Source organism: Camellia sinensis, chromosome 4 (assembly GCF_055761805.1).
Source record: "Camellia sinensis isolate YWXY chromosome 4, ASM5576180v1, whole genome shotgun sequence".
Classification (NCBI taxonomy): domain Eukaryota; kingdom Viridiplantae; phylum Streptophyta; class Magnoliopsida; order Ericales; family Theaceae; genus Camellia; species Camellia sinensis.
In genome coordinates this window covers 166,511,100-166,655,278 of record NC_138964.1, presented here as the reverse complement: position 1 = coordinate 166,655,278, position 144,179 = coordinate 166,511,100, and the positions used below count along the sequence as shown (strand labels likewise).

Genomic DNA, 144,179 nt, shown 5'->3' with positions numbered 1-144,179 from the left:
AAATCAGCTTGATGTCGTTGTCGTGTATGTTCATCTTCTTCTCCCCAATGTAGAAGGCATATTTTGAAGCTTTGTACATTTGTAGGACATGCACAACAATATCATCATACTTCATGCATTTGTCAAGGTTGATCTCATTGTTTCTCAATGCATCTAACAAATACCAAAAAGGTATTTGTTGCAGGCAAGCAAGTTGTGCTTGTGTGAATTTCCTGCTTTTCATTAATTTCACCAGTCCGCTCATGTTAGATCTGTAGTTCACATGCCGTATGTCAACTTTGCTGCTAGTATTTGCTGGTGGGCTTTCTTCCTTAACATGGTACTTATCTCTCTTTCTCTTTGAGGTTTTCTTTTGTCCAAGATCTGCAAAATGGACGATTTAAAAAAATTAAGTCAAGGCTCATGTGATTAGTATAGTGGAACAGATGTGAACATTCACAGCATTTCCACTGATGTGCATGTTCATAGTTGTGTGGATGGGTGTGAATGACCACAGTTTGTGTGTGGATGTGAATATCCATATCTGCAAATGGATGTGTATGTTGACTGTGTCAGAATTTGCCAAAACATTTTCAATCCATGTGAATGTTCACAGCATTGAACAACAACCCAATAACATCTGGATTTATTTGATTACCCAAAAATTTTCAATCAATGTGAATGGTCACAACTTTCAACCAGCAAGGCAAACATTCACAAAGGTTGGAAAAAAATCTAAATATCCCTATGCATTGACCAAACATCTTAAATCCATGTGAATGTTCACAGCATAGAACAACACCACCAATAATATCTGATTATCTAAATATTTTCAATGAATGTGAATGTTCACATCTTTCAACAACAACAACAACAACAGAATTTTCAATCAATGTGAATGTTCACATCTTTCAACAACAATAACAAAAACAGAATTTGCCAAAAATATTTTCAGTCCATGTAAATGTTCACAGCATTGAACAACAACCCAATAACATCTTGAATTATTTGATTACCCAAAAATTTTCAATCAATGTGAATGGTCACAACTTTCAACCGGCAAGGCAAACATTCACAAAGCTTGGAAAAAAATCTGAACATCCCTATGCATTGGCCAAACATTTTAAATCCATGTGAATGTTCACAGTATAGAACACCACCACCAATAATATCTGATTATCCAAACATTTTCAATGAAAGTGAATGTTAACATCTTTTAACAACAACTACAACAGCAGAATTTTCAATGAATATGAATGTTCACATCTTTTAACAACAACAACAAAAATAGAATTTGCCAAAACATTTTCAATCCATGTGAATGTTCACAGCATGAACAACAACCCAATAGCATCTACAATTATTTGATTACTCAAAAATTTTCAATCAATGTGAATGTTCACAGCTTTCAACAGCAAACACAACAGAATGAACAATATGGACTCCTATATATTGTATGCATACAAATAGAGCATATTTGTACAAGTTCACAGTGTTGTTTGTTGATAAAGAGATTTAGGGTTTAAATACAAGAATGAGTATAATGCTTACGTTTTTTGCCCATTTCAACGGTTGCGTTGTCATAGATAGTCGTCAAAGGTGATTTTGACGAAGATAGACCTTACGGATGTTCAGCAATGGCGAATCCACGATTTGGGCGACTGACGGTGTAAGGACGACGAAGAAGATGATGAGACGATGCGACGATGGAACGAAGTCAGTCTTCTGGGCGTTGAGGCGATATGGAATACGAATTGTGATTTTTGGAATGTAGAGATACTGTGCGTGATTTCCTGCGCAAGAATAGAGGAAGAGAGACGGTTATTAGATTCAAAAAGAGAGAGAGAGAGGCGCGTGTTTGTTTGAGGGTTTTTTTGGTCTTTTGGTATGAAATGGACCTAATGGAATATTCAAAAAATAGTTTGGGTTTTATGGAATAAAACTGTTACAAATAGGATTTATCAAAAAAGAGTCCTTTTAATTAAACATATACATATATATAACAAATTGAAAAATAAATTAACCTAAATAACTTAATTTATTACCATAAAATTAAATCATAAAAGTAAATTAATCAAATTTTAATTTTTTAAAACCAAATTTATTGTTTAAACAAATTAAATCATAAATTAACCTAAATAACTTAATTTATTGCCATTAAATTAAATCACAAAAGTACCTTAATCAAATTTTTATATTTTAACCCAATTTATTATTTAACAACAGTTTAAATTAAACACACACACACACACACACACACACACACACACACATATTTAACAAATTAAATCATAAATTAACTTGAATATCTTAATTTATTACTATAGAGTTATCTTAATCTAACTTTTATTTTTAAACTAATTTCTCATTTAATAACATTTTAAATTAAATTAAATTATTGATATAAGAGAGTATTTAGGATTTGGATTTGTTTAGGAATATGATTTAATTTGGAGAAGAAGATGAAGATGAGGATATTTTTAACATTTGATCTAATTTTTTACTTCACCTTGAGATTTTTGCATTGCCCACCCTCAATTTGGGAGATTGTGGTACACCTTTTTTTTTTTTTTTGATCAGCAAAAGAGAAGGAAATTTTATTGATGAACCAAGAGAATATTACATCAATAAATAAAAGGAATGAGTGCAAAAAGTATCATAACGAAACAAATCAATCGCAACTAGGTTGGTACCGATAAGTCCGCCCAATCATATGCCAGCATAATATCAAGAGTTGGTGAGTAACTAACCACAAACACAGAAACCAACCACACCCAAATAATAGCTAAACAAAACCAAAAACAACAAAAACAGAAAAAAAAAAATTACAGAGCAAAAATTTTCTCTGCTCCACAGATCTCTGCCCAAACAGACCAAAACCAGTAAACAACAGCAAAAAGACCAGCAACAAACATCAGTAGTAGCAACAACCACCCTCAAATGGATCTCTGTCCAAACAAACCAACAACAAATAGCAGAGGCAACAATGATCTTCAATAGATCACCTCTGCTCACAACTCCACCTCAAACCAACACCTAACAGATACTCCTTTTCACCTTACACAATGTCATTGACAGAGTAAATGCAATCAGCATCCACAGCTTTCAACTAGTTTGCCATCCTCACTTTAATAAGATCAGTAAGGGCCGCAGTGTTTGGTTGAGTACCATAAAAAATACCCTCATTCCTATACCTCCATACCGACCAAATCATAGCTACCGGTAAAGTTCTCCAAATCTGCCTCTTTCTTTCTGAATTTCCAACCCATCCATCATTGCATCAAACACTGCACATATCCAGGTAAAACCCAACACAATTCCCACCAATCCAGAATACTTACCAAACTTTCCACACTAAGGGCACCAAAGCAGAATATGATTTAATGACTCTGGTTCATATTTATAGAAAACACATGACATATCAACATTACCTCTTAGCACTCTAATTTTATGCAGGAAATCCAATGTTTTCATCTTGCCTATCCAAGTTAACCATGTTATAAACTTAGCTTTGGGTGAGGAAATATTATGCCAAATCAAAGATGCTGACCTTATTTTAGGTCCTAAAGACGATTCATAACTCTTATACACATTACACACCTTAAACACTCGAGCTTGATCTGCTTTCCATCTTGGAGTGTCCACCAGATTCATAATCAACCTTGGCCCTTCACTTTCCATCACTTGGAGATTGTGGCACACTTTCCGTCACTTTTAACAGAAAAACTAACGGTAGCACTTTAATATAAAATCATATAATGAGGTTCTCTGTATATATTTGAACCATAGATGGATAAAGTGTTCCGAAGCAAAATTATAAAGGATAAAGTAAATTTTGTCCTAAAACAATAAAAATAAGAGGTGTAATGAGCTACAATACAAGTGTTGCAAGTAGACCATCCCGTAACAAAATTGACAATATTGGTCATATTAATTATAAAGAGTCGTAATTAATTATTTTTTTCTTACTGTATACCCTTTATAATTAACACTACAAAAATTCATAATTTTCTTACAATAGTGAAAGTGTGCGTAATAGTATTTTCCAATAACTTATCTTAATTTTATCGTTTGAAGATGAGTTGGCATGGTGTGATTGGTGAAGGTCCAAAGAAGCATTTAGTTAGATGAGATGGCATTTGTAGAGAAGAGCATGAGGAACTAGGAACTGGTCAACCAGAGGAATTGGAAACGGGTTAGAGAGAAAGAGAATTAGGAAAAGAAAGAAAGATAGAAAGAAAGAAACGGGAGTAAATCTCTCTCGCTCATTCACCACTTCTCGAAACAAAACCAAACTTGTCTACTCTTCAAGAATGGGTCTTTCCCTTTCTCTTTCTTTTTCTCTTTGGCCTCATTTAAAAATAAGTTATTTTAATAATATTTTATTTTTTTGACAAAAATTATGAGATAATTTTTTAATAGGGAGCTTTTTTGATAAATCCACTTTCTAAGAGCTTTATTCCATCCAACCCATATTCTTTTTGACTATTCCATTAGGTCCTATTTGAGATAAGAAGACCAAAATACCCATTTTATCTACTTATATTCCATTTAGTTCACACTATTTTCTTATGTTTCAATAAGTCCTATAGGTGACATAATTACCAAAATACCCCTAATGTGAATATTCACACCGTCAATGTAAATGTTCATATCGTCAATCTGTAGGGGCTCAACCCATGTCGATCCTCGTGGGTGCCCGGAAAAATTTGAGTCGGGCCGGGACGGGCCCAGCCCATTGACAATGTGAATATTCATATTGACATGTTAACATCCACATTAATAGGAGTGTAAAATTTGCCCGCGTCCCATGGCGGCGCGAAACCTGTCCGCGGCCCATGGGCGGCCCGGGGCTGGCCCGGTCCGGCCCGTTGACAATGTGAATATTCACATTGATAAGAGTATAAAATTGGCCTGCGGCCCATGGGCGGCCGAAAGCCCGCCCACGGCCTGGGGCGGGTCCGGCCCGTTGACAATGTGAATATTCACATTGACATGTTAACATTCACATTGATAGGAGTGTAAAATTAGCCCGTGCCTCGTGGCTGCCCGAAACCCGCCCACGGCCCGGGGCGGGCCTGACCATTTTTTTTTTAATTCTATTTAATTTTTTCTACCAAAATTTTATTATTTTCCACAAAAAAAGACACTAGGCCTCGGCGCGGGCCGGGCCTCGGACCGAGCCTTGAATAGGCCTTAACCGGGCCGATGGGCCGGGCTGGGCTTCAAAGTGATGGCCGAGGCTCTAGCCTAGGATCTCGGACTAGGCTCGAGCCTGCGCCCAAACAAGCCTTTCCCGGGCCAGGTCGGGCCGGCCCACAGGCCAAAAAATTAGGCCCAGGCCTTAGACCTGGCACAAGGGTATTCGGGCTTTGGACGGGCCGATGGATCGAGCCTCGGGTCGGGCCGGTGGGCCTGGGCCTAGCCTCGAGCTTAGGTCAGGCTTGGGCGGGCCTGGCTATTTTTTTAAATTTCTTTTTAATTTTTTCTACTAAAATTTTATTATTTTCCACAAAAAAATACATTACGCCTCGGGCGGGCTGGGCCTCGGACCGAGCCTTGAATGGGCCTTAAGCGGGCCAATGGGCCAGGCCGGGCTTCAAAGTGATGACCTAGGCCCTGACCTAGGGTCTCGGACATAATCGGGCCCGGACCGAAACGAGCCTACCCCGGGCCGTGGGCGAGCTTCGGGCAACCCACGGGCAGCGAGCCAATTCTACATTCCTATCAATGTGCATTTTAACATATCAATGTGAATATTCACATTGTCAACGGGTCGGGTCGGGCCTACCCCAGGCTGCGGGCAAGTTTCAGGCAGCGGGCAAATTTTACACTCCTATCAATGTTAATGTTAACATGTCAATGTGAATATTCACATTGTCACGGGTCGGGCCAAGCCCGCTTCGAGCTGCGGTCAGGTTTCGGGCCGCCCACGGGCTGCGGGCCAATTTTACACTCTTATCAATGTGAATGTTAACATGTCAATGTGAATATTCACTTTGTCAACGGGCCGGGTTGGGCCCCCCGTGGCCCGCTGGCCAATTTTTTACTCTTATCAATGTGAATGTTAACATATCAATGTGAATATTCACATTGTTAACAGACCGGGCCGGGCCCGCCCCGGGCCGCCCATGGGCCGTGAGCGGGTTTCAGGCAATCACGAGGCGCGGGCTAATTTTATACTCCTATCAATGTGAATGTTAACATGTCAATGTAAATATTCACATTATTAACGGGCTGGACCGGGCCCGCCCCGGGCCGCCCATGGGCTGCGGGCGGGTTTCGCGCCGCCACGGGACGTGGGCCAATTTTACACTCCTATTAATGTGAATGTTAACATGCCAATGTGAATATTCACATTTTCAACGGGCCGGGCCCACCTCGGCTCGCGGGTTGGTTTCGGGCCGCCTACGAGCCAATTTTACATTCCTACCAATGTGAATTTTAAAATATGAATGTTCACATCATAAAATTGCTAACCGTTCAAAAATATGTATAAGGGTATCAAAATTAAATATAAGGGCATAAGTGTCCAAGAAAATAGTGTAAATCAAGAAAAATGACTTTATGAAATAAAACTATACATTCATGAGACTAAATGGGTTAAAAATTCCTTCATGGACTTCTTTGGTTAAAACACTTCTAAATAAGATTTATCAATAATTTTCCATTTTTAATATGCAAAAGGTAGAGAGAATTTTTGATTTTTTTGTATAATTTTTTTAACTTTTTAGTGACTTTTTGATTTTTAAACTAAAATCTAATATTCCTAAACTAGGCTAGAGAGCTTCCAATTTTTCACAAAACCCCCATGATCTTCTCTTCTTTTCCTAATATCTTTCTTTGCCTCTCATTCTCATTTCTACTTATTAATAGCCAATAATCTTGTTCTAAAATGGTTTGGAGTTTTTTATTCTTTGTTTTCTTTGTTCTAATTCTAATTCTAATAGAAAGATCAAATAGATAGACAAGATATATCGGAAAAATAAAAGAAAAAATGGGTCGTGTTAAACTTCAAATTAAGAGAATAGAAAACAACACAAACCGGCAAGTTACTTTCTCCAAACGTAGAAATGGACTCATCAAGAAGGCTTATGAATTATCGGTTCTTTGTGACATTGATATAGCTCTCATCATGTTCTCTCCCTCTGGTCGTCTCAGTCATTTCTCTGGCAAGCGAAGGTGCATTGCAAGCACACTATATATCTTTGATATCTATCTCCATCTCTATCTGTACACATGTCAAGAAACCAAGCCATGCATTATGCATACCTTCTTTTTTTTTTTTTTTTTAATTCCTACTCGGTTGCCACCTTTTCTTGAATATATATGTGATGTTGTTTAATATGTATTTTGTTTTAGGGTTTTATATGTCATATTACATTCTTACATTGTACTCTCTTTTTGTTTGTTTGTTTTGTTTTGTTTTTGTTTTTGTTTTGTTTTGTTTTTTTTTTTTTTTTTTCTGTTTTTTGTATTTACAATATTGCTAATATAGTTTTTCTTTTATAGAATTGAAGATGCACTTAGCCGTTACGTGAATCTCGCAGATCACGACAGAGGAGGGTATGATCTTTTTTAGTTTTCCATTGATTTTGATCTTCTAGTTGTGTTTACAACTTTGTTTTATTTGTATATATATATATATACACACACGAAAAAGTGATCTCAACATTTGTTGTTATTTGCAGCATTCTTCAAAATAGAGAGGTATGATGATAGCTTATTTCATGTTGAATTGATTTTTTGATAAATTGAAATACTAAAAAAAAAAAAAAACAAAAAAAATTGTCTATATATATATTTTTGTAGTACTTGATCAGCACCCTACACAAAATAAAAAATGAAGATGACATGGCCCTTGAATTTGCCAGGTTTCTCTCTCTCTCTCTCTCTCTCTCTCTCTCTCTCTCTCTCTCTCTCTCTCTCTCTCTCTCTCTCTCTCTCTCTCTCTCTCTCCACCAAATTATCTATTAGTATTCATTGATGTTTCTAACCATGTAAATTTTATTTTTGATCAGTCCAGCCGAACTTAACTTAAATTTGGAGGTAAAATAACGATTTCCCTCCATCATGGCGAGCTTAATTTGGGAATAAAACCATTTCTTGAGGGTTTCATTTAATATTATTCGTTTTATGACTAAATTCCCATTTTCTTATAGGAACTCCAACAAGAAATCAACAATTTGCAACAACAGCTCCAGATGGCTGAGGATCAACTAAGGTTAGAGACCTTCATTTAAAAACATTATAATTTAGAACAAAATATGCTTGAAACACATGCTATTAATGATGTCTTATGTGTGGTGAATTTTAGTGGATTATCAAAAGTAAAACGAATAAGCTGTTTGGTGTGTGTTTTCATGGATTCAAAGTATATTTGAGCCGTACGTATTAGGGTTTACATCTATGGAGGAACTTGAGTCATGTGAAAAGAACCTCTTGGAGTCAATGAACCGTGTCATGCAAAGAAAGGTATCAATCATGGCCATCAAGCTAATTAATGAACAATATCTCAAGAACTAATTAATACATTTCTTTTTTCTTTTCTCTCTTTTATGACCCTTTTGTCTCTTATTGCAGAAATATTTAATGGGCGATCATTTGTCCACATTTGATATTCAGGTAATAATGGCAAGAAAATTGTTGAGTAGACTTCAATACGAAAAATAACAAAATTTTATGAATTTTGTAATTTGATGATTAATCTGATTTATATGTTATTAATTACAATTTGAGAAAGCAGATGAATTCAATGGGGCAGATGTTCTTTGATACACAAGAGGAGGGGATGCCAACAGCCTCATTCCAGAATGAATTAGTTTGTTGGCTGCCAGAGAATAACAATGGAGGAGACAATCAAAACCATATTTTTGGTGCTTCTACTTCTGATCATTCTTGTATTCGTCTAGGGTGTGTGGTTTATTTCTCTTTTAAATAGAAATAAAAAAGAAATAAAAAATAAAGAACTTCGATTGATTGACTTATATTGAGGTATTGGGTGGTATGATCCACGCCACGTACATATAAAGATATGAAGAAGTGTTTGTTGTGCTATATATACATAATTTCAGGAGCAATTCGGCAGCAACAATTTACAATGAAATACCGAATAATGCATCAGCAGGGGGTGTAAATGGGGAGGCAAACAGCATCGGAAGTGGAGGTTACCCAAGTGATGATCACAACAGCCTTTCACACCAGTGGCACCATGCCTCTACTTCAACTCATGATCTCTTCTCATCACTCATCCCACCAACCTCCTTCCCTCAAGTAACTCTCTTCAAATCTTTAAGATTCGCTTTTTTTTTACCAGCAAAAAGAACTTTATTGATGAAAACAATATACAATATATGTGAAATTACATCAATAAAGAAAAGGCAACAGCAGAGATCATAGTGAACTCACCTAAACCCAACTAGGCTGCCACCAGGGAGGACACCCAATCGTGTGCTAGGTCAAGCCAAGAGGTTGGTGAGAGACCAACAAAATTACAAACAACACAAAACAAGCCCCCAACAGGCACCAAGCAACAACTAAGCAACAATACACCACTAGCAAGAGGCCAGCAGAAGCATCTTCAACCTCTGAACTAGCCTACCAAGATGACTCACCTGCTAATTTTCAATCCAACCTGATCTCACCCTCACAATACCTGATTTGATTCAAATTGGACACAATGTCCTGCACAAAGTAATTCACCCCGAGTAATTCACCCCTTTTAAATTGTGTTTTTCCCATAGAGCAACCCCACTTTCACTTGTTCATTTAACTCCTCAAAATCAAGCTGACTTTCATTAAAAAGGCAGTCCTTTCTTATCTTCCTGTTAGTAAAAAATTATTCTTATTCCCAATCGACAAGAATTAAACAATAATTCACACAAATAATTAGACAAACAGGTCAAACGACGGTTTATTTGATTCAAGTTGCCTTGAAAGTACAAGGAGTTCTTTGAAACAAATTACAATTGACAAGGGAAATTAAGTAAACAAAAGATAATTTCCAAATGAAAACAATCAAAGTTCACCAGGTTACAACTTACAAAATACAAAGAAACAACTCCTAAATTACAAAACTAATTCTAAGTCTAAAAGCTAAGTGTTATTGAGTTGATGATGTCCCTTCTCTCTGCAAACGTTCAGCTTTTATATATTTCCCTTGAAACTCTAGTCCATGATCCAACCTACCTTGAAATTTGCTGGCCAATCCTTTCCCAATTGCTGCAACTACTTATTCATCTTTCTCCAGCACTTCACACAGACCTGCCACATGTCCCCCATGATCTCTAGCACTACCTTTCGACATAGGAAAACATCTTTACTAAGGCCCATAACTACTTGCAACCTCCTTTACTTCTTTAAACTTTTTATCTTTGACCAACTCCAGTTTTAAAACTCCAGCCACATCATCACATAATTTCCCTTCAATTAACAAGCATGATCAACAGAGGAAAGCTTTCCAATTCACGAATATGGTATAAATCAGTCCACCAAGCCAATTAACCAATTGATAACTACCTCATGACCTTCTCAGCCAATTGATGCACATGATCAATTCCTTCACACCACGTAACCCCTTGATTGCTGAAAGACTTCATTTTGACTTCACTGCCACGTGTTATCATCCGATTAATCCACCTATTGGTAGGAATTTTACGAAAATGGGTGCAAACACTTCCAAACAGACCACATAACAGTAAGGGAAACAATCCTCCAAATGCTCATAACTGACTTCTTGAATTTGGCACATGACCACCATAAAAGAAGGTTCTCAATGATCTAGGTATAGCCCACTTCAAACCCCACCAATTGACTACACCAGACCATAGTTTCCAAACCAAAGGGCAAAATAACAAGATATGATTTATTGATTCGTCCTCTGATTTACAGAATAAGAACAAAGTGTTAGCAGAGCTTGTTAATAATCCAATGCTCTGCAAAAAGACAAGTTTTGTTACTTACTCATGTTGATAAGTACCTGAAAATATTTGTACATGTACTAATTACATTAATGGTTACACTTTAATTTGTCTGATTGAACTCTAAATCACTAATGGAACACAATGATTCCTAATGTATAAGCAATTAGATAATGGGAGGCCATTTGTGTAATCAGTGTAGTGGATATTATTAAATACCATTTGTTTCGTTACTCATTTATATAGGCCACTAAAGTACATATTTAATATTTGAGAGACTAAATTGACACAATTACGACATCAGATGTCAAAAAATACCACAAAGCCTAAATTGACGCAATTAGAACAAGAGAGATCAAAATACAACAAACTTTTAGTTCATTATGAGTTGATGATATGAGTGTTTGAAAAACCAACAGCCACAGGCACTTGAACAATAACTATAACAGGCTATATATTGTAAAAAGCCACTGTGACCTTAAAATTTTTACTCTTTTTTTCAATTTTATTTTAATGAGAGGAATTACAAACAAAACAATACCAAAAATTGATGCAAAAATTAGTCTTAATGTTCTAATATCATTTAATTATGATGAATGCATATGGCAGAATGATATGGCGAGTCCAGACGTAGGAGCAGTGGAGCAACTTCAACAGGTAGAGGCCACGCAGAGCTGCCCGGGCCCCCCAGAGGCGGAGTTGGAGGTGGCGCTGCCATCTATTGTGCAGGATACAAAATTTTGAGACAGAAAAAATACTTCCTTAGCAGTCCATACACAACCAGCCTTATAATGTATATTCATGTATACCATGTCCAAGCAAAAACATTTGTCAGCTATCATTTTGTTCAATTTATTAAGTCATTTCTAAACCCCATGAGCAAATTTCCAACTGTAATAAAATTTTGAATGAGATCATGGAACCAATGGCAACGCTTGCTTATAATTTCTAACTCGTGATTATTTTTTGTTGTTGTTGTTCTTTTTTTTTTCTTTTTTTTTTGTTAATGATGAAACAAATTTCTCTTTTATTAATTGGAATAACATAATTAGTTAAATATGTTCTGTCCAAAAGAAAAGGATTTACTTATTTTGATGTATGTATTTTGATTTTACCATTCTCAAAACTACTGATGTATACATGTCGTCCATTGCATTTTTCAGAATGCATCGATCGATCATTTAAGTGATCACTTCATTGAACTTTTTTTGAAAATTTCAGCGAATGTAGCAATTGATTGGGGATTGATCAAATTTGAGAGCGATAGATTGCTCTTTAAGGATGATCGATCGCCAATAGAGGTCAATTATTCAGCTTTTCTTTCTCTCTCTCCTTATTCGCTTCTCTTCTCGTGTAGTTGAGATTTGACTTTGTAACCCTAAATAATAACTAATAAGATTTGATTTTGTAATTATAATTAGTATAATATTAATTTGAGGTTTAATATAGCACAGGACTTTAAGAATAGAAAGTGAATAAGACTTGCTATTGTATAGAAATTTGATTAAAGACTCCTTTATTCCCTCAAAGCATAAAAATAATACAAGTAGTTCACTCTTTATCTCAACATGTTAGAAATGGTTTTGGAAAAAAATAGAATTTTTGCTAAACTTTGATTTAATTTTTAAATGGAACCTATGCGCCAAAGTTGGCGGGTTTAAGTGGTAACGCATTCTATGCTACGTTGTGATTCATGTGGTATATTTGGTTGCTTAAAACAATTATCGGGTGAATGAAAAATTGAAACTAAAGTGAGCTCTATGGAAATGGAGTGTTTGGTGAAAATTCCTTAAGGTTTGAATCAAGGCTTGTCCCACATTAGTTTGGTGGGAAAACTTTTATGGGTTTATAAGGCTTAAGTTTTTGACTTAGGGAGGGCCCCAAAGGGCACCCCAAGTTTGTAGAAGGAAGAGGTTATGGGCAATTGGGCTAGACCCATTGAACTCAAAAATAAACATGCCCGCCGTTGTCCGTTCAGGAGGGCTGGGCGCGGGTGTGTGGTGTGAGGTTGGGTTGGGCTTGTCCAGCTCAATACCTATCTTTTTGGGTAAAAAACATTTGAATTTAATTTTAGTTTTTGGTAAAATAGGATCTGCCCATAATTCAAAAATTAATTATGAAAATCTGTCCAGTTTAATTTCAATTTTTGAATTCAAATCTGTTTGCACCTCTTCAGAATTTCTGTACAGGTTTCTATCTATCCGAACAGACTTAGTTCAAACCCATATTTGTTCAAAATTCAAACTGAACAGGTTTGTATCTATTCATTTAAACCGAACAGGTCTGGTACCTGTTCAAACAGGTTTGCTACCTGTTTAATTCAAACTAAAAGGCCACCATTCCATCTATAAATAGGCAGTCTCTCATTTGGTTTTTTCAGTGAATTTTCGTCTAAAAAATCTGATTTTCCTCTCTGCAATTTGTTGGAAAAAAGAAATCTGATTTTCCTCCGCATTTTGCTTCATTATTTTCTTGTGAGAAAGAGTGTAAACACAAAATGTGTTCGTTGTGCGAATAATTTGTAATGCTGCTGTAGACGTCCCCGAACGCCCAGGGAGGATGAGCCCCGTTCTGTTCATTTGGGGTCACTACAGCTCAGGACTCTCAAATTGTCACGGTTCTAAGTCTGAACCAAAGAGTCCAAATCCGGCAAATCGTTTTGAGAAAACAGATTTTGAAAGAAGTGCCAAACATGGACTGCTTTGCCAGATACAGAGTCGCCACCTAAATATTTTATTTTGGGGGAAATTTAGGAAACCCTGACTCGTTGCCTAAGGCCACGTGTCCGTCATCACCAAAGTTGCCTCGGCTCGGGAACTTGGGTACGATTGGGGAAGGTCACTTCGTGAGCACCCCCGCTCGCCGGATCAAAGATCGGTCTCTACTAACCATGATATCTATTTTTGAAAACATTATGTGTTCTTATTCCGGTTATTAGCCTAGGTTTACTATGTGATGCGCACAGCATACAAGTATAGACTGGATCGCCTGGATTGGAACAAAACATTTCATATTTGTTTTTTTGAAAGATGGTTTGCTACTCGCAAGTAGGCTTAAAATGCAGATTTTGCCACCCGCAGGTGGGCTTAGAAAAGATGGTTTTGCCACTATCTAGTGGGCTTAAAACAAACAGTTGATGATTTATTCCAATCCAAGTAACCCAACCTTCACCCACAGGCATTCAGGTAGTTATATCACATAAGCATATAGCCTCATGGTAAGCATGTTATTCATGGCAGTCACTCACACGCATGCAAGGATGCTAAAGCATAAAAACTCACCGAGTACTCCAAGCCAAAACAAAAGCTAATTAGAAATCGATGCATGATCCTAATTATACAGAAGTGCCTAATGCAACACATGCAAAAATGCAACTATAGCAGGCTCGGCTATTCTAAACATGGCACATGGAATGCTACAGCTAACATGTATTCAACTTGGAATTGAAATACGAATGCAGTTAGTATGATGCGCCGAGCCCGGTGCATGCAAAACAGATGAATGATGCAAACATGCTGTCATACTGTATGCTAATTGAAATATGCCCTAATCTAACCATCATAAGCAGGTAAATAAAAGGGAAGAAAGACGTGGGGTTGGAAGACATACATCACACTCACCCACACTTATTACAATTATGCCCTCGCACAGAGGGTCCGAATAAATAATACAGTCCCGAATAAAAGAATATTACAGTCCAAATAATACAGTCCAAATAATGTACAAATTCCTAATTAATTAACAAATTAACTAAGAAAATAAATAAACTGGCATGCAAGCCAGGGACTGCCTTGACTCCGCTCCGGATGATGAATGATGCATGCCCGGGTTGCCTTTGCGCGGAAATCCATGACGATGCCCCAATTAGCCTCTGTTTACACCTTTTCTTGAAATGCGCGCCAAGCCTTGGAAGACCGCTGATTCTTGATTTGCTGCAACAGAGAGCAGGAAAGGGGCATAGCAATGTATTTTCACAGATATATGCATGCCTCGATCCTCGTGCCACCAATCACGCATATCGATGCATGATGGCCGAGGGGTCGAATTGTGCAATTCAATATAGAATGAATGCACATATAAACGCAACAAGAACCTAACTCCATCATGGATAATCCGGAGTGTCGGTGACTTCGGATTGAGACACGTTCCGTCACTCGGAATATGAAACGCACCTCGTTTCCCGTGCCCGGGCTAACTCATATCCCGAACACGATGCAATATGCATGACATGCATGAAATGCAACTAAGATACAATCCTAACATACACAATGTTATGGAATGACATACACAATGCAATAAGGTAATACACAACCGAGCATGCACAATGCTATGGATGAAATGGCATACGCAATGCAATAATGGGCTTACACCAACATGAGAGAGCCTCAGCCACACTCACATAGGAGGCCATCAGATGAAAACAAGACAACTCAAAATGCGTGCACGCGTGCACGCAAACCGAGGACCAACCCTCAGGCATCGAAATGCCACTCTAATGAGACATGGCAAAGACATGGAATATGATATGCAAACATGCAAAAATCAGTAGCAAAATGAGGGGCAAAACAGCCCCGAAACAAGGCGAAATGACACCCGATGCATGGAATTTCTCCCGAAACATGGATTTTGGCGCATGAAATGGCCTATAGCTATGCAATGCATGCATAATTTGAACATGAGATGAAAATACAGAAGCAAGGCAGCCCCTAGACAAGCACTTTTACAGTTCAAAACATGGCCAAATAGTAAGCACAAATATGGCAAAACTAGCATGCAAAAATGGCCCTAAACATGAGGTAAAGAAGCAACTCACAGCTGCCGACCCCAAACAGATTAGGGGCCTTCTAAAATATTGAAGAGGGGCCAAAAATATGATATTTTACAGTTGATGGCCAAGCCTAAATCAGTACACAAGTATGCTCAAAATGCCATGCAAGATAGGGCCCAAAAGAGGTCAAAACACAAAGTATACAAAACATTCATCAAACAGCCAAAGACCCTTAATGAAACATGAACATGGGGGCAAAATAAGACTGTTTTCAGTTCTGTAAAATGACCAAAAACAGAAGCATAATAGGCTAATAGATCATGCAAAAATGGGGACCAAAGAGGGATATAATGACAAGTGGCACATGGAGGTCCCAAACAGTAATGAGCCCTTCTTAAATGTTGAAGAGAGGCTCAAAATAATCCTATCTACAGTTTACACCATGCTCCAAAACAGATCACACACAGGCCAAAAATATTATGCAAGATTACGGTATATAAGAAGGATAATGAAGCAAGTGTAAGATAGGGAACTCAAATGTCAAAATTCCCTTAATGAAACATGAAATAGAACTCAAATAAAGGGTACTTTCAGTTTTGGTCGGAGCTCAAAACAGCAAGAAAAATAGCTAAACAAATGTTGCAAAATTAAGCTCAAAAAGAGGGAATTGGTACTCACCCTTGAAGACCAAACTTTGATAGCTTCTTGGCTTGAGTTTGTGGCTCCTTAGGCTTTGAAGAACAGCCTCCAGCTGCTGGAATGAAGGAGGGAAGGGTGGGGCTTGGTGGTGATGAAGAAATGAGGTGTAGGACTTAGGAATTTTTGAGGAAATGAGAGAGATAGAGGGAGCTATGATGCAAGAGCTCTTAAGGGAAATTTTTGTAACCTCTATTACAGACCTGGCCAGCCAAGTATATACACCAAAAAGGGGGGAAAAGGAGGGAAAGAAATGGGGGGAAAACAAGCCAAGTTTCCCCCCAAAAGTTGTCCCCCTGGATAGAGATTTTTTGAGGGAAAAAAGTGTATAGCTGTAATGTACATGTTGCAAGGATCATGGCCGGCCACTTATTGGAGCTGCAGGTGGCCGGCCGGCCACCTCCCATAGCCGGCCGGCCAAGGGTCAAAAGGGCCAAGTTGAATTAGTGGCCGGCCAGCACAAATTGCTATCCTCCCAGGTTCCCTCTTCACAACCCTGTGGTTCAAATTTGCAAAATGTAAAACAGGAGAGAGAATAGGCCATTTTTAAGAGGGGTTCAAAAGGGTCAAGAAACATTAGTGGCCGGCCACCAACTTTTAGGATCCTCCCATGTGTGTACATCACAAATATGTGGTTAAAAGTTCAAGAAAATGGCCCAAGGGTGTTCAACATTGGCTCGAAAGTGAGAAAAACGGGCGTCGGAGGGCGCCGAAGGATATATAACTGGTTGCTGAAACAATTGCTGGCCTCCCACCCTTCTACGACCTTCCTAGTGATGAAACAGAGGTACCTGCCAAAAATGAACGAAAATCGATGCAAAACGAATGTTCGGGGGCCAAAACGCGCAGTTCGGGGCCTCGAAAACTGCCTGTTAAGTACCGAAAGTGGCATTCGACCACGAAGTGGGTCTCTCAGACCTCAGTGTCCCTCAAAAGGGAGTAAATAAGATGCACGCCAAAAACCGGAGCAATAGGAGATGGTTAAGCGGTCCCGAACCGAGGCACACGGCCTGACTGCTCCGAAAACTGGGAACCGGGCTCTGAAATGGGAAAAATGGCCTATAGCCACAAAATGTGGCCCACGACCACTGAGAGATGGTCTACGGGACCTCTCCCTCCCCTCAAGAAAAGAAACAGAGAAAACCGAGTCTGGTTTGCAAACCGAGGCAAGGCACAGAAGAGGGTTCGGAAATCCGGAGGCAGGGCTCACGGCCGCGACTCTGAGACTTCTAAACGAATATAATATGTAGTATCACCGAGCGCTCAACTGGTGACGTCTGAGTCTTAAGGTCAGTCAAAAATGGGGTGTCTACAGCTGCTATTATACGTAGTTGATCATTTTATCCTGGGAAATAGACGTCCACAATCTAAAAGTACAGTGGAGATGACGAATTTGTCTTAAGGACATAGTGTTAAACACTGGACTTGATTAAAAAATTTGTTCAAGAAATTAATTTGGTAAGTAATTAATTTACTTTCTATTTTATTAGTTTCCTGCTTCAGATTTTGATTTTATTTTTATAATAAAATAAAAATATGTTTTTTATTTTATTTTATATTTTGGTTTGATTTTTGTAATCAAACAATTTCTCTCCTTTTCTTATTTCTTCTATTTATTGTTAAGTACACAAACATAATTTATTCATAATACAGTGAAGATTGTCCGACAATCTTAAGATAGACTATTTTTTGGTGTCTTCATTGTGTTTATTTTCTATGCTTTTCACAAAGTGATATTCTGGTTCGAAAATACAAATAGTAGTCATATACTGTTTGACAACTAGCAGTAATATACTGTTTATTTTTTTTGACAACTAGTAGTAATATACTGGTATCATTACCAATTCAGAATATTATTTTGTGTTATAGTGTTACAGAAAATTATTGTGAAGTAATTTATTTTCCTGGTTTTAGTAACTAGAAAAATAAAATTATTTTGTGTTATAATTTATTTTTTGGTTTGTGTTATAATTTATTTTTTGGTTTCAATAACTAGAAAATTACTTTGTGTTTTGGTTTTTCTGATTTTTGTAATAAGATATTATGGTCGTTGAAAGTAGTACCTCAAATCCGATTGTTACAACGACTCCGGTCCCTATCCAAAACCATGTTCAAGTTCCAATAAATCATGAAGAAAAATAGGAAAAATTTACTGGCACCGAGTTTAAGAGATGGCAGCAGAAAATGTCGTTCTATCTTACAACTCTAAATCTGGCCTGATTTCTCCGTGAAGAGACTCCAGTACTGAGAGAGGATGAAAGTGATCGGCAAGTTGCTGCCATTGCAGATGTTTGAAAACAGTCTGATTTTCTGTGCAGAAACTACATCCTCAATGGCCTTGACAACATGCTGTATAATGTTTACAGCCCTCTCAAAACAACAAAAGAATTGTGGGATTCTTTGGAGAAAAAATACAAGACAGAGGATGCCGGGACAAAGAAATTTGTTGTCAGTAAATTTCTGGACTTTGTTATGGTAGACACCCAAACGGTAATTTCTTAAGTTCAAAATTTTCAATTAATTGTGCATGATATTCATGCTAAGGATATGTCTTTGAGCGAGTCTTTCCAAGTCGCTGCGTTAGTGGAAAAATTACCACCAGCTTGGAAAGATTTCAAAAATTATTTTAAACATAAACGCAAGGAGATGACCATGGATGAATTGATTGTAAGACTAAGAATTGAGGAAGATAACCGTAAGGCTGAAAAGAGGAATGGTAAAAATCTCATTAAGTCCAAGGCTAATGTGGTTGAATAAGTGCACAAATCATATAACAAAAAAAGGAAGTTTGCTAGAGATGGTCCTAAACAAGGCGACAACAATGGCAATAAGAAGTTCAAAGGAAAATGCTATAACTGTGACAAGACCGGATATCGAGCTTCTGATTGTCGCCGCCCTAAAAAAGATCGCGGAAGTAAAAGCAAGAAGACCACCAATCAAGTCAATGTGACAGAATTAAATTACATCTCTGGCCGGGTAAATGTCATGCCCAACCTGTAATTTAGGTCCATTTTTTTTTTTTTACAAACATCTATTACTCTTGAGTAATAGAAACATAATAACACTTGTTCTCTCTAATAATGAATACAATAATATTAATAGTACATGCCAAGCTTTCGTTACGGAGTTACAAATAAATAAATACAAACATCCATGCTCAATGAGATTGCACATAAGAGATACATGAACTTCTTAACTCTCTAACCAATCAATCTGAATTCTCTTCCTGTAAGAAAATAAAACAACGAGGGGTAAACACAATTGCCCAGTAGGAATCCCATAGTTCTAAAATAATAACCATCCTATAGATAGAAATGATCATGCATGCAGGGTGATACCATATAGTACGGTGATGTTTTGTAATTTCAAAATATCATATGTAAAGTATCTTTTTCTCAAAATTTATTTGAACATTTAAGGAAAAACCTTCAACATCAAAACTATCTATTTTCATTAGAAAACCATAAATCTCTTTTGAAAACAAACATGTTTAAAGAACCACATCATTTTATATTTATTAACCAATTCCAAAATATTCTTCATTTAATTTCCATCTTATCATTTCTCTTTTTATTTTCATTCTCTCATTTTACTAGTTACATTTATTATAACATCATAACCTCAAGTTCAAGTTCCCTTAATACTCCAAAACATCCCACATACATGTTATTCCCACCAATCTATTCATATTTGTTGTAACTCTTTGTCACAACCCAAACCCGCCCCTATGGGTTTAGCACCGTAACCGGCCAGTAATCCGAGATTACCGAAGGCCTGCTTAACAGTAATACAGAGTACAGGGGCTGGCGGAAGCCAATACAGTAATTAAACAATGTCCAATGAGCTGTGACAGTCTGTATGCCAAAAAGACTTATTATTCAAATATATATATATATACAGTCGAACAGAACAGTATGCACATATATACAATCATTCAGTCAGGGACCTAATCCCTATTAAACAGTACAGTACAGTAAACAAAACAGTTACAGAGACAGAAGGGGAAACTAAACACCCCTAAGCCATAACTTGACAGGCTCGGAACCTCGCATTGAGGCACATAGGTTGGCTTGACAAAACTGGAGTTTACCCCGACGCTTCTAGCTGCGGTCTGGTGCCTGTACACCTACATATATATATGAGCAGTGAGTTAAAGCCCAGTGAATAACACAATGCGTAAAGGGGTTAAGAATGAATGTCCTTACAGTAATGAAAATAGTTCATTAAATCAGTATTTCAGTCGTTCAGTCAGTGCAGTCATATGTGGTACATCCATTAGCATAATAGTACAGTAAACAGTAGGTCTAAAAAGATCGAGCAGTAAATGATGGCCATCAGTCAGTAACAGTAGTGGTTCCAACGAGGGAACCGACAGAGATCTCTGTAGCAGTATCAGTAAACAGTAGGTGCTAAGGATGCCACAATACAATTCAGAATATAAGACATACATTCATTCAGTTAACAGTAATCAGTTCAGAAAGCAGTATAGTTCAATTGTTCAGAAGATAATCATTTTGAACATATCTTTACACAGATGTTACTCACAGAGTTCTGGGCTACAGTAAAGCTAGAGCGCGTCCCCAGTCGCCAACCCTACACAGTTACAGATTAACACACACTAAGCTACACAGTTGGGAAAGATAACAGCTTAATCCCTAATGTCTCGGTGTGTTTCTACATCTATATCCTCCTTAAGATGTCTTAAACTAGGCCTAAGGATGCCTAGAATGAGATGAGGATGTAAAGATGCACTTTTAAAAGCATTTTCAGACTTTCGGAAAACAGGGGTCACGCTCGAGCGTAGGTTACTCCGCTCGAGCAGACTTGCAGACAAAGGTTTCCGCTCGAGCGTAGACTTACCCGCTTGAGCGTTCTGCAAAACAGAACAAAAGTGCTGGATAGATGAAAATCACGCTCGATTGGGCGCTCGACACCCGCTCGAGCATGAGACACAATGTCCCGCTCGAGCGTCAATTAATCCGCTCGAGCGGACTTCAAAACAGAACAAAAATGCTGGGAGCACGATTTCCACGCTCGAGCGCCAGTCACCCCGCTCGAGCGTGAGTCCAAATTTTGGAAATTCCAGATTCGAACCTCAAGCTCAAAACCAAGTTTTAAAACATAAATTTCGATTCTCTTGGGCCAATTTTTTCCAGAAAACACATCAAAACTCATACTATAACATGATTCTAAAGCTCAATTGTAAAATCAAAGCCCAAGGGTGTTTCAACTAAATCCAATTCAAACCAATTTCAAAGCTTCAAAACATGCTCTAGAGAGCCAATTGTTCCAAAAACAAGATGAAATCATGGACTACTCTTAAAACATGGACATGCATGTGAGGAATGTGAACTACAACCTCAAAACTTCAATATATATATACATGCATGCAACAATTAAGCTACAATTCAACAAGTAAGAGCCATAACTTGGCTCAAGGCTTCAATTTGCTGTAAAACATGCAAGAATTTACTTAAATTCCACAATCAAAAGGTTGAACTCCTTACCTAAAGCTTGAAAGGCAAGTCCAGAACTACAATTATGCAAGAGTCCTTCCAATCTACTCAATTTCCAAGCAAACCAAGCCAAATGAGATGAAACTAACTCTCTCTCTTATCTTTCTCTCTCAAGTCGGCAAGAACAAGGAGAATGGACTGATGAAATGTTTGATCAAGTGTTGTACAAGGCTCCATATGTGTTAGGTAGTGGCCACTAAGTGGCACTAATGGTAAATAAGTCCAACTCTATGCAATTTATCAATATTTAATCTAATTTAATCATACCTAACCAGTTTTCAGATAAATATGCCATAAATCACATAAATTACGATGATCATAAAACACTAATCGATTTCCAGTTCGGCCGCCGATAAGGCCTTCAATTAGCAGTTCAAACATAAAAACACAAACAGATAATCAAACAATCAAACAGATAGACATACAATCAAACAGATATACTCAGTCAATTCAGTTTCAATTTCAGTCAGTCAGTTCAGTAGTTTATTCAGTTCACTTATCAGTCATAATCAGTTCAGTTTAACGATAATCAGTAGTTTATCGGTAAACAGTAACGAGGGTTGTTACACTCTTCAATGTAGAAATTCAAATCTCCTTTATATTCAATAATTGTTATCCTACACTCAACTCTAACTTATCTAACAACTACATCATATCCACACTTGCATTATCAACTATAATGCAATATATCATAACTACATCATATCCACATGTGTATTATCAATCATAATTCAACAAATCACAAAGATAATAAATCCTTTTAATTCAATTTTTTCAGATAATTTCTATATGCATTCCTTTTACATGCCAAATTACACATCAATTGTAATTTCATAAGTTCATCTCAATTCACACATATTATCATCGACTCAACACATTTCTTAACACATTCCACCTTTTGCCAACTTGATATGGCTGGACAGCGGGCACCCAATCCATAACACTTTCTACCTTTTGCCGGCTATTATACAGCGGGAAGTGAACTCCTAAAAACTATTTTCTCAAAAGCTATTTTCTTCCAAAAACCACATTTTTCCAAAAATCATTTTTCAACTTTTTAAAACCATCCCCCACATTTGCTGGCTATTATATGGCAGGACGTGGGCACCCAACTCATTTTTGAAAACCATCCGTTTTTCCACTTTTGCCGACTATTATACGACAGGACTGTATGGACACCCGAAAGCATTTTTCCCACATTCGTCTAGCGATAAGCCTAGACAGGGCAATTAGACACCTTGAATTCAAACCATCCCGACATTTACCGGTTATTATACGGACGGCCGTGGGTATCGAAAAACCATTTTTCAATTTTAAAACCATCCCCCACATTTGCTGGCTATTATACGGCGGGGCGTGGACCCCCAAAAATCTTCTTGACTCCCTGCGCGAGTACCAACCACAACACGACCCAACACAACTCAACCAAATTCAACACAACCCAACTCAACTCAACACAACATAACCCAATTCAATTTACATAACACACAACAAAATTCAACACAACCATTTCGACACAAAGTTCATATCATCAATATCATTAATAATTTCCTTTCCCCCAAGTTTAGTTTTATATTATAACATAATTTAAAACATCAACATTAAAAGTTCAATCGCAAATTTTATCTAAAATTTTCAAACTATTTAACATTTTAATTAAACTTGTACATGTGTAATTTAACACATCAATTTCATAATTCTACTATCAATTGAAGCAAAACCATTAACCATCTTCATGAGCCAAACTAGGTTTTTTTAAGAGAAATTAAAGCTTTTCACAAAAACACATTTTATTTTAACCCTTCTATTACTTTTATACCCAAACTCATGACCCAAGATCATAACCCAACAAGTAAACCCAACTCTCTTCAAACCCTAACCCCCAATCTCATGATTCATCACAATATACATAAAAATACAAACTTTTGTATTTATATAAAGAAAATACCACAAATCTATCTATAAATGAGGGTATTGAAAGAGAACTAGAAACCCTTACCTCTTGAAGCAAGAAGATGACAATCGAAAATTCACCGGCGACGAAACCACGAACTATTTGGATCAAAATGAAGCCCTTGATGAGATCTACACTCTTTCTAAAAGGACCAATGTGAAAAGATCACTCTAGGTGAGTAGATCTAGAGATTTAAGTAAAAACGTTTGAGTTTTAGAGAGAAAGAGAGAACTCACGGTTTGAGAGAGAAGTAAGATGAGAAAAAGTGAACTGAAAATATGTTTGGAGCCTATTTATAGTAGCAAGGTAATAATAGAATGATAGCCTCAAAGTCAAATGAAAAGAACAAGTCAAAAAACCCCCAAAAAGTAGGGGCCAAACTAGCCCAAAAAGTTAAAAATTACACGTAGGTGTCGACCCTTCAAGCAGAGGTGTCGACCCTTATAAAGAAATGTTGAGACACCAATGTGTGCAGCAGACAACGGTCGACCCTTGCAACCAGAGGTGTCGATCCTTGCATTCCAGAATGCAACCTAGAACAAGACAACAAGGGAAGGGCCGACCCTACTCATGTGTCGACCCCAAAAATCAGTAGAGGTACTAAGAACAAGGAAACAAGGTGGTGCCGATCCCCAGAAAGGTAAGTGTCGACCCTAGAACAAATTTTCTAAGTTTCCAAGGAACTTTTTGACAAGAACAAGTGTGAACAAACAAACCTAACGAGTTTAAATCAGATTATACTCCTCCAAAACCAACATTCAACAACTCCAAAGACTCCCAAAAATGAAAAATAAAGGAATTAAATACACTCTCCAATGGATTAAAGGATATGGATGTTACAGTAAACGATATCAATCTCTCTGCTGTGGTGTCTGAGGCTAATTTGGTTGGAAATCCCAAGGAATAGTGGGTTGACACTAGGGCAACTCATCACATTTGTACGGACAAGAAGATGTTCACTACTTGCAATGAGGCTGCGAATGGTGAACAACTTTTCATGGGAAATTCTTCTACTTCTACTGTGGTTGGACAAGGAAAGGTGATCTTAAAGATGACATCAAGAAAAGAACTTGCCCTTAACAATGTACTGCATGTACCAGACATCCGGAAGAATTTAGTTTCTGGTTTTTTGTTAAGTAAAAATGATTTTAGGCTTGTATTTGAGTCTGATAAATTTGTATTAACAAAGAGTAGTATGTATGTTGGTAAGGGATACATGAGTGATGGTCTCTTCAAGTTGAATGTAATGACGGTTGTACCAAAACTTGCTATTAATAAGAATAACACATCTTTTGCTTATATTCTTGAGTTAAATTTATGGCATGGTAGATTAGGACATGTGAATTTTGATACTTTGTGTAGATTAATTGGTTTAGATTATATACCAAAGTTTAAAATTGATCCTAATCACAAATGTGAGATTTGTGTAGAAGCGAAACTAACTAAGGCTCCATTTAAATTGGTTGAAAGAAAAACCGAACCTCTACATACTGATATGTATGATCTTAAATTTGTTTAAACTAGAGGAGGCAAGAAGTATTTCATAACATTTATCAATGATTGCACAAGATATTGTTATGTATACTTACTTAGAAGTAAAGATGAAGCCTTAGAAATGTTTAAATTCTACAATTGAAGTTGAAAATCAACTTAGTAAAACCATTAAAATGGTTAGAAGTGATAAGGGTGGTGAATATGATACACCATTAAAAGAATTTTGTGCACAACATAGCATTATTCACCAAACTACAACACCCTATTCTCCACGGCAAAATAGAACTGCTGAAAGGAAGAATAGAACCATTAAAGAAATGATGAATGCCATGTTACTAAGTTCAGGCTTACCACAAAACTTGTGGGGGGAAGCAATTTTGTCTGCTAATTATGTTCTTAACAGAATACCCCACAAGAAAACTAACAGCACTCCTTATGAATTGTGGAAAGGTCGACCACCTTCTTATAAATACTTAAAAGTGTGGGGGTGTTTGGCGAAGGTAGAAGTTTCTATTCCTAAAAAGACTAAGATAGGACCAAAAACTGTGAATTGTGTGTTTATTGGTTATTCTCAGAATAGTAGTATATATCGGTTTTTGACTTATAAATCAGAAATACCTTATATAAATGTGAACACTATTATAGAGTCAAGGAATGTTATGTTTTTTTAACATGATTTTCCTTACAAGAGAGAACATGAATTAAGTTCACCGAAGATAACTTATGATTGTATACAAAGTGAAGAGACTAATGACCATCAAACACAAGAGACTAATAATAGTCTCGACCAACAGGATTTAACTGATGATGAACCAAGACAAAGTAAGAGAGCACGGACATCAAAATCCTTTGGTCCAGATTTTCTGACATACCTGTTAGAAAATGAACCTCTAAGCTTTAAGGAAGCAATGATAGGTCCTAAAGCACCTTTGTGGAAAGAGGCTGTTAATAATGAAATTGAATCTATTATGCAAAATCATACTTGGGAATTAGTGGATCTTCCACCTGGTTCTAAACCTCTTGGATATAAGTGGACATTCAAGAGAAAAATGAAAGTAAATGGTTCAATAGAAAAGTATAAAGCAAGACTTGTACTAAAAGGTTACAGATAAAAGGAATGTTTGGACTATTTTGACACATATTCTCCTGTGACAAGAATAACATCCATTCGCATGCTTATTGCCATAGCAACATTGTATAATTTAGAGATACATCAAATGGATATTAAGATAGCTTTCTTAAATGGTGATCTAAATGAAAAGATCTATATGGAGCAACCCGAAGGGGTTGTAGTGCCAGGGCAAGAAAAGAAAGTTTGTCGGTTTGTAAAATCTCTTTATGGATTAAAACAACACATAAGCAATGGCATGAAAAATTTGATCATGCTATGCTTACTAATAGGTTTAAGATAAACGAATATAACAAGTGCTTCTATGTTAAGAACACTGATAAATGTTATGTCATCGTTTGTCTTTATGTAGATGACATGCTTATCATTGGAAGCAGTCAAAACATGATCAAATCAACTAAGCAAATGCTAAATAGAAGATTTGATATGAAAGATATGTGGGTCACAGATGTAATATTAGGAATGAAAATTACTAAATCATCTGACGGATATGCATTATCTCAATCACATTATATTGAGAAAATTCTTGGTAAATTTATCAAGGATGATATGAACGTAGCTAGAACACCTATAGACATTAGTCTTTATTTATCGAAAAATAAAGGTGATGTAGTGTCTCAGTTAATATACTCCCAAATCATTGGAAGCCTAATGTATCTAATGAATTGTACTCGTCCTGATATAGCTTATGCTGTTAGTAAATTGAGTAGGTACACTAGTAACCCCGGTGAAGACTATTGGAAAGTGATCATTCGGGTTTTTAGATATCTAAGATTTACCTGTGATCATGATTTGAACTTTACTCGATATCTAGCAGTACTCGAAGGTTATTGTGATGCCAATTGGATATCAGATACTAAAGATTCAAAATCCACTAGTGGATATGTCTTTACTCTGGGAAGCGTTGCTGTTTCTTGGAAATCCACGAAACAAACATGCATCGCACAATCCACAATGGAATCTGAGTTCATTACTTTATACAAAGTAGGAGAAGAAGCAGAATGACTTTGTCACTTCTTAGAAGACATTCCAATGTGGCCAAAACCTATGCCAGCTTTTGCATTCATTGTGATAGTCAATCAGTAGGCAGGGAATAGAATCATATGTATAATGGTAAGTCACGACATATTCGTCGTCGACATAATACCGTAAGACAATTGCTCTCAAATGGAATAACCTCAATAGATTATATAAAATTTAAAGAGAATATTACGGATCCATTAACAAAAAGTTTGACTAAAGAGCAAGTGTATAGTTCATCAAAGGGGATTGGATTAAAGCCTATTATATAAGAGTCATCATAATGGTAACCCTACTTAAATGACTGGAGATCCCAAGAACTAAGTTCAAAGGGACAACTAAGTTATGTGTGGCTTGCTAGAAATCATCAAGGGATTAAAATTCCCTACCCATTCCTATGGTGAGAGTGATATTTGCAACATGTGTTGTATGCAGGGGTTTAAGGATAAGTTTTGCTTTTAATAATTACTTATATCTTGATTTAGGCATAAAAATCAGGATGAGTATAAAAGAGATGCTCACAATAAGAATCACTTTTATGAGTGTCGAACTGGGGCCGGTTCTATAAGAATAAATAGGCTAAATTCTCTAGAAGCAGTCATGAACAACCAGGAGTGTTCAAGGCCAAAATGAACACAACCGTGAGAATCACGATGTGTCAGAAGATATTTTGTGTGAAGTCTATTGTCTTGGCTTACATAAACGGATGAACAATTCAAGACATCACGTCTATTGGTTAGCTAGTAAGTTCGATAGGTTATCACTAGAGAAGATTCAAGATCGGAAGCTACCTATCCTGATGCAAGATATTTTTTATTTATACTTTTTCGATAAATTCTGCATGTTATTGCATTTTCGTTGTCATCAAATTCCATTCATGCAGGGGATTGTTAGAAATGATTTTGGAAAAAAACAGAATTTTTTCTCAACTTTGGTCTAATTTTTAGGTGAGACCCATGCGCTAAAGTTGGCGGGTTTAAGTGGTAACGCGTTCTATGCCGCGTTATGATTCACGCAGTATATTTGGTTGCTCAAAACCATTATCGGGTGAATGAAAAATTGAAGCCAAAGTAAGTTCCATGGAAATGGAGTATTTGGTAGAAATTCCTTAAGATTTGAATAAAGGCTTGTCCCACATTGGTTTTGGTGAGAAAACTTTTATGGGTTTATAAGGCTTGAGTTTGTAACTTAGGGAGGGCCTCAAAGGGCACCCCAAGTTTGTAGAAGAGCGAGGTTGTGGGCAAATTGGGTTAGACCCAGTGGACCCAAAAATAAACACACACGCGCCGTCGCAGCCGTCCGCTCGGGCGGGTTGGGCGCGGGTGCGTGGTGTGAGGTTGGGCTGGGCTTGTCCGGCTCAATATCTATCTTTTTGGGCAAAAAATATTTGAATTTAATTTAATTTAATTTTTTGGTAAAATAAAATATGTCCAGAATTCAAAATTAATTATGAAAATCTGTCCAGTTTAATTTCAATTTTTGAATTCAAATCTGTTTGTACCTTTTTCGAATTTCTGTACAGGTTTCTATCGGTCTGAACAGATTCAGTTCAAACCCAAATCTGTTCAAAATTCAAACTGAACAGGATTGTATCTGTTCATTTAAACCGAACAGGTCTGGTACCTGTTCAAACAGGTTTGCTGCCTGTTTAATTCAAACTGAAGGGCCACCATTCCATCTATAAATAAACAGTCTCTCATTTGGTTTTTTCATTGAATTTTTGTCCAAAAAATCTAATTTTCTTCTCTGCATTTTGCTGCATTATTTTCTTGTAAGAAAGAGTGTAAACACAAGGTGTATTCATTGTGCGAATAATTTGTAGTGCTGCTATTATTCGTAGTTAATCATTTTATTCTGGGAGATAGACGTCCACAATTTGAAAGCATCGTGGAGAGGACAAATCTCTCTTAAGGACACAGTGTTAAACACTAGACTTGATCAAAAAATTTGTTCAAGAAATTAATTTGGTAAGTAATTAATTTACTTTCTGTTTTATTATTTTCCTGTTTCAGATTTTGATTTTGTTTTTGTAACAAAATAAAAATCTATTTTTATTTATTTATTTTATATTTTGGTTTGATTTTTATAATCAAACAATCTATCTCCTTTTCTTATTTCTTTTGTTTGTTGTTAAGTACACAAACATAATTTATTCATAATACAGTGAAGATTGTCTGACACAACAAACTTGTTGGTAATGAAAAGAATTTTACAATTAAAAAATATATTTGATAGAAAGGAATAGGGTTAATAATATCAAAACTCCCCAAATTATTAGTGCATATCACTTTATCTCATCATCTATGAATCTATACATTTTGACTCATTTAACTATAAAAATATATTGCCTTCACGTCCTAGAATGCGACACTTGTATGATTTTTATAGTTGAAGAGTCAAAATGTATGAATTTATAGATTAGGGATAAGAGATGATATTCACTAACTAACAATTGAGGAAGTTTTGATGCAATTAGCCTAAAAAAAATCCACTATATACAAAATGATTCACAATTTAATTTTTTTTTTTTTTTAAAAAAAATTTGTCAATGGTTTTGTGAAATGAACTATGGCCTATGGAGGAAGGCTTTGGTTTCACCACAACCCATAACAGATGATGGCAATCGTTCCACTTTGTCTACCCCTTCTTCAAAAGCCAGCCCCATTCCCATATAGAAGTGAGAATCTATGTGGCAATGGAATGCCCACACACCAGGATTATCTGCCCAGAACCTCAAAGCTGTCCATCCATAAGGCTGCACAACCACTGTATTCTTCATGATTGGATTAACCAAATTGTACTTTTTTGGATCTGTAGACATGTTGAACTTGCCTGTTACGTAACCCATGACCGAAAAATCGTGCTCGTGTAGATTCCAAGGATGTATCTCGCCATTGTTCTTGGTCATTGTATTGGCATTTTGAAGTATAATGTCCACTGTAGAATTGAATTTTAACCTATAGATGGAGTCACTTGAAGTGGCATTTATATTGTTGGCTACACTGTAAATGTCGTAGTTGGCAAAGTGGTAACCATCTGAAAGAGAATTTTGGTTGAATGCGTGCTTTAAATTTTGTTTAAGGGCAATTAGATATGGGGTATGGGAAAAGTTGAAGGAGATATTGTTGATGGACCAGCGTACATGGCCATTGATGGTAGCATCACAATTACTATGTCTGATGTTTGGGGAGGAGGTAGGATGTAACCTTGTCGGGCCTTGATCTTTACGCTTTGATTCACCCTGGCTTATACATCGTTCCAAAGAGGGCCAGTGGGTGGAATTGTTGGGGGAGATCTTTTAGGATGGGTCGGGCAATAATTAAGAATGGCTAAACCATTTGGAGTTGTGCTATTCCGGCTAACCACTTCTGAACTTGCCTAGTAATTTCTTGAAGGGTCTTGATCAGCTTTTATTAGGATAGAGTATGTCTCACCAGAGTAGATGAATAAATTTTTCACTACAAATGGCTCAACATAGTGCCCATCCGCTTCAACAACGTTCATATTATGACCCTGCATTACAAATATAATACTACAATTAATGACTAGAAGAAAAAAAGAAGAAGAAGAAATGGTTTAGAATGTGGTTGTTCAAATCTATGTTAAAAAAAAATAAATTACCTCTATTTCAAAACCGAGGGCTGTTAAAGCAGTCAAACTACCAATCTGTAGTCTGTATGTTTTTCCAGGAATGACCCTGAGAACATAAGGAGAGCATTCAGGATTTGTAGCATTACAAAGACTGGCTTGTATACTAGGAATAGAGCAATCGAACTATCATTTTCCTTGTATCAGAAGTGAGTGCAAATTCAAAATGGGTTTGTTTTGTTCTAATAACTGAATTAATTAAAATGGGAAGTGTGGGGACATATTTTGTGAATGACAGCACATAGCCGAGGTGACGCCGACGTGTCAGCCAGACTGCCACATGGCTAGGTCGTGTGTTAAGATGATCTCGGCTAGGTCGAGGTTATCTACGGAGATATTGAAATCCGAGGTGAGCAGATAAGGGACAAGAGTCTTAGAATGGGGGAGGACCTCAGTCTGGATAAAGATAAAACTCTTAGGGAGTTTATCTCTATCAAGTTGAGAGTCCCAGATAAGCATTGAGCTAGAGTCCATTGAAGCTAGGCTTCTGCAGGATCAAGTTAGTGCTGGCTATAGTGAGGCACCCTCGTGGGTCTAAGGTACACTTTTTGTATTCTGGCTAGTGAGTTAAGCACTATTTGCTATTTTTGAGAGATAACTGAGTACTGACTTGATCGTCGGAGTGCCCCCGGGTGGACGAACCACCGCCAGAGTCTTTTCTTTCTATGACAGGTTGTTCGGGCGTAATCGTTTTTGCCTGTGCTCTCTAGCTAGGTATCTGTTTGGCAGTGTGGTCAGAAATTAACACATACAATTTGGCGCCATTAGTGGGAAACGTAAGAAGAATAGATGGGCAACGACGGGCAGCAAGAAAAGATTTAGGGCGACATCCCTAGTGGGAGTGGTAAAAATGCTGATCTTAACATAGAGGAGGACAACTGTAGTGAAGAACCTCGGGATAAGAATCCCGGAGAAAAAGACGTCGGCCAAAAGGGAGACGTATCGAAGAAAGCGTGTCAGGGCGGGTATTACAATGAAAGCGACCTCTAGGTATGGAAAGACAGAGGCCTAAAGAGGGACAACAAGATGAAGAAAATGGCAATCAAATTGGCAGACCTGTAATCGATTGTCAATTTCATGATGCAGAACAACGTCATGCAGCCACTGTTTCCATTGGTGGATACATCGATTCCAGCAGCCAAGAATGCTGTCCAGAAATAGGGACAGAAAGCAATCCTCGCAGTCCCTCAGCATGGCAGGGCAAGGGAGCATTCGTATCGGCCTTTATGGGAGGTTGGATGAGGAGAATCGATGAGAGGAGAGTCTCAGAAGACATATCGTGCCAAAGAAACCTACATCAAAGAACATTGGCATGTTCAAGGAAAGAAGCTTTGTTTTGACACGATGAATAGAGGGAGGTCCAAGAGGGCTCATAACGACCCCGGGAGCAGCGCACCAAAAAGGCTGAAATCCATTGACAATAAGGAGGAGTTGAGGGATTACCTCCAGAGGAAGCAACAAGATGCCAAGGTAACATCTCCAGTCAAGCCGAGAACGCCGTTCTCAGTAGAATTAGACAAGTTTGAGGCCCCAAAAAGGTTCTACATGCCGATATTCCAGATATACGACGGTAAGTCTGATCCCAACTTTCGTGTCAGCTTATATTTGAACTCAATGGCACTATATACCGAGAACGAGCCGTTGCTCTGCAAGGTGTTCCTTTCATCCTTTGGGGAAATCGCATCAGATTGGTTTCACAAGTTGCCGAAAGGAACTGTGAAAAGTTGGGAAGGCCTGGCCGAGATGTTTATGGCTAGGTTTGTTACAAACAAACTGCAGCCGTTGAAGGTAGACTCCCTGATGGCTTTGAGAATTGGCGTGAATGAAAGCCTCAAGGCTTATGCCAAAAGGTATTATGAGGTGTTTAACCGAATACCAGGGTGCAACCAAAAGGTAGCGGTCATATCTTTTAAGAATGACTTGAACAATGACTGTCTGCTTCGCAAGTCACTAGCAAAGACATTGCCAAAAAGTATGGAGGAACTTATGGCTAGAATCGAGAAACATGTGAGAGTAGAGGAAGACACACCAGGAACAAAGTCGTCAAAGCAAGAAAACAGGAACGGCTCGCCGAAATGAGACCGAGGGAATATAAACTTTAACAGAGAAGAAACAGGATTGAAGGATGCACAGGTAGTTACCACAGTGTTCTAGATCCCGATTTACAAAGTCCTGGAAAGGATTAGGAACCAGCCTTACTATAGAGCACCAGAGAAGATTCCTGGCGAATTTATGGAAAGAAGCCTTAGGAAGCACTGTGCCTACTACAATGAGGATGGACATCTGACTCAAGGGTGCAGAGCCCTAAAGACACATCTGGAAGATCTGGTAAGAGAAGGTCACTTAAGGGACCTAGTAGATGAGGCCAGGACAAGGGAAGAGCAAGCAAGGCTGCCCCAGGGCACTAACAACACCACCTCCACTAGTACCATAACCGCAAGCAGACGGACCTCGAGTGATCAATGTGATTCAGTCGAAGGTCAATGAGAATGAGGTATGTAGGGAGACTCAGAGGATGAAACACTTACAACATGTGTATTAGGTCCAACAAAAGAAGCCTAGGCAAACGAGTACTAGGGACCAATGATGTCCTTTATTGAAGCCGACCTAGACATGGTACAACATCCACACAACGATGCTCTAGTAATATCCCTCAAGATTGGAGAGTGCCAGGTAAGACGCATTCTGGTTGACCAAGGCAGCTCTTGTGACATCATGTATGTCAGATGTTACAAGGAGCTCGGCTTTTACCAAGATGATATAGAGAAGTCCAACAGTCCAATGGTCTGGTTCAATGGAATGCCGACATGGCCCCTGGGAGCAATAAGTTTGGAGGTGCAGGCAGGCACCAAGAAGATAAGGATGGTGTTCACAGTAATTGACACCCCCTCCTCTTACAATGCTATCTTAGGAAGGCCATGGTTGCATGCAGTGAGGGTCGTTCCCTCAACACTACACCAGCTGTTGCGGTTCCCAATAGAGCATAGAATTGAGGAGGTTAAAGGGGATAAGGTACAGACAAAGAATTGCTCCATGGCAGCAATGAAATCTACCTGCAACGTGCGAGAGACAGAGACAATGGAAATTGAAGACGAGGACATGGAGGTCCTGGATGACGTCGGCAAAAAGCCGACCGACAAAAGCGAGGAAGCCTTGAAGAAAATCCTGGTTCAGGCTTGGTCAAAAAAGAGGAAAATGAGTTAGAAGCGTTCTTACGAGCAAACATAAAGGTGTTTTCCTGAACATCATACGAGATGTCTGGCATTGACCTTGAGGTTACATGCCACAGACTGAACGTAGACAGGTCGGCAAAACTCATCATTCAGCTAGCGAGGAGGCTGACGTTGGTTCATGTGGAGGCAGTAGAGGAGGAAGTGGACAAATTATTAGAGGCCAGAGCCATCCGAGAGGTAAACTACCCTACCTGGCTATCCAACACAGTTGTTATGAAAAAGAAAAATGGGAAGTGGAGGGTCTGCGTGGACTTTACCAGCCTGAATAAGGCTTATCCCAAAGACAGCTTCCCACTCTCCAAGATCGATCAATTAGTGGAGGCCACTTCAGGGCACGAAAGGATAAGCTTCCTAGACGCTTACAGGGGGTACCATCAGATAGCCATGTACCCCCTTGATGAGGAAAATACTGCATTTATTACCCCAAAAGGGCTGTATTGTTATAGAGTGATGCCTATTGGGTTGAAAAATGTAGGAGCAACCTACCAGAGATTAGTGACCAAGATGTTTAGACATCAGATTAGCAAAACAATGGAAGTGTACATTGATGACATGGTCGTGGAGACCAAAGAACCTGAGGGTCATCTGGCCGACTTGAAGGTAGTGTTCGACATCCTTAGAACATATCGGCTCTGACTCAATGCTTCAAAATGTGCATTTGGAGTGGGGTCTGGTAAGTTCTTGGGATACTTGGTTATCAGAAGGGGCATTGAGGCAAGCCCAGATCAAATCAAGGCCATTTTGGATTTGAAAAGCCTAACGTTGGCAAAACAAGTGCAGATGTTGATTGGAAGGGCCACAGCCCTGAACAGATTTATAAGCAGAAATTTAGACAAATGTAAACAATTTTTCAGTCTGTTGAAAAAGACTACATATTTCTTGTGGATAAATGAATCTGAAGTCGTCTTGGCTGACTTGAAAAGATACCTGACCACAGCTTCAGTTCTCCTAAATCTGGTACCTGGAGAGGAACTGTTCTTATACTTGGCGGTTTCAGAGTATACAGTAAATGCAATGGGGATCAGAGAAGAGAAGGGGGAACAAAGGGTAGTATACTATGTGAGTAAAACCCTAGCAGGCGCAGAGACCAGGTATTTACCCCTGGAGAAATTAACATTAGCCTTAATTATGGCCTCCAAAAAGATAAACCATTATTTCCAAGCCCACAAGATTGTGGTATTGACTGAGTACCCCTTGAAGTCCCTGCTACAACAAGGAGATCTAACAGGCAGGGTGGCCAGATGGGCAGTGGTATTGGGCCAATACGATTTGAGTTCAAACCTAGAACATCAATCAAAGGCCAAGTTCCAGCCGACTTCGTGGCCGAGTTCACACCTGGTGCCATACCATGTCGGACTCCGGTGAGCCGCGGCTTAGGATGTCCAGGAGAACAAGAAGAGACCCAACTGGGAATGAAAAATCCCACAACAGAGCAGAAGAAAGAAGAGAAACTCAAGCCCTACGATATTTACATCAGCGACTCATTCTGCTTGTTTGTTGATAGGAGTTCGAACCATCAATGAGCGGGGGCAGGAGTAGTGCTAGTATCACCAGATGGGCGGATGCTAGAACAATCTATTCGACTAGGGTTTAAAGTCTCAAATAATGAAGCAGAATATGAAGCACTGATCGTAAGAGTTGGCAGCAGCAATGGAAGCCGACGAGGTGGTGGTCTTCTATGACTCCCAACTTATTGTGAACTAGGCAACAGGCGAGTATGCAGCCCGAGATGAAAGAATGATAGCCTATGTCAAAGAGGTTGTTCGACTACTAGCCTTGTTTCAAGACTGTCGACTACAGCAGGTTAGCAGAGGTGACAACAGCCATGCCGATGCCTTGGCTAACCTGGCTAGTGCAATGAAATCGGGGGAGGCAAGAACAATAATGGTTGATTATTTGTCAGGCCCAAGTGTGGAACCACTGATCACAAAGTACGAAACAATGTGTGTGGAGATGGGACTAAGTTGGATGGATGCAATAGTAATATTCCTTAGAGATGGGAAGCTACCAGATGATCGCAAAGAAGCACGCAAGACCAGACTAAAGTCGACTAGGTTTAGTCTGACAGTAGAAGGACATCTCTACAGAAGGTCTTTTACTGGTCCCCTTTTTAGATGTGTGCATCCTTCACAAGTTGAAGACTTCTTGTATGAAATACACGAAGGAGTATGTAGAAGTCACGCTGGGGGCAGATCACTTGCTCATAGGGCCATTATTCAGGGGTACTAGTGGCCCTACATATAGAAGGATGCTGAAGCTTATGTCAGAAAGTGTGAGAAGTGTCAGAGGTTCGCACCTTTGATACATCAACCAGCAGCAAATTTAAACCCAGTGTTTAGCCCTTGGCCATTTGCCCAGTGGGGCATGGATCTTGTTGGATAACTACCCCAAACGACTGGACAAAGGAAGTTCCTGTTGGCAGCAACTGACTATTTCACAAAGTGGGTAGAAGCTGAACCCCTTGCAAAGATTCGGGACATTGATGTGAGGAACTTCATATAGAAGAACATCATCACCAAATTTGGGATCCCAAGGGCAATAATAACAGACAATGGTACACAATTTGACAGTAAGCTAATCAAAAACTTTTGTGCAAAGTACAAAATCAAGAATTATTACTCCACTACAAGTTTTCCTCAGAGTAATGGTCAGGCAGAAGCATCCAACAAAACTATCTTGGATGGGATTAAGAAGAGGCTGGAAGTAGCGAATAGAAAATGGGTGGAAAAGTTGCCCAATGTACTCTAGGCATATCGGACTACGCCAAAAAGATCAACTGGGGAATCTCTATTAGCCATGGCTTATGGCACTGATGCAGTTATCCCACTAGAAGTCGGCATTCTAGGGATTAGAACCCAAGGAGTGGAAAATGGTAATAATGAGGCATTCCTAGCCCGAGATCTAGATCTACTGGAAGAAAAAAGAGAGAGAGAGTAGCAATTCAGCTGGGGGCATACCAACAACAACTTGCTAGAGCTTACAACAAAAACGTCAACCCAAGGGAGTTCAAAGTGGGGGACCTAGTGCTAAGAAAAGTGGTCAGCAACAAGAAGGATCCTAGGGAGGGCAAGTTGGGCCCAAATTGGGAGGGGCCTTATAGAATCATCTCGGTCGCCGGCAATGGATCATATCGGCTTGAGGACAGTGAAGGCAAAGGGTTGCCAAGACCCTTGAACGCTTGTAACTTGAAGTTTTTCTATCATTAGATTTTTTGTTTTTCAAAATTTATGTCATAATTTTATTAGCCGACGTAGTAATAAAATTTTAGTTTGATGAATTTAAAATTTGTGTGAAAGGACTGATCAGTCCTTTGGCGATGTTTCTAAGTGAAACATAACAAATAACTTAGACTTATTATATGACAGAGTTGAATTATACTTGCGTATAATAGAGTTGAACTAAGTTGGCGATGTTTCTATGTGAAACATAAGAATAACTTAGACTTATTATATGGAAGAGTTGAATTATACTTGCATATAATAAAGTTGAACTAAGTTGGTGATGTTTCTAAGTGTAACATGATGAATAATTTAGACTCATTATATGGCAGAGTTGAATTATACTTGCATATAATATAGTTGAACTAAGTCGAATTGAAACTAGACTTACCATGTCAGCAGAGTCAATCTCGAAATGGAACTAAGTGCATTTTAGTTAGATTAACAAAAAAACCAAGGTTGAGAACCTCAGATAATCTTTATTTGAATCTGACTTCAACGAAAAATATACGTGCTTAATGTGGACATAAGTGAAACTTAAGTTCACATTAGGGGGCAAGGAGCTGGAGAATGATAAGTAAAAGTTTAAAGTGCTTGGGACTTGTTGAAATTTTATAGAAAAATTTACAAGCTAGAGTTGACTTAACACTTGTTGAAATTTTTAGACAAATTTACAAGTTGAAGTTAAGCTGAGGTAATATTGAAAGCAGTACATACGTACTTGCCGAGATGACCAGGTTGCCAAACTTGGGAAGTATAGAAGACAGAAGTCTTGATAGAAGATAATAAGTGAGAGTGAAGTGGCAAGTTTAAAATAACACTTGTAAAAATATTTTACAATGTTTTTAAGTGTTAAGCCAAGGCCGAGATAAACAATCAGAAGTTATGTCCGAGGTACTTTACTCCGAAGAGGTTATACAGATAAAGGTCTACTTTGAAGACATGCAAAATTATTCTAAGTATGAAAGTGGTAAACATGCATAAGAGAAAATAAGGCATTCAAACACTTAGAAGAAAGGAGGAGACTTACATTCAAAAAAGATTACTTGTTCAATTACATAAAGGGCACATCGACCAAGTATGACGATAAACATTTGTTCAAACAAAACAAAATGCAACTGAAATAAGAGACAGTACAAAGAAAAGATAAAACATCCTAAGTATTAGGACTGATTTGTGGTTTCTCAACCTCAGATGGCGGTGTCGCATTCTGTTCGACTGCTATCTCGGCGTCTATTTCTAGCAAAGTCTGATCCAGTCTCTTTTCGGCACACTGGACCTCGGCCTTAGATGTGGTTGGTTTGGGAAGACGCCCTTGGAAGCCAAGTCATCGTCCTCATTCTGAGTCAGGTTTATTTGCTCATTGAGGGTGGGAGACTTGGTATCAGTGGCAGCCTCCTCCTCCAATTCGTCGGCTTCATCATCCTCAGCATCGTCTTCGGGCTTTGGAGGGAAAGGCACCTAAAGCTGGTTGATGTCTCGGAGATCGAAGTCCAGGGGAACAACTAACTTATTGAGCGCCGTTGTCCAACCAAGGTAGTAACCTCGGTTGCAAGCCAAGTTGACTTGCTGTTTGTATTGATCACAGACGGTGGCCTACCCCTCTTCAAATGCTTTTTCATCAGCCGCCTTTACCTCGGCCTCCTTAGCTGAGAGAGCCCCCTGAAGCTTGGCCTCCAAGTCAGTTGCCTTGGCCTTGGAAGCTTCAAGGTTGACTCTTGCGGCCTAGGCTTCGTCATTGGCCGTTTTGGCTTTTTCCTTAGCCAAATTGTGAGCAACTTTAGCATCCTTGGCCTGGTCTATTAGAGCTCGATTGTTGGCCTCGACTTTGTTGAGTGAGGATAGGAGTTTGGCTGCTTGTTTTGCCTTTCTTGCCAACTCCTTCCTCATCATCTTGGTTTTGACAACATATGAGTGAGCATGCTGAATAGCCCGCAAGAAGTAAAACATATTAGTGAGATTTTTTCTAAGTATAGAAAGAACTTTGAAGAAATAAGTATAAAAGGATAACCAATACCGAGTGTTGCATCATGAGAGAAAAGTTCTCATACTCATGTAACTCGGCCATACGGTTCATGTCTTCGAGTAGAAGAACAGTCGTTGACAGGGCTGCGCCGACTTCAAGATTTACCACACTGTCACCGGTAGTAAGGGATCTGTCGTCGACCATAACCTCGGGCACCCAGGTCATGGTGCGGTAAAAGCTGGTGCCTTCTAGGTGGTCGGATCTTGGCTTTTTGGCCGGTGGGGCTTCGGATGATGATGCCTCGGCTGGCCTTCTGTTAGCAGAAGGGGCACTCTTTTCGGCCTTGGCTAGTTTTGAAATAGGCGCAGTGTCCTCAGAATCGATCTGAGTCACTATGGCCTTTGCTTTGGCCTTCTTCATTCGTTTTGGCTTTGGAATTGGTTGGGAAGGGGAGGACAAGGATTGCACCGTCACAACCCGGGGATATTAGCGAGTAGGTCTTTAATAACTGTCAATTTGTGCCCCATCTCTTCAGCAATGGAGGCTACAGTTACTTTGGTGCCAAGGTAGATAGCTGGAAGTGCAGTAGATGGGTTTTCTGATGACTCAGAAAGTCGGCATTTGTGGCTGTGGGTTATACCAGTTGGAGCGTTGGTAGGAACTCGGCAATGACGTTGGCGCTGATGTAGAGGAATTAATTGGGGAGCAGAGGTGGATGGTTGCTCCATAAGACCAAAGGTTGATCCCTGATTTGGCCTTGATGATGATTCGGCTTGTGGAGTTGTTGTTGAAGGCGGAGATTTGCTCTTCTTGGGGACGTTGGGCAGTGCTGATTTGTACGTCGGTATATAGTTGAGCAGTAGGGGGCTTTGCGCTGGTCAACTGGCAAGTCCAGCAACTTCTTAAAGTCCTTGCTGGGGAATAAGGTTTTGCGAAAATCATTTGATAGCTGAGAGAGAGCTACAAGTACAAGAATCACACATTAGAACATATAAGGGGAATAAAGTGATAAGACTTAAAAGCATGTAAAGTGACACTTGGTTCTTACCATAACCCTCTTTAAACATTGATCAGCTCAAAGGATAGAGGTGGAGGCCGTCATTAGGTGAGAACTCCCAGTTGCCCGAGACGATGAAATAATTATCTCCAGCACCTTGTTGGAGTCTGGGAGGTCGGCTATGAGTTTGTAGGCTGTGGATCTCGGCTTAAGGTAATAGGTGTAGCCTTTTTAGGATTTTAGGCCACACATGGTGTAACAGTATTGGATATCGGCCAGTGTTATCCTAGCATTTTCTCGGCTAGCTAGAGCAATTATACCATTAATGACTCTATAGGAGTTAATGGCCAGTTACATCGGGTTGAGCTTGTAGTAATGAAGGACTTGTCAGAAAAGGATGTTTAGAGGAAACCTAAGACCACACTCTATGAAAGCAATTACGGGGAAATGCATAGAGTCCACATCAGGCATGATGGAGTCCTCCTCCCCTGCCAACTGTAGACACCCCATTTTTGACCGACCTTAAGACTCAGACGTCACCAATTGAGCGCTTGGTGATGTTACATATCGCGCTCGTTCAGAAGTCTCAGAGTCGCGGCCGTGAGCCCTGCCTCCAGATTTCAGAACCCTCTTCTGTGTCTTGCCTCAGTTTGCGAACCAGACTCGGTTTTCTCTGCTTCTTTTTCCTAAGGGGAGGGAGAGGTCCCGTAGACCATCTCTCAGTGGCCGTGGGCTACATTTGGTGGCCGTAGGCCATTTTGCCCATTTCGGAGCCCGGTTTCCGATTTTTCGGGACCGTTGGCCGTGTGCCTTGGTTCGGGACCGCTTAACCATCTCCGTTTGCTCTAAATTTTGGCATACATCTTATTTACTCCCTTTCAAGGGACACTGGGGTCTGAGAAACCCACTTCGTGGTCGAACGCCACTTTCGGTGCTTGGCAGCCCATTTTCGGGACCCCGAACTGCGTGTTTTAGTCCCCGAGCATTCGTTTTGCATTGCTTTTCGTTCATTTTTGGCAAGTGCCTCTGTTTCATCACCGGGAAGGTCACTGAAGGGTGGGAGGCCAGTAATTGTCGCAGCGACCAGTTATATATCCTCCGACGCCCTCCGACGCCCGTTTTTCACACTTCTGGGCTAATGTTGAACAACCTGGGCCCTTTTTCTTGAACTTTGAACCACATATCTGTGTTGTACACACATGGGAGGACCCTAAAAGTTGGTGGCTGGCCACTAATTCCACTTGAACCTTTTGAACCCCTCCTCAAAATGGTTTGTTCTCTCTCCTGTTTTAGAGTTTCCAAATTCGAACCACAGGGTTGTGAAGAGGAGACCTGGGAGGCCACCAATATGTGGTGGCCGGCCACTAAAGCCACTTGGCCTTTTTGACCCTTGGCCGGCCGGCAAGGGGAGGTGGCCGGCCAGCCACATGCAAGCCCAAAAATGGGCCGGCCATGTTCCTCTCTCTGCACACTTTACAGCTGTATAGCTGTTTCCCCCAGAAAATATCCCAATCCGGGGGATATTTTGTGGGGGAAAGCTTGCCTCCTTTTTCCCCCACCTTGAGACCCTCTTTTTGTTCCATATAGCCAGCTGCCAACACTTGTATGAGGGGTTGGAACAAAATTGCTTTGAAGCTTTACATACAACTCTCCCTCTATCTCTCTCATTTTCTCAAAAATATCCAAGTTCTACACCTCATTTTCTTCATCATCATCAAGCTCTACCACCACCCCTCCATTCCAGCAGCAAGGGGAGGAATTCCAGCAGCTTAAAGTCATCAAAGTTGGTCCAAGAAGCAACAAAAGCATTGGTCTTCAAGGGTGAGTAGCATTTCCCCATTTTTGGTCCATTTCTTGCACCTTTTTGTAAGCCATACATGCTTATTGATTTGAGCTCCGACCAAAACTGAAAAGGTCATTTTTTTGAGCTCATTTTCTTGTTTCATTAAGGGCTCAACCCGGTTTGAGCCCTCCATATTGCACTTGCTTCAATATCCTCCTTGAATGCCATTTTCTTGCATGCTTTGGCAGCCTATCGTGCTTCTGTTTTTGGTCTTTTTACAGGCCTAGAAATAGTCTTATTTTGACCTTCTTAACATGTTTCATTAAGGGTCTTTGGCCTTTTGTGGAATATTTTGTATACTTTGTGTTATAGCCTCTTTTGAGCCTCATTTTGCATTGCATTTCTAGCATGTTTGTATACTGTTTTGGAGTTTTTACAGTTCTGTAAATATGCTTATTTTTGGTCCCTCTTTAATGTTGTAGAAGAGAATTTTTCAGTTTGGGCTTTGCATATACCACTTGCCTCTTTGGCCACCTTTTGGCCCTTTTTCTTGCATAAGAGCTTAGCCATATCTATGTTTGTTTTTAGGGTTTTTACAGTTCTTTAAAGTGGCTTATTTTTGGCCCCTCTTCAATGTTGTTGAAGGGCCCTAGCCTATTCGGAGTTAGCAGCTATGAGTTGCTTCATAATCTCATGTTTAGGGCCATTTTTGCATGCCATTGTTGCCCTATCTTTGCTTGCTGTTTGGCCATGATTTGTACTGGTAAAATGATTATTTTGAGGCTGCCTTGCTTCTGTCTTTTCATTCCATGTACCAATTATGCATGCTTCATATAGCTATAGTTCATTCTATGTGCCTAATTTTGCATTTCGGGAGAGATTCCATGCATCGGGTGTGTTTTCGCCTCATTTCGGGGCTGTTTTCCCCCACATTTCATTGCTGAAAATCCATTAACATGTTTTCATGTCATTCCCATGCCATTGCATTGCGTATGCCATCGCCTCGGTTTGCGTGCCCGTGCGCACGCATTTTGAGGCACTTCATTTTCATCCACCAGCTTCTTATGTGAGTGTGGCTGAGGCTCTCTCATGTTAGTATAAGTCCATGTTGCATTCTACATGCCATTTTAGCCATATTGTATTGCGTATGCCATCGCCTCGGTTTGTGTGCCCGTGTGCACACGCGTTTCGAGGCACTTCATTTTCATCCATCGGCCTCTTATGTGAGTGTGGCTGAGGCTCTCTCATGTTAGTATAAGTCCATGTTGCATTTTATATGCCATTTCCACGCCATTGCATTACGTATGCCATCGCCTCAGTTTGCGTGCCCGTGTGCACGCATTTTGAGGCACTTCATTTTCATCTATCAACCTCTTATGTGGGTGCGGCTGAGGCTCTCTCATGTTAGTGTAAGCCCATATCGCATTTCATATCATTCGCATTGTGTATGTCATTTTCTCGGTTTGCGTGCCCGCGTACACGCATTTCGAGGCATCTCATTTCATAACATTGTGTATGATTAGAATTGTATCTTAGATCGCATTCATGCATTGCCTCGGTTTGCGTGCCCGTGTGCACGCGTTTCGAGGCACTTCATTTTCATCCATCGGCCTCTTATGTGAGTGTAGCTGAGGCTCTCTCATGTTAGTATAAGTCCATGTTGCATCCTATATGCCATTTTAGCCATATTGCATTGCGTATGCCATTGCCTCGGTTTGCATGCCCGTGTGCACGCATTTCGAGGCATCTCATTTTTACAGCATAGTGCATACTAGGTTGTATCTTAGATCGCATTCTGTCATTTTCTCGATTTGCGTGCCCGTGTGTACGCATTTCGAGGCATCTCATTTTCATAACATTGTGTATGTTAGAATTGTATCTTAGTTGCATTTCATGCATGTCATGCATATTGCATCATGTTCGGAATAGGAGTTAGCCCGGGCACGGGAAATGAGGTGCATTCCGTACTCCGAGTGACGGAATGTATCCCAATTCTCTAGTCACCGACACTCCGGATTATCCATAATGGAGTTAGGTTTTAGCCGTGTTTTTATGTGCATTCATCCTATATTGAATTGTGCATTTCGACTCCTCAGCCATCATGCCTCGGTATGCGTGATTGGTGGCACGAGGATCGAGGCATGCATATATCTGTGAAAATACATTGCTATGCCCCTTTCCTACTCTCTGTTGCAGCAAAATCAGGAATCAGCAGTCTTCCGGGGCTCGGCGCGCTTTCCAAGAATAAACTGCTAAACAGAGGCTAATTGGGGCATCCCGGTGGATTTCCGCGCAAGACAACCCGGACATGCATCATCCATCAGAAGCAAGGCAGTCCCTGGCTTGCATGCCAGTTTTATTTATTTTCTTAGTTGATTTGTTAATTAATTAGGAATTTGTATATTATTTGGACTGTAATATTCTTTTATTCAGGACTGTATATTTATTCGGACCCTCTATGCGAGGGCATAATTGTAATAAGTGTGCGTGTGTGTGTTGTATGTCTTCCAACCCCACGTCTTTCTCCCTTTTATTTACCTGCTTATGATGGTTAGATTAGGGCATATCTCAATTAGCATACAGTATGACAGCATGTTTGCATCATTCATCTGTTTTGCATGCACCGGGCTCGGCGCATCATACTAACTGCATTTGTATTTCAATTCCAAATTGAATACATGTTAGTTGTAGCATTTCATATGCCATGTTTAGAATAGCCGAGCCTGCTATAGTTTGCATTTTTGCATGTGTTGCATTAGGAATCTCTGTATACTTAAGGATCATGCATGATTTCTAATATAGTTTATGTTTTGGCTTGGAGTACTTGGTGAGTTTTATGCTTTAGCATCCTTGCATGCGTGTGAGTGAATGCCATGAATAGCATGCTTACCATGAGGCTAATTGCTTATGTGATATAACTGCCTGAATGCCTGTGGGTGGAGGTTGGGTTGTTTAAATTGGAACAAATCATTGACTGTGAGTTTTAAGTCCACTAGATAGTGGCAAAACCATCTTTTCTAAGCCCACCTGAGGGTGGCAAAATCTGCATTTTAAGCCTACTTGCGAGTAGCAAACCATCTTTCAAAAATAAACATGAAATGTTTTGTTCCAATTCGGGTGACCCAGTCTATACTTATATGCTGTGTGCATCACATAGTAACCTATGTTAATAACCGGAATAAGGATACACAAAGTTTTCAAAAATAGATATCATGGTTAGTAGAGGCCGATCTTTGATCGGGCGAGCGGGGGTGCTCACGAAGTGACCTTCCAAAATCGTACCCAAGTTCCCGAGCCGAGGCAACTTTGGTGATGACGGACACGTGGCCTTTGGCACCGAGTCAGGGTTTCCTAAATTTCCCATTAAAAAACATTTAGGTGGCGACTCTGTATCTGGCAAAGCAGTCCATGTTTGGCACTTCTTTCAAAAAATTTGTTTTTTCTCAAAACGATTTGCCGGATTTGGACTCTTTGGTTCAGACTTAGAACCGTGACAAATTTGAGAGTCCTAAGCTGTAGTGACCCCAAATATGAACAGAACGGGAGCTCGTTCCTCCCGGGGCGTTTGGGGACGTCTACAGTTTCTGGCGACTCTGGTGGGGATTTAGAGAACTTGACTCGAACTCTTGATATCTATTTTTGACTACACTTGTGTGTTTCTTTGCATTGCATTTGCACTGGTGCGCCTAGGACACCGTGTTTGCCATCTGCTATTCCTGAACGGTTTGCCGGAGGCTTGTCTTGTCAAAGCATGACCATAAGGCTGACCGGTTGTGGGCTCTGCCAGTATGGGAACACAAACCCCGGTTTTACCGGGGCACCCTTTTTGACCATTCGACCTAGTGCATATTCGGATCCATAGTGACCATTCCAAACTAGGACAGGTTGCTTACCCGTTTATAGGTTGTTTGAAACCGCTGTGTGCGTAGTGAAACCCTAGCTCCTGACAAAATAGGACAGGGAAACCCTACCCCAACATAGGGGTGTTTTGGCTCTCACTTGTCTGCCATGTGCTTTTAGAGTGCGTCTCTACAGGAATGCATGTATCAGTTTGCAAGTTTGGGCATCAGGCCTGCGGGCACCAGTTCAGTATTTGGGAGTCAGCTTTACCTGTGGGTATCAGACTCAGATTTTGAGGCCAAATTTTACAGCAGAATTCAGTAGAGGGCACACTCATTCAACTATGCTCGTATCTGTTCAGATGGAATCAGGCTAAGATGCTGTCTGTTTTCTCTTTTGCTAGGTAGTCTGGGAACCATAGCTTCAGAAGGCTCCGATATCCCCCGAGGTTCATCAAACTTGTGCTGATAGACTTTGCTAGGTCAGAGATTCAGTTCAAGGGCAATCAGTGTTCCTCCGCCAGAGACAGGGTAAAAGGGGCCAGTTAGGCACAGATCACCAGTTCGGCAGTTGCCAGATCAGTGGCCCTTATCCACCCCACCAGCGAACAGTCAGGCTGAGGTCTCAGTTTCTACTGCAGGGATAGATACCAATCAGTCAGATGGAACAGCAGAACACGTCAAGGATGGAGGCCATGATGTGCCAGATGCAAGAAAGTATGAAACTCATGCAGCAGGATGCTGCCCGTCAGGAGGAATTTTCCAAACAGCAGGCTGCGATCATGACTCAACAGGCAGAGCTAATCACCAGACTGCAACAGGAAAGCGGTGCATCCGCTTCACAACAAGTTCCTCCCCCAGCAGGAGCTCCAGCACCTGGGGAGACGCCAAACGTCCAGGATGATACGGACATTCCAGGCGGGCCGGCTCCGCCCCCAATTTTACCTCAACTATCCAAAACACCTACCAATCTGCCGGACTCTCCCTCCGAGTTCGAGGTCGACCCCACAGCGTTGAAGTTGAGCAAGCTCGAAAAGTTGTTCAAAAAATCCCAGGGGGTAAAGTCCATCCCGGACATTGAGGACGGGTACACCGACGCAGCTGTGACACTGCCGGACAAGTTCAAGATGCCTCACATCGACCGTTTTGATGGGTCGGGAGATCCTATGGTCCACCTGAGCTTGTTTTCAGATGTTTTGCGCCCGATGGGCTTGACAAGATTACAGAAGCTCTCCCTTTTTGGCAGGACCCTGTCGGGTATTGCAGTCACCTGGTATGCCAAATTGGAGGATTCAGTGAAACAAAGCTGGGAGGAGATGGTCGAGGCCTTCGTCGCACAATATTCATACAATACCCAAATCGAGATTACGACCCGTGATCTTGAGACGATGAGGCAGGAGCCGAAGGAGAGCTTCTCAGAATTCGTGACCCGCTAGAGGACCAAGGCCTCAATGATGACCCTTAGGCCCACTGACAAAGATCAAATTCGGATGATTGTGCGCAATCTCCAGCCCAAGCTAATGCAGAAAATGTTCGTGATTCCCTTCCCTACTTTCTCAGATTTACACGAGATGGGAGTGCAGATCGAGGATGCTAGGAAGCAGGGCCTCTTTGACCAGGAGAAGGAGCAGCCCAGGAGGGCGTTTTCCCGCAGTTCAAATGCGACCACCAGTGGTGATGCAGCTGCAAGATCTTCTGATGTGGGCATGGTGGCTACCACCGTATCAAAAACAGCTACCCCATTCACCGGTGCGTCCGGAAGTAGCTCACAAGGAACCAAATATCCACCCCGAGTCAAGAGGGTTTTCACCCCGCTTTATATGCCTTTGTCAAAAGCTCTAGAGGCCTTAATCCGAAAAGGACATCTGAAGCCATTGGAACAACGGCCTTTACCTGATCCTATCCCTACAAAGCATGATCAGACTAAATACTGCGCCTACCATCAACAAACCGGTCATGACACCGACAGTTGCTTTCGTCTGCGCCATGATGTACAAGATCTGTTTGACAACGGGGTCATTCCCGTGCCAGTCCAGCAAAGTCTATCGGCACTCGATCAGTGAATTTGTGGGGGGATAATGTGATCTGATCAGAGATTGAACCGGCTGCGGGTGGCACTCAGTTTACTCCAGATGGGGGAAGGACAGGCACTGTTTTGAGCATTTGCGAATGCCAGTTTCTGACTTGGGTATTGGGTCAGTCTTGTTGTTTTATTTTGAGTCTGTCTTTTTGCTTTGAGTCAGTCTCTTTTTGTTTTGGGTCTGTCTTGCTGTATCGAGTCAGTCCTGTTGTATAGGAGTCGGGTGATTCCGGGGGGTGTTACCTCGGGCATCACCATTTTGTTTTGTGTTTGTCTTTTCGTTTTGTTTTGAGTCTGTTTCTGCCAGGGAGCCAGTTGTGCCAACAGATTTGAATGAAACAGCAGTGGTTTTTCACGCTCTTGTGTTTGCCTCGGCCGTGTGCCAATTGTGCCAGAAGGTTTGAATGAAACGGCAGTGCTTTTCGCCTACTCTTCTGCGCCCCAAAATCATTGCATTGACCTAAGTTTTTCAAAACTTTTTGAACATTGTGGTGAAAACGAAGAGGGAGGAATTCCTCAGGATTTGTAAAACTTTGATCATTTGAGAGAAAGAGAGGCGTGCTAAGCCCTTAATGAATGAAATCATGCTTGTTAGCGTGAGTACTGAGAAGGACCCTGGCTTGATCCAGATTGGTTCTACACTATCTTCAGCGCAAGCGATTTGTTGCTTTCTTAAAAATTTTCAAAAACAAAATGTTTTGCGCGGTCCTGCGAAGACCTGTGTGGAATCACTTTTGAGATTGTGCAGCCTAGGATCGCTCTCAGCCTCGAGACTCAACCCCTTCGTTTCCAAACCTTGAAACTTGAATTCAGAAGGTTCAACGGTCAACTATGATGTGAGGCCTGTGTGGCCGGATTTGAAGCAGCCCTCGAACAAGAGGCCAGGAAAGTCAGGTCAAGAAGATCAGATCTCATCAGAAGAAGCTTACAAAGCAAAACAGGAGCCATTCTCCTGTATTCAGATGACTTCAAGATCTCAAAACCATTTGACATGGACAAAGCTACACTTTTACCCTTGAGAGGCTCGCTGGGCCGAAAACCCGGAAGGGCGACCCAGGCAAAAGTTAGAGCAAGAGAAAAATACAAAAAAAGAGAAGCAAAAAAAAAATGCAAAGAAAAGAACAAAAAAAAAATCAAAAAAGAAAAGAATTGAAAAGAAAAGAAAAACAAAGCTCACAAGGTCGAAAACCTGCAACAAGCGCCTTGGCAAAAGTTAGAGCATAAAAAGGAGAGGTTAATACCCGAGTGTACCTTAACCCCGAACTACGTAAGGCTTGATTCCCATCATTGGGATACGTAGGCAACTTCATTCTGAAGTCCAGCCCTAAAACACTTCAAATTCGATCATGTCCATGTAATGGTTCTAATAATCTTTGCCTTCTCTGTATCTGAGAGTTCGGTTGCAATCATCACTTCGAGGACTGATTACAATGCGCCGCGGTGCCATTCAGACAAGGGGCAACTTTCCGTTGCCATTCAATGCACCGCGGTATCATTCAAACAAGGGGCAACTTTCCGTTGCCATTCAACGCGCCGCGGTGCCGTTCAAACAAGGGGCAACTTTCCGTTGCCATGCAGTTCCGTTCAAGCAAGGGGGCAATCTTCCTTCGAATCCGAGGTTGTGCATCTCGGGAGTAGGTTCCGTGCTCGTTGAGCAGTGGTCGTTTGCAAAAATAGTTTTTGAGAATTTTTTACTAGGGTTGACTAAATCTTCTCGAAAAGTATCCCATTTTCAAAACTGGACCATTTCTTGGACCCAAAAGAGGAAAATTTTCAGTGCTCACAGCCTAACTTGCATGATTTTAAATCAGAAAATTGAACAAGCGCATTAATCTAACTCTCATGTTGGTCAAAAAAACTGTTTTAGGAGAAAACTAAAACAAAAATGGTCAAAATGATGAACTAAGGGCACAGTCGAGTCAGGTGTTCTGTCTTTTTCCCTTTGTCAAAATACTTGCCGGAAAAGGCACTCTACTTGTCGGAAAGGGCACCGTATTCACCAGAAAAGGGCACAACAAAGGGCAGAAAGCTCTCACATCCTCCAAGCAACGAGGTATCAAGCAAAGTGCGAAGCACGAACTAGAATGGGGCAAGATATTCCACTCCATCATCTGGACAGATCTTATCACGTCCAAACTCCCAGCAAAGCATCATCAACTGATGTTAGCTGCAGACTTGCTACACACCCAGTTGTAGCACAACCTTTCCGTGGGAGGAATTCACTAACTGTGAGTGGAAGAAAGAGAATCTAGCAGAATGCTAGGGGCACGAGCCCATAATTTGCTGTTTATCCATCAACCACCCAGGGGGGGATGAAAAATGAGAGATTGAAGAATAGAGAGACGTGCGATGAGAGGAAAAGTGAGAAGAGGGCTTTTTCAGAAAAACAGAGCTTGAGGGCCGAGTGATGTGAGAACCACAAATGAGAAAGGGTAGGAAACACTACCCGGTGAAACAGGCTCCCTGTGCACGTCTGAGTGTCGTGTCTTTTTGTTTTATCTCGATTCTTGTTTTGAGTCGTTTCGAGTGTTACTCGATGTGTCTAGGTTGTGTGCCTTTTATTTCCTTGTTGAGTTGTCTTGCTATGTTCAGTCGTAGGCTCGATACCCGGTCAAGAGCTCATTTATCAATTCCAAAATAAGATTGTTTTGCGCTCCGAGTGCCGTGCCGTTCTCCACATCTGTGCAAAATAAGATTCGTTCTTTCATAAAACCGCAGGGTTCAACCCAGGTCATGTCAGAACAATAAAATCAGGACCTATCTGAAGTTATATGGGTTCCAGACTGCAAAGCAAAAGAAAAGAGGAAATGTCGGGTGTCTGAGTTTGTTTCAACTTCAGTAAGTTCCGAGACTACATTCCGTGATGTACCTCTTCAAGTCTTGCCAAAGCTCCGAAGTATGAGTGCGCCTCTACCTCAATCTCAAGATCAAGGCTGCTTCAAGCCAAAATGGCAATCAAAAGTGCTCTCCCTGAGTACCATTCCCCGCCAGAGGCATCTTGGCTGTGTTCGCAATGAGTTCCTAGGAGACCAACTGCGACGGTGGAAACTAGAGTTCGAATGGCTGATGCCTAGAACGTAAAGGTTCGGGATTTCCGGGACTAAAGTCTAGTTTAAATACCCAGAGGCGCGTCCTCGGCTTGAAATCTGTATGGAAGCCCCATAGGTTGAGATAGCGTGTATGCACCTCAATTCTGGATACTGAACCAACCTAATCTGTCACCCCGTTGGAGAATAGGGAAAGTTGTGAATATGATCAGGAAGAAAGGCAACATCCAAAGTGTTCTACATGAAGAACCCTTGTCAGTATTTCAGAGCCTTTGTACTGTAAGTTGAAGGTGAGTGTTCGAAGAGCACCGGGGAAGATCCCTATCGGAGCAGAGCGGTTCACCGCCACTCACCTCATGAGGTGCTTTCTAAAACGCTGTTTTGTCTATTTATTGCTTTTCTTAAGCATCATGTATTGTATTGCCTTGTACCTATCAAGTTTCTTTATCATTCATACACAATATTGTATGTACGGTTCATTCAAAGAAGTTCCGTTTAAGATCATTCATTTTGTGTATCAATCACACTTCTTTCATTTTGTGTATCCATCACATACACTCACATTTAGTATATCAATCATACTCTGCTCACATAGTGCATCTATCACACTTTGTGTTCACTTTTAGTATATCAATCATACTCTGCTCACATAGTGCATCTATCACACTTTGTGTTCACTTTTAGTATATCAATCATACTCTTGTTCACTAAGTGCATCTATCACACTTCGTGTTCACATTTAGTGTATCAATCACACTCTGCTCACATAGTACATCTATCACACTTTGTGTTCACTTTTAGTATATCAATCATACTCTTGCTCACTTAGTGCATCTATCACACTTTGTGCTCACCTTTTTGTGTATCAATCACATACTCTCGCTTTGTGTATCTATCATACTTGCTCACTTAGTGCATCTATCACACTTTGTGCTCACCTTTTTGTGTATCAATCACACACTCTCGCTTTGTGTATCCATCACACTTGTTCACATAGTGCATCTATCACACTTTGTGTTCACTTTTAGTATATCAATCATACTCTGTTCACTAAGTGCATCTATCACACTTCGTGTTCATATTTAGTATATCAATCATACTCTGCTCACATAGTGCATCTATCACACTTTGTGTTCGCTTTTAGTATATCAAACACACTTTGATTCACTAAGTGCATCTATCACACTTTGTGTTCACCTTTAGTGTGTATCCATCACACTTTGCTCACTTCACCCTTTGTATATCAATTACACTTTGTGCTCACCTTTTTGTGTATCAATCACACACTCTCGCTTTGTGTATCTATCATACTTGCTCACTTAGTGCATCTATCACACTTTGTGCTCACCTTTTTGTGTATCAATCACACACTCTCGCTTTGTGTATCTATCATACTTGCTCACTTAGTGCATCTATCACACTTTGTGCTCACCTTTTTGTGTATCAATCACACACTCTCGCTTTGTGTATCTATCATACTTGTTCACTTAGTGCATCTATCATACTTTGTGTTCACCTTTTTGTGTATCAATCACATGTTCGCTCTGTGTATCTATCACACATGCACACTGTATTTGCAGTGAGAATTCCATAATTTTCTTACATCCTTTCTACACGAAGTGTAGTTTGGCTTGAGTTTACTTGCTTGCCTACCATTCGCTTAAAATGTTGCATTTATTTCGCATAATTGCTTCATTACAGCTCTCTTTGCATGATCATAAGTGATGCCCGGCTTCGCGTAGCGTATAAGTCCAATTATCAAACCGGCTTCGCGTAGAGTATAAGTCCAACTTTCAAAACCGGCTTCGCGTAGCGTATAAGTCCAATTATCAAACCGGCTTCGCGTAGCGTATAAGTCCAACTTTCAAAACCGGCTTCGCGTAGCGTATAAGTCCAATTATCAAACCGGCTTCGCGTAGCGTATAAGTCCAATTATCAAACCGGCTTCGCGTAGTGTATAAGTCCAATTATCAAACCGGCTTCGCGTAGCATATAAGTCCAACTTTCAAAACCGGCTTCGCGTAGCGTATAAGTCCAATTATCAAACCGGCTTCGTGTAGCGTATAAGTCCAATTATCAAACCGGCTTCGCGTAGCGTATAAGTCCAACTTTCAAAACCGGCTTCGCGTAGCGTATAAGTCCAATTATCAAACCGGCTTCGCGTAGCGTATAAGTCCAACTTTCAAAACCGGCTTCGCGTAGCGTATAAGTCCAATTATCAAACCGGTTTCGCGTAGCGTATAAGTCCAATTATCAAACCGGCTTCGCGTAGCGTATAAGTCCAATTATCAAACCGGCTTCGCGTAGCGTATAAGTCCAATTATCAAACCGGCTTCGCGTAGCGTATAAGTCCAACTTTCAAAACCGGCTTCGCGTAGCGTATAAGTCCAATTATCAAACCGGCTTCGCGTAGCGTATAAGTCCAACTTTCAAAACCGGCTTCGCGTAGCATATAAGTCCAATTATCAAACCGGCTTCGCGTAGCGTATAAGTCCAACTTTCAAAATCGGCTTCGCGTAGCGTATAAGTCCAATTATCAAACCGGCTTCGCGTAGCGTATAAGTCCAATTATCAAACCGGCTTCGCGTAGCGTATAAGTCCAACTTTCAAAACCGGCTTCGCGTAGCGTATAAGTCCAATCTTCAAAATATTTCTGCATATCATTTTGCATTTTGCCCCCCCTTGCCTGCGGGCATGCCTGCAGGCACATCTCTGTTTATCTTGTACTTTTGTCTAAATCTTCGGCCTTGTCAAAAATCGGTCGTCTCTGGGCTTTGACATTCACTCCCGTCACTTGTGACTTCCGAGTTCTGTCAAAGAGGGGCAACTGTAGACACCCAATTTTTTACCGACCTTAAGACTCAGACGTCACCAATTGAGCGCTTGGTGATGTTGCATATCGCGCTCGTTCAGAAGTCTCAGAGTCGCAGCCGTGAGCCCTGCCTCCGGATTTCCGAACCCTCTTCTGTGTCTTGCCTCGGTTTGCGAACCAGACTCGGTTTTCTCTGCTTCTTTTTCCTGAGGGGAGGGAGAGGTCCCGTAGACCATCTCTCAGTGGCTGTGGGCTACATTTGGTGTCCGTAGGCCATTTTGCCCATTTCGAAGCCCGGTTTCCGGTTTTTCGGGACCATTGGCCGTGTGCCTCGGTTCGGGACCGCTTAACCATCTCCGTTTGCTCTAAATTTTGGCATACATCTTATTTACTCCCTTTCAAGGGACACTGGGGTCTGAGAAACCCACTTCGTGGTCGAACGCCACTTTCGGTGCTTGGCAGCCCATTTTCGGGACCCCGAACTGCGTGTTTTGGCCCCCGAGCATTCGTTTTGCATTGCTTTTCGTTCATTTTTGGCAGGTGCCTCTGTTTCATCACCGGGAAGGTCACTGAAGGGTGGGAGGCCAGTAATTGTCGCAGCGACCAGTTATATATCCTCCGACGCCCTCCGATGCCCGTTTTTCACACTTCTGGGCTAATGTTGAACAACCTGGGCCCTTTTTCTTGAACTTTGAACCACATATCTGTGTTGTACACACATGGGAGGACCCTAAAAGTTGGTGGCCGGCCACTAATTCCACTTGAACCTTTTGAACCCCTCCTCAAAATGGTTTGTTCTCTCTCCTGTTTTAGAGTTTCCAAATTCGAACCACAGGGTTGTGAAGAGGAGACCTGGGAGGCCACCAATATGTGGTGGCCGGCCACTAAAGCCACTTGGCCTTTTTGACCCTTGGCCGGCCGGCTAGGGGAGGTGGCCGGCCGGCCACATGCAAGCCCAAAAATGGGCCGGCCATGTTCCTCTCTCTGCACACTTTACAGCTGTATAACTGTTTCCCCCAGAAAATATCCCAATCCGGGGGATATTTTGTGGGGGAAAGCTTGCCTCCTTTTTCCCCCACCTTGAGACCCTCTTTTTGTTCCATATAGCCAGCTGCCAACACTTGTATGAGGGGTTGGAACAAAATTGCTTTGAAGCTTTACATACAACTCTCCCTCTATCTCTCTCATTTTCTCAAAAATATCCAAGTTCTACACCTCATTTTCTTCATCATCATCAAGCTCTACCACCACCCCTCCATTCCAGAAGCAAGGGAGGAATTCCAGCAGCTTAAAGTCATCAAAGTTGGTCCAAGAAGCAACAAAAGCATTGGTCTTCAAGGGTGAGTAGCATTTCCCCCTTTTTGGTCCATTTCTTGCACCTTTGTGTAAGCCATACATGCTTATTGATTTGAGCTCCGACCAAAACTGAAAAGGTCATTTTTTTGAGCTCATTTTCTTGTTTCATTAAGGGCTCAACCCGGTTTGAGCCCTCCATATTGCACTTGCTTCAATATCCTCCTTGAATGCCATTTTCTTGCATGCTTTGGCAGCCTATCGTGCTTCTGTTTTTGGTCTTTTTACAGGCCTAGAAATAGTCTTATTTTGACCTTCTTAACATGTTTCATTAAGGGTCTTTGGCCTTTTGTGGAATATTTTGTATACTTTGTGTTATAGCCTCTTTTGAGCCTCATTTTGCATTGCATTTCTAGCATGTTTGTATACTGTTTTGGAGTTTTTACAGTTCTGTAAATATGCTTATTTTTGGTCCCTCTTTAATGTTGTAGAAGAGAATTTTTCAGTTTGGGCTTTGCATATACCACTTGCCTCTTTGGCCACCTTTTGGCCCTTTTTCTTGCATAAGAGCTTAGCCATATCTATGTTTGTTTTTAGGGTTTTTACAGTTCTGTAAAGTGGCTTATTTTTGGCCCCTCTTCAATGTTTTTGAAGGGCCCTAACCTATTCGGAGTTAGAAGCTATGAGTTGCATCATAATCTCATGTTTAGGGCCATTTTTGCATGCCATTGTTGCCCTATCTTTGCTTGCTGTTTGGCCATGATTTGTACTGGTAAAATGATTATTTTGAGGCTGCCTTGCTTCTGTCTTTTCATTCCATGTACCAATTATGCATGCTTCATATAGCTATAGTTCATTCTATGTGCCTAATTTTGCATTTCGGGAGAGATTCCATGCATCGGGTGTGTTTTCGCCTCATTTCGGGGCTGTTTTCCCCCACATTTCATTGCTGAAAATCCATTAACATGTTTTCATGTCATTCCCATGCCATTGCATTGCGTATGCCATCGCCTCGGTTTGCGTGCCCGTGCGCACGCATTTCGAGGCACTTCATTTTCATCCACCGGCTTCTTATGTGAGTGTGGCTGAGGCTCTCTCATGTTAATATAAGTCCATGTTGCATTCTACATGCCATTTTAGCCATATTGCATTGCGTATGCCATCGCCTTGGTTTGCGTGCCCGTGTGCACGCGTTTCGAGGCACTTCATTTTCATCCATCGGCCTCTTATGTGAGTGTGGCTGAGGCTCTCTCATGTTAGTATAAGTCCATGTTGCATTTTATATGCCATTTCCACGCCATTGCATTACGTATGCCATCGCCTCGGTTTGCGTGCCCGTGTGCACGCATTTTGAGGCACTTCATTTTCATCTATCGACCTCTTATGTGGGTGCGGCTGAGGCTCTCTCATGTTAGTGTAAGCCCATATCGCATTTCATATCATTCGCATTGTGTATGTCATTTCCTCGGTTTGCGTGCCCGCGTGCACGCATTTCGAGACATCTCATTTCATAACATTGTGTATGATTAGAATTGTATCTTAGATCGCATTCATGCATTTCCTCGGTTTGCGTGCCCGTGTGCACGCGTTTCGAGGCACTTCATTTTCATCCATCGGCCTCTTATGTGAGTGTAGCTGAGGCTCTCTCATGTTAGTATAAGTCCATGTTGCATCCTATATGCCATTTTAGCCATATTGCATTGCGTATGCCATTGCCTCGGTTTGCGTGCCCGTGTGCACGCATTTCGAGGCATCTCATTTTTACAGCATAGTGCATACTAGGTTGTATCTTAGATCGTATTCTGTCATTTTCTCGATTTGCGTGCCCGTGTGCACGCATTTCGAGGCATCTCATTTTCATAACATTGTGTATGTTAGAATTGTCTCTTAGTTGCATTTCATGCATGTCATGCATATTGCATCATGTTCGGAATAGGAGTTAGCCCGGGCACGGGAAACGAGGTGCATTCCGTACTCCGAGTGACGGAATGTATCCCAATTCCCTAGTCACCGACACTCCGGATTATTCATGATGGAATTAGGTTTTAGCCGTGTTTTTATGTGCATTCATCCTATATTGAATTGTGCATTTCGACTCCTCGGCCATCATGCCTCAGTATGCGTGATTGGTGGCACGAGGATCGAGGCATGCATATATCTGTGAAAATACATTGCTATGCCCCTTTCCTGCTCTCTGTTGCAGTAAAATCAGGAATCAGCAGTCTTCCGGGGCTCGGCGCGCTTTCCAAGAATAAACTGCTAAACAGAGGCTAATTGGGGCATCCCGGTGGATTTCCGCGCAAGACAACCCGGACATGCATCATCCATCAGAAGCAAGGCAGTCCCTGGCTTACATGCCAGTTTTATTTATTTTCTTAGTTGATTTGTTAATTAATTAGGAATTTGTATATTATTTGGACTGTAATATTCTTTTATTCAGGACTGTATATTTATTCGGACCCTCTATGCGAGGGTATAATTGTAATAAGTGTGCGTGTGTGTGTTGTATGTCTTCCAACCCCACGTCTTTCTCCCTTTTATTTACCTGCTTATGATGGTTAGATTAGGGCATATCTCAATTAGCATACAGTATGACAGCATGTTTGCATCATTCATCTGTTTTGCATGCACCGGGCTCGGCGCATCATACTAACTGCATTTGTATTTCAATTCCAAATTGAATACATGTTAGTTGTAGCATTTCATATGCCATGTTTAGAATAGCCGAGCCTGCTATAGTTTGCATTTTTGCATGTGTTGCATTAGGAATCTCTGTATACTTAAGGATCATGCATGATTTCTAATATAGTTTATATTTTGGCTTGGAGTACTTGGTGAGTTTTATGCTTTAGCATCCTTGCATGCGTGTGAGTGAATGCCATGAATAGCATGCTTACCATGAGGCTAATTGCTTATGTGATATAACTGCCTGAATGCCTGTGGGTGGAGGTTGGGTTGTTTAAATTGGAACAAATCATTGACTGTGAGTTTTAAGTCCACTAGATAGTGGCAAAACCATCTTTTCTAAGCCCACCTGAGGGTGGCAAAATCTGCATTTTAAGCCTACTTGCGAGTAGCAAACCATCTTTCAAAAATAAACATGAAATGTTTTGTTCCAATTCGGGCGACCCAGTCTATACTTATATGCTGTGTGCATCACATAGTAACCTGGGTTAATAACCGGAATAAGGATACACAAAGTTTTCAAAAATAGATATCATGGTTAGTAGAGGCCGATCTTTGATCGGGTGAGCGGGGGTGCTCACGAAGTGACCTTCTCCAATCGTACCCAAGTTCCCGAGCCGAGGCAACTTTGGTGATGATGGACACGTGGCCTTTGGCACCGAGTCTGGGTTTCCTAAATTTCCCATTAAAAAACATTTAGGTGGCGACTCTGTATCTGGCAAAGTAGTCCATGTTTGGCACTTCTTTCAAAAAATCTGTTTTTTCTCAAAACGATTTGCCGGATTTGGACTCTTTGGTTCAGACTTAGAACCGTGACAAATTTGAGAGTCCTGAGCTGTAGTGACCCCAAATATGAACAGAACGGGAGCTCGTTCCTCCCGGGGCATTCGGGGACGTCTACACTAACCTAACGTGAACATCGGTTGGGATGAAGAATTCTCTCCTAAAGTTCTCTAGCTTAGAAGGGGTGTCGACTCTCCACCTGAACATGCCCATTATCTCGATCAAAGTGGGTCCAATTTCAGGTTTTTTGGTAAGAGGTTTGGAAAGTGGCAAATTATCTCGGCTAAACCCTAGAGAGCACTGGAGTAAAGGTTTCTGAGAATCTAAGGGGGTTTTGGTTTGGTTTTCCTAAAGAACAGAGTTCTAGATCAAATCCCAAACCTAAATCTATGCAGATACAAGAATCAAAGGGAAGAATTTGGAAATAAAGCAAGAAAAACAGAAAAGAACAATGATTCAGACTCAAGAAAACAAACAGAAATTCAAGAATACTGAATAAAGTGTGTGCAGATGTGCAAAAGCCAAGGACAGTGGAAAATTACAAAAACATCAAGTGCATGAGCAGTTCGTGTGTGCATGTGTAAACCTAGAGACAGATTGGACAAACACAAAATTGCAAACAAACATGCTCAACACACGAATGATGAAATTTAAAGCACATGCAAAGATTCAAGAACATGAACAGATTCACAATGGCAACAAACAATGCAATAGAGTTTGAAATAAATCAAAGACTGAAAAGGGGGAAAAAAGTGACTCATCGAAGAGAATCATGTCGGTATGAGGTATATCGGAGTTAGACGGTGACGGTGAATGGAGCAAAATGATGAGTGCTTCACCGAAGGGGATGAATGGAGCAAGTTGCAGAGCTTGAGAACTTGGACAATGGCGATTTTAGAGAGAGAAAGCTTGAGCAAAATCAAAGATGTGAAGTAAAAAGATGGAAAGAGGGAAAGAATTTTTGTTAAAACACGAAAAAGTGGCAAAACCACAATGAATGTGCCTTGGACGACGTGCCTGTCAGGCGGTGCGCGCAGAAGGGACGTAACCTGATGGCCCATGTTAGATACGGATCAATGAGAAAATGACGCATGGATAAAATGGTTGAGAAAACCGTGCATGACAACTCAAACACAGATGAAACTCTTGGAGTTCTTGATTTAATTAAGTAAGGACCTCAACTAGTGGAACGGTCCTGGTTAAGGAACTTGAAGAACTTGGTTCTTGGTTCTTGGTCATTGAAAAAGTAGACTGCAGAGTCTTGGTCGTGACGCACCGATGTGTGATGAACTCGGTCATGAATGATGGAGTAAGTCTTAGCCGACATTTTGAGAGGACAAACAATGTAGGTTCCATTACCTTAGTGTGTCGAGGTAATAAAACCTAGAGGATAGTTATGGGGACATATTTTGTGAATGACAGCATGTGACCGAGGTGACGCCGAGGTGTCAGCCAGAGTGCCACGTGGCTTGATTGTGTGTTAAGATGATCTCGGCTAGGCCGAGGTTATCGGAGGAGATACCAGAATTCGAGATGAGCGGATAAGGGACAAGAGTCCTAGAATGGGGGAGGATCTCAGTCTAGATAAAGATAAAGCTCTTAGGGAGTTTATCTCTATCTAGTTGAGAGTCCCAAATAAGTATTGAGCCAGAGTCCATTAAAGCTAGGCTTGTATAGGATCATGTTAGTGCTGGCTATAAAAGTGAGGCACCCTCGTGGGTCTAAGGTACTCTTTTTGTATTCTGACTAGTGAGTTAAGCACTATTTGCTATCTTTGAGAGATAACTGAATACTAACTTGATTGTCGGAGTGCCCCTGGGTGGACGAACCACCGCCGGAATCTTTTCTTTCTGTGACAGGTTGTTTGGGCGTAATCTGTTCTACCTGTGCTTTCCAGCTGGATATCTGTTTGGCAATGTGGTCGGAAATCAACACACACAGGAAGGAAACTGGTATGCTTGATTGAAGTTATTGATCCTTTTCTTGATCTTTGTATATATATATATATGAAGATGTGTTTATTGATTCCAGCCATGTGAAAGTCAATAAGAGTGGCTACCTCAGCTATACCTAATACATGTGAATAGAATTTGGGGGGGCGGGAGGGGACCAAGACAAATGTTGAAATTGGGTTGCATATACACGCATATAACAGTCCAAACAAAGAAATGTCCTAGGTGTTTCCTCCTTTGGGTTGGGGGTGTTGGGGGTGGGGAACATGGACCTAGGATATGCAACCGCAGACTAGCTGTTGCCAACAGATCTTAAAGCGTCTCCAACTCAGATTTTTTATCAAATTTAAATTTGAGAAAAACATACTCACTTTTTATGCTTCAACCATAACTTCTAATCCATATCAAATGAAAGAAGAGTTGCTTTTTTTTCATCAAATCAAGGGAGTGTTTTATCCTTTTATCAAATTTATATGTGATTGTTGAGCAAGATGTCTTCCGGACGTTCTCCTGGACATCCTCCTGGACAGCCGGGTTTGGGATGAATTAGGATGATAATTTACTCTTACCGAACGACTGGCTGAATTGATGAAACCCGTTGGAGTGCATCATTTCAGATCAAGGTTTTTGTTAAATTTTTACTCAAATTTGATGAAAATTTTGAGTAAGCATTGGAGATCCACTTTGGAGAATATTTGTATTGTATGGTTTCAATTTTCATAAATTATTTTTAGACGGATTTTGTTTGTCTTTATTGATTTTTTTATTTATTTATATTTTAGTCAATTTTTATTTTATTTTTTTAGACAAGGTTTTCCTCCAACCCATTATGAAGGAGTTCCTACATCCCAAGCGATGTGGCATTCTGTAATTGGTCACTTCTTATATAAATCAAAATCTATTTAATTCCTTGATAGGCTTTTGATGGTCGATGAAAGCATGTATTTAATAATTCTAAATATTTTAGGTAACTTATATAATTTTTTTATTAATTTAAATCTTTGTCTAAAATTATATTCTTTAACTTTCTAAAATAATTTTTTTATACTTGGGTTTTTAAAATCTCTAATGTATTTGTCTTTAGTTTGATTGAAAAATTACGTGGTGGATTTTTTGTTGTTTTATGAAACTCAAATCTCAAAAAAATTCCTGGTAAGATTAAATCTCAAAAAAATTCCTGGTAAGATTACCGGCTCGGGCTAGTTTTTGGAAGAGTTTCTGGAATATGCGGATCCCTGGTAAGATTAAAGTTTTCGGCTGGAAACTGTGTTTGGAAATTTTGCCTGTGCGCTCTAACTTACGAACTCGGAAGGTTTTAACTATGGCGGATTGTGGCCTCTGTCATCAGGCTCCTGAATCCACTCACCACTGTTTTTTCAACTGCCCTTTTGCCAAAAAGGTGTGGGCCTGCAGTAGTCTCGCGCTGGTTGCTCACCGAAAATGGGTTGGGACTTTGTTCGACTGGATTTCCGAGTTCATTTCATCTGTCGATTTAGTAACGGGGGAGTTGTTTTGGGTAATATGCTGGTGCATTTGGACACACCGCAACCAAGTGGTGTTCAATAACACGGCCCACACTGAGGTGGAGCTTGCTCGGTATGCATCTGACTATTATCAAGAAGTTTGCGCTGTCCAGACTCGTATTCAAGTGCCGCAGCACGTTCTCCTGCCAATTCGTTGGACTCCTCCTGCAGAAGGGATGGTTAAAGTTAATTTTGATGGGGCTTGCTCTGCTGCTGATGGCTTTATTGGTGTTGGGATTGTGGTTCGGGACCATATGGGTGCTGTCATTGCTGCCATGTCAGCCAAACGGGTGTCAACGATGGAGGTGGATTGCATCGAGGCCTTTGCAGCGCTTGCTGCTATTCAATTCGCGTTGGATCTGGGGCTCCACGACATAGTTCTTGAAGGTGACTCGCTGATGATAGTTCGTGCCTTTCACTCCGCTTCGAAATCCTTGGCTTCTTTTGGGCATTTTGTGGAGCAGGCAAAATCTTTGCTGCCCAGATTCCATTCCTGGGCTGTTCAGCACGTGAAGAGGGAAGGGAATTCAGTAGCCCACTGTCTCGCTCGGATGGCTTTTGCTATGGACAATTTTTCCATCTGGCTGGAGGAGGTTCCGCTTTCTTTGCGCTCCCTCGTTAGGAGGGAGGCGCCTCTTTGATTTGTTTCTTTGTTCCTATTCTTGGCAATCTAAAAAAAAAAAATTCTACTCTTTTTAAGTTTTTTTTTTCTTTTTCCAAAAACTTTTTATCGTCTCTAGATTATGAAACCAATTTAAATATGATAAATTTAATTTGTTTCAATATATCATGGTATAGAATAGGTTCTCTACATACTTTGGTACAAATTATATATTGGTGTAAAACAAAGACCAATGGGTGCTAGATAGCCTCTTGATTCTAGTGTAACATTTCAATAATAAATAAATAAATTCTAATGTAATATTTTTCATTATAATCATTGGACAAATTATTTTTCTTGAATAATTGAATAATTTTGGTTGCAAGAATGTGATGGTTGAGGATTTTAAAAAGATAAAAAAGTTAAATCAAGTATTGTGGATAACTTATTTTGCTTTAAATCATCTCTGGTATTATTATTATTATTATTTTGTTTGTTTAATTATTTATTTATATAGGGTTTATTTATTTATTTTAAGTTGGAAAATAAGGATTTTTTTGGCAACTTTAAGAAATTTTCTCTCTTTTCCTATTCACATGGCACTTCCCACACCCCCCCCCCCCCCCCAAAAAAAAAAAAAAAAAAAAGTTGAAAAACAGGAAAATTCTGCTTTCTTCATATGAACATTTTTCTTTTGAAAGTTGAAACCAGTACATGTTTCCTTCTTCATAGAAAAACTTCTCTTTTTCTTTTTTCCTCAAAGTTTATTCCTTCTTTTCTATTCACATGAAAAAAAAAAAAAAAAAAAAAAAAACCCAAGCAATAAACAAAAGTACTAATTGAGAAATTACAGCCATACAGACAGTAATAAAGTCCATGATTAAATTCTGACCATCTACTACGTGAAATCAGGGGTTTGTTGCTTGAGTAGGACAGCCACCAAGGCACTAACATAGCAAATCAAGGGAATGCTAACACACACCATAATTGTTATTGTTATTATTATTAATTTTTTTTTTAAAATAAATAAAAAAAAAAAGGTAGTAAAAGGTATTGCCAGGACATTACAATAATGTCATATATATCTCTTATAAAGTTAAACAAATATAATTATGCTTAATTTGCAAATTTTTATGTAAAAATTTGCATGATTTGAAAGTTTCAAACTAGACAAATATACTCTATGCCCTTTTTTTCTTTGCAATTTTATTATTTTTCTTTATCAAAGAAGTTTCCCTTTCATCCTCGACTTGTGCTGGCTACCCATATATACTACTAAATTGAAAGTTGGACACTGATAGGTGTTTTCGTCTTTTTTGTTGGCCAAGTGTATGATATTATGAAATTTAATCTTGAATTGTCATCCCTTCCAAAAGGTGGCAGACACGTGAATGTCAACAAGATTCACTGGCTCCGAGCTTTCTGCCATAGCAACCAGACAAAGGCGGTGAGAATTAAATTCAGATAGGGTTGGATTGACCATGTGTTCTCTCTCCTGGTCGGGTCATAGGTGAGCTTTCTTGTTACTAACATTTTAGGCAAGTTAAACACCAACCAGGACTAGTTGGTTTAATAGTGTTGAAATATTCAATATTGATAAACCAAGACTATTGTGATTGAGAAGAAGCTTCAAACCGGATTTTTTTGTGATGGAGGTGATTATGATGGCTATTATGGCAGATTCTTCCTCAATTGGTACTCTCAAGTTCTAGTTGAACATGGTGACCGGGTACTTTCTTTGGCCAAGTTAGCTTTTGAAGGCACTTGCATTGCTGCAAAGGTGAGTCAGCTTTAAGACTAATTTTAAGTTTGTGAAAATGAATTTTATTATCCTTATTGAGATGGCAACTGATTAGGATCTATTTTTTTTCAGTTCTACTTTCTCTTCATAGTACTTAAGTTCTATGTTTATTCATGATCCACTGGGATGATTTAGTTTGCAAAATTTACGTACCACAGTTTGATTTCACTAATCCTTTCTGAATTAGTAAAGTGCTAAGCATATTGGTATGTTCAATCGAAGTAGGTTCCACGCCAAATTCTCATTGTAGAGTCGAAAGACCCGCTATTTCCTGAGTGTGACGTTTGCATGATGTGTTTCTGCCAATTGAGCTGATTTAATTGTGCAATTTAAAATATGAATGAAAAGGAAAGAAAATCTCATTGAAAAAAGGGATTCAATGTCTGTCTTTAATTGTACATCTATTAGCACATTCTTTTGACATGCCCCAAACCCCAATTTGTGGGGACCAATACTAATTGATGATAGGTCTAAACAATGGGAACACAACTGTTTGTTACATTGAGGATATTTTCTATAAATTATTTTACAGGAATATGATTCCATTTTTATTCTTATTTAAGTAAAAATTTAAGTGGCAATGCAAACATTGGAAGTTTTTGGCTACATATCTACTTTAAGTTCACTTTATAATGCTGATTATTATGAAAATTTAAGTTCCAATTTTTTGCCTATTTTTATTGTGCTATTCATCTTATATTAACTGTCATAGCTAATTGATAAACTCACTGTGTTAGCCACTTTATTAAGTATATGGTATCTTCAGCTAAATTTTCCATTACCTTCTCAGACTTGATTGAGTTGAAACCAGTGCTTATTTCTTTCTATACCTCACAAACTGTTTAGTCAATACTCATTCATTGCATTTTCAGTTAGTCATCTTGTGTTTCATCATTAACTGATATATTTGATTTTATTGACTGTGGTTGCTTGAACTCATTTGTAAATCAAGTAGAACACATTCTATTATTCACCTAAGTTATAAGTTCATTAATTAGTTGGTATATTTGTTGCTGTATAACTGATATTGTGTGTTATATCCTCATAAATCATTATTTGCCTATTTTAGTTGAAATCTTTGAAATAACAATCTGTTAAGCTAAAACGAATCATTCACTGATTTTTCTTTATTTAGTCTTGCTATATCAATTGATATATTCGTTGTGTTATTCATCTCAATTCAACTGAGTTAGTTATCTAATTTTTCCTTCTCCATAAGCTAAATTACTTGTTAAATAAATTGAACCATATTCTGTTTATACAAAAATCAAGCTTTGCATTTTTGATTAGTTACCTCACTGGTTTTTGTTACAGATTGATGATGTTGCCATGGATACAGTAATGTTTTTGGGCCAGATTGATGATGTTTGCATGGGCACAATTTACATTATATTTTTGTTTATGAAAAACATGTACACCTAATATGTTTTGTTATTGAGACTTTTTTTTTTAATTTGGATTTTAATTGTTGGTTTGGATAGTATATGTATTTGTAGGATTATACTATATTTATGGATTCTTATTTTCTTTGATATGTACGGTTAGTAGTATATGGTTGAAAATTGAATGCTACCGATTGTGGAGAAATATTTTTATTGAATGGTTGAAAATTGAATGAATGAATGGATGAATAATTTTGTATATGCACAGGTTACAGGTGGCGCAAAAAATATTACAGAACAAATTATAAAAACAAAATGAGACCTTTTGGCAACTAAACAAATATCACAGTTTGGCTTTTGGCTACTAAAATTTTAGTCGCCAATTGTCAAAAAATGAAACTTTTGGCTACTAAATTGTTAGTTGCCAAAGTGAAACTTTTGGCTACCAAATAGTTAGTCGCCAAACATACATGCTCAATTGGCTACTAAATAATTTTGTCGCTAAAAGTAAAAAATATATATATTTAATTATTTTTAAAAAATATATAGCGACTAAAGTTTTAGTCGCCAATAGGTCACTTTTGGCTACTAAAAAAATTTTAATCGCCGATTGTCGACGACTATTGGTGACCAAACTGGCGACCAAATATATTAGTCGCCAAAAGTAATTGGCGACTAAAATAAGGCTTTTGGTGACTAAATTTTAGTCGCCACAAGTGAAATTTCTTGTAGTGATTAAAGAGAGATCCAACTGCCGGTTAAGGTGGGTTCAACTGAGTTTGTGTTTTCTTGAGTGAAAAGGTTATAATACAAAAAAGAATGAGCTGAAACCATTAAGAATTTAATGAGAAATTGTCTCATAAAGTTTAGCTTGAAGTTTGGGCTTGGACTTAGACTTTAATCTTGGTCTAGGTTAGGCCTATGCTTGTACTTTTGCATGTGTTGGATTTGGATTTAAACTTAGTCTTGGTCTGAACTGGACCTAAGTTTGTGCATGTGCATGCAGTGTATTGGGTTGGTTTTAGACTGGATTGGTGGCCCATCATCCCTATCCATTTTGTGAACCAAAAATGTGGCTATTTGATTTTAGCACATGTTTTCAACATGGGGTAAATTACAAATACACCCCTTGAGGTTTGATTAAAATATAAATTTTTTTCTGTAGTTCTGAAAATTACATTCCACCCCATGAGGTTTCTAATTTCATGACAAATTGTCCCTTTATTAATAAATCATCAACAGTTTTTAATGAGGTTAGAAATATGTTTCAATTAACAATTTAGGTAATTTTATTATTGTATAGAAAAACAATTATGAATTTTATTTTTTAAAATTTTGTTAAATAAAATTTTTTAACAAGGGGGTATTTATAATTTTTCAAACCACACGGGGTCCAACTGCCGGTTGAGGTAGGTCCAACTGAGTTTGTGTTTTCTTGAGTGAAAAGGTTATAATACAAAAGAATGAGTTGAAATCATTAAGAATTTAATGTGAAATTATCTTATAAAGTTTAGCTTGAAGTTTGGGCTAAGACTTAGACTTTAGCCTTGGTCTAGGTTAGGCCTAAGCTTGTACTTTTGCATGTGTTGGGTTTGAATTTACACGTAGTCTTGGTTTAAACTGGACTTAGGTTTGTGTATGTGCATGCGGTGTATTGGGTTGGGTTTAGAATGGATTGGTCCCCATCATCCCTATCCATTTTGTGAACCAAAAATGTGGCTATTTGATTTTAGCACATGTTTTCAACATGGGGTAAATTACAAATACATTCCCTGAGGTTTGATTAAAATACAAATTATTTGTTGTAGTTCTGAAAATTACATTTCACCCCATGAGGTTTCTAATTTCATAACAAATCGTCATTTTTATTAATAAATCATCAAATCAATTAACAGTTTTTAATGAGGTTAGAAATATGTTTCAATTAACAATTTAGGTAATTTATTATTGTATAGGAGAGCAATTATGAATTTTATTTTTAAAATTCGGTTAAATAAAATTTTTTAACAAGGGGGTATTTATAAATTTTCAAACCACAGGCGGCAATTTGAACTTTAAGCTAATCTCAAAAGGTGTATCTGTAATTTACACTTTCAACATGTGCGAGTCTTTGTAACTTGTGGGTTATTGCACAAGTTACAATAGGATTGATAACCCTATTGATGTTGGCCTTAAAGGCTTGAGGCTCCTCCATTTATATAAATAGGGGCCATCATCTCCTAGGTTGGTGATAGGAGTGTAAAAATGACCCGCGGCTCGTGGGTGGCCTGAAGCCAGCTCGCGGTCTGGGGTGGGCCCGAGCCCCTAGGCCTAGGCTTGGGCCATCATTTTGAAGCTCAGCCCTACCCAGCCCGTGGCCTAATCCATCAGCCCGCTTAAGGCCTACTCAAGGCCCGGCCGGAGGCCCCGTGTTGTTTTTAGTGGAAAATAATAAAATTTTGATAGAAAAAATTTAAAAAAATAAAAAAAATGGTCAAGCTCGACCCAAGCCTGAGGCCAGGCCCGGGCTCGACCCACCGGCCCATCCAAGGCCCGAATACCCCTGGGCCTAGGCCTAATTTTTTGGCCCGTGGGCCGGTCCAACTTGACCCGAATTTTGGCGGGAGCCCGCAAGGCCTGACATGGTCCGGGCCGGGTCATGTCGGGCCAGATTTACACCCCTAGTTGGTGAGAAGAAAATTGAGATGATTTTGGAGATGAAAAATGAGTGATGGCTTTTACACTAAAAATTCTTTTTTTTTTTTTTTTCTTATCGTTTTGTTAGTCTCATACTTGGTTCAGTTAGAGAGGGAGAATACTACAAATATTCATGTTTGCCAGAGCTACTCTAGTGAGTGCTATTATAGGAGATGTTTAATCGTTGTATCGTGAGAGACAGATGCTAACAGACCTCCAGCACTACTGGTGAGTTAGTGAATTTATTTTAACGACATCGGGGGAAACACGGTCTTGGTTTGCATCCTTTATCTTTTGGTTCTTCAATTTTTAGATTCAATCTATTTCTTGTATGTGAATCTTATTTGTCATTGTTACTAATTTGTTCTAATAATTTGTTTTATGCAGAATCCGTAATATGTTCTTGTAATTTGTTTCTTTGGATTCCATCTTGTAATATATTATAATTAATGTTGTAATTTAATTTCTAGTCTTGTATTTCTTTTAAGAATTAAGAGAGAGAGAGAGAGAGATTGTTTTATCTTATCTATTTTATTTATTTTATTTTATTTTTTCAATTATCATCGAAAATACCAACATTTTATAGGATCAAATTGTGCTACAATTGTACATTATTATTATTATTATTATTTTTAGAGGGTTACAATTGTACATTAGTTAATTGACCAAATATAATGAAATTCTGTTAAGAAGTTAAAGAATATATTTTTAGAAAAAGATTTAAATTTTTTTTTAAAAAAAAGTTAGCTAAAGTATTTAGGATTCCTAAACACATGTTCTCTAAAATATTTACATTAATATTAAGGTTAATCACAAAAAGGTTGCTAAGGAATTAAATAGTTTTTGATTTAAGTAACAAGTGGCTAATTATAAATTGCCACATTACTTGGGATGTAGGAGCTCCTACATAAAGAGTTGGAGGAAAGCTTTTCCTTTTTTATTTTTTTAATTTTTTTTAAATACTTTATAGATACATGAAGATTAATTGTATCTAAAAAGTTAAAAAACTTAACCAAAATATAAAAAAAAAAAAATCACTAAAAATAAATGAAAACCCGAACAAAAATGCACACACATTTTTATTTGAATTTTCATTTGATTTTAGTGATTTTTAAAAAATATTTAAGTCAATTTATATTTATTTTTTATTTTTTTTTAGATACATCTTGGTACATTTTAAAACTAAAAGGGTAAATTACAAGTACACTCCTTCAAATTTGCTTAAAATATGAATCCCCCCTTGTGGTTCTAGAAATTATATTTCACCCATTGAGATTTCTAATTTCATAACAGCTTGTCCCTTTTATTAATAAATTATCAAATTAATTAACAATTTTTATGATATTAGAAATATATTTTAATTAATAATTCAAGTAATTTTATTATTGTCTTGTTTTTCTAGTTAATTATGTTAAATAAAAAATTCTGACATGGGGATATTTGTAATTTTCTAAATCACAGTGAAAATTTGTATTTTAAGCAAATATCAACGGTGTATTTATGATTTACCTAAATTAAAAAGGTACAAAAAAATTGAATAAAATATAAATTAAAAATAAATGAAAACTTTTTAAAAAATTCAACCAAACAAACAAGGTTTAATGGCCTCTCGAAATTGATAAAAGAAACTTGATATATAAGCCTATTTTTTAGACCCACTTTATAGACTCACTGATGTGTAACTGAAATGATTGACTCATACTTAGAGAAGATAGAAGAAACAGAGAAATAAAATTATAAGGGTTGTTGAATTTCTCTCAAGTTTAAATTTAAATTTCATGGATTTGTGGGGTCTATCATGGATTCTGTTTTGATGATCACAACAGTTTATTTAACACAACCCTCTATGTATCATTTATTAAAAAAATTAAGTCGATTTGATAATTATAAGTTTTTCATTTTATGATGTTTGTCTAAAAAAAAATTAGATTATTTATTTTCAAAAACAAACTTGATGTCAATTTATGAGTGGATTTGGAGTTTGATTTTTCCAATCTCATTTACGTGTAGGGTTTTATTATTATTTATTTTAATTAATGCATATTTGGTTTCTAAAATTTACTTTCCATGTTACTTAATGTTTTAAATTTTAATTTTGTAAATTTTTATTCTAAAATTTCTATTTGGGTTAAATTAATCTAATTTTAACACAGGTGAAGAAGATAAGTCAGTCTTTTAGACGAGTTGTATTATGAAGGAGACCTATCAATAAAGTTACCCTTTGTGGAAAGATTTACGTTCAATTGCATTTCAAAATTGAAAAAAAAAAATTAAAATTTGAAAACTAAAGTGATATGAAATGCATATTTTAAAATTAAAAATTTTAGAGACAAAATTTAGATGACCAAACACAAAATAGACATTTTAAGAAAGATATGTGTATTTATAATTTGTTCAGAGGTTTTTGTTCTATTTGTTGTATGTTTATGGTTATGACTTCTGTTTTTCCAAATTGAATGTCCAAATTAATATGATTTTTATAATATTTGTAATTGATCTTCTACCAATAGCATTTTCCTAATTGTTTTCGTGAAATTTAACATTCGATATTAGAAATAAACAATATAAAGATTACAAATATTAATTTCTTTGAATAGGAGTTGAACCCGTAATATCACACCACAAAGTGGTGATCACTGGGCCAAAGACCCTAATTATATAATAATTTATAATTTATTATATAAAAGAATAGATATAGATAATAAAGATATATGAATGTAGGCCACACAATTTTATTTTGAAATTACATTTCTGAATAATTTATTACAAGAGCATTTGTTGTTTGTAAAAATGAATATTCTAATGAGTTGAGTGGAGGTTGACTTGTGGTTGTTATTTGTTTTACTCCCCTGCATCACCATCCCGATAAATATCTATTCTTGAATTGAAATTATCGATCACATCATGTGCTCATTTTGAAGAAAAATTATTTGGTGGTTTTGGAATTTTGAACTGTGGTGTCCCAAGTGCATTAGAAATTGTGGAGACAGTAGCGCTCATAATTTGATGTTGGATGATAAGAAATAATAAAGGACATGATATTTGGTGATTAGTGAAACGAAGTAATTAATTCTGGGCTAAGAAAAGTAAACAAGGAGGAATTGGCAAAACTAGCACTTGATATGCAGGTAATAATAATGGCAAGAAAATTGTTGAGTAGACTTCAACACCAAAAATAACAAAATTTTATGCATTTTTTAATTTTTTAATTGATCTGATTTATATGTTATTAATTACAATTTGTAAAAGCAGATTTGGTTGAGGGCAATTAGATATGGGGTATGGGGAAAGTTGAAGGAGACATTACATCGATGGTATTTAGAGTGTTGAGCATCACAATATTCTGTCGAATAATTATCTTCCCAAGCATAAAAAATTTACTATATTAAAATAGCCAAAAATTAAAATAAACTATTAAAATAGTAACTTCCCAAACACTCACGGGGTATGCCTCACCAGAGTAGATGAATAAATTTTTCACTACAAATAGCTCAACATAGTACCCATCTGCGGGGTGATGCTATGGTACATTTTGATGTACCATATATTTAGTTATGAACTTATATGATTTTATGTCATAACCAATATCATATTAGTCATAATCACTATCATATTAAGTAATAACTTAGTTATATTCAGTTACTTATTTATATCATATTATCTCATAACCAGATCATAACTAAATTACTTAAATAATTGAACTCTCAAATAGGCAACCGGCTAAACCGGTCAGAAGGGGAAACAAAATTGAATCAGTGTGTTTGGCCCTCTTGTTGGCTCTTCTCCTCCCTCTTCTCTTCCGCCATAGCTGAAGCTTCCAAGGACCACCAGCCTCGTCGGCGATCCGGGCTTCAGCCATGTCGACATCTTCTTCGCAAGCTCTCACTCTCTGGACGTCTCCACCATGGGTTTGTCCTAGTTGTTCTTCATCAATCGCAACGATCTCTATTCTTCATCGATCTCGAGGCTAATCGAACTCGAACTCAATCTCTCTCACTATTAGCTCCCATCTTGAGTTTGCAAATCGCAAATCCGAAATCGAGTTTGAATCAGATCAGATCTATCTTGCTCTTTATCTCAAGTACATTTTTCAGAAAATTAAAAAAATTCATGTATTGTCTTTCATATATTTTTTTCTTAGATTTCATTTGCTAATAAATGAAAAATATATATATATATATATATATATATATATATATGGTGGTTGCAAAAAAACAAATTTGTTAGATTTCATTTGAGTTGTAAACTAGTTTATATTCAGATTTTGAAGCTCGTTTAGTGTACATTTTCCTGTGGTGCTGTAATCGAAAGTTATATTTGAATTGTTGTCCTCTTGATCTGATCAACAGTTGGATTTGATATGTTATACAGAGAGTTTTTGTAAGTAATTTTATTGTCTGATTGCTTTGCAATTGTTAGATTGGTGATTGATTGCTCTATTATATTGGATGAGATTCATAGAGAAAGCTCATCAGTTTGATTTTATTTGAATTAGAATGGAAGATGAAGAGTAAGGGGGAGGAAGAAAAAAGAAAACATGGATTGATTCAAGTTGAAACTTTGGCACAATGTTTTTCTGATCCAGTTAGAACTCAGAGCAAACCTAGTTTTCTTCATCTATAACCATGTATATAAATTATTAAAAGAAATTATAGCATGAAGTAATTAGTAAAGATAAATCATGTAGAATATCAATTCTTTTAAAAACTTTACCTACATTGAAGTTCTTTGTGGGAAAATTCCACCTAAATGGTAGATCCCAGTTGTAACTAAGTTCTAAAATATCAAATGCAGGTTTATCATTCATATATGATAGTCTATACTATTTTAAATTAATTCTTGTTTTTTCTTTAAATGCAGAGACTAAAAATAAAAAATAAAATAAGAATCTCGTTGTTAAAGTAAAGTTTAGGACTTGAAATTTTTATATTGAATGTACGTCTTCTTGAATTTGTATCAGAACTGAGTGCAGAGTTGTTTGTAACGATTAATTTATTTGATAGGAGCAATAATCTGCAGAGAATTAGTTTAGAATTTTAATTGACATGGTTGTAATCAGTTCAGAAAATACTCTTTTAAGTGGGCTACCTTGTTAGAGATTCTGTATTTACTATTTAGGTGCGCGGTAGTTGTGCAAATAATGGGAGCAATATCATGGCTGGTCTTGGCAGCATATTGTTTGCCATGATATGACCAATTAGCTGATTACTGCAATGCATGTTATTACTAGAGAAAGGGACTTTGCAGTGACTATAGAAAGGCTACCTTTGTCTTGGGGATCACTAATTGGTTATTGTCATGACTTGTTTTGACTGCATTGTAGTGTAGTAGGTACTCCATTGTTTTAGGGATCATACTAGTGTATGTATTCCATTGTCCCAGCTTTGAATTACTACCTACGAGCAGTTCAAATGGCATGACAGTTGTTGTTTCCTTACCTTTTTAAAAAAGTAAAAAATAAAAAATGATCGACGTTAGTTTTTTTCTCAAAGATGAGCTTTTTAGAATTATATTTGAAATCTAATTTGAAACATTGATTGGTTATCTAATTAGAAATAGGAAAAGCAAATCTAACAAGATTGTTGCCTGTTAACAATAGCACCGTATTTGCAGCCAATAAAATAAAGTTAATAGCACCATATTTGCTAATAATGGGCATTTAGTACAACAATATTTTTATGTAGCTTTTTAACTTTGTGATTGTGATATTTGCTTTTTTCTTGAACTGCAGTATCATTCAAGGTGTTGAAGTTTGTAATGTGGATTGTGAATGTATATTTGATCCAATGCCACCAAATTTTTTGTTTTTGTTTTTGTTTTTTGCTGGAGGCATTCTTGAACTCTTGAGGATAAGATGTGATCATTATGGTTACCACTGCTGGCAAAGGATGCAATATCAGGATTGTCTTTCTTGGAGAAAGATGTTATTTTTGTAGTTTTTTTACAGTAAAAAAGATCCTTAGAATACATGGGGTATGTATATAATAACTATAAAATGTCTATGTAGACTATTTTATTTCTAGGCTTATTTGACAATTGGTTAGTTAAGTTATTACAATAAACATGTTTATATAAATGGTGGTTGAGAGGGTAATTTTTGGTGAAAATTGGGCCGAGCTATGAGATGGACTTTATGGCCCAAAGTAAAAAGGGCCGAAGAGTTACTCCGGCCCGAGAGAGATAAGGTTACTCCGGCCAAAAGAGATGAAGTTACTTCGGCTCAGGAATCAACTTGAATTTAAACTGGTCTTGGAGTTATACCGGCCGCAAATCGTTGGTTCGGTCCAAACATACCATGGGTTGAACAAGAGAGAACCGAGGTAAGAAGGAGTAAAGGGAGAACCGAACTAAAGAATAGTTCGGCCTATTCTGTGGCTCAGCATAGCCGTAGGTACTTCGGTCAAATGGTAGTTCGGCCGTGGTAAAAACCACCCCACTTGGTTTGAGCAGTGGGGGGGGTGTAAAAGGATAAGCATTATCCTTTAGGAGTATGAATCCTAGGAGGACTCTGCATGGAGAAATAAAAGTCCTACTAGGATTGTGCCACTCGAAACCTATAAAAGCTCACAAGCATCACCTTGGAGGAGGTAACATAACACAACATACAATTTTGCTTCCTGAATACATTGAGCTTTGTCTATTTGTCAAGTTTTCTGACTTAGGCATCGGAGAGGTTTCCGGCACACACCCGCCGGCTAGCTCACGTTTGTGTTTTCAGGTGACAAAGCGACGTCGTACGGAGAAGCGTGGACTTAGTCAACAGGATTATACGAGGAGAATTATTTCTTCCCCGTACAATTGGCGCCGTCTGTGGGAAAAACAGACAGAACAAAACCTCTTGATTAAAGCTTCTCCCCTTTACATCCAATGGCACACATTGAAGAATTGTCGCAATCCGCCGTCGACGGGCTAACTCCAGAAGGGGGCGCAAGGCGTGAAGGATTATCCTCTTTCCCTCCCATGGCGGACTTGGAGCCCCAACGACATAACACCAGGAGGGATACAAGGGGGAGGCGAACTAACAGCCCCCGTCACTCTCGTTCGCAAAGTCCTGACAGGCAAAGGCGGAGGATTGACCCTCAAGCTTTGGAAGATCGCGTAAAAGAGCAAGATGAATTGATAAGAAAGATGGCGGCGGACATGGAGGCCTTGAAACGCCAGATGAAGAAAAAAGAAGTGGCGACAGGAGAGGGGCGCAAAAACAAGACGCCCCCTCGCCACTCAGAAAATCGTAGTAGGAATACTACACCCTCACAAGGAGAGAGTAGAAGCCTCAAGACAGGCGATACTCAATCATGGTCTTCCAGAACTCGTCACACCAGGTCTGAGAAGACGAAGTCTGAAAGATCATACACTGAAGAAAGTACATACTGGCCCTCTCATTCGCATCAAACTAGATCTAGACAGACAGAATTACCCAGATCATCCGACTTACGAACCGTGCTCGAAGAGAAAGCACGATGCAAGGAGGATGCCAGGGCGCGGGATCCGCACAGAGTTTCTGCCTTACAGCGGTTGGCTCCTCGGACGCATGGAAGCGTCGAGGTTGGAATGCCAATACCGCGCCCAGCCTACGAACCAACGGACAAAGCATTGGCAAGACTACAGACTTCACCATTTGTTCCAGCGATCGAAAATGCGCCCTTACCATCAGGCTTCCTTCAGCCGAAATTCACCACATATGAAGGGAAGACGGACCCGTACTCATACTTGAGCCACTTTCGCCAAGTCATGGCCGTTTACAGACGAAACGAGGCCTTAATGTGCATACTCTTCCCGTCTAGCCTTGGCGACCTAGGCTTGACTTGGTTCGAGAAACTTCCTGAGGGCAGCATAGCCTCTTGGGCTCAATTGGCAGAAGCTTTCGTAACAAGGTTCCGAACGAACACTAAAACCCCGGTGGAGATCGACCAGCTACTCTCCATCGACATGGGCGATAAAGAGACCCTAAGATCCTACAACAGTCGCTACTGGGAGACATTCAATCAGATTGGGGACTGCCCCACCAATCTCGCCATTGCACAGTATAAAAGAGGCCTTCCAGTTGGGAACAGACTGAGGGACTCGATCACCATGACGCCACCCCTCACTATGGAAGCCCTGATGGAAAGAGTGCATCAGCACATCAGGGTAGAAGAGGATGGCGCACGAGCAAAAGCAAAATCTAGTGCGACCACAGTACCAGAAAAGAAGACCTCAGCGAAGGTCAATACAGTAGATCGTCAAAGCAAAAACAGGCGTGGCAGACGAGATAACGGAGAAGACCCGGATAAAAGATGGTTGAGAATCCGCACTGCCATAACCACGGTGTTCAAGAAACCGATATATCAGATTCTTAGCGAAATAAGAGATGAGCCTTTCGTCAAGTGGCCAGCCAAGCTAGGAGAAGCCCAGAAGGACTATGACGAAAGATCGCGGTGCACCTTCCACAAAGAAAGGGACACCGCACGGAGAATTGCACACCATTGAGACAACACCTGGAAGAGTTAGTGGCAGCAGGCCACTTGGACAAATACATTGAAAGAGGGACGCAACCAGCCCCCCAGGATCACAATAACCCCAACGGAATGCCAATCGACGCCCCACCTCAAGGCATTATCAATGTAATACATGGAGTCTTTGAACTTGAGCGTGTATGCGAGCTCAGGGGATCAATCAAGAAGGCTGAGCACTTTAGAGAGGTGTTAAGTGCCCAACCTGCCATCAAGAAGGGAAAGACAGAGGCAACAAACGTCATGTCCTTTTCGGATAAGGACCTGGATCGAATATACTGTCCTCACAATGATGCTCTGGTCGTCACTCTCCGAGTCAAGGATTTTGACGTCAAGCGGATTCTGATTGACCAGGGTAGTTCATGTGAGATCATGTACTACGACACATTTAAACAACTGAAGCTACAAGACAAAGACTTGGCGCCTGCAGTCTCTCCCCTAATTGGATTCAACTCCATGCCAGAGTGGCCCGTCGGCAAAATAATTCTTCCAGTCAGAGCAGGAAGCATAACAAAACAAGTGGAGTTCTGGGTATTGAAGGTCCCCTCCACTTACAACATCATCTTGGGCAGAACATGGCTGCACGCCATGCGTTCAGTAGCGTCATCCTACCACCAGGTAATGCGGTTCCCCAATGACACCGGAATAATTGAAGAAGTTTATGGAGATCAGATCATGTCAAAGCAATGTTTCGTCACGGTAAACGGCAGCCGCGCTGCCAAAGGATACGTTCATTCGGTGGAGGAACCTGAAAGCAATGAACTATTCACGGACGTCGGCAAAGAGGCTAATCAAAAAGCTGTGGAGGACTTGGTGGAGGTAAAAATAGATGAGAAGAACCCGGATAAGTTCTTCTTGCTTGGCTCGTCGTTGTCCAGCACTAAGAGATTAGAGGTCTTGGAATTCTTGACCTCTAACATCGAAGTGTTTACCTGGACACCCTACGACATGCCAGGCATTGATCCAAACTTCATCAGTCACCAACTCAATGTCCACCCATCCGCCAGACCAGTCATTCAGCGCACACGCAGATCGACACTCCACCACGCCAAAATAGTGGCGGAAGAAGTAGGCAACCTGCTGGAGGCAGGAGCAATTAGAGAAATGCACTACCCAAGATGGATCTCCAACACAGTCGTAGTGCCAAAGAAAAATGGCAAATGGCGAGTCTGCGTCGACTACAAAACAGTCAACAAGGCGTGCCCAAAAGACAGCTTTCCTCTACTACGGATAGATCAACTAGTGGACCTAACGGCGGGGCACAACCGACTTAGCTTTCTGGATGCATCTAGAGGCTATCACCAAATCGCCATGCATGAACCAGACCAGGAGGTCACATCTTTTACAACTCCAAGAGGATTATACTGTTACAAGGTCATGCCCTTTGGCCTGAAGAACGCAGGGGCAACATTCCAACGGATGGTCACCAAGATGTTTGAACCATTGTTAGGCAGAACAATGGAAGCTTACATCAATGACATGGTGGTCAAAAGCAAAGATGAGAATGACCATCTTAAGGACCTAGACGAGATGTTTGAAATCCTGAAGAAGCACAAGTTACGCCTCAATGCGTCCAAGTGTGCATTCGGGGTAGGATCTGGCAAATTTTTGAGCTTCCTGGTAACCAACCGAGGTATAGAAGCAGACCCCTCCCAGATCAAAGCGATCTAAGATTTGGAGAGACCCAACTCTGTAAAAGAAGTGCAGTATCTCACCGGCATGGCGGCTGCACTCAACCGATTTATCAGCCGATCGTCAGACAGACTACGACCATTTTTTCATGCCTTAAAAGCCAAGTTTGAGTGGGATGAAGAATGCGACCAAGCTCTGGAAAGCTTGAAGGAGTATATGTCTTCCCCACCACTGCTTGTTACCCCAGTACCTGGTGAAGAACTCTTCTTGTACCTGGCAGTCTCTCAGCACGCAGTTAGCGCAGTATTGGTTCGTACAGAAGGAATCCAACACTTGCCCATCTATTATGTCAGCAAGACATTGCTGGAAGCTGAAACAAGGTATTTGCCACTGGAAAAACTGGCATTAGCCTTGACGATGGCCTCCAGGAAATTGGCACACTACTTTCACGCCTATACCATAGTCGTCCTCACAGCTTTCCCACTAAAAGCTTTGTTTGAGAGGGCGAACTTTTCTGGGCGAATTTTGAAGTGGGCAGTAGAGTTGGGACAATTCGACATCAAGTTTCAACCCAGGACCGCAATAAAAGCCCAATCTTTGGCAGACTTCGTCGCAGAGTTTACTCCTGGAAGTCATCATATCTGCCCAGTCGACCTAACTGACACAACCGAACTAGGGACGGAAGTTGACGCCGGAATAGCGCAACCCCTAGTAGAAGGTACTCAGTCAAACTCCAAGGCAGACCAGACTAAAGACAGCAAGGAAGAAACAAACCAAGGCTCACCAACAGTACAATCAGATGGCGAGGGGCAGACAGCAAGCATGGACCTTGAAGAAAACACCATTCTTGACCCCACGACATCATCTGACCCCTCTACGTGCTGGAAGTTATTCGTTGGAGGGATATGGAAGCTCTTTGTGGATGGAGCATCCAACCGGCATGGTGCAGAGCTTGGCATAGTCCTCATCTCCCCAGACGGCTTGGTTATAGAGCAAGCAATCAACCTTGGCTTCCCAGCATCAAACAACGAAGCGGAGTATGAAGCGCTTCTCGCAGGACTCAAATCAGCATGCTACATGAAGGCCACCGAACAAATGGTTTACAGCGACTCACAGCTGGTGGTAAATCAAATTTCTGGCGACTATGAAGTGAAGGATGATAGGATGGCCAAGTACCAAAAGTTGGTCAGAACAGAGATCAAGAAATTTGAAGTAGTAAGAATAGAGCAAATCGGCAGGGAGGAAAACAGCAGAGCAGACGAACTAGCAGGTTTCGCCTCCATGGCAGATACCTCCATACCTCATCCACTACTGATCGACTACCTACCTAGACCAAGCATAGAAGACCCCAAAGCAGATGAAGTATGTTGCACAGAACTAGGCCCCTCTTGGATGGATCCCATCATCCTGTTCTTAAAAGACGGCATCCTCCCAGAAGAGAAAAAAGAAGCCAATAGAATAAGAGCGAAATCGCAGCGATTTTGGCTATCTCCATCATTGGCATTATACAAGAAGTCATTCTCAGGGCCTTATCTAAAGTGCGTTCATCCCAGCAAAGTGGAAGCATTCTTGTTCGAAATACACGAAAGGGTGTGCGGAAGCTATCAAGGGGGAAGGTCGCTAGCTTACAGGGCCATTTCGCAAGGTTATTGGTGGCCATATATGCAAGCAGACTTAGAGAAATATGTAAAGAAGTGTGAGAAATGCCAGAAATTTGCACATCAAATACATCAACCAGCTAGAGAACTCCTACCATTGACTAACCCATGGCCTTTCGCAATGTGGGGCTTGGACATAGTAGGACCACTGCCAACAGCGCCCGGCGGCAGGAAATTCTTTATCGCAGCGACAGACTACTTCACAAAGTGGGTGGAAGCAGAAGCATTGGCATCAATCAAGGAAAAAGATGTAAAGAAGTTCGTTTGGCAGAATATCATCACTCGGTTTGGCATACCAAAAGCCCTAATCTCAGACAATGGCACTCAGTTCGACGGCAGAATCTTCATAAGCTTTTGTGAAGTATACAAGATAGAGTTCTACAATTCTACACCGGCATATCCTCAAGCGAATGGCCAAGCTGAAGCATCAAATAAAGTCGTTTTGGATGGACTTAAGAAAAGATTAGAGAAGGCAAAAGGCAAGTGGGCGGACGAACTTCCTCATGTTTTATGGGTCTACCGCACCACACCTCGACGATCAATAGGAGAGACACCATTTTCCTTAGCCTATGGAATGGAAGCAGTAATCCCACTGGAAGTTGGCCTCCCCACAATTCGAAGCGAAAATTTTGATCCAGACTTAAATGGGGAAGCCATAACATTGGAACTCGACCTTGCGGAAGAAAGAAGAGAAAGAGCACTAGTTCACATTGCTTCATACCAACGAGAGTTAATTAGAACATACAACACAAAGGTGCATCCAAGACAATTCAAAATCGGCGATTGGGTACTGCGCAAAGTAATGGGAAACACCTTGGTACCTAGAGATGACAAGTTAAGGCCAAACTGGGAAGGACCTTACAAGGTGGTCGGATTAGCAGGTAAAGGGGCATACCACCTAGAAGACAAGGACGGCAAAGCAATCCCTAGGCCATGGAACACGGCCAATCTCAAGTTGTTTTATTTTTAGCTTTTTTTCTTTCAAACATATGTAATTTTTTCTTTCCTCAATAAAACAATCAATTCTTTTCAGCATACATTGTTCTCTGTAAAAGTTAGCTTTAGTAAAATTAGGAATATTGCAAACCTTTTATTCTAGGTTAGCGGGAAAAAACTAACTTAGAGGTTGGCTGGAATAAACCAACTCCTGTACTCTTCAGCCGAAGTATGAGTATGGCCGAAGAGTGGTTGGCTGGAATAAACCAACACCCTTCCTAAGCCCAGGATAAGGATCCAGGCTGCAGGACGTTTGGTCGGAATAACCAAACAATGTTCTAAGTTAACTGGAAAAAACTAACTTAGAGGTTGGCTGGAATAAACCAACTCTTAGTACTCTTCAGCCGAAGTATGAATATGGCTGAAGAGTGGTTGGCTGGAATAAACCAACTCTTAGTACTCTTCAACCGAAGTATGGGATGGCTGAAGAGTGGTTGGCTGGATTAAACCAACTTTTTATACTCCTCAGCCGAAGTATGGGGATGGCTGAAGAGTGGTTGGCTGGATTAAACCAACTCTTTGTACTCCTCAGCCGAAGTGTGAGTACGGCTAAAGAGTGGTTGGCTGGAATAAACCAACTCTTAGTACTCTTCAGCCGAAGTATGAATATGGCTGAAGAGTGGTTGGCTGGAATAAACCAACTCTTAGTACTCTTCAACCGAAGTATGGGATGGCTGAAGAGTGGTTGGCTGGATTAAACCAACTCTTTATACTCCTCAGCCGAAGTATGGGGATGGCTGAAGAGTGGTTGGCTGGATTAAACCAACTCTTTGTACTCCTCAGCCGAAGTGTGAGTACGGCTGAAGAGTGGTTGGCTGGAATAAACCAACTCTTGATACTCTTCAGCCGAAGTATGGGTATGGCTGAAGAGTGGTTGGCTACAAAACCAACTCATCGTACTCCTCAGCCGAAGTAATTATGTCGGCTAAAGAGTGGTTGGCTGATAAGCATAGTTTATCCATTTAAAACCGGAATAACTGTTGGAACAATAGAAGACATTACAAGTGCAAGCACACATCAAAACCGGAATAAGAGTTGAAACAAAATTTCCATTCATTAAAAAGCAAGTACAGAGGGGCATAGCCCGGTTACAAAGACGAAAGAACAAAAAAGAGAAAAAGTGCAAAATCAAGAAAAAAGATCTTCAATTTCGGCGTCAAAGGCAGCATCGGCATCAACTTGAAGACCGGTTTCTGGCGGAAGCTCATTTTCAGTTGCAAGAGTGGTTTCGGTCGGAACCACGGTTTCACCTGGTTGTTCAATAGATAGATCTTCCACCATGGGCTCCGACCGAACTGCCTGGTCTACATTGACAACCGGAGTATCCTCAGTGGCTGAGTCTTCATCGGAGTCTGAGCCTTCAAGAAACTCCTGTTGCATGGCATTAGCATACTCCATAAGGAAGTTCGGTATGAAGTAGGCTGGAGGGTTGAAAACCTCGGTCTGTGGATCATGACCGAGCTTCTCAACGGCTCCCCTCCAGCCGCACTTGAAGAATAGCTCCTTAGCAGCTTCACACTGCTTGACATAGGCGTCCTCTGCCTTCTTGTAGCCTCGTTTTTCAGCTCCTTTGGCGCTCTCTTTTAGCTGGTTTATCTCGGTGTCTTTCTTCTTTTCAAGCTTTACCAGCTCGCGCAAGTACTTGTCCTTCAGAGCAATGGCAGCCTTCTGCTTTTCGACTGCGGCCGAACTAACCAGTCCGGTCAGTCTACCGATCTCACCTTGTAGCTCGGCCATTTGCTTTCTGGCCTCCTCTAGCTCGGTCGCTTTTGCTTCAGCCTCTGCCGCGGCTTGCCTTGTTATTTTCCTAAGCTCCAGCACTTTCCTATGAGTGATTTGGTTTTTCTGAATGGCCTGATGTAGACACCCCATTTTTGACCGACCTTAAGACTCAGACTTCACCAATTGAGTGCTTGGTGATGTTGCATGTTGTGCTTGTTCAGAGGCCTCAGAGTCGCGGCTGCGAGCCCCGCCTCCGGACTTCCGAACCCTCTTCTGTACCTTGTCTCGGTTTGCGAACCAGACTCGGTTTTCTCTGTTTCTTTTCCTGAGGGGAGGGAGAGGTCCCGTAGACCATCTCTCAATGTCCGTAGGCTACATTTGGTGGCCGTAGGCCATTTTGCCCATTTCGGAGTCCGGTTCCCGGTTTTCGGAGCCGTCAGGCTGTGTGCCTCGGTTCGGGACCGCTTAACCATCTCCTATTGCTCTGATTTTTGGCATACATCTTATTTCATCCCTTTTGAGGGACACTGGGGGCTGAGAAACCCACTTCGTGGCCGAACGCCACTTTCGGTGTTTAACAGCCCATTTTCGGGATCCCGAACTGCGTGTTTTGGCTCCCGAACATTCATTTTGCAACGGTTTTCGTTCATTTTTGGCAGGTACCTCTGTTTTATCACAGGGAAGGCCACTGAAGGGTGGGAGGCCAGCAATTGTTGCAGCAGCCAGTTATCTCTCCTCCGGAGCCTCCCGGCGCCCGTTTTTCCAACTTCCGGGCTAATGTTGAATACCTTGGAGCTAGTGTTGCCAACTTTCAACCACATATCTGTGATCTACACACTTGAGAGGCCACTAAAAGTTGGTGGCCGGCCATTAAGGTCACCTGACCCTTTTGACCCCTTTCTTCCGGGCTAATGTTGAACCCCTTAGACTCTTTTTCTTGAACTTTGAACCACGTATCTGTGATCTACACACATGAGAGGCCACTAAAAGTTGGTGACCGGCCAGTAATTCAACTTGACCCTTTTGACCCCCTCTTTCCGAGCCAATGTTGAACCCCTTGGACCCACTTTCTTGGAATTTTAACCACATGGTTGTGTTGTACACACATAGGAGTACCTCCCCAGTAGCTGGCCGGCCAGAAAATCACATTGACCCTTTTGACCCCTAGCCGGCCGGCCACCTCCAGCAAAAGTAAGAGGCCGGCCGTGTTCCTCGCACTGTGCACTTTACAGCTGTGGGGCAATGTCCCCCAGATATTTTCTGTATCCGGGGGATATTTTGTGGGGGAGTTTTGCTCTCCTTCTCCCCCACCTTTACACCCCCTTTTGAACCCTTTTAACCAGCTGGTGGCCTCACTTACAAGGGTTAGAAAAACTCTCCTTCAAGCTTCCATAGCTAACTCCATCTTCTTCCTTCTCAACTCTTGAAAAAACCCTAAGTCCCTAACCATTATTCCTTCTACACCACCAAGCTCTACCACCACCATCTCATTTCCAGAAACAAGGAATGATTCTTGAAGGCTAAAGAAGCTGCAAATCCATCCAAGAAGCAACAAAAGTTTGAATCTTCAAGGGTAAGTAACACTTTTACCCTTTTGACCCTTTTTCTTGATCTATTTCTAAGTCCCACTTCTTTTTGGTTTCAAGCTCCGGCCCTAACTGAAAAGGGCCATCTTTTGAGCTCATCTTCACTTCTCATTAAGGGCTCAACCCTGTTTGAGCCCTCCATAATATACTTGCTTCATTGATCCTCTTGTATGTCATAGTTTTGCATGCTATTTTTGGCCCATGAGCAATCTGTTTTTGAGCATGTTATAAACTGATATAAGGCTTATTTTGAGCCCCTATTCAACATTGGAGAAGGGCTCAACATTGTTTGGTGCTTCCATGTGTCACTTGTAGTTATATCCCCTATTTGGCCCCATTTTTTCATAAATTGATAGCCCTCTTTTCTTCTGTTTTTGGCCCTTGGTCCGAACTAAAAGTGGCCTTATTTTGGCCTATACTTCATGTTTCATTCACACTTTTTTTCTGTTTGGTGATTATTTTATATACTTCATGTTATAGCACCTTTTGAGCCTTGTCTTGCATCACATTTTTGGCATATTTGTATACTGATTTGAGGTCTTCCATATACTGTAAATGTTCATATTGTTGGTCCATCTTCAGTGTTGTAGAAGGAAATTTTTCAGTTTGAGTTTTTCTTATACCACTTGCTTCATTACCCCTCTTTTGGCCCCTATCCTTGCATGCTATTTTTCCCCTACCTATACTTGCTGTTTGGCCATGTTTATAACTGTGAAAGTGCATATTTTGGGACTGTTTAGCTTCTGTCTTTGCATTGCATGTCCATATTGTGCATGTTTGGCATAGCTATAGGCCATTTCGGGTGCCTAATGTTGCATTTCGGGACATTTCCTTGCATTTCATGTCATTTCGCTTCATTTCGGGACTGTTTTCCCCCATATTTTAGTGCTGAAATTCCATTAGTATGCTTGCATATCATTTTTGCCATATTTCATCACATTTTAGCATCGCCTCGGTTTGCGTGCCCGTGTGCACGCATTTCGAGGCACTTCATTTTCTGCCATCGGCATCTCATGTGAGTGCGGCTGAGGCTCTCTCATGTTAGTGTAAGTCCATTTGTCATTTTCCATGTCATTTGCATTGCGTATTCACCGCCTCGATTTGCGTGCCCGTGTGCACGCATTTCGAGGCACTTCATTTTCTGCCATCGGCATCTTATGTGAGTGTGGCTGAGGCTCTCTCATGTTAGTATAAGTCCATGTTGCATTTTCCATGTCATTCGCATCGCTTTTGCATCGCCTCGGTTTGCGTGCCCGTGTGCACGCATTTCAAGGCACTCCTTTTTTACCCGCCGGCATCCTATGTGAGTGTGGCTGAGGCTCACTTATGTTGGTATAAGCCCATTTGTCATTTCCATGTCATTTCATCACATTTTATCATTTTCTTGGTTTGCGTGCCCTTGGCACGCATTTCGAGACACATATCATCGCCTCAATTTGCGTGCCCGCGTGCACGCATTTCGAGACACATATCATTTTCTCGGTTTGCGTGCCCGCGTGCACGCATTTCGAGACACATATCATTTTCTCGGTTTGCGTGCCCGTGTGCACGTGCTTCGAGGCATTTCATTTTCATAGCATTCTGTCATTTTCTCGGTTTGCGTGCCTGTGTGCACGCATTTCGAGGCATATCATTTTTATTGTATTCTTGTATTTTCTCGGTCTGCGTGCCCGTGTGCACGCATTTCGAGGCATCTCATTTTCATAGCATTGAGTATGTTAGGATTGTATCTTAGTTGCATTTCATGCATATCATGCATATTGCATCGTGTCCGGAATAGGAGTTAGTCCGGGCACGGGAAACGAGGTACATTTCGTACTCCGAGTAACGGAATGTGTCTCAATTCCCCAGTTACCGACACTCCAGATTATCCATGATGGAGTTAGGTTTTAGCTGTAGTTTCATGTGCATTCATCCTATATTGAGTTGTGCATTTCGACTCCTCTGTCATCATGCCTCGGTATGCGTAATTGGTGGCACGAGGATCGAGACATGCATACATCTGTGCAGATACATTGCTATGCCCCTTTCCTGCTCTCTGTTGCAGCAAAACGAAGAATCAGCAACCTTTTGGGGCTTGGCACGCATTTCAAGAACAGGTGTAAACAGAGGCTAATTGGGGCATTCCGATGGATTTCCGCGCAAGACAATCCGGACATGCATCATCCACTAGAAGCAAGGCAGTCCCTGGCTTGCATGCCAGTTTTACTTGTTTTCTTAATTAATTCATTAATTAGAATTTTGTAATATTTCGGACTGTAATATTCTTTTATTTGGGGACTGTAATATTTGGACTGTATATTTATTCGGACCTCCGAGTGAGGGCACAACTGTAATAAGTGTGGGTGAGTGTGATGTATGTCTTCCAACCCCACGTCTTTCTCCCTTTTATTTATCCGCTTACGATGTTGAGATTAGGGCATGTTTAAATTAGCATACAGTATGACAGCATGTTTGCATCATTCATCTGTATTGCATGCACTGGGCTCGGCGCATCATACTAACTGCATCGTACTTTCAATTCCAAGTTGAATATATGGTAGTTGTAACATTTCATATATCATCTTAGAATAGCCGAGCCTGCTATAGTTGCATTTTGCATGTGTTGCATTAGGCATTCCTGTATACTTAGGATTCATGCATGATTTCTAATAAGTTTCTATTTTGGCTTGGAGTACCCGGTGAGCTTTATGCTTTAGCATCCTTGCATGCGTGTGAGTATTGCCATGAATAGCATGCTTGCCATGAGGCTATGTGCTTATATGATATAACAGCTTGAATGCCTGTGGGTGAAGGTTGGGTTATCTGAATTGGAGTAAATCATCAAATGTTTCAAGCCTACCTGTGGGTAGCAAAAACCTCTTTCAAAAACACAAAATGTTTTGTTCCAATTCAAGCGATCCAGTCTATACTTGTATGCTGTGCGCATCACGTAGTAACCTAGGCTAATAAACCGGAATAAGAACTCACAATGTTTTCAAAAATTGATATCATGGTTAGTAGAGGCCGGTCTATGACCGGGCGAGCGGGGGTGCTCACGAAGTGACCTTCCCCAATCGTACCCAAGTTCCCGAGCCGAGGCAACTTTGGTGATGACGGACACGTGGCCTTTTGGCACCGAGTTAGGGTTTCCTAAATTTCCCAAAATAAAATATTTAGGTGGCGACTCTGTATCTGGCAAAGCAGTCCATGTTTGGCACTTCTTTCAAACAAAACAGTTTTCTCAAAAACGATTTGCCGGATTTGGACTCTTTGGTTCAGATTAAGAACCGTGACGATGAAAGTCGAGTCCGAGCTGTGGCGAGGTCCCCCGCGGGCTTGTCTACACCTGACAAAGCAAAGATTTCCCTTTGGCCGAAGTAAAAGTTGAAAAAAGAAAAGTAGACAGAGAGGCGACCGAAGTCACTTACCAGAATCATGGATTTTGTCGTTGACCGGATGGCCTTCAGTTCGGTGTTCAGTTGTTTTTGGTGGTGCTCCATGTCTTTGGGGAGGCACACACCCTTGGCCAGATTGAAGGCCAACTGATGGTCTTTTTCAGCAACAATCGAGTCCGAGGCTTGGATGTCTCGGTTGTTGAAAGTAAGTTTCGGTGCCCAGCAACCGGTCGTTCGGTCAGAGGGCTCCGGTTGGGGGCTCGGTGGTAAGCTCGGTGGAAGAGCAGGTTCTTCTTCATCAACCAAAGTTTGTTCGGTTTCGGCAATCCGAGCTCGCTTGGTTCGGCGGGAAGAGGACGGCTGTTGAGAGAGGAGGGCCACGACAGCAGGCTGCGATTGGCTGGGAGGCGTTACTTCGGGCCTGGTTGTCTTGGTTAAAAGGGCCCTGACTCTATTCTTTTTTGCCATCTCTTCTTCAGCTGTAAGTGGGACTAGTCTAATCTCGGGCAAGGATGGGTCCGGTTCTGGGGCGTCTTCAAGAAGGAAGTCAGTTACTCTGGCTTTCCGGCGACCGCTGTATCGGTAGGTCGGCTCGAATTGCAGTAATTTGGCCCAGCTACGTTCTGGATATCGTAGTGCGGCTCGCAAAGTTGCAAGGTTTGGATAACTGTACAAGGAATGAAGGTGGGCAGAATCTGCAAGAGAAGAACTGTTAGCTCGGTTGATAGACTGACAAACCGAAAAAAAAAAAAAAAATGCAAGAAAGAAGATCGAAGTTAAATTACCGGGCTCTCCTTTTTTCCAATTTATAGGTCGGCCAGGAATTTGGGCTTGAAAATCCTCAAAGTTCCCAGAGACCCAGAAAAAATCATCGTCGTTTAAGTCTTTGTCCGGTGTATATTTAATTATCTTCTCTCGGCGGCGACGTATTCTAAGATAATAAACCCACCCATCTTCTTTTGAGCCGATGGAATATTGATGAAAGATTTCGGCCAGGCCAAGGTTTAGTCCGACTTGGCGGTTCAGTTCGGCTATTCCCATAATGATGCGGTATGAGTTAGTAGATAGTTGGGTTGGGCATAGTCTGGTTTGCCTAAGGAACTCGCAAATCAATGGCTGGACTGGAAACCGTAGTCCAGTTTCTATAATGGATAAAAGAGTGAAGGGGACGAAGCCTTCATTGTCCCAGGGAATGACGTCTTTTTCGGCCAAGACCAGATGGACGTCATCAGGTATTTGGTAGTCTTTCCTGAATTCGGCTAGGCCACCCGGAGTATTTACTAGGTATCTATATTTCCCCATCTATCGTATAATTTACGAATAAGTTATATCGGTGAAAAAATTGTGCTCAGTAGCTCGGTTGAGCGCACGCAGGAGTGCCTGGGCAACCTAAGTCTGCAAAGTAGAAAACACAGGAGTTAAGCACAGATCATTGGACCGTGCTACAAATTAAAAGTGAGGCATCTCGGCATACTGGCTTTGGAAACAATTTTTGTTAGACCGGTTCGTCGTTTTGGGGCAGCTTTCTGAGTTCGGTCTAAAAAACTAAGAAAGTTGGTTCAGCCCCAAAAAGCCTAAATCGGTTGAACTAGGAGTTTTGTTATTTCGGTTGAGCCTCTAGGGGCAGCTTTCTGAGTTTGGTTTAGAAACTAGGAAAGCTGGCTTAGCCCCAAAGGCTTAGCTCGGTTGAAGACCGAGGTTCCTTAGTTAATAAAGTCAAACTTCGTTCGGTGGGATTATCCCGGTTAGAGTTATTCGAGAGTTGATAACCTACTGAAACTGCTGTTTCTTCTACAAGTTCTAGTTCGGTTATTTGCTAAAGTAATCTACCTATATAGGACAAACAGTATCCTACTTCGGTTGCTACATGATTTTGGATCCAAGACTAGTTTTCTACAGAATAGTTCATACACGCATGAGTTCTACTAATTTTTTCATGGAAGTATAGAAGTGAAGCAGAAATGGAAGAACATGTTTTGCAAAAATACAGTAAACCAAACGCATAGAACAAATACGAAAGCAAAAACATGGAGGGAAAGAAGATTTGCTTACCAGATTGAAGAAAAGGGGATTGGGGATGAAAACAGTAGCAGCAAAAGAGGAACACGAACTCAGGATTAGAAGAGCAGAGGCACGAAGGAAGGAAAGGGTGAAATGTGTGGGTGAATGATTCAAGGCTGGAGGAGTTGTTTTGTGAAAAGGGAGAGAGAAAAAGCGGGAAACTGTTCAAAATTTTCGTAGTACGAGGGCGGTGTGACAGCTGCCCACAGCCTATCAGAGCCTGCCACGTGTCATTGGAGAGTGAAGCGTCACTGTCACAGTGATTGAAGAGACATTTTGACCGGACAATCGGAACTTGGAGTAAGTTAAGCCTGGCTGGAGAGGCTAAAGGTGTTTTTTTTTTAGCCCGGCTGGGAAGGCTTAAAAACGTTAGCTCGACTGGTCACCAGGTAATCCCAATCATGCTGTGCAGAATGGAATTAAGGGGCAATTGAGAGGGTAATTTTTGGTGAAAATTGGGCCGAGCTATGAGATGGACTTTATGGCCCAAAGTAAAAAGGGCCGAAGAGTTACTCCGGCCCGAGAGAGATAAGGTTACTCTGGCCAAAAGAGATGAAGTTACTTCGGCTCAGGAATCAACTTGAATTTAAACCGGTCTTGGAGTTATACCGGCCACAAATCGTTGGTTCGGTCCAAACATACCATGGGTTGAACAAGAGAGAACCGAGGTAAGAAGGAGTAAAGGGAGAACCGAACTAAGGAATAGTTCGGCCTGTTCTGTGGCTCAGCATAGCCGTAGGTACTTCGGTCAAATGGTAGTTCGGCCGTGGTAAAAACCATCCCACTTGGTTTGAGCAGTGGGAGGGGGTGTAAAAGGATAAGCATTATCCTTTAGGAGTATGAATCCTAGGAGGACTCTGCATGGAGAAATAAAAGTCCTACTAAGATTGTGCCACTCGAAACCTATAAAAGCTCACAAGCATCACCTTGGAGGAGGTAACATAACACAACATACAATTTTGCTTCCTGAATACATTGAGCTTTGTCTATTTGTCAAGTTTTCTGACTTAGGCATCGGAGAGGTTTCCGGCACACACCCGCCGGCTAGCTCACGTTTGTGTTTTCAGGTGACAAAGCGACGTCGTACGGAGAAGCGTGGACTTAGTCAACAGGATTATACGAGGAGAATTATTTCTTCCCCGTACAGTGGTGGTCTCAATCATAGTTACCAAGAAACTGAGTTGGGGATGGAAAAGACTTTTTTAGAACCACATTTCTGAGTTATGATCTCCAAAAGTATGGCCCTTTTGGTGCTGCGTGTTTTGACTTCTTTGACTAGGGTCAAACTTGGAAAAAACTCCTCTTTTGGGGAGTGGGGGGCAGTTTTCTCAAACTTTGTAAAATCAAATTTTAGGATTGATTTATGCAAAATCTAGCAAGGGTCAAATTCCACGAGCTGTGGGTCACAAATCCAAGCCACAAGAAATAACAAAGTAAGGCTAAAATAAAATCTCAAAATCTTAAGTTTCAGTTCTTCAAAGACATCCTTAAAAAGAGTAATTACAACCCTATATATAAGTAGCCAAGGAAGTTACTTCCTTATGAAGTACTTTGGAATAGAAAAACTACAAAATAACAAGAAGTGGACTAGTGGTAGACATACAATGCAACCACTCCATAACAAGCTAGTGACACATGATGTTCATGCAAACATTCAATGGCAAGTGACATGGTTTTGCATGTAGCCACCTATTAACATGTGTCCTACATGCAACCATCGCACTAAGAAAAAGGTGACGTGCTGCTTACAAACAACCACCTCAATAACAAGCTGTATACAAGAACATAATGCACCTTCTCATTAGTTTTAAATTTGTGATACTTCTGTTGATTTCTTCTCTCAAGTTATTGTCACTACAAAAAATTAAGGTTTTAGAAACCAAAATTTAGGGACAAAATTATTTTTTAGAGACCAAATAATTTTGTTGGAAAAGTGTCGTCATTATAATTTTAGCAACAAAAATTGGACATTAGTGATGAATTATTATCCTTTTGGGATCAAATTTTTTGTCTCAAAAAATAAATCATTTTGAGACCAAATTATTTTGTCCCTAAAAGTCTTTTTATTAGTGACATTTTTAAAATTTTGTTGCTAAATGCCTTATTTTTTACTTTTCGGGACGACCTTTAAGAAACTATCCTCATGAAGATGGAAATTGGTCTTTAAATGTCTTTTACAACAAAATTTTCACTTTTAGAGACCAAAACATTTAGTCTCTAAAACTTTTATATGTTGTAGTGTGCCTACCATCTTTTGATTTTGCCATAGCTGATTCCACTTGTTCAAATGTTTGTTTTGGGTTCTTATGTTTGAATTCTGAATTTTTTTAAGACCTATAGGGAATTGGATATTTGAGGGCTTGCATCTTTCTTCTTTTGTTCTGAACTTGGCAAGTTGGTAAATACATAGTACTTTTAGATTAAAAAATGTCTTCTCCAGGCAAGAGCTGCATCATCACTACCTAAGGTACTAAATTTGTATCTTTTAATTTTTAATTTTTGCAAGGTGGGTTTTTATTTTATTTTTATTCTCTCTTATGTTCTTGGGTTTGATGATGGCAAATACCTGTTAGTTTATGTGATGCTGCATAGTTTGATGTTGGATATCCTATGAATGGTGTTGCTTAGTCACATATAATTGTGTATGTGGAATCATAGAGTATGATTACTGTTGCTTTGTTGCATAAATATTAGTTTAACATGACTTGGCTGTATTGATTGCCATATTCTCATGAGATCCGTGGTTGGTCCTTGGAAAATTTACTTGTTCATGACTTATGCAATATATGATTTGGAAGGATTGCAATTCTTGATCTGGTCTTGATAGATAGCATTACCATTGCTTGATTTTGTTGGTAGTACGAGCTCGTTTGGTAAAGAATACCATTGTGGAATTGTGCACTCCCAAGGGCAGCCCTACGATTTCCATTAGGCGTGTTTTTTTCACTTGGTTTGGTAAGATATTGTTGAGTAGCTTTTGAATTACTGTCTCATTTTCTCCATTGCTTCTACGGGACCTTTCAAGCTTAATGGTGTTCCTCTTAGACATGTAAATCAATCTTATTTGATTGATACTTCGACCAAGGTGGACATCTCTGGCATCAATGTTGAAAAGTTTTTTTTTTTTTTTTTGGAACTGGACAATGTTGAAAAGTTTGATGACAAGTATTTTGCAAAGCAAGTCGAGAAGAAGAAAAAGAAGGGAGAAGGCGAGTTCTTTGAGGCAAAGAAAGACATTTGCTTATAATCCTTTACTAAACTTGTGAAAAAAGCATTAAATTTTTGTTGTTTTTTTGGACTTATTTAGTTTAAATATTTTTTTGCACTTATTTGGCTTAGATTTGTTTGTTATTACACCAAGCTGCCTTCTTTAGTTAAATTCTTTGGCTTGTACTATATTTTAGAATCTTGGCAAACGGGGCCTCATAATTGTGTTGAATCTTTCAGTGCATATCTTCTGAAATGCTACGCTTTGGACAAAATATTGATTGTAATTTTTCTCATATTTCAGAATCAAGGAGAAAAAAAAGTAAAACGTCATTTAGAACGCCACTAAATGACGTCATGCGTTAGTTTGTGATGGAAATGGAAGCGAATGTCAAAGATTTTGCGGCATTTTAAAAAACACCGTCTAATAATTTTAATGACGGTTTTCAAACGTTGTAAAGCTATTGCGGCGGTCATATCAACGACGAAAATTTTAAACATTGTTGTAATATTTTACAGCGTTTTTTAGGCTTTTAGCGACATTTTAAAAAACACCACTAAAACTCAAATTTCTTGTAGTGTTTCTAATGATAACACAAAATAAAGGGAAGGGTTATGCTATAATACACATCTTTATTTTCATGTTATGACATATACATTTCAAATAGTGTATATCATATACACTTTTGATATGTATTTTATGATACATATTAGATATTCTGATAAATAACTAGAAATTGAGGAACATGGCAGTATTTCCTTCCAGTGGCATATGTGATGTAATATGTCCATTGACAAAAGAATCAAATTGGATATTTTTTTAATTCAGTGAATAAAACCTCAATCTAGTTATGCATCTATCGCTGCTTGTGCATGCATGCACTGTACAAATGGGGAAATGCATACTTGATTTTTTTTTTTTTTTTTTTTTACACACAAACATCCTTGTTTTCGTTCTTTGGTTCTTGTGACTTGATAATTCTGTCAAGTCCTGTTGAAAATATATTGCAAACCAAATCTAGACTCATGAATGTGGCAGCAATTATTGAATTAACGGCCAAATTAATGATGTAAATTAAATTCCAATCTGATTTGTTTCTTCTTCAATTGAATTCGGCTCAACTAAAGCTAGCCCATAGCCAATTCCTTTACAGTCCTACCTTGTGTGATCAAACAGTAATAATTTTTTCCTAGAAGATTTGATATTAGGAGCTAGTTAATTGTCCCTACTCATATTATGAAATTTGTACCTCAAATGTTGCACTGATGTGATGGTCTATAGAATACATTCATCTGCTTTAATAGCATTAGTTTTATAAAGAAAGTTATTTCAATTTTACTCAATGCTAAAAGGCAACTTTTGCCAATTTTTTTAAAGAGTGACTAACTTGTCCCTCTCATAGGATGAATTCAATTTCCTTATGATCTTGTCTAATGTGTTTTTTGGGCCACGGATTAATTTTCAATGATGGAAGGGTGAACATGATGAGCCTTCTGATTTATCAACAAAAACAAATAAATAAAATAAATAAAATTTTATGGGCCTTCTTTGATGGGGAATTAAACCTCTAATTTAAATATGGTTTTTATTTTTTATTAAATTAGAGATGGTCTCCTTTGTTGCATATTTTTACTAAATTTCAAGTGTCTTAAACCGTGCAAAGCAACTGAGGACCATGGGAAGCTAGCGACAATATACAAGTTGAAGAAGAGGAATGAGATGGTGGAAGAGGGATACTGGATTTTGGGCAACTCTGGAGACCAATGGAGCGATCTTTTGGGTTCATCAGTTTCCATCCGCTTGTTCAAGCTCCCAAATCCCATGTATTATATTCCCTAATTGGACAGGTTCCTATTAGGCTTTTCTAATCCCTTCTAGTCAAACAAATATTTGTACATTCGATTCATTGACTGAAGTTTGCAATTAATATATAAATTGTGCATAACTATACTTGATTTAAGTTTTTAATTAATACATAAATTGTGCACAATCTCTCTCTCTCTCTCTCTGTCTCTCTCTGGCAGTGGCTCATGAGATTAACTGTAAATAACTGTATCATATTCTGCAGAATTAGATTGTTGTCTTCAACTAGGTAGATGCATGTATTCAATTTATCAATTGCTAGAAACTGGTCACTAGTTTCTAAATCAACATTTTGGGATATTATCGACGAAGTACATCAGCTTGGTCCACGGTTTGTCGCCCTATTAATTATGGAGGATTAGGCATTAAAGCCTAACGATGCTTAACCAGCCCTACATGATGAAGTTGGGATGGCACTTATTGAGACATTCTGAATCTTTATGGGCTTTGATGTTTAAATCCAATTATTTCCCTAATGGCACTATCATTTCGACTAAATCTAAACTTTACCAATCATGCTTCACTTAAACTTTTCTTACTCTTGGCAAATGTGGACAACTAGGAATAAAATGCTTCTTGAAAATCAACCTTTACACCTTCACAAGATATCATATGCTGCTAAGTTTGCACTCTCTATTCTGATGAACACTTTTAAAGTACACACTCTCGGTTAACAAACTCGACACGGATGGTTCTTGTCAAGGTAACCCTGGTCGAGCAAGCATTGGTGGCATCTTCAGAGATAATACTGGTCACTGCATTTAAGCTTTCGAATATCCCATTGGTACAAGTAACAATACAGCTGAAATTTGGACTATTCAAGCTAACACCCAATGGTTAATTATTGAATCTAATTCATGGAAAACACTACACATCTTTGCAAGCGAAAAGCCAATAAATAAAAGATATGCCATGCTTTTAGTTTTCAAGTCATTAAATCATATTCTTCATTGATGTTTGAACGCATGTCCTGCAATGTGCTTACCAGGAAATTGAAGAGGTGGATACGGATGAACATTATCGATCTAAATCTCCAATAGGAATCATCAATGTGACTCTGAAAGAGAAGGTTTGAAGGAGGTTTTATCAGTTTAAAGCTTCTTCCAATGGCATGGTTTCCCCATCTTAGATGCCAACGTGCTGATAATCACCAAGCAAGCAAGAGGTTTATGGAAAGTATAAATTTTTAGTCCAGGTATAAATTTCATTTTCTGCTTGTATGTAAAAGACTTGAATTTATTTTTGTCAAACTTTTTCACCAATGTGTGTTACTATAGGGTCGTAAGATGGGTCAATGTGAACCTCATAAGTTGAATTTCGGTTGTATGAATGGGATGGAAGACAATACGTACGAGCGGGTATGTGTTTCATGGTCTAGTACAATTTTTTGTATGGTGTTCATTACATTATGTTTGAACTTATTAATGATATCTTGTTATTATGGTATTTTTAGGTGCCGCAAGGTCAATCCTATTATTTTCCGTGTATGGATGGAACACAAGAGAGTGCATTGCAAATGGTGGACAAAATTGGAAGCTCATCTTTCAGTGAATTAGGAATGGCGAATAGGTTTTGAACAGATTCGGAACAGGTTATATTTGATTCTGAATAGGTTTTGAACAGATTCGGAACAGATTATATTTGGTTTTGAACAGGTTCTGAAGAGGTTAATTTCAGATTTTGAACAGATTCTGAACAGGTTAATTTCAGATTTTGTATTTCAGATTCTGAACATGTTAATCTGGTTTTGAGCAGGTTTTGAATAGGTTCTGAACAGGTTAATGTGGTTTTGAACAGGTTTTGAACAGGTTCTGAAGAGGTTAATTTCAGATTTTGAACAGATTCTGAATAGGTTAATTTCAGATTTTGTATTTCAAATTATGAACATGTTAATCTGGTTTTGAACAGGTTTTGAATAGGTTCTGAACAGGTTAATATGGTTTTGAACAGGTTTTGAATAGGTTCTGAAGAGGTTAATTTCAGATTTTGAACAGATTCTGAACAGGTTAATTTCAGATTTTGAATTTCAGATTGTGAACAGGTTAATCTAATTTTCAGATTCAGATTCTGAAGAGGTTAATCTGAATTTCAGATTCAGTCAATTTGTGTAGAATGACAGGTTCAGAAGCAGAATCACAGGTTGATTGTTTGAAGCAGAATGACAGGTTCAGCAGAATGAAGCTCAGAATGATGCAGTCCAGAATTTAAGAATGATGCAATCCAGAATTACATGAAGTTCAGAATGACGCAGTCCAGAATTTCAGAATGATGCAGTTCAGAATGAAGCAGCATGGCTATGCACTATTGAAGCAGCATTGAGCAGTCCAAAATGAAGCATTTGGCAATAATATGTAATCTGTTGCTGGATATATGTAATCTTTTGCTGGATAATATGTAATTTTTTGGAGTTGTTATAGATTATGATTGTCTAAGTAGCATGGTAAGAGATTACATATTATTAGTAACATTTGGCTGTAAGTAGCATAGATTATGAATGTCTAAGTAGCATGGTAAGAGTTAAATTGAGGTCAATATGATGATTGTTGAACAGAGGTTATAGAAATAAATTTAATGGAATTGAGTTTTGCAGTGTTGTCCATCGAAGCTGAAGCTTAAGAAATAAATTTTATTTTGGGTTTCAAGTACCTATATCCTTCTGTTTTCTGTTTAAATGTTTTAATGATTTCATGAATGAAGATGATGGTGAGTTGAATTTAACAATTGTTAGCAGTTATTTATTAGATCAATTAATAATGTGGACATTCTTGGGGAAAAATGACAGTTTGGGTACTAACATGGTGATTCTCGTGCCTTTTTTCTAATAAATTCTTTTACAGGATATGACAAACATAACACTCATGAACCTCCCCACCTTTCCACTTTACTGTCAAACCTTGTCACCACACCACTTTTCCTTAAAAAAGTAATGTTAGAAAGCAGCCAACAAGCTCTAATAATAACACCTGAAACAAAACCTTAAAAGAAGCCAAGTGAAGGAACTATCAGTTGTGCTATGTTTTCTATGCACAGATAAGTAGATTTCTTTAATGCCATGTTTGATTTACTAAAGTAAAAGTTTCTTTAGTCTCCTTATAGGATGACCATTCAATTACAATGGTGAATAATTATTTCATAATTCAACATGTCCATTATAGAAATTCAAGAAATTCAACATGTCTGGTATAAAGTCAACAAGTCCAACAAGTCCATTCAATCCATAATAATACATGTCTGGTATAAATTCAACATGTCTGACATCATAATCCATAATCCATTCAATTCAACATGTCCATTCGTAATCATCATGTCCATCATAATCCATAAATTCAACATGTCCATTCAATCCATAATCCATAATCCAACAAGTCCATTCAAGTCCATTCAATCAACATGTCTGGTATAAATTCAACATGTCTGACATCATAATTCAACTAGTCCATTCAATCCATATAAGAAATTCATAATTCAATCCATATATGTCTGACATCATAATTCAACAACAAATTCAACAATAATTTCAACCTATCAATAGTAATTGAAAATAGAAGTCCATTGAAGTTACAAAGTTCATTCAATCCATAAGGACATACATCAAGTCCATTCAATCCATAAGTACATCCATCAAATTCCCCAAAAGCTATGAACTCAGTAGTTTACATTATAAAATATAAAACAATACAAAATACAATGACATAAAGCACGACATTCAATTTCTCCTCCATCTTTCGAAGCCTTCTACCATGCTCCTGAAATTCATTATCCATCTCATAAACCCTTGTGCTTGGATCGTTAAACTCTTCGCTTTTTATAGATGTACGAGGTGCAACATTGGAGATCACGTCGTAGTCATCATCATCTACGAACTTGAAGTAATTGCAGTGTTCCTCACTAATCTACAATGCATGACAATCAGTTAATCAAATCAGGCTAATAAATTTGCAAACAAATTTCCAAACAAATTTCCATAGTACTTACATATTTTAATGTCTTTTGATTTTCTTGTGCAGAATTTAGTTAAGGTTGACATGTTAATCTGAAAGCAAAAATCTGAATCATACATGGACGGAAAATTATGTTTGTCGATTCAAATCTTTAATACTGTGTTATGGGTGGAAATCTTTATGTCTCTTTGGTATGTATTGATTGCTCTCCTCTGAAAACTTGACCCTCGGCAATGTATGGACAACCTCAATGGGAAAGTTAACTGGAGTGATGAAATTTGTTTTCATGGAGAATGTAAGTAAAAGATAATTCATATATCATATAAGACTTTCCTCACCACCAGTACAAGTGAAGGAAAAAAGATGTGATGCTTTATTACCACAGCTTCTTTGGTTGCTTTCTCAAATGAGAAAATTGTCCCTTCTTTATTAGAAGGCTGTATATGCTACCAAGAAGGCTGTGAGAATAGTATTTTCCAAAAATAATTGTTTACTATTAGCAAAATCTATGTTCAATACCAATAAGATTGAGCCACAAATGCAAAACAGCATTGACTTTTTCTTTATCTTTGGTAATAAACAATTATTACAAGGTCTCCTAATATTCATGTGACTTAATCAAGGGGTAACATGTCAGCCACCAACTTTGGGAATCTAGGACTGACATGCTGCATGTCACAGAAAGTTTAGGTTATCACATATTATACTAGGATATCTGTGCTTGTCAGAAGAACATTAATTAATGGATTTTTTTGAAAAATTACTAGGCACTTGATTTTTGATACTATTTAGGTTATCTTCATGATAAATCACGCAAATTTGTGCAAATATTCATATATTTATCATGTCATCATAAACAGAATTATATAAAATTTTGAAAAATTACTAGGCACTTGATTTTTGATACTACAATTCCCCCTATGATTCTACCACAGAAAAACATGGACTTTACACTCAAATTGATACACCCAGTTTAGTACTTAAATAAGTTGCACTCAAATGGACTTGTAATAAAGCTGAAAAATAGCAATAATATGGATAAAACTTCACTGCTATTTGAATATATTGACTAAATTTAGGCAAACATTGCATGATTATTTCTAATCCTGCTGCTCCTTTAAAAAAAAAAAAAAAAAAAAAAAAAAAAAAAAAAACGCGAACAAAACAATAAAGAAAAAACTAGCCATTGTGGCATTTTATCAAACACCTAGCAGACCCATAATCAGAAGCATGAGACTTTACTGTGTGTGTGTGTAGAATCACCAACAATTCATTCACTTCAATTATTATATTGGGTAGAATATGAATATCATAATCAAAATACATAACATGTTAATCATTCTGTTTTCTATATTTTTTCCCCAAATTAAAATCATTCAAGTTGTTCATGGAACCCTTTAAAGTAGAGAAGTTTTGGAGATGTTAGAACTAACGAATGGAATGACTTTAATCTCATCTTAACAATGAATTCCATTTACAGAAACACGTCCGAAAACAGAGTGAGGGTAGAGAATGAGAAACCCAGAGACCAGAGGAGAGAGAGAGAGGGGTAGAGAAAGAGAAACAGAGACAACAAACTGACCTAGAACTCATGGTGGTGCAGTAGCTTGATGTCGGTGGAGGATGAACTCACGGTGTGGAGGATGAACCGTCCTCACGGTGGAGGATGAGCTCACGTTGGTCTCTGCTACAGCTTTGTGAAAGAACTATGGATAGATTATTAGGGCACAAAGTTATAACCAAGGAGTTGAAAACAATTTAGGCGCTAAATCAGAATTTTTTTAGTGCTTTAATTTTGGGTTTATGTAAAGACATGGAAAAATATGAAAAAAAATAAAAATAAATCATAATTCATAAATTGGACGGGTAATGTGAAAGTATTCCAGCTAAAAAATAAATTTGTGTGTTTTATGAAACTTTTTAATCGTTAAAATTATAATTTGTTGTAGTGAGACAGAGAGAGAGAGAGATATGAGAGGAAACTGATAAACACACAAAAAAAAAAAAAAAAAAAATTAGTGGAGTATCTTTTTTTCATTGCTGCCCAATTTGTCAAAATTTTCCATCCAAAATTAGTGACAAAATAATTTTCTCAGTAAAAGGTCTCAAAATATTAAAAATTACTAGTAAAGAAAATATATTTCTCACCAAATAATCTTAAAAGATTTAAAATCAAGTTTTTTTTAAAAACAAAATGTAAAATTATTGGTAACGAAAATATATTCCTCACTAATAATTTTATAATTAGTGACAAATTTTTTTCTCACCAAAAGTCTCAAAATTTTGGCGCCACCAAAAAAATTTGGCGGAAAAGCCTTCAATGACAAAACTTAATTTTTTCTCACCTAAAAAGAAGTATTTATTGACGCAAATAAATTTCGTCACCTATTATTTTTATTTTTTTATTATATGTGACAAAATTTTATAATTCGTCACAAATTGTTCTTATTTAGTGACGAAATTTATTTTCTTCACTACTTTTCGTCACCATAGGTTACTTTTGTTATAGTGAAAACAGTGTAACTAAGCATATAAATAATGAATTTTTGAATACTACAACTGTTAGAATACTCACTGGATTCAAGAATCCTCTCACAAAGTTGCATGGGCATGTTGTAACTGCCTATTAGGAATTAAAAATGTAGGCGTAAAGTTGAGGAGGCCAACGCTGCTGCTTCTCCGACGCTGCTCCTCCGCCGCTCGACGTCGATCGATCGAAAGAGAGAGAGGGGGGTAAGAAGAGATTAGGGATTTTTGGGTTTGAGATTGAGGATTTTTTTGTTTTTTTTTTTGGGGGGGTGAGGGGGATGGAAAAAAAAAGGGGCGGGAATAAAAAATAAAAAAATATATTTTTTTTTTAGTCACAAATGAAATTTAAATAATAAAATAATGTCGTTTAATTTTATTTTTTTTTTGCGGCGGGGGTTGTCATCATCAAAAAAATTTATTTTTTGTTAAAATATATATTTTTTTGTAGTTAATGAATTTTTTTAAAAAAATATTATTATTATTATTTATTTGGTAGAAGTAGGGGTAATATTTTAATGAAAAATATTTTTCACTAAAATAAAAGTTAATTTTTTTGTAGTCAATGAAAAATATTTTTCTGCGGCCTATTTTTTTTTTTTTTTTTTTGTTACTAAAAATTATGAACTAATTTTTTGTGATAGAGGAAAGGGAGCGGCAATAGTAGTGAAGATGGTGGATAAGAGATGATGGTGATGGTGATGGTGATGGTAATGGTGATGGTGATGGTGATGGTGAAAGAGATTAGTAATGAAGTTGTGGTAATGGTAGTGTAAATGGAGTGACAGGGGTAAAGAAGAGGTAATGGTAGTAGTAGTGGCAGTAGTGGTAGTGGTGGTAATGAAGTGGTGGCGATGGCAGTAGTAATGGTAGTCGTAGAGGTGAAGTGGCGACAGTGGAAGTAGTGGTGGTGGTGGAATAATGTTTGTAGTAGTGGTGAAGGTGATAGAGGAGATGGGTGGTGAGAGAGATAAATGAGTGAGAGACAGATAGAGGAGAGAGAGGAGAGAGGAGAGAGAGAGACAGAGTGATGAGCGAGAGAGAGAGAGAGAAAGAACGCAAACACAGTGGGAGAGAGAGAGAACAACGCAAACAGAGAAAACAGGAGTGAGAGAGTGAACAACGCAAACACAGTGGGAGAGAGAAAGAGAAAGAAAAAGAGATAGAGAGTGAGAGACAAAAAAGAGACATAGAGAGAAGAGAGATGAATGAGAGAGATAGAGAGAAGAGAGATGAGCGAGAGAGACATAAAGAGAAGAGAGATGAACGAGAGAGACAGAGACAAAGATAGAGAGAAAAGAGATGAGCGAGAGAGATAAAGAAAAGAGAGATGAGCGAAAGAGACAGAGAGAGAAAAGAGATGAGAGAAGAGATAGATGAGTGAGAGACACATAGAGAGACAGATAGACAGACAGACAGAGAAGAGTGATGAGTAAAAGAGAGAAAGAGAAGAGAGAAAAAAAGGAAGATAAAAAAATGGATGAAAAGATATAGAGAGAAAGAGAGAGAAAGAGCGAAAAGAGATAAACGAGAGAGAGACAGAGAGAGATGAGCGAGAGAGCGAAAGAGATAAAGAGAAGAGAGACAGAGAGAGAAGAGAGATGACAGAGATAAAGAGAAGAAAGATGGACGAGAGACACAGAGAGAAAGAGAAAGAGACAAACAGACAGAGAAGAGTGATGAATGATGAGTGAGAGAGAGAAAGAGAAGAGAGACAGAGACATAGAGAGAAAGAAAGAGACAGACAGACAAAGAAGAGTGATGAGTGAAAGAAAAAGAGATAAGAGAGACAGAGACACATAGGGGGTGTTTGGGAAGAAAAAAAATAGCCTAGTTTAGGCTAAAAATCACAAAAAGACAAAATAGGCTAAAATAGCTAATAAGACAAAATATCACATCAAACCCATAATCATTTCACTTTTTCTCTCACAAACATCACATCCAACCACAAAAAAATCCAATTATCTTCCCAAACACAAAAATTTTAGCCTACTAAAATAGCCAAAAACTAAAATAGCCTACTAAAATAGCCACTTCCCAAACGAGGCCATAGAGAAAGAGAGAGACAGATAGACAGACAGACAGACAGAGAAGAGTTATGAGTAAGAGAGAGAAAGAGAAGAGAGACAGAGACAGAGAGATAGAAAGATGAAAAAATTGGTGAAAGGAGAAATGTTCAAAAGAGTAAGACGACATCGTTTTTATTTTTTTTTTATTTTTTTTTGTAACAGAAAAATACCGTTGCATTTATTTAAACCATTTTATGACTATATATATATGAAGCCGTCTCAAAGCCACAATATATATATATTTTTTAAACTTTTTTTTTTGCAACGGTACGTATTACGATCGCAAAAAACTTTTTCTTTTTTTTTTTCGATTGTAGCTGGTACCATCGCAAATACTCTTTTTTTTTTTTTGCGACAGCAATTTCTATTATCGCAAATACTCTATTTTTTTGCGACGCTAAGTTGTGTCGTCTCAAAAAGTCACATTTTTTGGAGACGGTAAGTTCTGACGTCTCCAAAAGTCACATTTTTTGCGACGACAAGTTGTGTCGTCTCAAAAAGTCACATTTTTTAGCGACGGCAAGTTGTGCCGTCTCAAAAAGTCATATTTTTTGAGATGGCAAGTTGTGCCGTCTCTAAAAGTCATATTTTTTGCGACAGCAAGTTGTACCGTAGCAAAAAGTCATTTTTTGCGACAGCAAATGTAGTTCCGCCTCATAAGCCCACTTTTCTTGTAGTGTGGTGTGGTTATGAGATATGTGATTAGTGATTATGAGTAAAGTGGTGTGGTTATGAGCCAAAGAATGTTGGTTATGAGATATGTGATTAGTGGTTATAAGTAAAGTGGTATGGTTATGAGCCAAAGAGTATTGATTATGAGATATATGACTAATGGTTATGAGATATGTGATGTTAATTATGATCAAAGTGGTGTGACTATGAGCCAAAGGGTGTTATGAGATATGTGATTAGTGGTTATGATATATGTAATGTTAGTTATAAGCCAAAGAGTGTTGGTTATGAGATATGTGGGTAATGGTTATGAGATATATTATTGTTGTTTATGAGATATGTGATTTTGGTTATGAGCAAAGTGGTGTAGTTACGAGTCAAAAGAGTGTTTGGTTATGAGATATGTGATTGTTAGTTATAAGATATGTGATATTGGTTATGATCAAAGTGATGTGGTTATGAGCAAAAGGGTGTTGATTATGAGATATGTAATGTTGGTTATGAGTCAAAGGGGGATTGGTTATAAGATGTGGTTATGAGTAATATGGGTAGTAGTTATGAGATATGTGATTAATGTTATGAGATATGTGATATTGGTTATGATCAAAGTGGTGTGATTATGAGCTAAAGGATATTGGTTATGAGATGTAGTTATGAGATATGTGATTGTAGTTATGAAATATATGATATTGGTTATCAACAAAATGGTGCTGGTTATGAGATGTGGTTATGAGATATGTGATGTTAATTATGATCAAAGTGGTGTGACTATGAGCCAAAGGGTGTTACAAGATATGTGATTAGTGGTTATGATATATGTGATGTTAGTTAGAGTGTTGGTTATGAGATATGTGGGTAATGGTTATGAGATATGTGATTGTTGTTTATGAGATATGTGATTTTGGTTATGAGCAAAGTGGTGTAGTTATGAGTCAAAAGAGTGTTTGGTTATGAGATATGTGATTATTAGTTATAAGATATGTGATATTGGTTATGATCAAAGTGATGTGGTTATGAGCAAAAGGGTGTTGATTATGAGATATGTAATGTTGGTTATGAGTCAAAGGGGGATTGGTTATAAGATGTGGTTATGAGTTATATGGGTAGTAGTTATGAGATATGTGATTAATGTTATGAGATATGTGATATTGGTTATGATCAAAGTGGTGTGATTATGAGCTAAAGGATATTGGTTATGAGATGTAGTTATGAGATATGTGATTGTAGTTATGAAATATATGATATTGGTTATCAACAAAATGGTGCTGGTTATGAGATGTGGTTATGAGATATGTGATGTTAATTATGATCAAAGTGGTGTGACTATGAGCCAAAGGGTGTTACAAGATATGTGATTAGTGGTTATGATATATGTGATGTTAGTTAGAGTGTTGGTTATGAGATATGTGGGTAATGGTTATGAGATATGTGATTGTTGTTTATGAGATATGTGATTTTGGTTATGAGCAAAGTGGTGTAGTTATGAGTCAAAAGAGTGTTTGGTTATGAGATATGTGATTATTAGTTATAAGATATGTGATATTGGTTATGATCAAAGTGATGTGGTTATGAGCAAAAGGGTGTTGATTATGAGATATGTAATGTTGGTTATGAGTCAAAGGGGGATTGGTTATAAGATGTGGTTATGAGTTATATGGGTAGTAGTTATGAGATATGTGATTAATGTTATGAGATATGTGATATTGGTTATGATCAAAGTGGTGTGATTATGAGCTAAAGGATATTGGTTATGAGATGTAGTTATGAGATATGTGATTGTAGTTATGAAATATATGATATTAGTTATCAACAAAATGGTGCTGGTTATGAGATGTGGTTATGAGATATGTGATGAGAGCTCATAACTAAGGTATGATTAATTTGATTCTAGTTATGAACAAATATGATTTTGACTCGTAATTATAAAAAGTGACCTGCTTATCAGGTCACTTTTAATGATGTGGCTCAATCTGAACCATTGATTTTCTATGTACCATACATTTTTTAAACAAAATGTACTATAGACTTTCCCCCATCTGCGTCAACAGTCATATTATGGCCCCGCATACAAATATAATACTATTACATTAGCAATTAATGACTAGAAAAAAAAAAAGAAAAAAAAATGGTTTAGAATGTGGTTGTTCAAATCTATGCTAAAAAAAAAAAATTACCTCTATTTCGAAATTGAGGGCTGCTAAAGCAGTCAAGCTACCAATCCGTAGTCGGTATGTTTTTCCAGGAATAACCCAGAGAACATAAGGAGAGCATTCAGGATTTGTTGCATTACAAAGACTGGCTTGTATACCGAGAGTAGAGCAATCGAACTGTCCTTTTCCTTGTATCAGAAGTGACTGCGAATTCAAAAAAGTGATAATAAAAAAAAAAGAGTTACAAGCCAACCATTAAACATATGTAATTAATTGGGATTGTAAATACTAAATAGTATCATGTATGTATAACCTGAGGCTCCCCAACCCAAACAAAGGGTATGGAAGATAGTCCAGCAGCTTGTTCAAATGGGCTTTTGTGGTACCAACCGTTGAGGATGATGCTCCGATCATAATAGTAGGAAAAGCGCTCTGATTCTCCAGGAGTATAGCAATCGAACTGTCCTTTTCCTTGTATCAGAAGTGACTGCAAGTTCAAAAAAGTGATGATTAAAAAAAGAGTTACAAACCAACCATTAAACATATGTAATTAATTGGGATTGTAAATACTAAATAGTATGAAGTATGTATAAACCTGAGGCTCCCCAACCCAAACAAAGGGTATGGAAGATAGTCCAGCGGCTTGTGCTTTTGTGGTACCAATCGTTGAGGGTGATGCTCCGCTCATAATCGTAGGAAAAGGGCTCTGATTCTCCGTCAGGATATGCTACGCGGATGGATCCATACAGCCCACATGTTCTTTGCATTCCATAATGTGCGTGGTACATATACGTCCCAGGCTACGAATTCCATTATGAATTGTTCAATCAGAATCTTAACAATTAAGAATCTCAACAAGGAACAGAACACATAAATAAAGCTTTTTGTGGCTAAAAAAAACTTACCCTATCCACAACAAATTTGTAGACAAAGGTGTCTCCAGGTAAAATCGGACACTGTCCCTTCTGTTCCGTCAGACAAAGGTGATCCAATCTGCAAGTAATTACCATTTTCAACTCAACTCAAGTATGATCTCATTATATATAATAATATATTAATGTATCTCAAAAATAAGAAGCTATATATATATAATATAGTGGTGTGTACCTGTCGAATACCATGCCAATGGATGGCGACATTTTCAGTTTCCAAACTGTTCTTGAGCTCTACAATGACAGTATCGTTTTGTTGAGCCAAGATTGTTGGACCTGGGGACTTCCCATTAATGGTGATGACCAGTTTGTTATAGCAATCTGGAGACTTGAACTCATGCTTTACCTCCCATTTGAAATGCCGAACTGTACTGGCCTCTGCAGATGGAACACTGATCACTAGACAAACAACAAGGAGGCACACGGACACCAACCTTGTCACAATTTGACAAAGCACAACCATGTCTTCAATTCCTATCTCCTATCCTCAGGTACAAAATGGGTTTGTTTTGTTCTAATAACTGAATTAATTGAAATGAGAAGGAAACTGGTATGCTTGATTGAAGTTGTTGATCCTCTTCTTGATCTTTGTATATATATATATATATATGAAGATGTGTTGATTGATTCCAGCCATGTGAAAGTCAATAAGAGTGACCACCTCGGCTATACCTAATACATATGAAAAGTGGACCAAGAAAAATGTTGAAGCTGGGTTGCCTTTTGGAATTGGGGTGGCTGCTGTGCGGGGGTGCACAGCAGCCACTGCTGTGCAGCCAATTGGGCCCTTTTCGAGGCCCATTTTGATAATCCAAACAGTTCACATTTAGAATACATCAAGTAGAGCATACCTGTAAAAAATCAAGTTAATCGGATATCGTTTACCCATTCATCCACTCACATTTGTATCTGCAAAAATAAATAACAATTGTAATTTAAATATTAAACTGAATACAAATCTGAGTGGATGAATGGGTAAACGATATCCGATTAACTTGATTTTTTACAAAAATATTAAACTGAATACAAATCTGAGTGGATGAATGGGTAAACGATATCCGATTAACTTGATTTTTTACAAACATGTTCTACTTGATATATACTAAAATGTGAACGGTTTGGATTATCAAAATGGGCCCCAAAAAGGGCCCAATTGGCTGCACAGCAGTGGCTGCTAAACGACACTGAAACTAAAAAAACTCATGGGATATATTCTTAAACAAAAGTGGACCTATTGAGTCAAAAAGGATTTTCATGAAATCTTTCAATAAATAAGTACTAAAAAATGAAACTTGTCTCAAATTTTTTTATAAAAAATTACAAACACACTAAAAAAGCAACAAAAAGTGTTCGTGTGGGGATTGATTTTTAATTTTTTTTCAAAAGATATATAAAAAAATAGAATTAATTAATTAACCTTTTATACTAAAATTTTAACTTTTTAATTAATTTAATCACTTAGGACTCCAGACAATTGCTCTGGCATCTGAATTGTAACAACTAATAGCTATCTTGTGCTAACAAAAAAAAAAAACTAACCCCAACACTATTAATCGATTGCCAAACAAGAAGGCTAGTCAAACTATGTTTTGTAATTGAGTAATGTTAAAAAATTTTAAAATATTATAAAAATTTCTATCAAATATTTTATATGAGTATGAAACTTACATGATGTGAGTCTGACAACCTTATAAGATATTTAATAAAAAATTTAATAGAATTTTTAAAATTCCTACTCTCTTCATCCTAAAATAATGGTTCCTTTTAAAGAATTCAACTTTTTTTGGTAGTATAATTATTGCATTTTAAAAAAAATTGAATTTCTAAAATTGCCATTTGATAGTACATTTTTTTGGAGAAATATCAATATCATAATTATACTTTTTATGTTGTTAATGAATTTAAAAGAATGACAAAATAAGAAATTTATATTATTTTTATATTTAATTTTTAAAAAAAACTAATATTTTAAGATAATAAAAAATTAATATTTTATACCGGAGGTAGTAACATTTTTCTTTGCAACAATGATAGAGACCACTAATTTTGGAACTCTAAAAAGACCACTAATGACATGGCACTCAATAAAAAAAAGAAAAAAAATACAACACCAAAGTCAAAACATCAAATCATTCATGGTGGAGTCCACTGCCACATCATTAGTGATAGCACTAATTAGTGCTCTCACTCATTTTCCTTTTCTTTGTAATTTGAAAGGTAACGGCACCCCCCAATCCCAGCACAATCAATTTTAAATTATTGGGCCACCACACCAATTGACTGACCAACTCTACCACTACATTGACTGAGATACATTGACTGAGATAAAGAGAGCCAACTGTTGGTAATAATTGCGTGTAGAGCTTCTTTCAATTCTCCCAAATTTACACCACCAAATTAAGATAGAAGATTCTTCTTTCTGTTTTCTCAGCCGACTATAAAACAAATTATTTTCAATCAAGTTCCCATTAATACACGTTTCTGTTTTCTCTACGTACTTTGGTAACCAATTATATATTGGTGTAAAACACAGACCAATGGGTGCTAGATAGCCTCTTGATTCCAATGTAATATTTTCAATAATAAATAAATAAATTCTAATGTAATATGGGTGCTAAATAGCCTCTTGATTCTAATGTAATATTTTCAATAAAAAATAAATAAATTCTAATGTAATATTTTTCATTATAATCATTGGACAAATTATTTTACTTGAATATTGAATTATTATGGTTGCAAGAATGTGATGGTTTTAAATAACAGTAATAATTTAGAGATCTAAATAATAAATCCACCATTGGTGAGGTGGAAAATGAAAAAATAAAAAAAAAACAAAAAAAAATAAGGCACAACACATATTGTGATAGTAGATGGGACCCGCTGTCACATCATTAGTGGTAGCACTAATTAGTGGCCTCAAGCATTATTGTTTAAATAAAATAAAATTTAGAGATTCTCTGTATAGGAAGTCACTAATTTATGGATTTTAAATTAGTTTTAAAACATTAATCGAAGAACTCAACAATGAACAAACATCTTGATTATTTGAAATTGAATGGGTTGAAGATATTATAATGTTTAAAGCTATGAATATTCACACTTTTTATAAATAAAATAATATATGATTTTTTGAAAAGCGTAAAATTGTAAGGATGAATATTCACAAAAATTTGTAAATTTAAAAATTTTCATTTTTAAACACTATATCACATTTTAAAATCATTCAATTAAAAATGTGAACACTCACACTTTTTATTAAAAATTTAAATGATCAATAAAAAGTGTGAATATTTACATTTTTATACCTTATTGGAGGTCAAATCGACTATTGCTGATACTCACTTTAATATCTCTATCTCTCTTGACTCGGTTTTGTATGCATAGAAGTCGGGGCACAATTTGGGTGGGCTCAACCTGAATAATCCGAACTCAGCTCGAATTTTTTTAGGGTTTGGATAAGATATTTTCAAATTTAGTACGGGTTTGAGAAAAATTTCAAAAGCCCAAATTAAATTTAGACAGGCTTAGGTAAAGACGTCAAACAATCCGAACAACTTGAAGCCCGAATTATACATATATAGATATATTAAAATATTAAATATACATATAAATTATTAGCCATTACATGATATTAAAGTAATCTAGATTATTAAATCATATTGAATATATATTATATATACAAATAACATAAAATCTTACTTCTTTTTTTTTAATTTTTATTTTCACTTATAAATTGTAAAGACTGCTATAGCGGTATTCCTCTTACATTTTATAAATTATTTATTTTGATGGTATTAATGATTTTCTATAAAAAAAAAATGTAAATAGAGTTAAATTTTAATAATTTAATAATGTAGCTGCAAAAAAAAAAAAAAAAAAAAAAACTGAAATTCATTTACAATTCGGATAATTTAGGCATCTCTGGTTTAACTTGGCTTGGGCTCGGTCAGGCAATCTCGGGTTACAATTCGCGTTTGAGCAGGCCTGAACAGATCTCAATACAACTTGGGTTGGGCTTGGACAACCTCCCAACCCGTCCGAATCTGCCCAAGTTGCACCCCTATATAGAAGATGTGGTTGATGCAAATGATGCAATTCAAAGAACTAAACCATACAGAAATGGTGGAAATGACTGTTGTCTTTGTTGGAACAATCTTCTGTATACAATAAACAAATTGAGACTAAATCAAACAAATAAAATAAATTACGTACCGAATTTATTTTACCAAACCAATTGAATGAATAATAAAAAGATCAAGTCGAGTGTGTGACACTCTGTCTTTAAGACAGACTCACCCCGCTACGGTACTTACAGAAAAATGGCGTCTATCTCGCAGGATACAATAATGTTAGACTTATTTATTTTGATGATTTATTTAATTATGTTTTAATTTATTTGGAAGAGAAAAATAGAATCAAAATTTATTTTGATGATTTATTTAATTATGTTTTAATTTATTTGAAAGAAAAAAATAGAATCAAAATTTATTTTGTCCTATTATTTCTCACCTAAACTTTTATCCTAAATGTTGTTAGAATGTATTTAATATTTACTTAAATTAAGAGTTCAAACAACCCAACAATAAAGGTTCAAACAGCCCAAAATCAGAGTTTCAAATAGCCCAAATCAAAGGTTCAAACAGCCCAGTACAGCAGCAGGCCAAAAGGTACAAGTGGAAGATATTCAAATTAGTAATGATAGAGTGGAAGATATTCAAATGAATACAACGGCTATAAGTTTCATTATATATACCAAAGCCTCTAATGTAAATTTAAAAGAAAAAACCAAAAAATATTCTTTGATCTATAATCACTCACATCTATTCTCTGAAAAATTCTCTGAGAAGTGTTCTTCAATATTTGTTTACATGCTCTTTCAAAAATTATACACTGAGACGTATAGCTTTAAGCCCATCTTTCCTGTGTGAGGTTTACAGAAAAACCAGAGCTTCATTTTTATATCTATCTTTGAGAAATAATTCTTGTAGCTTTCTGTGAAAGTAAAAACACCTTCTTTTCAACCTTGTAAGATTGTAGTACACTCAGTATTCTTGACTTAGAAAGTCTGTGTAAAATCCGTGGAGGATTGCTCCATTTGTAAAGAGGTTGCTAGCACCCCCGCGAAGCTAGAGCATAGTGGAAAATCTCAAGTGAACCTTGAGGAGTGGACGTAGGCCGAGTTGAACCCAAACCACTATAAATTTGTTTGCCTCTTTCTCCCTTATCTCTTTATTTTATTTAAATTGCCGTAGTTATATTTTACATTTTTACTGTACTAAAATCATTAACTGACATAGTTGTTAGAACACTTATTTTAATTATTTTTATTTCATTAACTATATTTATTTATTGTGCTAGTCATAATTTCTATTAGGATATTATTAATTTTTAATTGTAAAAACCTAATTCACCCCCCTCTTAAGTTGTCTTTTGGGTAACAAATGATCTTCACAAATTGTAGTAGCACTCCAAACAATTTGTACGGTGGACAAAAACCTGTGTTCTTACTCTCTGAATTTTTTCCTAAAAATAATATGAAGATTATATCATGCAAGAGAGCAAAACTAGAAGGAAATCAAGAATTTCGGATCCCCCAACTACTAGAAACTGCTGGTATATATAGGCAAATTTGGTGACTGTTTGAACAGCCTGAACAAGTGCAGAATGAGGTCAACAGGTGCCAAATTCAAAAAAACAGATCTGCAACAGTTTTTTTATTTGTTGGCAGTTTTAAAACTGTCTAAAACTGCTGGGCAGTTATTCAATCTGTCTAGAACATTTTGAACCTGTTGAACTTTGGTTTGAATCTGTTCAAATCTGCCTAGGTAGATTTAAATCTGTTTGAAAAAAAACAGAATCTGTCTAGATACAATAGGTATTGTTTGGAAAATTAGACTAGAGGATGTCACATTTGGACGAAAAATTAAATTCAATTTTATTAAGAATTTCTGAAAAAATTCAAATAAGTTTTTGTCCAAAAAATTAATATAAGGACCGACTCGACTCACAACCGCACCTGGTACGGCCGGACAGGCAGCAGCGGTGCGTATGTGTGGTGGTTTGGGCTAAGGTTTACTTTGAACATGACTCCTTCATTCTACAAACTTGGGGTGTCCCTTGGAGCCCAACCCAAGTGTTGCCATCTAGAGTTTATATACATACACAAACTCTTTTAAAGTTTCAATGTGGGATAACCATTTCAAGGAAACCCACATTTTACTTCTTTAAATGTCCATTTCACGAATCCGAAAACGACGTCAAGTTCCCATTCACTCATAAATGGTTTTGACGAACAATCTTCACCGTGTGACTTGCTATGCGGCAAAGAAAACGTCACCTCTTCGGACTCACTCCAAAAGACGTGTGTACCCTACTCAATTTTGGGCTCAAACATGGCCCAAAATAAGCCTATAAAAACCAATTATTCCAACAGTCTTATGTTGAGTGGCATGAGGAGGCTAGAGAGTTTTGGAAGATCTTCATGGAATTCAAAACCGTTGAAGACTTGTTTGTGATTAAATTTCTAAATTGAAGAAATTTGTGGGACAATTAGGATCTCATGAAATTATGTATCAGTAATCTCAATCTATAAGAAAATCTAAATTATCATATATAAATGGATTGAAATTGATACATAACAAGGGTAAAAAAAAGCCCATGAAACACTACGCCAAAACAGGGCATTAACGACGGTTTTTTTAACGGCGGTAACGAAAACCGTCGTTAAAGGTACTATTAACGGCGGTAACGAAAACCGTCATTAAAGGTATCATTAACGGCGGTTTTGTTACCGCCGTTAAAAAAACCGCCGTTAATGCCCACTTTTAACGGCGGTAACAAAACCGCCGCTAATGCCCAATCATTACCACCGTTAATGACGGCGGTCTTTGCCGGCGAAACTTCGGCGTGCTCCGGCGAAACTCCGACGAGCTCCGGCGAAACCATCTACAATAAAGTAAAAGTAATGTTTAAATATTTATTTAGGGAATATATTTCATGAAGAGTGGCTATGGTAGAGTGGTTAATGTGGGTGGATGAGAGGTTGAGGGTTCAAGACTTGGGGAGTGCAAGAAGAAAGAATTATTTTTTGAAAAATTTGAACCTATTTACGGCGGTAAAAAACTGCCGTTTTTGGTCCTATGTTACCGCCGTTTTTGGTTGACTTTTAACGACGGCAATTTACCTTTTTACGACGGTTGTACTTTTTCCGACACGCGCATAAACGGCGGTAACAAAACCGCCGTTAATACCGCCGTTAAAGGCTTTAACGGCAGTTTTACAGCCTTTAACGGCGGTAAAAAACCGCCGCTAAAGTCCAATTTTGACGTAGTGAAACAACACTGAAATTTAAAAAAAAAAAAAAAAAAAAAAAAAAAAAAAAAACTCATGGGATATATTCTTAAACAAATAAGACAAATAAGACTTATTGAGTTAAAAGAGTTTTCATGAAATCTTTCAATAAATAAGTACTAAAAAGTGAAACTTGTCTCAATTTTTTTTTTTATAAAAAATTACGAACACACTAAAAAAGCAACAAAAAGTGTTCGTCTGGGAATTGATTTTTAATTTTTTAAAAAAGATATATAAAAAAATAAAATAGATTAATTAACCTTTTATACTAAAATTTTAACTTTTCAATTAATTTAATCACTTAGGACTCCAGACAATTGCTCCAGTGATTTTAAGGATCTGAATTGTAACAACTAATCGCTATCTTGTGCTGACAAAAAAAAAAGAAAAACTCACCCCAGCACTATTAATCGATTTCCAGAAGGGTAGTCAAACTCATGTTTTTATAATTGAGTAATGTTAGAAATTTTAAAAATTTTATAAAAAATTTTATCAAATATTTTATATGAGTATAAAATTTACATGATGTGAATCCGACAACCTAATAAGATGTTTGATAAAAATTTTAATAGAATTTTTAAAATTCCTACTCCCTCTGTCCCAAAATAATAGTCTCTTTTGGGGAATTTAACTTTTTTTGGTAGTACAATTATTGTAGTTTAAAAAAAATTAATTTTCCAAAATTATCCTTTGATAGTACATTTTTTGAGGAATATCATGTTAGAACAATCTTCTGTGTAAAATAAAAAAAACTTGAAACAAATCAAACAAATAAAAATAAATTACTTACAGAATTTATTTTATTGAAATGAACAAGTAATAAAAACGCTCAAGTTGAGTGTGTGACACTTTGTCCTTAAGACAAATTCGCCCCGCTTCGGTGCTTATGGATGAATGGCGTCTATCTCTCAAGATAAAATGATTTTTTACACAAATTGTAGTAGCACTCCAAACAATTTGTATGGTGAACAAAACATATATTCTACACTCTCTAAATTTTCCCTAAAACTAATATGAAGAACAATGCAAAAGAGAGCAAAAAGGGGAAGAGCAAATGAAGAGGCCAACAAAATTACAAACAACACAAAACAAGCCCCCAACAGGCACCAAGCAACAACCAAACAACAATACACCACTAGCAAGAGACCAGCGGAAGCATCTTCAACCTCTGAACTAGCCTACCAAGATGACTCACCTGCTAATTTTCGATCCAACTTGATCTCACCCTCACTATACCTAATTTGATTCAAATTAGACACAATGTCCTGCACAGAGTAATTCACCACTTTTAAATTGTGATTTTCCCATAGAGCAACCCCACTTTCACCAGTTCATTTAACTCCTCAAAATTAGGCTGACTTTCATTAAAAAGGCAGTCCTATCTTATCTTTCTGTTAGTAAAAAATTATGCTTATTCCCAATCGGCAAGAATTAAACAATAATTCACACAAACAATTGGACAAACAAATCAAGCGACTGTGTATTTGATTCAAATTGTCTTGAAAGTACAAGGAGTTATTTGAAAGAAATTACAATCGACAAGGGCTTTCAAGTAAACAAAAGATAATTTCCAAATGAAAACTATCAAAGTTCACCAAGCTACAACTTACAAATTACAAAGAAACTACTCCTAAAATACAAAACTAATTCTAAGTCTAAAAGCTAAGTGTTATTGAGTTGATGATGTCCCTTCTCTCTACAAACTTTCAGCTTTTATATTTTCCCTTGAAACTCTAGTCCATGATCCAACCTTCCTTAAAATTTGCTGGCCAATCCTTTCCCAACTGCTGTAACTGCTTCTTCATCTTTCTCCAGCACTTCACACAGATTTGCCACATGTCCCCCATGATCTCTAGCACTACATTCGACAGAGGAAAACATTTTTACTAAGGCCCATAACTGCTTGCAACCTCCTTTGCTTCTTTAAACTTTTTTTATCTTTGACCAACTCCATTTTTAAACCTCCAGCCACATCATCACATAATTTCCCTTCAATTAATGAGCATGATTGACAGAGGAAAGCTTTCCAATTCACGAATATGGTCTCCTATAAATCAGTCCACCAAGCCAATTAACCAATTGATAACTAGCTCATGACCTTCTCAGCCAATTGATGCACATTATCAATTCTTTCACACTATGTAGCCCCTTAAATGCTGAAAGACTTCATTTTAACTTCACTGCCACGTGTCATCATCCGATTAATCTACCCGCTGGTAGGAATTTTATGAAAATAGGTGCAAACACTTCCAAACTGACCACTTCCAAACTGACCACATAACAGCAAGGGGAACAATCCTCCAAATGCTCATAATTGACTTCTTGAATTTGGCACCTGACCACCATAAAAGAAGGTTCTCAATGATCCAAGTATAGCCCACTTCAAACCCCACCAATTGACTACACCAGACCATAGTTTCCAAACCAAAGGGCAAAATAACAAGATATGATTTACTGATTCCTCCTCTGATTTACAGAATAAGCATAAAGTGTTAGCAGAGCTTGTTAATAATCCAATGCTCTGCAAAAAGACAGGTTTTGTTACTTACTCATGTTGATAAGTACCTGAAAATATTTGTACATGTACTAATTACATTAATGGTTACACTTTAATTTGTCTGATTGAACTCTAAATCACTAATGGAATACAACGATTCCTAATGTATATGCAATTAGATAATGGGAGGCCATTTGTGTAATCAGTGTAGTTGTTCTTATTAAATACCATTTGTTTCGTTACTCATTTATATAGACCACTAAAGTACATATTTAATATTTTAGAGACAAAATTGACACAATTACGACATCAGATGTCAAAAAAATACCACAAAGCCTAAATTGACGCAATTAGAACAAGAGAGATCAAAATACAACAAACTTTTAGTTCATTATGAGTTGATGATATGAGTGTTTGAAAAACCAACAGCCACAGGCACCTGAACAATAACAACAACAGGCTATATATTGTAAAAAGCCACTATGACCGTAAAATTTTTACTCTTATTTTCAATTTTATTTTAATGAGAGGAATTACAAACAAAACAATACCGAAAATTGATGCAAAAATTAGTATTAATGTTCTAATATCAGTTAATTATGATGGATGCATATGGTAGAATGATATGTGTGGACTCGCCTTTTTCAGCACCCCGTCTTTCGGAAAGGTTTGAAAAGAAGGCCTCACAGTTCGGACTCCTGCGGTTCTGAATCTAGTCTCACAAGTGCAATGTGAAACTGATAAACACCAAAGAGTCCAAATCCAGCAAATCATTTTGAAAAATCGATTTTAAATCAAATAATGCCAAAATTGGACTGCTTAGAGTCGCCATCTAAATATTTTATTTTGGAGAAATTTAGGAAACCCTGACTCGTGCCAAAGGCCACGTGTCCGTCATCACCAAAGTTGTCTCGGCTCAGGAACTTAGGTACGAGAGGGGAAGGTCCTGAAATGAGCACCCCCGCTTGCCCGATCAAAGATCAGCCTCTACAAATCATGATATGATATTTTATAAACATTATGTGTTTTTATTTCGGTTATTAAACTAGTTTTACTATGTGATGCGTACAAGCAAGTATAGACTAGTCGTAAGGCTTGGAACAATTCAACTCACGTTTGTTTGCGAAAAATGGTTTGAATTTGCCACCCTCAAGTGGGCTTAAAAATGCAGATTTGCCACCATACATAGTGGGCTTAAAACAGGATTTACCATAACAAAGTGGGCTTAAAACTTACATTCGTTAAATCATTCTAATTCAAACAACAAGCCTTCATTCACATGCATTCATGCAGTTTAGCATTTAAGCACATAGCCTCATGGTAAGCATGCTAATCATGGCAACATTTACACTTATGCAAGTATGCTAAAGCATAAAAACTCATCGAGTACTCCAAGCCAAAACAAAAACTAGTTAGAAAGATGCATGATCCTAACTATGTAAGATGCCTAATGCAACACATGCAATATGCAATTAATAGGCTCAAGTACTAATATGGCATATGAAGCAATTTGAACAACATGGGATTAAATACATATTCAAATAAGATATTAAAATTGCAATGCAGTTTGAATGATGCGCCGAGTCTGGGTGCATGCAAGACGAATGAATGGATGCAAGCATGCGATATGCTAATTGAAATATGCCCCTAATCTAACCATCAAAAGCGATTAAGTAAAAGGGAGAAATATGTGAGGTTGGAAGACATACACACACCCACACACACTTATTACAACATTATGCCTTCACGAAGAAGGGTCCAAATAAATAAGAGCTAACCAACTAGCTACGCTAATTAAGCTAACTAATTATTACAACACAATATGAATTAACTAACTATTCTAAGCTAATTAAATTAAATAATTAACTATCTAAGCTAATTAAATAGTTACAACACTTGCATGAATAAAGCGAATAAATGGCCTTGGGGCGAGGGACACATGCATGCTTGGTTGGTTTCCACCCGAAAATGCCACCGCCTTGCCATTGAACGCCTCTGTTTGCACATTTTTGAATACCAACAGTGCTGCCACTTCCGAGAACACCTCTACTCCTCTCAGGAACACACTGAGCATCCTTCTTCATTGATGGCCGGTCGACTACCATTGGTGGCCGGTCGGTTATTGCTGGTGGCCGTCGGCCACTACTGGTGGCCGGTCGGCTACCCCTTCCCTGAACTTTCTTTTTTCCTGCAACAGAGAGCAAACTGAGGCAAAATAGTGTATTCTCAAGGGTTATCTGTACCGTTACTCTCCTTATCATCACACAAGCTCAAAGAAGTGTAACTCTTGGCCCTCAAACCATCAACCTAGCATTTTTCATGCATGATGGCTAAGGAACCAAGCTTGTACAAGCTTAATGAGTGTACAACAAGACTCAAAAAGACCATCACCCTGTCATGCATGATCAAGGGTAATGGTGACCAAGGAAAGTGGCACATTTCATCACTTTAAGTATGAAATGTCCCATTTTCCTTGTGTTCGAATTAACGTCCGATTCGAACACATGCAATGCAACATGAAAGATGTTTAATCTTGCCTCTTTTACTTGCCATGTTTTGTTTACTCATTTTGGCTTACTAATCCATTCTTTAACTGGTTAAGTCCAAAAGTGAGTGTCCTCTAATGGAAAGAGGGCTTAGACCACAAGTGCCTTGGGCATGAAAGAGACCTCATGCCGTTGATAATGAACCCCCGAAGGGATTAAACCATTAAGCATAAATGTTTCAATTTCACACTTAAGCAAACAAGGGGTTTAAAACCACTTTCAAAGTAAACGAAAGAGTGAAGAATAAAGGGAGATTGCAGAGATTTCAGTGCTGGAATTAGGCATGAAAAAGCATTAAAACATGCAACCAAGATACACAAATGATGCTCAATGCATAGAAACACTAAGCTAGTGAAGGAAATTGCACCACAACTATATTAAACCAAGCTCAAATGACCCAAACAGCCCAAAACAGAGCTAAAGCAGGCCAAAATAGAGACAAAAATATGTTGGACCAAAGCTAAGTTAGGCTAAAAAAACATGCGAACATGTAAGGTAATTAGGCATGCAAGTAAGACAACAAGGAGAGGAGGTTAACCCCTCCAATTTTGGACTTCAAAACAAGGTTTTTTTCCACTGAAAAACCTCTGAAATTCAGTGGTTAAAAGGCCCAAAAAAGTTGGTTTGAAAGTGATGAAAAGATAGTACAAGAGCTTGACAAGTTAAGAAGCGAAAAGGGTGGACAAGCCCTTAACTCAAAATAGCCTCAAACCACCATGTTTAGGTCATAAAAACAGAGATTTTTTCAATTGAAAACTAGGCCAAAAACAGTTTGAAAAGATGGCAAAACAAGTGTGGAAATTAAGCTAGCAAAGAGAAGTTTCTACCTCTTGAAGGGAAGATACAATTTAGGCAACAATTCAAGCCAAATTCAAGCTAAAATCACCTTCTAGAGCTCAAAGATGGCCTCAACTAACCTCAGCCCAAAGATAAGCAACTTTGGTTAAGGGTTGATAAGCAAACTAGAAGTGTATCTTTACTTGTATGCACAAAAGGGCAAGAGAGAGAGAAACCTAGAGAGAGAGGATTGTAGAGAGAGAGGCTCCCAAATCTTTCTAACCTTGAAAGAAATAGAGAATGGCCTATATATATAGAAATACAAGAGCTCGGGTCGAAAATATCAACAAAACAGACAGCTAGAGCATTTGGAAGACAGATGGAGGAAAATATCTGCAAAATCTGACCTTTTTGACACCTGTGGCCAGCTGGCCACCACCGATGGCTGACGGCCATCACTGGTGGCCGAAAAAATGCACCTCTGGCTGACACATGGCCGACAAGCTTCACTGGTGGCCGACAAGCAAAAACTGGTTTCTGGCCCCGACTTCAAATAGGCATATCTCCTTTATCTGGACTCATTTGCAGGTCATTCTTGAGCTTAAATTGAAGCCCTGAAAGTATTCTTTCCAATGGTGGAAGCCTCACATCAAAATTCCAAGTGTGAAAAAAATATGCCTCTTTTAGTGAAGACTGCTCAGTTTCGGCCCTAACCGAATTCATGCCTAACTTCTCATTAGCTAGTTTTCTTCTCGCTCCTCTAATTTTCTTCAACTCCAAACCTCTAAAAAAGATATTTTAAAGATTTTTTCAAGGAGTTCAGCTCTCTTTCATTTATTTCCACTTTGTCATTGCTCGGTTTACTGAAAAGCGCAACATTTTACGAAATGCGAGCCTCGGAACATCGTAGAAACTTTTTTAAAAAATATTTTGAAAGAGAGGGTTTTAAGGTCTAAAATCATTTTGGTAAAAATCATTTTGGTCCAAAAAGGGGTTGTAAGATTTGGATTCAAAACTCCTCTTGCCGAAGAAATTGAACCTTTGCACAACATAGCCTTCGTCTTGCCTTCGTCCTCGAACAATCAGCCTGAGGCCCCCAAGTCTTAAGGGCGGTAAAAAATGGGGTGTCTACAATATGGAGAGTCCAAACATAGGAGCAGTGGAGCAACTTCAACATGTAGAGGCCACGCAAGGCTGCCTGGGCCTTTCGAAGGTGAAGTTAGAGGTGGAGCTGCCATCTATTGAACAAGATGCAAAATTTTGAGATAGAAAAAATACTTCCTTAGTAGTCCATACAAAACCAGTCTTATAATGTATATTCAAGTATACCATGTCCAAGAAAAAACTTTTGTCAGTTAGCATTTTGTTCAATTTATTAAGTCATTTCTAAACCCCATGAGAAAATTTCCAACTGTAATTAAATTTTGAATGAGATCACAGAACCAATGGCAACGCTTGCTTATAATTTCTAACTCGTGATTATTTTTTGTTGTTGTTCTTTTTTTTTTTTTCTTTTGTTAATGATGAAACAAATTTCTCTTTAATTAATTGGAATTAGATAATTGGTTAAATATTGTTGGCTTTTTGGCTTTTGAAGGTTAGTATTGTAATTTTAAGCGTGCCAACAAGGATCAATCAGTCCTTACAAAAGATTAATTGCCAACCAATTATCATACGATTGTGTTTTAGTTTTTTTCAGCCTCAATAAAGAGGACTTTTACTGGTGGCTTGTTTAAGAGAATTTAGTAAACAACAATTAAATGAAGAAAATCGCAGAATTTCATTAAGTAAAAATAAAAAACTTACAATGATCTAACCTATCCTCCTAGAGGTTTACAACAACAAGCTATTCGAAACTACTCCTATGAATGAAGTGCACTACGGGAATTTGAAGTACAGAAATGTAAAGAACTGTAAAAACTGAAAAGGAAAATAAAGTAGATAAAACTGGTTTTTGATCTGAGCTTGCATCCCTTATTTTTGAACCTTCTCTACTATTTATATTGTCCCGTAGTAACCATCGAAGTAGGCTTCCAACCGTCGAACAATCTTCCCATGATTGCTGAACATGTTGCCTTATAGTTAGTTCCACTACGCCACTCTTTTCAGTTAGGCTTCTGTATACGTCCCCGAACGTCCTGGGAGGGAATCCTGTTCTGTTCGTTTGGGCTCACTACAGTTCTGACTCAAATTGTCACGGTTCTTAATCTGATCTTGCAAGTGCAATGCAAGATTGATAAATCACCAAAGAGTCCAAATCTGGGAAATCATTTTTGGAAAACAGATTTTTTAGAAAGAAGTGTCAAACATGGACTGCTTTGCCAGATACAGAGTCGCTACCTAAATATTTATTTTGAGAGAATTTAGGAAACCCTGACTCGTTGCCTAAGGCCACGTGTCCGTCATCACCAAAGTTGCCTCGGCTCGGGAACTTGGGTACGATTGGGGAAGGTCAACTATGAGCACCCCCGCTCGCCCGATCAAAGATCGGCCTCTACTAACCATGATATCGATTTTTTGAAAACATTATGTGTTCTTATACCGGTTTATTAGCCTAGAATTACTACGTGATGCGCACAGCATACAAGTATAGATTGGCTTGCCTAAGTTGGAACAAAGCATCGTATATTCGTTTGTTTTGAAAAATGGATTGAAGTTTGCTACTCGCAAGTGGGCTAAAATACGGGTTTCGACGAATTATTCCAACTCAAGCAACCCAACCTTCACCCACAGGTATTCAGACAATTATATCACATAAGCACAAAGCCTCATGGTAAGCATGCTATCATGGCAGTCACTCACACACATGCAAGGATGCTAAAGCATAAAAGCTTACCGAGTACTCTAAGCCAAAAGAGAAGCTAATTAGAAATCATGCATGAATCCTAACTATGCTGAGATGCCTAATGCAACACATGCAAAAATGTAACTTAAGATAGGCTTGGCTACTCTAAGATGGCATATGAGATGCAACAGATAACATGTATGCAATTTGGAATTGAAATACAATGTAGTTAGCATGATGCGCCGAGCCCGGTGCATACAAGACAATGAATGAATGCAAACATGCAAGCATAAGCATGCTAATTAAAACATGTCCTAATTTAACCATTGAAAGCAGTTAAATAAAAGGGAGAAAGAAGTGGGGGTTGAAAGACATGCACGCATGCACGCACACTTATTACACAACTGCCCTCGCTCGGAGGGTCCGAATAAATATTACACAACCAAATAAATGATTAACTACTCAATTAATTATTACCGAACTTCTAATTGATTAGCGAATTGAATGCAGAAGGAAGGTGGTCGCAGCCCCGCCTCGGAATGATGGGATGATGCATGCTCAATTCGTCCGAAAACCCGGTACCATGCCACTGCTGCCTCTGTTTATACTGCTTTACTCCTCTGAAATTTATGAAAGTTTCCAGAATCCTTCTGAATCACTCCCTGAGTGTTGTGGAATGTCACCGGCCATAATTCAAGTCCACCGGCCACTGGAAAGTGGTCATCGGCTAGTTTTAAAGCCATCGGCCATTTATTTTGGGTCGGTCGGCACTGTATGTGGTCGGTCGGCCAAAATTTCCTGCAGAACCCTGTTTTGACAACAGCAGAGGACAGACAGTGCATGGCAAGGAATTTTCAAAGCAATGTGTGCATGGTCACTCTCCCTATCATACTATGGACTCAAGGAAGTGTGGCCCTCGGTACTCGGGCCACCAGTCACGCATTTCGATGCATGATGGCCAAAGGCACCAAGCTTGCAAATCAATGTAAATGCATGCAACAAAACAAATGAACGCCTCACGCCCTATCATGTTGAGATCAAGGGCATCGGCGACCGAGGATTGAGATGTATTTCGTCACTTTGAGTACGAACACACCTCACTCCTTGTGTTTGGTTTGACACCCCAAACCAAACACAATGCTATGTATGTATGCTATGTGCAATGCGAAGTAATGCAACTAATGCAATGCAATATGAGCATGCTAAGCTAATGCAACATAACACTACCTAACCATGCAAGCCAAACTAATGCAATGTGAACATGTCAAGCATACAACGAGACTATGTAATGCAACTAGCTAAACAACATGCAAACATGATACAATGTAAGCATGCAACCAATGTAATACAACATGTCAATCATGCAACTTATATACAAGGATGGACTTAAACTGAAATGGGAGGCCTTAGCCATGCCCCAAAACAGTGGCCAAACGTACTAAAAATGATGGACAAATGCTCATGCAAACATGCACACCAATAACTAAGGCATAAAAGGGAGCATTCTATTACAACTATTATGACCACACATGGCATGGATTATGCAACCAAAAACAGAGTTTTAGTTCGTCAAAATACACCCCAAAATCCACATGAATGGCATCCCAAATGACTTAAACAAAAGGCATGCACTATGACCCATTTCAAGGCACAAAAGAACGACTCTTCAAAGTATGAAAGGGATGATGAATGCAAGCATACAAGCATGGATTATGGACTGAAATAGCATGGGAAATGACTCCGAATCACTGAAACAACCCAACTATAGCATGCTTATGGCTCACACACTCAAGGCCTACAAGCTAGAATGCAAAGGGGCTATACAAAACATGGCAAACATGACTTTAAAGACCTAAGACAGACCTTAAACATGATGAAATGGGACTAAAAGCTTCATGGAGTCAAACCAAAATCATGCTAAAATGTCATCTCACAACATGATACATGTTAGACCAAAACATGAGATTACAAGGCAAGCATATAATGCATGAAATGGACCATCAAACCAACTAAAAAAAGAGGTATAATATGACCAAATATCACCAAATACCTACTGAAATGATGCTAAAAACAACTAAGCATGCATGCTACTCTTATGAGCCAAAAACATAAGCAAAAGAGATACAAAGGGAGAGGGGTGTCCCTCCCCTATGCAAGACCTCAAAACCTCTTCTTCACCACTGAAAATCCTCTGGATTTCAGTGGTGAGAAGGCCAACACATGAAGGTTCCCGAAGCTCAACAAAGAAAGCACAAAAAGGGCCAAACAAAGCCTAAGAGGGGGTGGACGACCCCCAACACCAAAGTGACCTTAATGAAGTATCTTAAACACAAAAAAATAGAACTTTTATATGTTATACGCAAAGCTCAAAACAGCATGCAAAGTAGGTTAAAAGCTAGTGCAAGAATGGAGAATATAAAGCAATAGTGCTCACCCTTGAAGAACACTTGAAGAACCAAAACTCCAGCCCCCTTTTCTGATCAAAACCAACTCAAAAGCTCCAAGAACAACCTCTCAACACCTCAATAACTAAGGTAAGGTGTAACACTTGGTGTCTTAGTGCAAAACTAAGAACAAAACATACTTTTAGGCCCTCTAACACACACAAATGTAGAGAGAGAGGGAGATATATAGAGAGAGAATGATATATATCATATATCTAATGTATAAGTCTGATTTTGCTCAACCTCTTCAAAAGAGAGGGAGGGCCCTCTTATATAGACAAGGCAAAGGCCTAAGCTTCTAAGAGAAGCTAAACAAAAGGGGTCAAGGCTTCTTAAAGAAGCTAAGGCTAAGGGGCCAAGGCTTCCTGAGGAAGCTGAGACAGGGGTCCAAGCTTATTGAGGAAGCTAAGACAAAGGTCCAAGCTTCCTCAGGAAGCTAGACCAAAATGGTGCAAAGGGTGCAAATTCCTCCATACACGTGTATGGAGGACAGGTCTGTGCACTCCAGCTGGCACAGCTGGCATGCACAATGCCTGAAAAAGGCGAAAAGAAGGTATCGGCCAGAGAAGGGACTATCGGCCAAATAAATGGTCGGTCGACCACACAAAGAGCCGATACACCTAACAGAAGTGCCGACTGACCAAATATTTGGTCGGTAGTAGAAAAAGCAAGGTCGGTGGCTTCATGCCACGGCCGGTGGGTCTTAGGGGATGGCTAACAAGCCACCTCCTACCCTCAAGCGCAAAAACAAACAAGTTCTTGGTCCACAGCCAAACATAAAACAGTCAAGTCAAGAGATACTAAGGCAAGGCGCGCAGCCGAGTCCTTCGGGATCTCAAAACGAACACGAACATGGATGATCACCGAGTGTTCAAACGATGACGTCCAAGTCTTGAGGACGGTCAAAAATGGGGTGTCTACAGTAGCCCCTCTTTGACAGAACTCGAAAGTCATAATAATGACGGGAGTGAGTGTCAAAACCCGAAGACGACCCATTTTTGACAAAGTCGAAGACTTAGACAAAGCATACAGGCTACAAACAAAGGTATACGCCCGAAGGCAGGGGCAACATGCAAGAACAATGCACAAAGCCAAGCATAACTTATGATCATGCAAAGAGAGCTGTAACAAAGAAAAACATGCAACAGTTTTAAGCAAGCCGAAAACCAAACTACATTATAATGTAGAAAGGATGTAAGAGAATTATGTAATTCTCGCTATGTTTCACGCGAAGAATATAATACCTGTGCGGTTCGTCTGGTCGTGCCAGCTTCAAATGAACCGTACATACAATATCGTGCCTGAAAAGGAAAAAGAACTTAAAATGTACAATATCGTTAGATATATGCATAGCAATGCAAATGAAAATTGCGTGACAACGCGAGTGAGAGAGTGCATGACAATGTAAGTGGAAGGGGTGCATAACAATGCAACCAGAGTGTGTGCATAGCAATGCGATTTGAAACAAGCATATCAATGCTTTGAAGGCACAACCACATATAAGTAAAGTACACGCGACAACGTGTACAATGTGTGAATGTGAGGAAACGTGTACACATGTAAGTAAAGCATGCGCGACAACGCATGTACAATGTGTAGAGTGAAGAGTAAAATGCACACATGTAAGTAAAGCACATACGACAACATGTACAATGTGTGGAAATGAAGGAACTTGAAATGTACACATGTAAGTAATGCAATACACGACAACGCATGCAATGTATATAATGAGGAACTTGAACACATGTGAGTAAAGCAATACGCGACAACGCATGCAATGTGTATAATGAGGAACTTGAACACATGTGAGTAAAGCAATACGCGACAACGCATGCAATGTGTATGGGAAATTGAACACATATAAGTAAAGCACGACGCGACAACGCATGCAATGTGTATAGGAAATTTGAACACATATAAGTAAAGCATAACGTGACAACGCATGCAATGTGTATGGGAAATTGAACACATATAAGTAAAGCACGACGTGACAATGCATGCAATGTGTATAGGAAATTTGAACACATATAAGTAAAGCACGACGCGACAACGCATGCAATGTGTATAGGAAATTTGAACGCATATAAGTAAAGCATAACGTGACAACGCATGCAATGTGTATGGAAAATTGAACACATATAAGTAAAGCACGATGCGACAATACATGCAATGTGTATAGGAAATTTGAACACATATAAGTAAAGCATAACGCGACAACGCATGCAATGTGTATAGGAACTTGAACACATATAAGTAAAGCACGACGCGACAACGTATGCAATGTGTATAGGAAATTTGAACACATATAAGTAAAACATAACGCGACAACGCATGCAATGTGTATAGGAACTTGAAGGGGTGTATAAACACATGTAAGTAAAGCATAAGTGGAAACGTATGCAATGTGTAAAGCAATGCAGAAAGGGTGGATATTCAATTGAAGCATGGTAAAGGCATGTTACTCATGATGTTGAGATGCAAATTCAAAACAGGGCAGCACTCAACGCAAGACACGTAACGGGCGTGCTTTATTAAGCCAAAGCGAAGTAACATAATACAACATAATCGAAGCGATTTGTGGGAGTCACAAGAGATAAAAAGGATACGGGAAATGATGCTCCTTGCATGCACCGCATATCGCTCATAGAAGACACGGCTCAAGGTCAACACGAAGACCTACTAAGGTTTTCAAGAGTGCAATTCCTTGCACTGTCTCGAGTAATGAAGGTGCCAAACCACATAATTGACCCGAACAAGGGCGTGGGAGGTGCATCGACCACAAGGGGTGGCCACTGATGTTAATCCGGACAATCTGCTGCCCTGCTCCCCTTTTGCTTTACTTATCTTTTACTGGTAGTTTAAGCATATTGCACTGCCTCAGGCAGGTTTTACTTTCTCAAAACTACTTTTACTTACTTTCTTTTTTGCAAAAGACATGACGGCAATGAAACAGCTATTTTGTCCAAAAGGGTGTTGCATTAGTACTCTCCATGCATCGCATCGCATTGCATTACATAACAATGTAAATGAGATTTGAATCTTTTGATTGCTTGAAAAGTAAGCGCTTGCCTCGTAATAATCAGGTAGTGAACTGAGCAAGGATAGAACAACTCGATAATCAAAACAAAGGACTCGATAAGCTAACCAAGTGCGAGTACAACTCGATAAGCAAAACAAAAACTTAATGGATGTGACATATAACTCGATAAGCAAATGTGCAACAATTCGATAACCAAATGGACGTGACCCCATAACAATAATCACCGGAGGGCATTGGAAGTGGTGCTAGTCCCAAATTCCTAGCATGTTCAGCACATATACAGCTCAAGGAACAAGAAGGAAGACCACCAGCCACGGGGGAAGGCCATCAGCCTCAATAAATGGCCATCGGCCCAAGGTTTTGGCCGATCAACCAAAAATGGTGGTCGGTCAACACTATTTTTGGTCGGCCGGCCATAAATGACAAGAACCACCAGATTGCTGACACCTGTCTTCCACTCACACCTTATCCCCTACAAAAGGCCTCAGCTTCATAGTTTTCCTCAATTCAACACTGATTTGCTCCAAATGGAAGAGTTTCTTGCCCAAAATCTCACAGCTTGGATTGCCAACTTGGACAGCTCGAAAAGGCTGAGTTTTCGGGGCTTTGGCGTAAACGCACTATTCACGCTGAGTCGCACTCCGCTGCACTTTCCGTTTCTCCATGCCGCGGCAAGGTTTTGGAATCTGATAACACATGTCTTTCGCTTCGGCGGGCAAGAGGTATGTCCTACCTTCGAAGATTTCCAAGCCTTGATGGAATCCGTGTGCAACGAGGAAATCTTGCCCCAACTCCGCTTCGGCCATGCCCAAGCCTTAGGGTGAATGTGCGGACTCATTATGCACGACGCTCGATCTTTGATTTGTGACGGAATGCTGGATATTTCGAGTTTGATTTGTCGGTTTTCCGATGCCGGTGACCGCGGTGACCATCATTGGCAAGGCTTTCGGCGACATACCCCTTGTTTGTGCATGCTATCTCATTTCTTGCCTGCCTCAGGCTCCGGAGGATCTAGCATCCAGCTGATCGAGGTTGTTCAAAGCTTAAAGGAGGGCAAAAGCTGTATTGCCATGTCTTTGGCCGAGACATTGATGGGCTTGGATGCTTTCCATCGCCGGGAGACGACCAGGTTTGCGGGGAGTCCACTACTGTTGCAGGTAATGTTTCCCACCCTTTTCTCACATATGTATTGCTCGCATCACTCGACCCTCAGGCTCGGTTTTTCTCGCAAAAACCCTTTTCTTACTTTTTCTCTCATCATACATCTCTCTATTCTTTATTTTCTCATTTTCCATCCCTCCCCAGGTGTGGTTGATAAATAAGTTACAAGTTGTGGACTCTTGCCCAGCATACTCAGCTCGCGACTACTTCTTCTGACGTCGTCTAGTTGACACCTTAGATGAGGGATGGTGGTTCGACTGGATGTATAATTTGTCTGCAGACCGCATTGCTTGGCGGTGTCCCTGGCTCAACTTACCAGCAATGAGCTACAGCATGTCCCGGCAGACCGGGATTCAGTTGATTGGCTTGACTCACTGTGTATTCTACTTCCCGTTCCGGTTCCAGCACCAGTTCGGCCATGATCAGACTTGCCCTGCAGAGGGGGTGGAGTATCCAGCTACATTCCCGGTCCAAGGCACACAGCTTGCCCGGTATGCCACAGCATAGAGGACTAGAGAGCTCCTGGCCCCCGCTCCTACTTTCAGTTGCACTTTGTCTGATGAGTGCTTGGATTAGGTCAATAAAGAGGCACAGGAAGGGCCCACTTTGGCATCATAGGCTTCGACCAGCTCTGGGAGAGGACGCAAGAACACCTGACTCATCCATGCCCCGGATTTATTTGCTTTGATCAGAACTTTCAGATTTTCTTCATGAATGTAATGAAAAGCAACTTCAATTTGTATGCAAGAGCAGGAGAACTCTGTATTTGAAATCAATAAAATTGAAGGTTATGGGTACTGAAAATTTTCCGTTTTGGTCCAAAAATGGTCTAAGTTGTAAAAAGATTAATTTTGAACAAAGTCAACTTTTATTAAAACTTTTCAAAACCATTTTCGATATGTATCAGAACTGGACACGCCTGAAATCTGTCACTGAGATGCACAACCTCAGATCCTAGCAACTGGGAAGTTGTCCCTAGTCTGAATAGTACCGCGGCATTGCACAGCAACGGAAAGTTGCCCCTAGTCTAACCAGAGATCATAACCGAACTCTTGAATGCTGAATAGACAAAGATGGCCGAGATGATCAAATGGACAAAGTTGATCAGGGAAAAGTTTATGGCTGAACTTCAGGATGAAGTTGCCTACGTATCCCAAAGATGGGAATCAAGCCTTACGTAGTTCAGGCTCGGGTTCACTCGGGTATTTTCACTCTCCTTTTACGCTCTAACTTTTGCCAAGGCCGCCCTTTGCGGATTTTCAACCTTGCGAGCTCAGTTTTTATAATTTCAAATTTTTCGTGCTCTAACTTTTGCCTAGGTCGCCCTTTCGGGTTTTCGGCCTAGCGAGCCACTCAAGGGTAATATTTCTTCAACTTGTCCATATTGATCGGTTGTGAGAACTCTAGGCCATCTAGGTCCATCAGAACGACAGCTCCTCCCGACTAAATAGACTTAATGATGTAGGGACTAGTCCAATTGGGTCTGAACTTGCCTCTAGGGTCATAGATGGGAGCTCGGTTGTCTTTGAGTACCAAATCTCCTTCCTTCAAATTTTTTGACTTAACCTTCTTGTTGAAAGCCCTGGCAATTCTGCGCTGATAACCCTGAACATGGTACAGTGCTTCCAGTCTTCTTTCATCAAAGAGCATGAGTTTCTCAAATCTGCTCTGCTGCCAATCTGCTTCGGCTATCTGGCACTCAGCTAGCACTCTCAATGATGGAACCTCAATTTCAATAGGTAGAACGGCCTCCATCCCATAAACTAATGAATTCGGAGTCGCCCCAGTAGAAGTTCTAATTGAAGTCCGGTAGCCCCACAGAGCAAATGGCAGCTTATCTGGCCAGTCCCAGTAGGTTTCCACCATCTTCTGTAAAATACGTTTGACAGTCTTGTTGGCGGCCTCAACTGCTCCGTTGGTCTGCGGCCGATATGTGGATAACTTATAAAAAGCCACGTTATATTTCTCCAACAAGTCAATAACCTCCTTTTTGAAATGGGAACCATAATCTGAGATAATCTCGTTTGGGACCCCATAACGACAGATGATGTTGTTCCTGATAAACTTCGCGACATGTGAAGCCTTCAACACTGCATAAGATTGGGCCTCAACCCACTTTGTGAAATAGTCTATCGCGACCAGAATGAACTCATGCCCATTAGACCCTTTTGGAGTGACAGCCCCGATCACATCGATTCCCTAAACTGAAAATGGCCATGGCAAAGTCATATTGTACAGCTTCGACGGCGGGATATTCATGCGGTTTGCATGGATCTGACACTTGTGGCATCGCCGAACAAAACCGATACAATCCTCATCCATGGTGGACCAGTAGTAACCTTGTCTGAGGATCTTCCGCGCTAGCATTACCCCATTCATATGCGCACCGTATTCCCCTCCATGGATGGCCTCCATCAGGCGTTTTGATTCTTCAGCTTCAACGCACAGCTTATGCATTCCCAAATGACCTCTCTTAGACAATTTACCTCTGCAGAATGGCCATTCTTCTTATTGCCCTTTTATCCTTGGCATTTACCCCTGGTGGATATGCTTCCTTCTCCAAGAAATTCCAAATATCGTAATACCAGGGGTTCTTATATTGAACCTCATCTATAGCAGCAATTGACTCGTAAGCCGACACAAATTTCTGGTCGATAATGACTGGACGCATCCGGACTCCAAACGGGATGTCTATCATGGAAGATAGAGTTGCTGGTGAATCTACGAACCTGTTGTTTTCTCTTAGTAGATGAGTGAAGTTTAGCTTCTCAAACCGAGGAATTAGCAAGTCCAAGGTCTGGTGGTACATTATCATCTTTTCCTCTTTGACTTTCCAATCCCCCTTAGCTTGGGATACAACAAGGTTCGAGTCCCCAATGACGTCCAATCGTTGTGCCCCTAGTTCTAGGGCCGCTTCTAAACCAGCAATGCATGCTTCGTACTCTGCTTCATTGTTTGAGACTTTGAATCGGAGTTTAAATGCTAAAGGGATACGGGAATTGTCGGGTGCTATCAGCAATACCCATATCCCATACCCATACTGGTTCGATGCTCCGTCAAAGTACATCGTCCAAGACTTATCTTCGATATGCAAAATGGCCTCGTCTGGGAATAAGTACTCAACTGCTTCACCTCCTTCCACTGGATGATCAACTAAGAACTCCGCTACTGCTCTTTCCTTAACTGACTTGTGCGTCACATATTTCAGATCGAATTCGGAAAGCAACAGCAACCAACGAGCTAGCTTACCCGTAAGTGCCGGTTTCTCGAAGAGATATTTGATGGGATCTAATCTTGAAACCAGCATTACAGAGTGAGCTAACAGGTAGTGCCGCAGCTTCCTGGTAGCCCATACCAAAGCTAAGCAAGCCTTTTCCAACTGTGTGCAGCGGGTTTCATACTCTAACATCTTCTTGCTCAGATAGTAGATAGCCCTCTCCACCTTGTCCTCAGACTCTTGCGCAAGCATGCAGCCCATTGTAGTCTCAGTCACTAAAATATACAAAATCAACGGTTTCCCTGGCTCGGGCGGCGACAGCATAGGTGGGTTCTGTAAGTATTCCTTGATTTGTTCAAAAGCAGCTTGGCATTGGCCGTCCCATTGGAACTTCTTTCCTTTCTTCAGGAGGCCAAAAAGTGATTCACAAGTCAAGGTTAATTTTAAGATAAACCGTCTTATGAATTGCACTTTACCCAGAAAGCCTCGCACCTCCTTTTAAGTCCTTGGCGGTGGCATATCTAAGATGGCCTTGATTTTGGAAGGGTCGACTTCGATACCTCTCTATGTAATCAGAAACCTCAACATTTTCCTTGCTGTAACACCGAACGTACACTTCTAAGGATTTAGCCGCAACCGAAATTCTCTGATCCTTTGAAAGAACTTTTGCAAGGCGGTGTAGTGGCCCTCTCTTTCTTTGGACTTGACAATCATGTCATCCACGTACACCTCTACCTCTTTGTGGATCATGTCGTGCAATATTGTGGTCGCGGCCCGTTGATATGTAGCTCCAGCATTCTTCAGCCCAAATGGCATTACCCTGTAGCAATAAGTCCCCCACAGGGTGGTGAATGCAGTCTTTTCTCAGTCTTCAGGTGCCATTACTATCTGGTTGTAGCCCGAAAAGCCATCCATGAATGAAAACAAAGCATTCCCCGCTGTGAAGTCTACTAACTCATCGATATGCGGCAATGGGAAGTCGTCCTTCGAACTAGCTCTATTCAAGTCCCTGAAATCCACGCATACCTGGATCCTACCATCCTTCTTCGGCACTGGCACAATGTTGGCCAACCAAGTTGGGTATTCGGATACCAGCAGGAACCCTGTGTCAATTTGCTTGGTGACCTTTTCTTTAATCTTGAGAGCCCAGTCGGGGCAGATCCTTCTGAGTTTCTGTTTAATGGGTTGGGAATTAGGGTCAAGAGAGATCCGGTGCTGTACAATCTCAGGATCGATTCCAGGTATGTCTTCGTGGGACCACGCAAAAACATCTTTAAAATCTTTTAATAAAGCGACTAAGCGCTCGAGTTCCTCTGAAGACAACGTAGACCCGATCTAGACCAGCCGCGAGTCCTCCTCAGTACCAATATTCACAGTAGTGATTTCATCCATTAAGGGTTTAACAAATCTTTTCTGCTCTTGTTCAATTAAGCGTTGCAAAATCGGAGGAATTTCTTCCTCGTCGTTTTCATCAAAATTTTGAAAGTCTGAATTAATGCAATAAATCAAGGGCACAAAAAAGTACTCAGAAACCACAACCACACCATTCTCATTAAGAACATCCAAATCGTCCGATTCTTCAGTTACAACAGACTCAAAAGAGAAAGAAAAAGACGACCTGGACAGGACTATGGCATCCGGGTTGTCACCCCCAGGAATACCAAACTCAGACTCAGTCGAGCTGGAACCTGATTCTGACTCACAAGACTCGGTGGAATCAGATTCCGGCTCACTACCTGACCCGGTGCTGCTTGACAAAAATCCCTCTTCATACTGCCAAATGAGAGAGGGTGCAATGGATGCATCTAAAATGTTTGCTGGTAGGCCCGTAGCCGTTTCATTTTTGATCACGCATACCGAGAAGTTATCCCCCAGGCACTTCTGTTTGATCGGAGGATCTGAAAGTAGACACGCCAGCGCTACCCTCATTTCACTTTTGGCGTCCTCAGACTCCACTTTCTTGCTCTGCTCAGCCTCAGCTAATGGGTCCGTCTGCTCTTCGGCAACGTCATCCCCGGATAACTGTAGGTCGAAGAAAATCTCGAACCTGGCATGCGCTTCCTCTCTGCATTCAACCATGGCTCTAGGAAGCCGCAGAACGGAAAATCTTTCCCTTCCCGGACAAAACGTCCATTTGGGGTACCCTAAATGGGCCGGTGCATCAACTCAAAAGGCTTCCCTGCCTGTTTCGCTCTGGCTCTCCCAGTCATTTCCTTACCTTTTCTCACCCAATCCTCTTTGGTGGGTAGATAACCCAAGCCAAATGTATGTGGGTTGTGTGGCACTTCGGCCAATGCTGCAACGCCTTTCCGGCCACTCTTTCCTAATCCCATCCCGGGGATGTGTTGAAGCTTGTTCATGAGGTATACTGATTGTGCGCTAACATACACCCCCTCATTAACAGCTAAGATGTTCTGCACGACTCGGGCCTCAGCCAGGGTAAAACCTGACATGAACACATCCTCCATACCGTGCTCAATTTCCAAGACTGACGTAGATACTTCTGGCGGTGGATGGATCGATGAATTTCCAAAAACGATGGCTACTCTCTTCCCATGGGGGTATTTCACCATCTGATGTAAGGTGGACGAAACTGCCTTTACTTGGTGCAACCACGGCTGCTGTAACAACCCTCGTACTGTTTACTGATTTATGACCGATTGATTACCGTTAATCACCGATTACTGTTAAACGAAGCTGATAATGACTGATAACTAACTGATAATCGAACTGAATGAAATACTGAACCGACTGACTGAAGTTGAAACTGAATTGACTGAGTATATGTTAGTTAATTGCATTCTATCTGTTTGATTGTCTGATTATCTGTTCATGTTTATATGTTTAAACTGCTATTTGAAGGCCTTATCGGCGGCCGAACTAGAAACCGATTGATGTTACGTGACCCTCATATTTAATGTGATTTTATGGTATAAGTATCTGAAAATTGATTAGGTATGATTAAATTAGATTAAAATAAGCCAATTGAAGAGTTGGACTTAATTACCGTTTTGCCATTGAGTGGGCCACTATCTCACACACATACTTGAGCCAAGAACAACATTTCCTCAGCCATTTTCCTTCTCATTGCCGACCAAGAGGGAAGAGAGGAGAGAGAGTGAGAGGAATTGAATTCTACCTTGGGTTTTGCTTGGAGAATTGAAGGAATTGAAGTATAGATTGCATATTTGAGCTCCTAGTCTTCTAATTCAAGCTCTAGGTAAGGATCTTATCTTCTTATTGATGCTATTGAACTAGTTCTTGCATGGTTCATGCTTCATTGTAGAACTAAGTCATGATTTGGGTCATTAATGGTGAATTGAAGCTCATTTCTTGCATGCATGGTTGAATTAATGAGTTTTGAGTTGAATTCATGGTAAATGGTTACATGCATGTCCATGTTGTAAGAGTAGACCATGTTTTCATCTTGTTTTGAAAAGAATGAGCTCATTTGAACAAGCTTTGAAGCTTTGATTTGGTTTAAATCCTTGCATGTTTGCATGTTCTTCATATTCTTGAAAATGGGTTTGAATATGGTTCTAATTGACTCACCTTTGGGGCTTGAATTCATAAATTGAGCTTTGAAACTTGTTATACATTGAATTTAATGATGTTTTCCAGAATTTGGGCCCAAGAGGTCGAGTTTGGAGTGGTTGAATGCTTGGTTTGAGCTTGGGAGGCAAATCTGGAAATTCCAGATTTGGCTTCCTCGCTCGAGCGAAGGATTCCCCGCTCGAGCGAGCACCTTTGTCCAGGGCTCCGCTCGAGCGACCATCGAGCGACCATCGCGCGTAAAATTTCAGCATCCAGTACTTTTACTGTTTTGCAGACCGCTCGAGCGAAGGATTCCTCGCTCGAGCGAAGCCTTTGATTTTGGACTTACGCTCGAGCGTAGAAAGTCTCGCTCGAGCGAGGCTCCTATTTTCAGCAAACTTTGCGAAATGTTTTCTAAGTGTATTTTTGCATCCTCATCCCATCCTAGGCATTCTTAGGCCTAGTTTAAGGCACCTTGATGAGGATATCATTGTAGAACACACCAAGGCAAATTAGGGATTAAGTTATGAGATTTCCCAACTGTGTAGCTTAGTGTGTTCAACCTGTGAACTGTGTAGGGTTGGCAACTGGGGAGACACGCTCTAGCATACTGTAGCCCAGAACTCTGTGAGTAACAATTGTGTAAAGATATGTTCAACTGATTATCTTCTGAATACTGAACTGAACTGTTTACTGAACTGGTATTATTTACTGAATGAATGTATGTCCTTTATTTCTGAACTGTACTGTGGCATCCTTAGTATCTACGGTTTACTGTTACTGTTACTGTCACAGAGATCTCTGTCGGTTTCCTTGTGGAACCACTACTGTTTACTGACTGATGGCCATCATTACTGTTCGGTCTTTTAAGACCTACTGTTACTGTTATGCTAATGGATGTACCACATATGACTGTTTACTGTACTGAGCAACTGAATTACTGATTGAAATGAACTGTTTTCATTACTGTAAGGACATTCATTCTAAACCCCTTTACGCTTTATGTTATTCACTGGGCTTTAGCTCACTGCTCATATATATATGTAGGTGTACAGGCACCAGACCGCAGCTAGAGGCGTCAGGGTTACTCCAGTTTTGTCAAGCCAGCCTTTGTGCCTCACTGCGAGGTTCCGAGCCTACTGTTAAGGCTTAGGGGTGTTTTAGAATTTCCCCCTTTTTGTACTGTTTCACTGTTTTGTATAGACTGACTGTTTACTGTACTGTTATACAGGGATTAGGTCCCTGTACTGTGTGACTGTTAATTTTGTATACTGTGTTGTACAGACGGAATGTTTTCTGTACTGTTATGTGGGGTTGAGTCCCTAGTTAAGTGGATGTGAATATTGTGTATACTGTTCTGTACTGTTTTTGTATAATGTATGAAAAGCCTTTTTGCATACAGACTGTCACAGCTCAATGGACACTATTTATTTACTGTATTGGCTTCCGCCAGGCCCTGTACTCTGTTTCACTGTATTACTGTTCAGCAGGCCTTCGGTAATCTCGGATTACTGGCCGGTTACGGTGCTAAACCCATAGGGCCGGGTTTGGGTCGTGACAGCTGCCCCAAAAGTAGATTGAAGGTCGCAGGAACTTCTAAGACATGAAAGTCTATCTCATGGTGCCCCGGCCCAACATTGGCCTGAATTTTCACTGTCCCCATTACTTCTCTGCTTGTGTTATCATATGCCCGAATCACCTGGGCTGTCGGCACAAAGTCCACGGTCTTTAAACCGATTGCATATGCAGTCCTTGCCGGGCACACATTGATGGCGGACCTTGTGTCGACAAGCACCACGGGTATCCATTTGTTTCTGCACTCCACAGAGATGTAGAGTGGCTTGTTATGGTTCGCACCCTCAGGTGGCAACTCTTTGTCGGAGAAAGTCAACATCGGGGTAGCCCCTCCCGGAAAAACTAAGCCCACCAGTTGTTCGGGCGTGGTGTCTATTGAGAGCTTGGCCTTGTCCATGGCCGATAAGACAGCTTGTTGATGCACTCGCGATGCCATAAGCAGTCTGCAGATGGAGATGTCTGCCTGTATCTTTTTTAATTGCTTCAATACAGCCTCTTCTTCGAGTTGTTTCTCTTTCTGTTTCTCCGCCTCCTTATCTTTCCCAGACGCCTCTGGTTGATCTAGATGTGGGGGCTTGAAATACCGCCCGCTTCCCGTCATATGATCGACTTCGCCGATGTACCAGATATCGTCTGGCTAGTTGCTCCCTCAATCCTCATCCGTGTGGGCAAGACATAGATCATCGTCTTCCCACTACATTCCGTCGGCAGCCAACAGACACCTGTCCGGCTCCGGTACAATTGTACGCGCAGTACTTTCCGTCCACATGCTCGCAGCATTCTCTATCCTTGTGCATACAGTACTTTTAGTCCCCACAGGGGCCTTGGCTTTTCTGATTCTCTCAAACTCCTCGATTCCTTTTTGCTCTAACTGCGTCAGTACAGCTGGCTGCTCTATAATTCCTGTAGTCAAAATGCCCAGATCTTGAGCGAAATTCTCAGCACCGGCGCTCTCCGGCGATGCATTCTGATCTCCGACCCTTCCGGCCACAATGATATTCTTGCCCCTGTCGGGCCCTGTTCCAACTGAGTTTCGTCGACAACATCTAGTAGGTCATTTAGCCACCCGGTGACCTCTGCTGACTCTTTAAAATCTGACCAGTTGACTACCATGCCCTCTGGATCTTGTTCATTGAAAAATTGGAGGTTAGCAAAGTCCCCTTCCACAACTGCCAAGTCATCTATCCTCTGGCCAGATTCACCCCCCTGTATCACACAAAGCTTTGCCCCTATCGACAATTCCACATTTGGCCTAACCTGGCCTACTGATAGAATGTAGTTACTCAGACTGTATACCTCCTCAGCAAAACTCCCAGATTCCTCAGATTCTGACTCAACAATCCCATTCTCCCTTGAAATCTCCCCCGTTCTGTCTTCGACAGTCACCACCATTGGTTCGGGTTGGGTTCTGGAGATGTCCAACATGCACAAGTCAGTGCAGTCAGGAAGGAGCACCTCCGGCTTGGGTAGATGAGAAAGAGTGATGTATATGCTGGGGTCATATGACGTAACCCCAGTTTGGATAAAGTTGATGCGTTTGGGAGGTGGAGCTTGGTTGTGTGGTGGGAGAGGGTTGGTTGTGACATTGGGTTTCTCTGGAGGCACGATCACCCCATTATCGACAAGATCCTGAATTTCATGGTGTAATCGGAAGCACTGGTCAGTGTCATGACTGTGCTGTTGGTGAAACGAGCAGTATTTGGCTGGGTTATGGGAAGGGGGGAGTTTTTTCGACAATGGCCGCGGCTTTAGGGGCTTCAAGTTCCTTTTTCTGATTAAAACCCCCAGAGCTTTGGATAGGGGCATATATAGTAGAGCAAAGGTTCTTTGGCTTTTGGGTGGGTATCTGGCTGTTTGCGAACTACTACCGGACGCACCGGTGAATGGCGTAGCTGCAAGGGTTCTTGGGGTGTTAGTGGTGACCATGCTTACTTCCTAAGATCTGGCAGCTGCAGCACTGCTTGTGCCTACATTCGTACTGCGGTTGTTGCATGTTCTCCTGGGCTGCTCCCTGTTATTGTCAATCAAGCCCTGCTTTAAAGCATCCTCGATTTGTACCCCCATCTCGTGCAAATCTGAAAAGGTGGGAAAGGGAAGAACAATCATTTTCTGCATAAGCTTGGGCTGGAGATTGCGCACAATCATCTGAATTTGCTCTTTATCGGTGGGCCTTAGGGTCATTATTGAGGCCTTGGCCCTCGACCAGGTTACGAACTCAGAAAAGCTTTCTTTAGACTCCTGCCTTATTGTCTCGAGATCATGGGTTGTAATCTCGATTTGCGTGTTATAAGAGTACTGTACAATGAAAGCCTCGGCCATCTCATCCCAGTTCCGCTTGACATCATCTTTTAATTTTGCGTACCAGATGGCCGCCACACCCGACAGGGTCCGGCCAAACAATGAAAGTTTCTATAATCTGGTGAGGCCCATCGGCCTTAGTATGTCGGAAAATAAATGTAGATGCACCATGGGATCCCCGGATCCGTCAAAATGGTTGATTTGTGGCATCTTGAACCGATCTGGCAGCGTCACAGCCGCAACGGTATACTCGTCCTCAATATCTGGGATGGACTTTACCCCTTGGGACTTCTTGAACAACTTTTCAAGCTTGCTCAACTTCAACGCCGTAGGGTCCACCTCGAACTCAAAGGGAGAGTCCGATTGATTGATAGGCGTAGGTGCCTTGGATAGTTGAGGTAAAATCGGGGGCGAAGCCGGCCCCGTTGGGATGTCTGTATCCTCTTAGGCATTCTGGACATTGGCTGTCTCCTCAGGTATTGGGACTCTTGTTGGGGGAGGAGCCTGGTGTGAAACGGATGCTCCGGTTTGCTGCTGTAACCGGGTAATTAGCTCTGCCTGTTGGGCCATAACAACGGCCTGCTGTTTGGCAAATTCTGCTTGACGAACAGCGTCCTCTTGCATGGCTTTCATGCTCTCCTGGGGCTAGCGAACCATGTCTTCCATCCCTGACATACTGCCCTGATTTATCTGAACTGCCGGTGTATCTGCCCCTGTAGTAGACTCGAAAATCTCAACCCAACTGTTCACAGACCACTGATCTAGCAATCTCGGTACTGATATACTGTGTTTTCTCGATCTCCGCCTAGCAACCGGGGGTAAAGAGTAGAACACTGGTTGTCCGTCTACCAGATCCTCAGATCGATGAAGTCGACGACCTCTAGTCCAGAGTGTTTGGGGAATATCTGCTTGGTCGGAAGCAATTGTGCTAAACTACCTAGCAAAAAGATAAATAAAGCAATAATAAGGAAATAAACAACCGAAAAACGGACAACATAACGGGTTAAATAAACACAACACGCAGTTGGGTATAACAACACGCAGTCGATAAGCTGAAAACACCGTTCTCAAACACTGATCGTTGTTCCCCAAATCACTGCCCCCAAAACTAAATCTGAAACCCGCAGATAACGGATTCTCAAAATACTGAACTAACGCCCGCATGCCTGATGCCCAAACTTGTGAACTGATACATGCATTCCTGTAGAGATGCACTCTAAAAGCATATATCAAACAAGTGAGGGCCAAAACACCCCTATGTTGGGGTAGGGTTTCCCTGTCCTATGTTGTCAGGAGCTAAAGTTTCACTACGCACGCAGTGATTTCAAACAACCTAGAATCGGGTAAGCAACCTGTCCTAGTTTAGAATAGTCACTATGGATTCCGAATATGCACTAGGTCAAATGGTCAAAAGGGTGCCCCGGTGACAACCGGGGTTTGTGTTCCCATCGTGGCAAAGCCCGTAATCGGTCAGCCTTATGGCAGGCTTCTCGAAGAGAGCCTCCAACAAACCGTTCAAGAATAGCAGATGGCAAACACTGTGTCCTAGGTGTACCATTGCAAATGCAATGCAAAGTAACACATAAATGTAATCAAAACAAGGTATCATGAGTTCGAGTCAAGTTCTCAACTCCCCAGCAGAGTCGCCAGAAACTGTAGACGTTCCCGAACGTCTCAGGAGGGAATCCCGTTCTGTTCATTTGAGCTCACTACAGTTCTGACTCAAATTGTCACGGTTCTTAATTTGATCTTACAAAGTGCAATGCAAGACTAATAAATCACCAAAGAGTCCAAATCCGGGAAATCATTTTTGGAAAACAGATTTTTAGAAAAAAGTGTCAAACATGGACTGCTTTGCCAGATACAGAGTCACCACCTAAATATTTATTTTAAGGGAATTTACGAAACCCTGACTCGTTGCCTAAGGCTACGTGTCCGTCATCACCAAAGTTGCCTCAGCTCGGGAACTTGGGTACGATTGGGAAAGGTCAACTATGAGCACCCCCGCTCGCCCGATCAAAGATCGGCCTCTACTAACCATGATATCGATTTTTTGAAAACATTATGTGTTCTTATACCGGTTTATTAGCCTAGAATTACTACGTGATGCGCACAACATACAAGTATAGATTGGCTTGCCTAAGTTGGAACAAAGCATCGTATATCCGTTTGTTTTGAAAAATGGATTGAAGTTTGCTCCTCGCAAGTGGGCTAAAATACAGGTTTCGATGAATCATTCCAACTCAAGCAACCCAACCTTCACCTACAGGCATTCAGGCTGTTATATCACATAAGCACATAGCCTCATGGTAAGCATGCTATCATGGCAGTCACTCACACACATGCAAGGATGCTAAAGCATAAAAGCTTACCGAGTACTCTAAGCCAAAAGAGAAGCTAATTAAAAATCATTCATGAATCCTAACTATGCTGAGATGCCTAATGCAACACATGCAAAAATGCAACTTAAGATAGGCTCGGCTACTCTAAGATGGCATATGAGATGCAACAGATGACATGTATTCAATTTGGAATTGAAATACAATGTAGTTAGCATGATGCGCCAAGCCCGGTGCATGCAAGACAGATGAATGAATGCAAACATGCGAGCATAAGTATGCTAATTAAAACATGTCCTAATCTAACCATTGAAAGCAGTTAAATAAAAGGGAGAAAGAAGTGGGGGTTGGAAGACATGCACGCACGCACGCACACTTATTACACAACTGCCCTCGCTTAGAGGGTCCGAATAAATATTACACAACCAAATAAATGATTAACTACTCAATTAATTATTACAGAACTTCTAATTGATTAGCGAATTGAATGCAGAAGGAAGGTGGCCGCAGCCCTGCCTCGGAATGATGGGATGATGCATGCTCGATTCGTCTCGCCCAGAAACCCGGTACCATGCCACTGCTGCCTCTGTTTACACTGCCTTGCTCCTCTGAAATTTATGAAAGTTTCCAGAATCCTTCTGAATCACTCCCTGAGTGTTGTGGAATGTCACCGGCCATAATTCAAGTCCACCGGCCACTGGAAAGTGGTCATCGGCTAGTTTTAAAGCCATCGGCCATTTATTTTGGGTCGGTCGGCACTGTATGTGGCCGGTCGGCCAAAACTTCCTGCAGAACCCTGTTTTGACAGCAGCAGAGGACAGACAGTGCATGGCAAGGAATTTTCAAAGCAATGTGTGCATGGTCACTCTCCCTATCATACTATGGACTCAAGGGAGTGTGGCCCTCGGTACTTGGGCCACCAGTCACGCATTTCGAT

General features: G+C 39.5%; 1 protein-coding gene, 1 long non-coding RNA gene and 1 pseudogene across 2 annotated transcripts; 2 read left to right on the top strand and 1 right to left on the bottom strand.

Annotated features, from left to right (window-relative positions):
* Window positions 1-6,976: 6,976 nt before the first annotated feature.
* LOC114322162 (agamous-like MADS-box protein AGL66) lies at window positions 6,977-11,642 on the top strand. The gene is made up of 11 exons (XM_082923819.1): window positions 6,977-7,161; window positions 7,492-7,545; window positions 7,671-7,689; window positions 7,792-7,853; window positions 8,001-8,028; window positions 8,142-8,203; window positions 8,355-8,454; window positions 8,563-8,613; window positions 8,723-8,892; window positions 9,054-9,252; window positions 11,508-11,642. Exons 1-11 carry the CDS (start codon window positions 6,977-6,979, stop codon window positions 11,640-11,642), a joined length of 1,065 nt encoding a protein of 354 aa, XP_082779945.1.
* Window positions 11,643-30,041: 18,399 nt separating this feature from the next.
* LOC114322136 (L-ascorbate oxidase-like) lies at window positions 30,042-108,232 on the bottom strand (annotated as a pseudogene).
* On the top strand, window positions 96,906-97,974 carry LOC145789658 (uncharacterized). Its single transcript, XR_014327862.1, has 4 exons — window positions 96,906-97,088; window positions 97,187-97,241; window positions 97,340-97,508; window positions 97,555-97,974. It is a non-coding gene; the product is annotated as an uncharacterized LOC145789658 (long non-coding RNA).
* Window positions 108,233-144,179: the final 35,947 nt, after the last annotated feature.

Excerpts from the sequence above, each read along its gene's own strand:
- LOC114322162 (XM_082923819.1), top strand. The coding sequence starts at position 6,977 with ATGGGTCGTGTTAAACTTCAAATTAAGAGAATAGAAAACAACACAAAC. Across the intron at positions 7,854-8,000 it reads ATGGCCCTTGAATTTGCCAG|TCCAGCCGAACTTAACTTAA; the intron begins GTTTCTCTCTCT and ends ATTTTTGATCAG. Across the intron at positions 8,455-8,562 it reads ACCGTGTCATGCAAAGAAAG|AAATATTTAATGGGCGATCA; the intron begins GTATCAATCATG and ends CTCTTATTGCAG.